This window comes from Notamacropus eugenii, chromosome 4 (assembly GCF_028372415.1).
Source record: "Notamacropus eugenii isolate mMacEug1 chromosome 4, mMacEug1.pri_v2, whole genome shotgun sequence".
In the NCBI taxonomy this organism is placed as follows: domain Eukaryota; kingdom Metazoa; phylum Chordata; class Mammalia; order Diprotodontia; family Macropodidae; genus Notamacropus; species Notamacropus eugenii.
In genome coordinates, this window is record NC_092875.1 from 269952391 (window position 1) to 270096569 (window position 144179).

Sequence of the window (144179 nt, forward strand, 5' to 3'; positions counted from 1 at the left end):
TCCTAGTAAATCCTTAGCTATAATCAAAGCTAGACTTGGAAATATAGATTGTTCATTACAGGCACACAGTATTCAATGTGATTAAAATGTGGTTACATGATGGAGTATTAGAGAATATGTGTCAAAATCTCATGAACTCATTATCAAATCATAAAACAAGTGATTGCAGTAAAGGGAGGACTTAATGCATATTAAAAGTCTTTTAAGGAGGTAAAATGTTGTAAGATTTCTTGTTTAACAATAAGTTTAATTTTACTTTGTCACAGTTATTTGCAATCCACTATAGCTGAATTGTTATTATCCCCATTTTGTAGATGAGGAAACAGAGGCTCGGAAAAGCTAAACAATTTGTTCAAGGTAATATATCTAGCAAATGGTAGCATGTCCTCTACGCCATACTTTCATGGTCTTAAGCACCATGCGATGTACTTCAAAGAGGGAAAGAATAATAATTGCGATGGTTAATATGTAACACTTTAAGGTTTATAAAACACTTTCCATGTATTTTCTCAAATATAGCTTTAGGGTGTTAAAATTATTAGTGCTGCACACCTTGCTACTATCATTGTATAACTCTAATTTTAATACCAGTATATTTTTCCAAGTAGCATATTCTGATATAAAAAAAATAAAAGGAGGTAGAGAAGAGTTCTCTTTAGATTTAATAAAACTTCAAGCAATTCTATTCTATACAAAGGCAGGACTAAATTCCTAAATAATTTTTTAACCTTAGACAAATCACTTAAGGTCTTTGAGTCATGCTTTTTCCATATATAAAATGAGAAGATTGGATTAGATGATCTCTAAGGTCCCTTCTAGCTCTATGATTCAATGATTTTATGATATACATGAAAAATGGACTATACCGTACCAGATAGCAGGACTGCCTCACCCAGCTGCTGATTTCATGAACCACTCCTTTTTAGGTTAATTTTTCTGTGTATGTGTGCAGCGTGTGTGTGTGTGTGTGTGTGTGTGTGTGTGTGTGTGTATGTGTGTATGTGTGTGTGTGTGTGTGTCCCTTGTCATTTTCTATTACTAGAGCCCTAGATTCCACTGAAATTCTTTTCCTTTTATTATTTTCTTAGGAAGTTCATCCTCAAAAATAAAACAATTTGTCTTAAATTGTCTTAAAAATAAACCAATTTTTAGATAATAAAAACTATTGTGAATGTCATTAGGAAATATGAGAGAATGAGAAAAGTATTACATCTGAAATCAGAGGACCTGGGCTGGAGTTTTGGCTCTTCTACTGATTACCTGCATGATCTTGGGCAGGTCAAGGAACGTATCTGTGCCTCATGTTCCTCATCTATACCATGGGAAAGTTGGACTGGATGAACTCTAATATTCTTTGCAGTGCTAAGTCTCTGAGCCTAGTCACAGTTAACTCAAACTTCCATGTCTCTCTAGTTCTGTTATACATTAATTAAAGAACACAGTTGGAAGTCAGGAGATCTAAGCCCTTCTCTGCTAGTAACTAATTGTGTGACATTGAGCAAGTCACTTGATTTCCTTGGATTTCAGTTTCCTCATCTTAAAAGTGAGTTTGGGGGCTAATGATCTGTGAGATCCTTTCCATTCCTAACATTCAATGAGTCTATGATTTCAACTTTATTATAATATCTTGCTTTTGATATTTTTCCAGTGACAGTCAACTGCTGGTTATCCACATAAAATAGGGGGACGATTAGCACAAACAATATCAAATCTATTTCTGCTGCCTCTCAGCCAGGCCCTCTCTGCCTTCCCAGCGTTCTCTAAGCTGTATTCCCAATCACCATGCAGCTGAGATCCTTCCTCTGAAGGATCTCTCTGAGCAAGCTGTGTGCCTTCATCACCCAGAACTAGGCTTGCCCATTACCATAGAGTAGCTATATAGGAACACCCATATAGGAGCACTCAGAAAGTACGCTGGACAAGAGAAGACTTACAAAACGTACCTGAGTGATTGCAGAAAAAAAAGTGTGTCTGTAGCTTAGGATCCCATTATTTACATGAGGAGAAGTAGAAGTTGACTCTATAATGTTCATTTTGGGAAAAACCAATGTTCCATAAAATTTCTTCATAAATTTCCTTTCCAACATATGGAGATATCAGTGTCAAATTACTTTGGCAACTTGTGGGGAGTCTTCCATAACTTGTAGATTATATTTAAGTCAGAAGGCAGACTTTAATGTCAAGGCAATCACCTGAGGGTCTTTCTAACTCTGTGATTCTTTGAAAATATAAATCACAAGTTTTCAACCCTCTACCCCCAAATCCTGGTACTTCCCTCCAAAACCCAAAACAAAATATTTTTGTCAAAAATATTTCCATTTTACTGGTGTCTTCAGATCAGCAGAAATTTTGTGAGATGTTTGGAATATTCCTTGCCCAGTTCTGGAACTTAAATAAAGGACACAAGCATCATTCTGTATAGTTCCATTTCAACTGTGATGGCAGTAGAATCTGCCATTTAACAGTAGGGAAGAGGACAGAGGTGGTGGGAAAGAGTTGGAAGAGAAAGATATTGCTACACAGAGAGAAACATGATGCTAAAAGCAAGACGTTTCTGGCAATGATAGGAGCCATAGAACAGGAAGGTTTTATTGGTGTGACCTTTTGTATAGGACTCAAAATTGTTTACCATTGGGTAAAACCAAACATATGATTTATTCTATGAAACATGTGTAGCAGTAAAGTTCACATGTGTTTTGTTCTATGTTGAAATGCCTGTAATGTAATGATATGTCTAGCAAGATTATGCCATTGGCACACTAAAGATCAATAAATTAAGACAAAGTCAATGAGTCCTTCATTGTTCTAGTAACTGGCTTAGAACAAACAACTAAGTCAGTAGGTATGGACCATGGACAATTTACAGGGGGCATCTGAGAGGATGCTTCAAGGGCCAGAAGCCACAGGGAACACATGATCCCACAAACAATGGAAAGGAAGAAGCATAGCTCTCCCACCTAGAACATTATAAGTGTCAGATTTTGGGAAATTTGAGGGGTGAGATTTAATGCTTTAGCTATTGTCTGCCAACGAGAATGAATATGCTACTCAATTTCTCACAGGGGTAGGTAAGCAACTGCTGGGGAGCCAGCAGCAGCCAATCAACAGAATTCTAAGAGTTCCATAAACCTAAGCCAACCCCAATTAGAACTCCTCTACCAAAACTATAGTCACAATATTGAAGTACAAATATTACTTCTACCATGTATGTATCTTCAGGTAGAAGAATTCAATTCTCCATTTGAGTTTGGTGGTCTACTTACCCGGAACAAGGAAATACCGCCATTCCCTCTACTGTGTTACTCAGTACCAGAGCACTCATTCGCCATTATATGGGTGTATTTTTTTAAAATTGTCTTTTTTTAGAATCCATTCCATCCATCCATCCATCCCTTATTATTATTTTTTAACATTTTCTCTTAAGAATAGGAAATAAATATGCTGTGACCATCTCTGGGCCTAAGCATTCTTTCTATACACCAAGTGAGTATTTCACACAGGTGAGGATGAAATCATAAGATATGGTGCTTTCTACTGGGTTGCCAAGCTTCTTGGCATGATTTGCCATGGCATGATTTACCAGCCGCATTCTTAACTGAATTCACTCAGAGCCATCCCAGCTCACCAATAGGGAGATTGAGTGGAGCACATCTGCTCTCAGCTCTATCTGTGTGATGAGATGGAGTGAAAAATCTTTGCCATGCTATGGCATTAAATACAACAAAGGTGCAATTTTCCTGTGATCTACTGTAGTCACTCAGTTGTCAGTAATTTCCTTCCAATCTTCAATTTCTCAACAACTCATCAAGTTGTCTTAGAGGACACTGCTGCTTCACATTCTCTAGGCAGCTTCTTTCCCCATATTGTTTTAGACACACCGCCATTATAATCACTTGCAATTGACCAGTAATTGTTGGGGAAGCAGGGTACATTGCTGCCAGTGCCACCCCATTGCTGGAGTCCACCCAGCTGGGTGCAACAAGTTCCAGAATCCAATCAAAGCAAAATCCAATCAGTTTCCAAGCTTCTCATCATGAAGTAGAGCCAAAACTTGCATCAATACACTACCTACCTCTTACACAGCATGTATGAAAGGAGCTCCATTTTATCTGTGATTGTGGTTCCTGAACTATCTCTATAAGAGATTAGGCTATCAGATGCCAGGCCCTACACAATCAGTGAAGTCTGCTAGAGAGAGAATAAAACTTAAGAGGAGAGCTCGTTTCCATCATTAGCTCCACCACTGATTTGATGGATAAGTTGGGACAAATCACTTGACTGCTCTCTGTGCCTGCTTTCCATCTGTGAAACAGCAATCATATCTTCCCCCAACCTGTAGCAAAGACAATCTGTGTCTCTGTCAGATAATATGGTTAAAACTTTTCTGGGAAAGAGGTTTAGCCTGGGAGACAGGAGTCCTGAGCATTTCCAGTTGTGCTAGTAGCTCGCTAGCTACATGACCTTGGGCAAATCACTTCATCTTTATGGAACTCTGTTTCTCCACCTGAAAAATGAAGGTATTAAACTTGATGCACTTTAATTTCCATTCCAGCTCTAAAATTTCCATGATACCTATGGCAGATAGATAAGCTTGCCATCTGCAAGGTCTATTTCCACCTCTACAACTGGCTTTAAACTTAGAAGTATTACTTAACTGCTCTTAGACTCAGTTGAATAATTCCATTAGAATCATGAAAAATGATAATAACTTGTTAAAGTTTTGCATCTGGAGAGATTGTTTACTACCCTAGATACAAATTCCTCCCCAAATTTGATTACACTTATGAAATTCCAGATTGATGAAATACTGGAGCTCAGAAGGATCTTAATTTCCTAGTTCAACTCATTTGGCAAACGAGGAAATGGATACAGAAGTGAAGTGAAGTGAAGTGACTTGCCCAAGGTCACATAACTAATTCATTTTAGAAAAGTGACTAGAATACAAGCTTTCTGCTTTTTCAACTGTGCTCTACTTGTAATGAAAGTATAAAATCTATAGCTCAAACCCATAACTGAACATTGATATCATCCTGATTTTGTGGACACTTTGTTTGAAAGTGGATGAAACAAATTCTTTGGGCTTTCATCATCATCCCAACTCCCCCCCTTCTTCCCCCCCCCAACCCACCTTTTGGAAGAAAGATTAGGCTAATTCTTCTTAATCTCAAAGGGTTTATCTTGGAACACTGGGAGGAAAAAGTAAAGCAGATTCTCAACCCTTTCAATTGTTCCAACTGCCCTCTAAAGTGGTAGGTCTCCCATCACTATAGCTCTTAGAGTAGAGGCTGGATGATTGCTTAATTGGAACGTGGATACTATTGATTTTCTAATGAGAAAGGGAAGGAGGAACAAGATTTCATATGGTTGCCATAGGTGTCATCTCTCCCTAATTTTCAGGAACTAGAAAGGTTTTCTTCATCAAAACTCAGGATATGCCTGTTTATCAATGACCTATCAAATTCATTATCAGCTCAAGCAGCCCCTTTCTACCTACATTTGGACACCATTATAATGCTAAAGTGGCTGTGCATTCCCAATCTAGCTACAGACAAAAGTACCTGGCTCTGCCTATCCCACAGATTCTAATAAGGAAAGTCTACCATTACAGAAATTCAAACCTTTAACTAAGAGATAATTGCAGATTTTCTCCAATAAAATTATTTCAGGCATGTTTTACTAAGTGGACTTAGTGTGCATGTAAGTGTGCCAGACCAACTGCTGATAAACAGGAGAAGTTTCAGTCTGTTGGGTGAAGGATGTGTCATATCGATCTGGTTTTATTGGCTTTTTCCCAACAACAAACACTCTAGTTATTCACAGAGAAACTTGGTAAGCTGAATGTTTCACAAAATAGAACTTTTCATTTCCCTTATCCACTTCTGATTGCATGGTATGGTGGAAAGAGCTTTGCAGTTAGAGTCCTAAGAACTGGGTTCGAGTATTGACCCTACTCAATTCATTTTATCTCTCAAAATCTTACTTCTTCATCTGGAAAAGGAAAATGAAAGGACCTGTCTTGCCTTGTTGTGAGGTCCTAATGCCATAATATATTGTATGTATAAGTGATTTATAAACTAAAGCATTATGGAAATGTTAAAGCTGGTTATTACTGTTGCTGTTTCCTCTCAGTGTGACTCATTGATAAGAAAACTGATCTCAAAGCCAAGAAGAGGTGCAAGTCTTACCTTTACTTATGAACTGGGTGACTTGGGTAAATCACTTCCTCCCTTAGGGCTCTGGGCAACTCTAAAAAGTTGCAGAGAAGTTACTGACATACATTGGTAAAGGGAGGTTCCTAAGTATTAGGCACTTGAGGAGAAAAAGATACATATCCTCAATCTATCAATCAGTCAACAACTCTCATTATGTGCCAGATACTATATTTAGTACTAGAGATACAAAGAAAAAACAAAATCAGTCTTTGTCCTCAAGGAGTGCACATTCTAAATGAGGAAGCAATACATATAAATCAAGATTTGTAGGATACATCCAAGGTAGATTGAAGATAACCTTGCAGAGGAAGGTACAAGCAACTGGTGGGATTGGAACAAGTCTTCTGCACAAGGTGGCATTTGAACTGAGAGTTATAGAAAGCCAGAAATTCTATGAAGCAGAAGTAAGGAGATCAGGCATTCCATGCATGGGGGACAGCCACTGTAAAAGCACAGAGATGGTGGATTGAGCGTCATGTGACAGGAACAACAAGTGTATCAGTCTGGTTGGACTGTGGAATGTGTGGAGGACAATCATATGCAAGAGCCTGGAAAGGTAGGAAGAGACCAGGTAATGAAGAGTTTTAAATGAAAAACAAAAGAGTTTATACTAGATCTTAGAGGAAATAAGGAGGCATTGGAATTTATTGAGTAGGAAAAGTGATACTTCGGTAACACCACAAGTGATGGATTGGAATGGAGGGAGATAACAAGGGAGACTACGAAATTTACAATGCCATAGGTAGAGACAAGACATGTACATAGCTGATTGATACAAATTTGAATTTGTTTATACAGAGAATATAAAAATTTTATTAGATTAGATGAGCAAGAACTAATTTGTATGTGGTTTCTATGCTGATCTATTGTATATCCAAATTGTAGAATACTGAAATGGCTGGTATTCTACTATCCTTAATAAAGAATTCCATGAACACTGTAAATGCAACCAAGAAACTGAATCCTAACCTGGGTCCCGATAATGTTTTCAAAAAATCTACAAATGCCCAAAGACAAATGCTGCCTCCCTTTCTCCATTTTATAGTAGGAAAACCACAAAGCATTACCAGCTAACAGTGATACTATTAATTCAATATTTGTATAGTACTTCCAAGTGTAATGATATGATGTAAATACTCTTTATTTTCCATATTTATAAATTTAATATCCAAATCAGTAAAATAGCTACCAATTATAAGTATACTATTGAATAAAGAACAGAAAATGCTCAAAACAAAAATATGTTAAATAAATATGTCCTACAAACCAATAGTTGAGGCACTTCTTTCTTTTATATTTGTTGATTATAGTTTAATATTCCTTCAATGTTAATAAACAAGTTTATTATTCTTGTTATCTTCATTTAATGTCCTAAGGAACCAGGTGAGAATATTTTGCTAGTCTAATGATCATTGGCATAAAGTACACATGAGGGTCACATAGGACATGGTATCCTTTTCAAGGCATTTTGCCAAAAGAGCCTGGAGTTAATTAATTAATACTGGGAAATCCCCTGCCAATCCATGCTTTGCAAGAAAAAAATAATAAGTCTTTTGGGCTGCAGGCCAACACACCTCTTCTGTAAAAATTAAAAGCCCAATCAAACTTCTGATAATGAAGGTCCCTTTGTAAGCACTAGCTAGTGTAATGCCTATTTTAAATGATAAAGGACAAAAAAAAATAATGGCCAGTCTTGAAACTTTGTAATATACTTCACCACAGCCCCAAAATGAAAAGAATAAAATAAAATTGCCCTGTTATCTGTTGCACAATTTATTTCAATAGAATTTCATAGGTTATATCAGTTAGGGTGTCATGTTAACCACAGAAAGATGGCCAGCTGTGGGCATGCACTGTGTTCATCTAATGAGTCTAGACTGCGACAATATTTTGAACAACCTGACATGCTACTGAAATGAGCCCCTACTTTATAGAAGGGCAAGTAGCAGAGAACATGAATTTTTGGGTACCATTTGAGCTATTAAGGGTTTGTCTCAGCTACTGATTAGACCCTTGCAAAAGAACAATGAGAATTTTTCGATATTGCATGCAGCGTTTTCTAAATGATAATTCCTACCACCCTGGTTTTTGTGTCAACCTTCCACTAAAATCCCACTCCAGTGTTTCATGAGGACAAGGAGATGCCCCTGAGTTCTCAAAGACTATGTATGCCATGTAGCACAAGCTTTGACAGTGACAGAAGCATTTCCACAAAGCTGGAAAGACTACACATTTGAAGCTCACCCAAGAACCAGCTCAAATGAAGAGAGAACACTGGACACCAGGTGATGTTCTGTCCCACATTGAAGAGGTTATCTACAACCATGCAATCATAAATGGAAGTATGGAAGTAAGTATTCGTGAATACCTCCTGGTTGGCACCCTATTTGATTGGCTATTACATGAGAACAGTTTCCCTGGCTGCAGTTGCTATGCAACGGCATTCTACAGTTTATTGACTTTTCTTCTTCCATGTCCTTCCATCATTCCCTTGACTGCCAAACATTCAGAGAACTACCCCACTCCCCAAATATTACACGGATAGGTAATAATAATAAGACATTGTCACACTGACATCATCACACTGATGATGATCCTTTATGTTCCAACTAAAATCCCACCATCTGAAGGAAGTCTTCTCCAACTCCTCTTAATTCCAGTGCCTTCCCTCTAGTAAGTATTTCTTGTTTATCCTGTATATATTTATTTTATGTTGACTTCCTCATTAGATTGTAAGTTCCTTCAGGACAGGAGCTGGGTTTTTTGCTTTTTTATTTATAAACCCAGAGCTAAGCACAGTGCTTGGCACAGAGTAGGCATTTCATATGTATTTATTGATTGATTAATATGACAAATTGCTGTAATTACTTCATTTGATCTTCAAAAAACCCCTGTGAAGTAGGTAAGAAAAGTTAGGGAAACTAAGCTCAACCATCATTTTATGTTTTGTAGATGAGGGAACTGACAAGGAGGAGGAGAAATGATTTCCTCAAGGTTATAAACTAGGAAGAGGCATAGCTAGGGCTGGGTCCCAAACTATATGATTTTTAATTAAATCCCCTTTCTACTGAATCAGTTGCTTCTATCACTAATCAACATAGATCTGGGGGAGGGGAGGTACTGAAGATAATTTTTAAATTCTTCACAAACGCTGGTAAACAAATCAGAGATCCCCCATTTCTTCCAGGGGTTAGAGTCAGTTCATGGTGGGTAGGAAAAGGAGAGCTTGGAGACAAAAGAAGAGGAAGCTGACTGAAGTAGGAATAGTCAATGAGGCCACTATTTTAATTCAATTCAGTAAAAATTTATTATGAACCACTATATGGGACAATGTGCTAACTTCTCAAGATTCAAAAAGAGGCAAAACACAGTCCTTGCTCTCCAGGAGTTCACAATTGATTTGAAGAGACAACATGCACACAAATGTATACAAAGCAAGCTATATACGTGATAAATAGGAAATAATTAATAGAAAGAAGGCACTGGAAGTAAGATGGGTTGGGAAAGGCTTCCTGCAGGAAGTGAAATTTATTTGGGACTTAAAGGAAATCAGAGAGGTCAGTAGTCATACTGGAGGAGAGAGAGCATTCCAAAAATGAGGGAATAACCAGAGAGAATTTCTGGAGCTAAGACTTGGAGTGTCTTAGCAGTCAGGAGACCAATGTCGCAGGATTGAAGAGTATACGCTGGGCAGGAAGGTATAAGAAGACTGAAAAGGTAGGGGGGGCTAGGTTATGGAGGAATGTGAATGCCATAGAGAGCATATTATATTTGCTCCTCGAAGCAATAGGTTGGAGCATGGTTGGCTCAAGGGATCAAAAAAGAGGATCTTCAGGAATTCTGGGGGCTCAATATTGTTTCTTCCACTTGATAGATCTTCAAATATTTTTTTCAAAAGCTATAATATTCTCCCTCAGACTTTCTTCTCAGATTAAAAACACGGCTAGCTTTACTGATCCTGATATGGCATCATATTTAACCTTTTCATCTTCTTGGTCACCATCCTCTGGATGTCCCCTAATATGTTATTATTCTAACTAAAATATGGCAACCCAAATTAAACTATTTCACTAATCTCCATTTTCTCTATCAGTTGTTATAACAAAATTAGTGCTTAAACATAATAAACATTGAACAGTGACATCTTTTATGTGACATGATTGATATTAGGTACAGTATGGTGCAATGGAAAGAGAGCTGGACTAGGAGCAAGGAAGATTTTTGATGAAGTCTCACCTCTGACATGTTCTGGGTGAGCTTGGGCAAATGGATGAACTTCTCAAATTCAAGTAGAAATGAGGGCTATTGATAAGTACTTCTGAATCCCTGCAGGCTTCACATAGACTTAATTTTAAAATATAATATCATCTATGTTTTATTATATTTCATTTTGATAAATATTTCCCAATTACCTTTTAATCTGGTTTGGGTTCTACTCTGGGGTATTGCCAGCTGCTTTAGGCAATTCTAGAGCTATAGGTTACAGAGGAGATGATGATTTGAATTGGTAGAGGGAGTTTCTCCATGTGGGAGTTCCCTATATTAATGAAATCGTAGATCCAATACCTACACATAATAAATGATTGTTGACTGAATTCATGGAACATCTTAAAGTTAATGGAAATCTTTATAGCCCTGTGTTGTTGGTAGATGAGCAGTGTGAGCCTTATTCTCCCCATTTGAAGGATAGAGAAACAGAGATTCAGAGAAATTAAAGTGACATATCCATGTTCATACTGATATTAAGTGTCAGAATCTGGTTTCAAAGCTAGGTGGTCTTAATCCAAGTCCAAATCTCTTTTCAATACATTACACGGCTTCAACAAATGTTAGTAAATTTTTGTTGAGTAAATGTCTCATATGCCCTGATCAATATATTGAGTTTAATGAAGAGATAGATAACTTTATAGTCTAAGCCATATAGAGACATGATCTTGTATTAGAATGTTTGCAGTATAAATATGGTAACTAAGATCAGAAGTAAATATCTGAGTACTTTAAATACTGAAGAGTAAAGAGTAGTCTTGTTGAGACCATTAAGAACAGGGGACTAGGAGAATTTGGGAAAGCCCTGATTAAGGAAAGAAGGTTTATACTAGGTTGATGCTTTTAAAACAGTGTGCTGTGACAGCTTCTGGGAATGAATTGGAAAAGAGAAAATGAAGGGAAAGAAATAATTGCAAATATACGGTACCTTTCCTTGGTTCTTTCTCCCAAATTTCAACCACACACACACATACACACACACACACACACACACACACACATACACACACACATGATGGCTATCACTTGTTACAGATCTAAGATTGTATGAGATATCATTTATCTAACATAAATTCTGAAGATAGATTAATTATAAATTTAGATTTTTAAAACAATAGACAAAAAATATATTTTGAGAGAAAAAATACACCATTATTATAATTATAGAATTTGAGAGTTGAAAGTTTCTTCAGTGTCCATTTCCTTGAATCCATACACAAAAGGAATCCTCACTCTAACATACAGGACAAGTAGTCATCTAGTGTGCCTTGAAGATCTCGAAAGAGGGGAAACCTACCACAAATAGATATCAGCTAATTTTTTTTGACAAGTCTACATTTAACCCTTTAAAATTTCCATCCATTGTTTTAGAATCTGCCTTTTGGGGCCAGAAAAAGGAAGTCTAATCCCTTCTCTACATGGAAGCCCTTCATATACTTACCATGTTCCACCTAAATCTTCTCTCCTCCAGAGTAAACATGCCCTGTTTCCTCAACCCATCTATATCATGGACTCGAGGCCCTCCATAATCCTGATTGTCCTCCTTTGGTCACTCTACAGCTCATTAATGTTCTTCTTGAGTCATGGTGCCAACATCTAAACACAGTACTTCAGATGGGGTTTGACAAAAGCAAAGTACAGTGGAACTATTGCCTCCCTATTCTTGGAAGCTGTATCCCTAAATGCAGCCCCAAATCACATTGGTTACCTCATCGCCCTGCTGACTCATATTGAGCTTACAGACCTAAAATCTCTGGATATTTTTCTGAACAACTACTGTCTAACAATGCCTTTATCCCCTTATATTTGTAAAGATGGTTTTTTGAAACCATGTGCAAGACTACATTAATCTCTAAGAGTTTCATCTTATTCTATTAAGTCCAGAGTTCTAGCTTGTCAAAATCCTTTGGCATCCTGCTTCTGTCATTCAATGTGTTAGCCCTCCATATCTTGTGTCATTTGAAAATTGGATGAGTATGCTATCTATATCTCTAAGTCATGTTAAACAGTACAAGGATAAACACAGATCCCTAAGGAACTCCACTGGAGGCCTGCCACCACATTGCCACCGAATCATTGACAATTACTCTTTGAATCTGACTATTCAACCAGCTCTGAATCCATCTGATTGGATTATTTTCTGATCTATAACACTTCCATCTTCTCCACAAAAATAGCATGAGATACTTTGTCAAAAGTTTTGCTAAAATCTAGTTAAACTGTATCCTTTGCATACCATTAATTCACTAGTTTAGCAATCCTCTTAAAAAGCAAATGAGGTTGTCCTCTCATGATTTGTTCTTGGAAAAACCATGCCAGCTGTTCTAACCACTGCTTTCCCATCTAGACATTCACCAACCATAGAGCTCTTTACTGATTCATTCTAGAATTTTCCAAGGTACACATCAAGCCTGCTATTCTACAGTTTGCAGCCTCTGTTCTCTACGCTCTCCTTTTAAAAAACTGAGATAATATTTGCTTTTCTCTAATCTTGTGGTCCAATTTTCCATGATCTCTCAAAAATGATATCACTGACAATAAGTCAGCAATCATATCTGTCAGTTCTTTCAGGATATGAGGATATAGTTCATTTGGGCCAGGTGAAGTGATGGGCAGCTAGGTATTCTCTTACTATCTCCTTACTTATGTTGGGTATCAGATGTCTTAGTCATTTTTATTCTATCACTTCCAGTGTAAAGGACATTCTCCTTTGCAAAGAAAATGGAAACAAAATAGTCATTGAGAAGCTCTGCCTTTTCTCTCTTGTCAGTTTTCATTATTCCATCCAACCCAAGAAAGGTCCTATATCATCTTTAATACTCTTTTTCTTTCCCCAAATAAAATATCACCTTTTGTTACCCTTAGTTTTCCTTATCTGTCTCAGTTCATTCTGAGATTTGGCATTCCTAATATGAACTCGAAAGTATTATGTCATACTCATATTCTTGTTTTGCTTCAATATTTGGCTGTTTCTGTTTTATATCTGAGTCCCTTGGTGAGATCCCTGTGAATACACATCAGACAAATTCTATCTTGCTTTCTCATGGAATTAGATCCCTTTGTGTTTTCCCAACTTCATTTTTATTTCCCATCCTTCTTGGGTCGATGTCCCTAGAAAGCATTTTACTCTCTGGGATCCTTTTTATCTTTTCCTTTGAAATCTGCTTTTCTAAAATCAAAGGTGCATGTTGGGCTATGCTCAGATTTCATCTCCCTCTCTTACAAACTCTAGGATGGAGTGATCACTTCCTTCTGTAGTATGCATTGTTTCCCTCACACACAAACAATTCCTTCACGTTAGCATCGAATTCAGAGTAGAAATTCCCCCATTAGTTTCCCCATTTTTTAAAGAAGAAAATTATCAGAAATTTAAATACAAAATGTATTGAAGTTTTCACTATAAATGTACTAATGTATAGCACAGGCCAAGTACTAAATAATTTTTCTAAGGAATAATAAAATACTATTTATGATTTAGGACAGCTAACATCCTCCCCAACAAAAATATTTGTAGTGTTTCATTTTTAAAACATGGTCTTTTTCCCCCTTTCTAAATACAGTAATGACATAATTTACTGCATGGAGCAAATTCAAATTCACATTCTTTGTCCAAATTTTTCTTAGCTGCCACACAAAGAATGACAAAGGTAGATTGTACCACACACAAATAGAATGTTTCTCAGAGTCTCTGTATCCTTAGAATTTTCGACAGTATAGTAGAGATGCTAATTCTGTCAGTAGATTCTGGTAGAGAGTGATGAACTTAGAGACTTGAGTTTGGATCCTAGGGCTGATACTTACTAGTTGTGTGCCTGTGACCAAATCATTTATTTTCTCTCAGTCTTAGTTTCCTATATGGGAAATGGGAACAACAATACCTATAATAGTTTTCTAACAAAGTTCTTTTGAGGACCCAATGAGGCATTCTATGTAAAATGCTATATAAATGCCAGTTATTATTACTATCATCTTATGAGGTTTCAAGAAGTTTATCAGTAGCTTACCCTCGGGAGCTATTTCAAAGTATAGAAGCCATATAAAGAAAAATAGGTATTTAAAACTCTAGAAAAGGTAGATACTTTTTATTTTTCTAAAAATTCCCAGAGATAAGTATCTCAGTTCAAGGAGGCAGCACTGAGAATGGATTCTTGATAGAAGGCAGGCAGGCAGCTCAGCAAGAACTCCTATATTTAAACACTTAGTCAGACCCATTTCTTACCTATGAGACCCTGGGCTAAGTGAAAAGGTTGTAGTTTCCTTTGAAAAGAGACAAGAGAAGAGGACTTAAAAGAAAAGGAAAGGAAGATCTCGAAACAGCAGGACTCCAGAAATATGCAGGAGACATGAAGAGATAATTAATGTCAAAGTAAAGTTAGAAAAACAAAACGGGGAGAGGGAAATAAGGGAAACAAAGGAAGAAAGAAAAGGAAAAAATTTAAGTGGGGATGCTTAGCATACTTTCTATAAGATTTCCCTATCATCTGATTTTTTTAAAATTTAATTTTCAAACTTGAAATTCCTTTCACTTTTCCTGACTAATACTTTATATGTAAACCTCTTAGTACCAGGAAAGCTTTCCTTTCTTACCATGGAAACTTAACTGAAACATAGCAACACCTCAGGTGGAAAAATTTGAAACTTTACTAATAAATGTTTAGGTAAAAAAATATTACTTACACACACATGTATATTATGTAGATTATGTTACCAAAACAATCACACCATTACAAACTCTCCCTTCAAAAGTGCATATGAGAAGAATTAACTTTTATTCAAAATGACTGCTTTAGAAGAAGGTCACTTTTATATGCCCCATGTTGGAAAGACAATTATTAGAGTCTGGTAACAGAGATGAAAAATCATTACAGAATATAAATCCATTTCCCTCCAGAAACATAAAACAATAAAAATGGAATTCCAAGCCACTTCAGAGAGAAACCTAGACTACATTAAAAAGTCAGCTTGCTCTGTTTCCAGTTCTTTCTTACCCTCAAAAAAGGGTGCTATGAAATATTTTGTGGTATAGTGAATAAGAGCTTTGATTTGGACTCAATAAGAATCAATAAGACCTACTACCTATGTGACTCTGGGCAAGGCACTTAACCTCATTGAGCCTCAGCTTCCTTATCTACAAAATGGAGATATAATATTCACAAGGTTGTTATGAGGCAATATTTTATGGGGCTTTGCAAACCGAAAAATACAAAACGGAAGTTAGCTATTATTACAGTTATTATTCTTTCTGGCTTTAATTTCCTCAGGGCACATATCTGTCCAGTGGAATCTTTGGGCAAAAGGGTAAGAACATGTTACTCACTTTCTTTGCATAATCTGAAGTAGATGAGCATTGATAGAGGAATGACTAAACAAACTGTGGTACATTCATGAAATGGAATATTCCTTTTCTATGAGAAATAATGAACATGATCAATATAGAGAAGCCAGAATAGACATATATGAACTGATGCACAGTGAACTAGGAAGAGCCAGGAAATCTATACATAATTATCATAACAATGTAAATAGAAAGAATAGTATCAACAAAATAATAGAAAGTAAATGCTGTGAAATTATGACGATCAAAGACCAATGAGAGCGACCCCACTGCCTCTCAGTATTATCAGTTTAGGTGACAGAATTGTGTTCCTTCTCCTCTATCTAAATTAAGGATAGAAACTGAACCTATGATCTATCTCCAACAGATAGAAAAAACTCCTTTGGCCAATATAAAATAGCACAATTTTTCAAATACTCAAATTTCAAATTTAATTTTTCACAAGTTTCCTTCAGCACTTCTTAAACTGTGGTGGTGACCCCATATGGGGTCACAAAAATTTGGTAACAGTAAAAGGTTTCTGAACATGCAACAAACAAAAATTAATTAAAAATCAAATGTGTAATGAATCCAAGGTGTTTCTGGCCACACTTGTTCATGTTGTATCGTTCAACTTCATTACAGCCTTGATTTTGAACACAATGCATGCACACTTTGCACCACATGTGCCGTCATGCTACTCATCATCAACAAAAGCTGCCAAGATGTGAAAAGGTGTCACAAGTGGAAAAAGTTTAAGAAGCCCTGGCCTGGAGTGCCAAGAGGTTAAATGATTTATTCAGAACCACATACTCAGTATGTGTTAGAGCTGATCCCAAATCTTTTTGACTTCCAGGTTATTATACTATACTGACTCTCCATGACATAAGAAAGGAAAGAAAAGAAAGAAACAAGCATTTATTAAGCACCACTGTGCTAAGTGACTCAAAAATATTAGCTCATTTGATCCTCATAACAATCCTAAGAGGTAGGTGGTATTATTATTCCAATTTTAGATTTGAGGAAACAGAGGTTAAGTGACTTGTCCAAGGTCACACAGTTATTAAGTACCTGAGGCCAGATTTGAACTTGGATCTTGCTGATTCCAGGCCCAATGCTTTATCTACCATACTACCTACCTACTTCTTAATTAACAAAGTTTAAGGTATGGTCTTTAAAATATTGGGCTCACTGGCTAAAGTGAAATTTTAATTTCTCCTAACTTTATTCTTTCATGTGATTACTATGGTTTTATATTCTGATACTCTGATGGATCTAGTATCTCATTAATGTGGCTACTCTTTACTCTGCCAGTGCAGATCCCAACCTATCCATCCATTGATCTCATCCTGTGCAGGGTAGTCTTTGCCTTCCGGGCTTCTGTGTGTGTAACTGGGGAACACTTGAGCTGTCCATCTGTTATCTCTTACTTTCACTCCATGCTCAATCTACCTCCTCTCCTCGTCATATGTGTCCTTGATATATTTTATTATGGTTTGTTACATCAAGAAAATAAAACTATCTCATTTAAATTATCCCTTACCCAGTTTCTTCTAATAAGTCTTCTTGGCTCAAGCTATGATCATCTGTATGCACATCTAATTTTCCAGAAATTCCTTAAAAGATTCTCTGTCTTTCAGTGAGAAACCTGTGTGACAGTGCCATCCTGGAATTTCAGGTCTGTCTTCATATATTTTTTTGAAGATACAGATCAAAACTATCTGGAGACTTGGTCCTATGTCACCACCTCCTTGTTCCTTACCTCCCCAATCCATAGAACACTCTACTAGGAAAACAGATTATTCTGTTTCAAGTTTTTGATAAAACATGTCTTTGGGAATTATAACATGGTTAATGTCTTATAGAACTTCTCTTTGGGGATATCTATGTCTATTTGCTAAAAGAAATCCATTCTTAAAACTTACGAGGCTATCTGTGAAGAAAAATTAACTCCCAAACCATTTATTGCTATAAATGATTTTTTTCCCCACTCATTTGTTGCAGTTCCAAGCTTTGGATCAAGCTAGTATGTCTGTTCTATAGCCCTCATTTCCTTTAGCAATTGTCAGTAGCCCAAACCAACTTCCACCTCCTCCAAACACCCTTCTATCCCTACATCACAACCCACAGAGTCATTAAAAAATGTAACAAAAGACACACTGCCAGATATTTCTGAATTGCCTCCACTTTTATTATATCATTATCTTCTTTCTTTAAAAATAGTATAACTCATATACCATCCTATAAAGGGAGTATAAGGCAGAAAAAGGGTAAAGTTAGCAGCCATGTTATGCAAGGGATTTCAGAACCATGTTGTACCTAAGTGGAGGTGTTTAGCAAAGAGAAGAGATGAGTTTTAACTCTTTAAAGGGCTATCATATGAGAAAAAGATTAACTGTTGCTTAGTGCTGAAGACAGAACTAGAAACACGTAAAGTATGGAAAGATTAATGTTACCTTGTACAAGAACATAAAAACAAGGCAAAAACAAAACTTTCTAACCATTAGAGACATCGTTTCAAAATGGCTAACTTCAGATACCAGTGACATCCTTATCCCTTAAGGTCTTTGAGTAAAGAGTAGATGACTACCTGTAAGTCATGTAATAGAGTTTAAACTACATGTAAGGGACAAGGTCCCTTACATTTCCAAGAGTCAATGGTTAGACAAAAAGCCTTTTCCCTTTACAATGAGAATTTCTTAATCTTTTTATTTATTTATTTTACATTCTTTTTCCACGTGAGTTTCAAATTTTCTCCCTTCTTCTAGCTCCTTCTCCATCCATTGAGAAGGAAAGCAATATGATGCTCCTTATACATGTAAAACCATGCCCAACACATTTCTGTATTAGCTATATTGCAAAAAGCAAGGAAAATAAATTGAAAACAGTATGTTTCAATGAGAAATTATTTTTTACAATTATGATTTCAAATTAAATGCTTCTTTATTTAGAAAGATTCAGGGTGGCAATAAAAAAGGAGTGGCTCCTAAAAAAGGAGTTAAATTTATTTTCAAATTCTACCAATTAAATGTACATGTGGAGTGCTTTGCACATAGGAGTTGATTAACAACAGTTCATTGAACTGAATTGAGTATTCTTCAGGAGGACAGCAAAACACAATTTTGTTGAGATTTTTTTTGACAGAGAAAATACATGAGCTATTCTAAAATTCTGAGTAATGGAGAGCTTCTTTTTATGTTCTACTCTGTCATCATCATCAATCGTGTATAAAACAGTTGCTTACGTTTTGCTTTTCAAATGAGATTTAAAAAACAAACTACTCTATATATGAAAATAAACTGAGGCATCATAATGACTTTACTGAAACCTACTGGGACATTTTGTGTCTTATTTTATTCATTTTAATTCCACAGGTGTATCTTAAGCACCTACTATGTGCCAGGCATTGTGCTATGTATTAGGGACACAGAGGCAAAACAAAAGCCTCCCTGCCTTCAAAGAACTTTCCTCCTAGACATTAATTCAACGGTTCCATTGAATCATGGAGGCTGAGTAACGACATCATCTTTAGCAATTGCCCTAGTCAAGTCTCTCAAAATTCAGCAAAAACTGGTTTTTTAAAGATTGTTTATTGAATATCTTTTGCTATTACATGTTGAAAAGTCAACAACATGACGTTTTCCATAAGAACAACTGGAAGACAAAACCAAAAACACAGTAACAGGGGCCATCACCAGGGCACAGGTCAGAAAATCTGCAGTGATTGATTGGTATAGTTTGTTTTTTCCAGTTTGGCAATGATTTTGGCTTCACTTTCTATTCTTTGATCCATTTGTTATTATTATGCTTTCCTCCTCAAGGAAACTGTACATACTCTGTTTTCCCAACTCAAACAGGGCAAAGGAGAATTGAGGCAAATTTGAAGGAAATTTAGGTAGAAATTCTGACAATCTTGAATTTCCAAGATAGACTATGTAGCACCACTGCCAGGCTTACTCTCCCATTCACCAAATATTGGTTAAACCACCTACTCCACAAGAGTAGAAGGAAGCCTTTGATGAGCATAAGGCTAAAACCAGAACTAGGTTTTAATTCAATAATTATAATAATTTTTATAACATACAATAAAGTAACAATAATTAGCAATATACATAATTTTAAAATAATTGTTTTTAAGGAAGCAGTCAAAAACTATTACAGTAGCCAACAATCCATCAATTTGGGTTAAGAAACCTAGAAATTCACTTAATTTCTAATAGAGAAAACATTATAAGGAAGATGTCAACAGGTTTTTTAGAAATTATTTTTACCTAAGTTGTAACATTTTTGTGTGTCCCAAATCACCTAAATATTTGCAATAAGTTGGGGGAAAATAAAAATGGATTTAGAACTCAAAAACTAATACTTGATCAAAAAGTGACCTTGAGGAAACCTCTTGTGGACAATGACCATGTTATACTTATGTTCAGCGAGTTATAATGTGATAGCTTTCCTCCTTATTCTTTTTTTTAATAGGTGTTGATATCAACAACTTTTAAAATGTTTCCCCAGAGCACCTAGTGTAGGTAGATATTAAAAAGGAAAAAAAGTTGTCATTACACTTGAAGCATTTCACTGAGTATCATGTTCATAAGACCATAAACTTACAGTTGAAAGGACCTTTGAGGTCATCTAGGTCAGGTATTTAACTTCTTCCAGTTTTTGCATTTTGGCAGTCTTCCTTGGCATTGCATGACCTGAGGACATGCACAGTGCAAAGTGTGCATGTTTTGTGTTCAGAAACAAGGTTGTAGTGAAGTTGCTTGATGTAACTTGGGCAAGCACCGCCAGAAACACTTCAGATTCATTATGTGTTGGATTTTTAATTACTTTTTGGTTGTACATTCAGAAATCTTTTACTGTTGCCAAAGTTTTTGCAACTCCATATGGGGTCGCAACCCACAGTTTAAGAAGTGCTAAATTTCTAGGCTATCCACCCATACCCTCTTCTAACCCATTTTGTGGAGAAGGAACTGAGATCTAGAGGGGTCTACCCAAAAACTGAAGCTGGACATTGCCCATGACTCAGACTTTCTTGAAGCAGGGATCAGAAAAAGGCTTCTATCAAAACAATTCCAGGCAGGGTGTGGGGTACCAGGTTGGCTATATAGAGTTAGTGGTTGTTTACCAATGACACAAGGGGATAATCAAAGGCTCTAGAGGCAGGATTCAAGATCCAGCTTAGATGCATGAGTATGATGTGTTCTTTAGTACAGAGAATCATCAAAGAAAGAGACAGCAAAAGTTTAAATATTACCAGAGGATGATACAAGTTTAACACAGTTGGAGGCAAGATTCTACAGTTGATATCTTTGCTTCTCCATTATGACTTGAGCTCACCCATTTCTCCTCCCCTTTAGGTCAAATAATAGATCATCAACTTCTAAAGATGGCCACAAACCCAGTCTCAGAATTTCACAGAATCAAGGAATCTCAGACTTCATAGAAACCTCAGAGATTACTTAGGAATTCATTCTACAAAATCTTTTACAATTGCGTAATCATGTATCCTCTGTTTGAAGGTTTCTGGTGATGAGGAATCTACTATTCTCATAAACTTTCTTATTCTCTGACTTTTAGGTACTCTATCCTTATATCGTTACATACAGCTTAAATTGGACCTCAACAACTTCCAATGTAACCCTTCTTTTGCCCATACCTGGTCTCTGTCAAGCAGATAAAATCTCATAATCCTTCTTCCACATAACAGATCTTCAAAGACTTTAAGACAACTGACATGTCTTGAGAGTCTTCTTTCCTCTGAGCTAAAACCCATCAGTTCCTTTAACTAATGCTTTTATGTGTGCTCTCACCATCCTAAGGTATCAGTATACTTCTTAAAATACTAAACTGACCAATCTCTCTCCTGTCCCTTTCCATGACTGAAAAGAAAAATGTAGAGAAAATGAAAATGATCAAGAATTGAGGGTTAGTGAGGGTTGCTGATGGGTGACACCCAATTTATGGTTGGTAGCATTCAGAATCTGAGTGCTTAAATGTGAACTAACAATTCTTGAACCATGCATCTTTCTTTGTATTTACTGATTTAAGTGGCATCTGATTAAGATCCTCCATAGCTACATAAATATTTTTAAATATCTTCATTATAGTTTTATCACTTCCCCATGATTGCTATATTACAATGTCTTTTTCTGTTTATACTGACATATTTAAATGTTGAACCTCCCTGTAGAAGGTAAGGTCTTCAAGGACAATACCTGATTTTTGTTTTGTCTTTATAACACTAGTGCATGGCAGATAATTTTATACCTGTATGTATCTATATAACATACATGTGCAATATGTAAAAACACATAATAGACATGATATAAACAATATGTGTATATGTGCATATATGTTATGTGTGTGTATATATATAAAGTATATATACATATATACAAGGATGTATAAATGTGTGTTCATATTTATACAGATATTCAGACAGACAGACAGATGATAGATAGATAGATAGATAGATAGATAGATAGATAGATAGATAGATAGATTTGCCCTAGATGTCAGCCCAAACTCCACTCTCTCTTGCACAGTTAAGACCAGGACCTTCTTGGTGTCTACTGCTCTTATCTGTCAACTTTCTCCTCCTTTGTCACCTCCTTTCTAGCTCTATTTTAGTTTCTTGGATGTTACTCAGTTCTGTATATCTTTTGACACTTTTAATTGCTCTTCTCTTCTCATGCCTATTAAGTTTTCTCACCCTTTGCTATTGGCATCCTGAATGTTCAAAATTATTTGCCAAATAATGTTTTACCACTGCTGTTTCCTGTAACTTAAGAAACTTTGTCTTTAACCCTGTGTGGTATTCCATCACCCTAATTACTATCAGCTATAACATGTTGAATCAAATGGAGTTGTGGTATTTTACAATTTTAATCAATTCTAACCATGTCTTATGGCCACTCACTCAAAGTAAAGTTATTACATCTTGATTATTCACCAACTCAGATTTACCCCCCATACTACCTCTGTGAACTTTCAGATTTCCTACATGCTTACATTTCTTCTCAAACTAAACAAGAAGTCACAAAGCTCTATAAATCAAACTACCATTGTGAAACAATTTCCAACATCATTTCCTGATCTGTTTTTCATTTCCTTAGTCAAAATTCTTCAGTGACTCTCTTTTTTCCCAGTGTGATAAAATAAAAGTCCTTAGTCTTGTTTTAAAGGCCATCCACAATCTGGTTTACTTAACAGTCTTCAATCTTTCTCTATCATCTGGAATCAGAAGACTTCCATTTACTCAGGTCTCTGATCTGCCATTTTGATTCAAATTAATCCCATTCAACAAGTAGTTACTATGTGTAAGGCTTTGAGGATATGGTGGCAAAAATGAAAGTCTCAGCTTTCTAGGGGCTTTTCTTCTATTGGGGTGGGACCCAATAATTATGTAAAATAAACAAATACAAAAATGATGGTGAAGTGTGGGAGGGCACTGGCCCTAGCGGTCCACTCCTCAGAACATATTTAATAAACCCTGCCTGATCCTACACATATGGAAGCTTTGTCAGCCTTTGTCCTGGAATGCATAATGAAGAGACCCTTCCCCCTGCTTCCAAGCAAAGAGGTATTCTCTGTTTCCTATATGTGTGGTCTTTTAACTTGATGCTGAGCTGGAACTGAGTATATGTACAAAAATTTAATCGTCATCTTTTCCTTTCTTTCCTGATGGCTCATGAAGAGGAATGACTTTTGAACAAGTCTGCCTCAAATTCGATTCACATTCAAGTCAAGACACCACCCTCATGATGTCATGGGCCCACTTTAGGAAGATAGGCTGATGAATCAACTAGCCCACTGACCAACGAGGAGAAAGAACTGCCATAATCCCCTGGGTGAGGAGAGAGGCAGCCTTGGGTTGCTTTTTCTCTGCATATGGTAGCTATGTGTTTATGAATGCACAGAACCTCTCTGTTCCTGGTGTTTCTCACTTCCTTTTTCTAGGTGAATATATATGTTGACACCTGGCAACCAGTGAGATCGATCAAGGGGAATACCAAGGTGACCAATGAAACCAGGAAATCTATCAAAGCCATCCAAGGTGCTCCTGAGAATTGGAGACCTGGAACTTATGTCAACAAGAGCCATATCTAGGAAGCAATAACCAGCTCTAAGGTTCGTAAGGCATTCTCCATTTTCTAACCTTTCATCACTACCCAATCCAGGAGATGCAACAGATTCTGAAGTGACCCACAAACTTGTCAGTCAGTCAACAAGCATTTATTAGGCACTTATTATGCTCCAGTCACTGGGAATACAAAGAAAGTCAATAAATTGTCTCTGCTTTCAAGGAGTTCACAACATAGCAAAGCAGCTACAAACAAGATGAACAGGATATTCCAAAGTCTCTGGATTCCAGAGTGTCTAAGAGATGTGGGGGGGCAAAGCGTAAGGTGTAAAAAACTGGGAAGTTAGGAAGGGATCAGATTATGGAGGTCCTGAAAAGCCAAAAAGAGAATTTTACCTTTGATACTGTAGATAATAGGGAGCCACTGGAGTTGATCTAATGGGTAGAGGGGATGGTAGTGCCATAGTCAGATTTGTACTTTATCATTTTCACATCTCAGTAGAGGATGGCCTGCAATAGGGAGAAACTTGAGTCAAGGAAACCAACCAGAAGAATTTCCAATAGTCCAGAGATGAGGTGATGAGGGTTTGCACCAGGGTGGTTTTAATATTAGAGGAATGAAGGGGTGTGTGTGTGTGTGTGTGTGTGTGTGTGTGTGTGTGTTTGTGTGTGTGTGTGTGTGTGTGTGTGTGCATGCAATAGAGCTGTAGCAAGGCAGAATTGATAAGACCTGGCAATTGTTTGGATATAGGGAGCTAAGAAAGAGTGAAAAGTGTAAGATGACACCTAGGATGAGAGCCTGGCTATTTGTAATAGAAAAATAAGGAAGAAGGGAGAGTTTGGGGAGTGGGGGATATGATGAGTTCAGTTATGGACAAGTTGAGTGGTTTTATGGGACACTCAGTTTGAGATATTCAATAGGTAGTTAGAGACATGAGACTGAAGGTCAGGAGAAAGTTAGGATGGGGCAAATAAACTTGAGAATAATTTTCATAGAGATAACAATTAAATTCATGGGAACTGATGAGATCAGTAAAGTAGTGCGAAGGAGAGAAGACTCAGGACAGAACTTGAGGAGATACTCAAGGTTAGAGGTCATGACCTTGATAAAGACCCTGCAAAGGAAGCTAACGAGGAGCAGGCAGACAGATAGGAGGCCATCAGATATGAAAATTAAGAGATCATTATTAACCTTGGAAAGAGCCATTCAGTTGTGTGATGAAGGCAGAAGCCAGAATGAAAAGTGTTCAGAAGAGAGTGAGAGAAAAGGAATATCAAGTATAGGTTTGTCACTAACAGGAGTTATTGTTTTCTCGTGTTCATAGTGATTCAGATTTACAACATAACTTATTGTGATTGTTGGGGCTCCTGTGTCTCTTATGTCTGTTTTGCATGTTGTGTCCCGTTCCCTTATGGAAATCAATCATGAACTATTTTGTGGTGTTTGGGAGAAGGACAAGCAGGCCAGGGGTGAGATCTATATAATAAGATCACTACAACTGTTTACAAGGTATGAGTTTATGACTGAAATTAGCATCAGGATTAAAGTAAATTCAAGAGAATGACGATCTCTGAAGGAGAGACTAAAAAACAGAAATGCTTCCCTGGAAAGGAAACACAATTACCGTGCCCCTGAGTATATATTTACGTATACCTATGTATAAATAAATGTAGACAAAAGTAGATGAGCTTACTTACTCTGGCCCCTCATGACTAGAATTTTAACTATTGGCCAGGCAAAGAGGGGTAGTGTTGGCTTTTTGTATTAGGATCAAATATTTTGTATTAGTATTAAGGATATCTATGAGGTGGTATGGATACCTTGAATTACCTAAGAAAAGATGGCAGCAGAGAACAGTACAACACCATGAAACAGTAATGTACAGCAGACAAAACAACGAAATTAGAGAACTGCGTATCAGTGAAGACCCAAGGATGATCTTGTCTTTTCATGCCAGAAACATATATACATATATGTACATATACATATATGCATATATGTCAGAAAATTCTTATTGGGGGATTTTTTGGACTTTGAGTCATTGTAAGGAACTTGTTGCAGAATACGTGTTTGTTGCTTCCTCCTCCCTTAGATATTACATTAGGTAGATAAATCTGCCTTAGATATCTTGTGCCCAGTGTATCTATGAATAGGTAATAGATTTTAACCTTCTAGGTTCTTGAGTGTGTGTGGTGTTTTTTTGGGGGGAGGGAGGGGAGTTATGTGTGTGGTAGGGGAAGGTTTCCCAGGTTTCCAGATGGAGATTTAAACTCAATTTAAGTGTGGTAATAATAGTAACAATACTAAGAATGGGCATTTCTGTAGAATTTTAAGGTTTAAAAATTATTTTGCATATAAAATCTCCACTCACTACCCCCTCCTCCATACACACAGACACACTGTCTCCAGCAAGACCTAGGCCATTTATACCATCTGTGTATTACAAATCCCCTTGACATAGGGCTATATTAAATATTTGATTTATTTAGTCAAACCACTGGATTGTACGATCACTGCATGAAAATCAGAGTCATAGAATTTCCAAGTTGAAGGGATTTGGGTTGCTAAATAGTCTAAACAATACAGGAAAAGTCAACAAGCAGGGCTCCATTCCTGATTCCCTGGACTTTTCCCCACATGCCATAACAGCCTTCTCACCCTGGAAGTTCACTTTTCCCCTGACCTTTTTACACTGCAAATACATTCCACCCCTATGGCTCCTTTCTGTGATGAGTTGGCTCTACTATAGAGCTGAGGATGCAAAGAAACCCACAGGACAGTCCCTGATCTGAAGGAGCTCAGGGCTTAAGGGGGGAAGGGGAAGACAATATAAAAACAACTATATTCTAACAAATCAATAGAGAGGAGGCACTAGCATTTGGGGAGGAAGGTAGTCAGTAAAGGCTTCTTGGAGAAAGTGGGGTTTTAGCTGGGGCTTGTATTGTGTAGCAACAGAACTGTACTTAGGAGGTTTTGCACCTGGGGTAAGAGATGTTGGAGTGAAGGGACACGTCACCAGAAGTATGGCTACTTTGGAAGAAATATGCCCTAAGATACTTCAAAGTTACCATGTCACTCAAGGACTCTAGGAAAGCAAGAGGTGGGTTGATCAGGAACTAGGAGTCCAGCTACTGGTTGGAGGAAGCATCCCGTCGGAAAATGAAATTATCCCTTTGGGAGAAAGTTCCCAATACTACCCTAGTTACAATTTTGCTTGCCAGAGTGTTTTTGCACACAGTAGGCACTTAATAAGTATTTTTGATACCGAATTAAATTCTATATGCCAGTGAGACCCTGAAGAAAAGTGGAATCACTTTATAAATGTCCTAGTGTTTAAAGTGGCAAAATCAAGACAAGGATACAGATCCGACTTCTCGCTCCAGCCTCAGGAATTCTTTAGAGAAGATGTTAAACAATGTATTTTTTCACCCAGGGCAAATTCCAAGAACCCTCAGAATCCTCTGCCAATTTACAGAACCAGACCACAGGGAAACAGTCTTTCTGTAATCGTATTTGGAAAATCTCTTAAGCTTTGCAATGTACTTGCCAGCAGTACAATGTGCTAAATTTTGCTATAATCAGACTTATAAATGAGGTAACACATTTATTTTATGAAGCCTAAAATTCACACTTACAGAAGTGTAAGACTTTTGTGGCTGGTAGCCCCTCAAGTCCATTGCTACAACCTGCCAAACCTAATCAAACTCTCTTTGATCTCTACCATCTTGGTTCTGCTACTAGTCCCATTTCTTAAATATGGCTATGATTAAAAGGGTGTTTCTTCATAATTCCTTCTTGAGAGTATTGCAGAAAGAGTCCTAATGGGCTTATTTCCCAGTTTATCTTATATATAGCTTTTCGTATATATTTGTTTACTTGTTATCTTCCCCCCCTTTGGGAGCAGCTAGGTGGTGCAGTGGATAGAGCACCAGTGCAGGAGTCAGGAGGACCTGAGTTCAAATCTCACCTCAGACACTTGACACTCACTAGCTATGTGACCTTCGGCAAGTCACTTAACCCCAATTGTCTCATCCTGGGTCATCTCCAGTCATCCTGATGAATATCTGGTCACTGGATTCAGATGGCTCTGGAAGAGAAGTGGGACTGGTGGCCTGCACAGCCCTTCCTCATTCAAAACAAAGTCAAGTGCAAGTCACGTCATCATTTCTCTGATGACATGATCTTCTTCGGCAATGAAGACAAACACACACATCTCCCCACTTTGAGGGCAGAGTGTTTTTGTCTATTTTGGTATTCCTAGTGCTCTACACAGCGTGTGACAAATAGTGGGCACTTAACACAAGTTTGTGAACCCATTGATTATTGAGTACTGGAGGCACTAGGTAGATAGAAAAATAAAGATTTATATACAGAGAAACATATATCTGTATCTATATATCTATGCATATAATCAACGAAAGACTTATGAAGAACTATACTCGAGTCCTAGTTAATGTTTCCTTGAAGCAGAGCTGTATAATTCTTGTTTCCACATTTTTGAAAACAAATAAGTTTGTGCTAAAGGAAGTCAGAGAGTAAAAGAGTTGATCTTCAGTGCCTGGCCTCCTCTTTCTGGCTCTTTGATATCAGCAAGCACCCTGTATCCTGATATCTCTTCTCCTTCCTTCTCCCTTCTCAAAAATGATTCCCATAAAAGGTTTTCCTATCAGTCACTTACATTGCGGGATGAAAAAATGATCATCCACTTGTCAGCTCTTCAGCATGATATACTACTTCATTGTCAATGAAGTCAAAAGAAAGGAAAAATATTTTGGAGATTTAGAGATGAAGCAATATTCAGAATAAAACTGTATAAAAGACTTGGATAGGAAAAAATGATTTCCAGCAAGGTGAATGCCTTTGGCATACTTCAAACCCAGGCTGCCAAGATGATATGAAAAGAGAAACTTGGTTCCACCAGTTATCAGCTATGTGACTTTGGTCAATTCACTCAACCTCTGGTTCTCATTTGCCTCCTTTGTATAAAGGGGATAATACAATTCATACGTCCTTCCTCATGGGGTTGTTGTGGAGGAAGGATTTGGTAAACTATAAATTGCTGTATCAACGTGAACTATACATTTCCTTAATTCTTGTTTTTCCAGAGGAAAGCACATATATAATCATCTTTTCATTTGTGTCAAAGGGAAAAAGAGAGTCCTACACATAACAATGTCTCTTTATAAACCAGTTTTAGAATTTCATCTTGTCATTTAGTCAGGTGAATACCCAGAGCTCTGCATCCTCTCCCAGCCGATAATAAAAGTAGTAGGACTATTTACTCCAAACTCGCTGTGCTAATGTTTATTCTCCTGGGAACATTTCCTGGTGTTCTTGATATGAGATACTTTCCCTGTCAGTGATTTCTAACTACAAAGGTAAGTGAGACATAGTTAAGGGTGTGTTTGGTAAATATTTAATAACTCTCTATCTGGAAAAAGATGTATAAATGACACATTTTAAAGTTTAATCTACATGAATATTTTTACCATCACTATCACATCAACAAAGTATTGTCAAGTCCTGTTTATCAGATTTACTCTATTTCTGAGATATAAATGATCACACTGAAAATTTAACAACCAGCTCTTACTAACTGGTTCATTGGTCCCTAGAACACCCCTAAAGGTAGTGAAAAATACACCAGATTTTAATTCCAAAGATATATTTTTCATTCCAAGCTCTGACACTTATTTGTGTGATCTTAGGCATACCACTTCAACCTGTAGTGTCTCAGTTTCCTCATCTATAAAATGGGAATAATCCCTGAACTTATTTTCTTCTACATTTTTTGTGTAGATCAAATGAGATGGTTATGATAGATGGAGACAGAAGTGTGCTGGTAATAACAAACTGGCTTTTGGGGGGGAAAGTACGCATGGTATACTTTTAGTTCCATCTGAATTATTTACATTTTCTTTACCACTTAAGTCTATAAAATTAATAAAAGAATAAAAGAATCTCCAGATAGGAGCATTTACTCATTTCTGAGGTTCATGCAGAAAATGTAATAATAGGATTTTGAGAACATGTAGGGGCTTACTCCAGCTCATTCCCGGATAAAGAACATGGAACCAGAAAGACCTAGGTGTGAAATTCACCTTAGACTCTTACTAGTTGTATGACCCTGTTCAACTCACCCTTTGATCTTTCTTCACTGACAGGGTAGTTTTGAGGGTCAAAGAGGATAACTTTATCTGAGGTTAAAAAGATAAGTGGATTGGAAGTGTGGTACAAGGGAAAGGGATGAACTTGGAATCCCAGGATCTAAGTTCAATTCCCAGCTGTGTTTGACCTTGGGTAAGTTATTTAACCTCTGTAGACCTCAGTTTTCTCATCTGTAAAATAAACAAGTGGTACTAGAAGACTCCTAAGGCCTTTTCTAGCTGAATATCTCTGCTCCCATTATCATCTTGAGAATCTGAAAATATTGTACAGATGTCCTTGTAATCATTGCGTATCTCATGAAATGGTATATTTCATCCAGAGGAGTGGATAGAAAATGACCTCAATGTCAAAAAGGCTTGATCCCTCCTCTGATCCTACTGGCTATGTGACCTTGGACAAGTCACTTAACTTCTCAGTGCCCCAGACAACTCCTTAAGGCTATCAGTTAATTGCAAGTGCTATTCTGTATTGATTACTTGAATTCCCTCACTGGGAGTTGCCTATAAAAATGGTTTATTTAAGGGGGAAAAAAAGCATGTATTGATGCTCAAAAATGTCAAGGATCTATGATTTTGTTGGTATGAGAAGTCCCTCCACAATCTCTCTAATGTCTAGTCTTAGAGTTTGCTGAGGTCCAGAGGAGTAAGCTATTAAGTCCCAAAGGTGAGATCTGAACCCATCCATTCTCAGCTCCTATTCCTCTACTCAATGTATTACATCATCCTAACTCTGCACATTATGAAAAGTGCTTTGTAAATTAGAAAATGCTATGTAAATGTCAACTGTTAACTACATCACACCAGAAAGGAACATTTTCTGATGCTGACCTTTGGAAGTGTCAGATGAAAATCACTGTAGTAAAATTTGAGGTGGAAGTAAGTATTCCTTTTTGTATATGGAGCAGACATATAGGATAAAGTGAAACTGGATGCCCCATACCTATGTCATTCATAATGGAGTGACTCAGATTATTAAGGAAACTCCAGCCCCTCTCAAAGCTGCTGCCATTAAGTAAGGTAGTACTACATTTTGTCAGTAGAATATGAACTCATATACCTCTGACGTAAAAGTTATCATAAGAATCAAAAACGGTTTTCAGTGAATTAAACCTTTTCAGCTAGGTCAGACTTAGGAATCCATACTGGATGTGAATATATTACGTGAAGGAATAAACTGGACTGTTGCTAAACTGCCAAATAATAAAGCTTCAGGGGAGTCTGGTTTTTACTACCAGATTTTACAAAGCACTGTGCCTTAAACTAGTCCCAGATGCACAGTTCAGGATCATGCACCTCATCTCTCCTTCCTACTTTATACGAGGTGATAATATCTTTTATTCACAAAGCTGGGAAAGATGTCCTTGAATGTTCCAACCATCGACATTTATATCATTAAATCCTGATTATAAAACTCTCCCCTAAGATCAAATGATCAGGACCGCACTGGCTTTATAAAATTTCCATTAGTCCTAGGAGCAATGTCTCCTTCTCAACAGCCTAAATTCCTCATAGAGAACTGTACTGTCCACCAACCATAAAGGACATGACAGCTTTGACCCTTCCTGCAATGAGTCACTTTGCAATGAGTTAAAACTCTCCCCAATAAATTAAAATGATTACTGTGGATTAGCATGATGCTACAGCTAGAGTCCTGAATTTGGAGTCAGAAGACCTTTGTATCTAATCTCTGCTTTTACTCACCTTGGAGACTTCACTATTCTGGGCTTCAATTTTCTTCTGTATACAAGTAATGGGTCCAATTGGTGCTAGGAAGGACCTTAGAGGATCACCTAATCCATCCACCTCATGGCATGAGGAAACTGAGACTTAAAGAGGGTAAGTGACTTACTTACGCTCACACGGGTAGTAGCTCTGGGAACACACATTTGACCCAAGGTCCCCTGATTCCCAACTCCAAATCTAGGGCTCTTTCCAATGCCTCACTAGAAAATCTATAAGAGCTTTCATAGCTATGAATCCTATGGTTGTATCAACTGTTTCCATTTCGGTAGATATCATAAACCAAAAAAGGAATTTAGGCTGAATAACAGGATTATATTATTTTATTATTATTTTACAAAGACATTTCTTTTCAAATATCAATCCCTACTTTTCTAAAGGCTGTAAAAAATATAGCATTATGAGTAGTCCATGATTTTTCCCTTTGAAAGTGTTAATATTTGCTGTAGAAACAAACCATCTTCCTATTATCTTTTAGGGGATTTTATGATCTACAACCAATAAGGATATGCAGGATAGGTGTTCTCTGTCATGGCCAATATAAAGAGACAAGAATGTATATGCTAATGAAGTATTTGCAGGAGAGAAAAAATTACCGTTTTATGCAGATGATAATATAATGTTTCTCTTTAACCAGCGAAATCATTTCCTCATTTATTACAATAGCTGTAATTATAATAGCTGTATCATCATTAATGGCTGCATAATAGCTGTATAGTTATTAATACCAAGGTACAAAATTAATTTAAATTAACTCAGAACTTTTGTTATTATCAAAAAGTTATTAAGGGTCCTTTTCCTTATAATTTTAATGTGACCACGATGTAGTCTAAGAGTTTGGCCAGAGAAAAAAGAACTAGAGATAATAAAATCATAAAATAAACTTTAATAGATTTCCCCAAACTAAAAACTGTTCTTGCTTAATAGAAAAGCCTGGTGATGACTTTTTTCTTTCCTTTTTTTTTTTAACTGGAAGAAGAAAGGTAGCAATTCATGTCAAACAAGGACCCAAGAGATATTCTCAGCTCCCTGGTGGGACATATTAGCTTAGATTAAGTCCCGCCTGAATCAATTCAACTCTTAATTCTGAGTGAGCTGAGGCTAGTGCTCTAATATGAATTTCAAAATATAAATATGAAAAAGTGGTCAAATCACATATATACACACATATATATGAATTCATTTATTCACTCATTCACCTACACATATTTATTGTCTACCATGTTCAAAATACTGATGGAAATCAAAGATGGCCAAAATCTTGCTTACATGGAGCTTATAGAGTAGTATAAAAGATGAGACTGGATACAAATAAATCTTATACAAAATAGAACAAGATAAGAGTATAAAAGGGGCACAAAACAAAATTCTATCAGAGTTTGGAGGAATGACTTGATGATGGGGGGTGGGGTGTGCACTGAGAAGAAGAAAAGGAAGGCTTTATAGAAGATGCAGTACTTGAATGGGGCCTTGAAGGATGAGTAGGATTTCAAGGAGAAGGGAAAGAGAGGAGGGAATGGTTTTGCAAGCACAGGGAAAGCAGTGGCAAAGACACAGAGACTGACATGTTATTCTAAGGGTAATAAAGGCTCACATTCATTTTAAGGAGGAAGACTAAGCCAATCACACCTTCCTTCCTCTACAGGCTGTATTGTTGACTCATCTCTATCATTTAGATAGCATTTAGAAGGAATGATTACCTAATAGTGACCCAACCTTTTGAGAGGCTCCCAATGCTTTTGCTGCTCCACCCTCTCTGATCCTCAGAGGGTACCTTCTAGTCATTCAATCATTGTACATTGGGTGTAGGGTGTGTTCAGGGAGGATCAGTACCTTTGATGTGATGGCTGCCAAGCCCTTTTCAGGGCTCTTTCCACCTTTGGTGTCCATCTGGTCCACCTAACTCTCACCTGTGACTCCAAGAAGCTGCAGCATGAGCAGCGGCCACACCCTGGTAAACCATTTCCGCAGACGGGCCAAACCAGGTTGAAGATAACCAAGGGGTCTCAAACCCATTGGTGAGTTAGGGGAGGTGTCTACTCCAAGCATGTGAAGACTTCCTCTGGTAGATTGGGCAGACAAGAACAAGTTGTTCCAATGGCCATGAAGGCAGATGAAGCAGGCGAAGTGGAATGCTTAACGCTTGGTTAGACATTGAAGATGCCAAGGTCATCCACTGTATGCTGAGCCATTGCCAGCCATCTTGACTTTGGAGGAGAGAGTGAGGCTGACGACTTCATGCAACTCTGCCTCACTTAAATCCAATTTACGCACGAATCAAAAGACATCGCCCATACCATTTCATTGTTATGACTTAAAATCCTGTGGCGAAAGGCAACTGGTGAAGCAGCAGGTGCAGATACACTGGGAGCTGTAATCATAACCCTGCCTACAGGCAGCCCAGGCCATAGGGTCATTTCTCACTGGAAGCAGTGGTGGGACTCGGCAGCCCCCTGGATGTCTGAGCAACCTTTTAAGGATCGCACTGCTCACCTCCTGGTGTGAGGAAGGAGGCTAGAAAAGGTGCCCTAAACATTGTCTGCTTACCCAACCCTGGGCTGATTGCCATGGCAGGCAGTGAATCCCACTATGTGGTCGAAACACAAAAAAATGTACAAAATGTATGAAAACATCTGCAAAGATGATTCCACTCACAATCGGCACATGGAATGTGCACAAACTAATAGACAACACAAAATCCAGTAGACCTGGAAGAAGAGCTGCTCTTGTTGCAAGAGAACTGAATAGGTATCACACCCAAATAGCAGCCCTGAGTGAAACAAGGTTGACAAATGAAGGCCAGCTTACTGAAGTTGGAACTGGATACACCTTTTTCTAAAGTGGACTCAGTGAAGGAGAGCACCATGAAGTTGTCATGGGTTTTGCAATCAAAACTAATCAGCAAGCTGGTATGCCTGCCAAAAGGAGTGAATGACAGGCTCATGACAATGTGATTGCCACACACAGGAAAATGCCATGCCACCATCATCGGTGCCTATGCTCCCACCATGACAAACCCTGATGAGGTCAAAGAAAAATTTTATGAAGACCTACAAACCCTTATCATCAAAGGGCCAAAAGAGGACAAACTTATAATTCTGGGCAACTTCAATGCTAGAGTAGGCTCAGACTACCAGACTTGGCAGGGAGTCCTAGGAAGGAATGGAGTAGGAAACAGCAAGAGCAATGATCATTTACTGCTGAAGACTTGTGCATCACATGATCTTCTCATCACCAACACTGTCTTCTGTTTAGCTAAATGCAATAAAACTTCGTGGATGCACCCTCACAGCAAACATTGGAATCTAATAGACTATGTGATTGTAAGGAGAAGAGACAGACAAGATGTGAGAGTGACAAAGGCAACGTGTGGTGCAGAGTGCTGGGCTGATTATAGACTTATTCTTTCCAAGCTAAATATTCATATTCATCAAAAGTGCCACACCCAAGGCAAAATGACTACCTGAAGAACTAATGTCAACAAATTAGAGCTCTTCTCTGAACATGAGCACTTTGTTGCTAACTTGGAGTGAAAGTTGAGCCAACATACAGTTGGCAACAGTGCAGCAGAAAAGGAGTGGGCAGCTTTCAGAGATTTGGTATATAGCACTCCATTTGCTCATCAGGGTCAGAACACTCTCAGACACCAAGACTAGTTTGATGAAAATGATGGGGAAATTTAGAAGTTGCTAAATGAAAAATGAGAACTCCACAGGATTTGCCAGCAGGATAGTTCATCCACCTCTAAGAAGACAGCATTTAATTCCATCAAAAGCAAGTACAAGCAAAGCTTACTGGCTCAGTAAGAAGGCAGATGAAATTCAGTTTTATGCTGATAGTAACAATCCAAAGTGCTTTTATGATTCGCTGAAAGCTATTTATGGACCAAAAACCTATGGTGCATCACAACTACTCGGTCCTGATGGAGCCACATTGGTTAGTGATAAGGACATGATCCTAGAGAGATGGGATGAACACTTTCATAGTGTTCTCAACAGACCATCATCAATCAATGCTGAGGCCATTGACCATTTACTTCACGTTGAAGTCAGTTCCTCCTTAGCTGAACTTCCAACTGAAGAAGAGGTTTTGAGGGTCTTTAGGCTCCTTTCATGTGGCAAAGCACCTGGTGCTGATTCTATTCCAACTGAGATTTACAAAGTAGGGGGACCATTGCTCATACAAAAGCTGATTAAAATTTTCTAAGTTATATAGTAAGAGAAGGTTATCCCCCAAGAGTTCAAGGATGCCTCCATTGTCTCTCTCTATGAAGGTAAAGGGAATAGATCGTCTTTGTGACAATCACAGTAGGATCTCTCTCTTAGTCATTGCTGGCAAAATTCTTGCTAGAGTCCTCCTTAATAGGCTGATCCTTCACCTGGAAGATGGTCATATACCTGAGAGCTAGCATGGCTTCAGAAAGGGCCAAAGAACAGTCAATATGGTCTTTGCTGCCTGACAACTCCAGGAGAAATGCCAGGAGCAGAACAGAGGTCTATATACAACGTTTGTAGATCTGACCAAGGCCTTTGATGCTGTTAGTTGTGAGGGCTTATGAAAAATTATGTCAAAATTTGGTTGCCTGGAGAAGCTTATCAATATTGCACATCAATTTCATGATGGCAAGTTTGCTGGGATTCTGGATAATGGACAATGCTCTCGTGCCTTCCCAGTCACCAATGGAGTTAAACAGCCTGTGTGCTTGCTCCCATGCTTTTTAATATGATGTTTGCAGCCATGTTGACAAATGCTTTCAATGAGGATGAACACGGCATCAAGGTCAACTACCATACTGATGGTAAGTTTTTCAATTTGAAAAGGCTACAAGCCAAGACCAAAGTGGAGGGAGTGTTTATGCATGATTTTCTGTTTGCCGATGATTATGCACTCAATGCAGCCTCTGAAGCTGAGATGCAACAAAGTATGGATCAATTCTCTGCTGCCTATGCTAATTTTGACTTAATAATTAACACCAATAAAACACAGGTGTTCCATCAGGTACCACCACACCATCCATATGTGGAACCATCATTTACAACAAATGGAGACGTTTTGAATGCGTGAAGAAGTTCACTTATCTTGGCAGTGTACTTTCCAGGGATGTACACATTGACAATGAGGTTGATGCATGCATTGTCAGAGCTAGCTCAGTGATTGGGAGGCTCCAAAGAAAAGTTTGGGAGAGAAGAAGTATTAGACTGACTATTAAACCGAAGGTCTACAGAGCTGTTGTGCTGACCTTGTTGTATGCCTGTGAAATGTGGACATCTACCAACACCGTGCCAGGAAACTGAATCGCTTCCATTTGAACTGTCTTAGGAAGATTCTGAGGATCTCCCGGCAGGATAAAGTACCAGATACTGAAGTCCTTGCTCAAGCTGAACTGCCAAATATTCAAACTATGCTTCAGAGAGCACAACTCTGATGGGTTCGCCACATTGTTTGAATGCAACATGTATGCTTATTTTATGGAGAACTCACATGTGGCAGGCCATCACATAGTGGCCAGAAGAATTGATACAAGGACACTCTCAAAGTCTCTCTCAAGAACTTTGGAACATGTGCAACATGGGAGATACTGGCACAGGACCAGAATGGCATGCGCACATCTTTGAGCAAAGCAGAACTGAGACAGCACAAAGTAAACACAGGATGTGGAAATTTGGGATATCCACCCCAAATATTCACATGGGCTATCTGTGCCCAATCTGTGGTAGAGCATTCCGAGCTCATATTGGTCTTGTCAGCCACAGTTGGATACACTGAAATTTCACTTTACAATGGTGATGTCATTGTGGTCCTCTTTGAAGACAAAGGACAACCACCACCACCACCACCACCACCAACCTGCACTTTCTCCACCATACCATAGAAAACCCTTCACCCTGGAGGGTCACTCCATTCCTGGATTACTTACACTGGAGTCACTTCTTATCCTTGCAGCCTGTCCCTTTAATCATGAGAGTCCTCTCAGAATTTCTGCTTTAGGGAAGGTGCCCAGGCCAACCCTATAATCACTCATCCCCAGGCTGCAAGGCAGCCTGGACTTTGTCTAGTATTCCCCTACCCCCACCCCAAACCCCTGCAGGTACGTTCAAATTTTCCCTCTCTGCTTTTCCATTCCATTGTATGTGTTATTTTCCTCCATTGCTCTATAGAATTCATTCATTCCTACATTACTATATGTAATCTCCTTCAGGATTGGGACTGTCTTCTTCACGCTTGTATTTGTCCTAGCACAGAGTGAATGTAAATAGTAAATAGTAACCTTTTCTCTTTTGGCCAGGAACTCTGGGGGTCTTCTCCTCCCAGTTTGTTTGTTTTTTTTTTTAATTAAAGAGATCATCCCTTGATTCACTTCTATTTATTTTTTATTTTTTTTATATAATTTATTTATTTATTTATTTAACTTTTAACATTCATTTTCACAAAATTTTGGGTTCCAAATTTTCTCCCTTTATGTCCCCTCCCCCCACCCCTAAACACCAAGCCTTCTAATTGCCCCTGTGTGCCAATCTGCACTCTCTTCTATCATCCCTCTCTGCCCTTGTCTCCATCCTATACCCCTTTACCTGTATTTCTTATTTCTTAGTGCCAAGAACAGTACTAGACAGTTGTTCCTAAAACTTTGAGTTCCAACTTCTCTTCCTCCCTCCCTCCCCACCCCTTCCCTTTGGAAGGCAAGCAATTCAATATAGGCCAAATCTGTGTAGTTTTGCAAATGACTTCCATAATAGCAGTGTTGTGTAAGAACTAATTATATTTCCCTCTGTCCTATCCTGTCCCCCATTACTTCTGTTCTCTCTTTTGATCCTATCCCTTCCCATGAGTGTTGACTTCAAATTGCTCCCTCCTCCCCATGCCCTCCCTTCCATCATCCCCCCCACCCTGCTTTTCCTCTTATCCCCCACTTTCCTGTATTGTAAGATAGGTTTTCATACCAAAATGACTGTGCATTTTATTCCCTCCTTTAGTGGAATGTGATGAGAGTAAACTTCATGTTTTTCTCTCACCTCCCCTCTTTATCCCTCCACTAATAAGTCTTTTGCTTGCCTCTTTTATGAGAGATAATTTGCCCCATTCCATTTCTCCCTTTCTCCTCCTAATATATTTCTCTCTCACTGCTTGATTTCATTTTTTTTAAGATATGATCCCATCCTCTTCAATTCACTCTGTGCACTCTGTCTCTATGTGTGTGTGCGTATGCGTGTGCATGTGTGTGTGTGTGTGTAATCCCACCTAGTACCCAGATACTGAATAGTTTCAAGAGTTACAAATATTGTCTTTCCATGTAGGAATGTAAACAGTTCAACTTTAGTAAAGTCCCTTATGACTTCTCTTTGCTATTTACTTTTTCATGCTTCTCTTCATTCTTGTGTTTGAAAGTCAAATTTTCTTTTCAGCTCTGGTCTTTTCATTGAGAATGCTTGAAAGTCCTCTATTTCATTGAAAGACCAATTTTTCCCCTGAAGTATTATACTCAGTTTTGCTGGGTAGGTGATTCTTGGTTTTAGTCCTAGTTCCTTTGACTTCTGGAATATCCTATTCCATGCCCTTCGATCCCTTAATGTAGAGGCTGCTAGATCTTGTGTTATCCTGATTGTATTTCCACAATACTTGAATTGTTTCTTTCTAGCTGCTTGCAATATTTTCTCCTTGACCTGGGAACTCTGGAATTTGGCCACAATGTTTCTAGGAGTTTCTCTTTTTGGATCTCTTTCAGGTAGTGATCTGTGGATTCCTTGAATACTTATTTTGCCCTCTGGTTCTAGAATCTCAGGGCAGTTTTCCTTGATAATTTCATGAAAGATGATGTCTAGGCTCTTTTTTTGATTATGGCTTTCAGGTAGGCACATAATTTTTAAATTGTCTCTCCTGGATCTATTCTCCAGGTCAGTTGCTTTTCCAATGAGATATTTCGCATTATCTTCCATTTTTTCATTCTTTTGGTTTTGTTTTGTGATTTCTTGGTTTCTCATAAAGTTGTTAGCCTCCATCTGTTCCATTCTAATTTTGAAAGAACTATTTTCTTCAGTGACCTTTTGAATCTCCTTTTCCATTTGGCTAATTCTGCTTTTGAAAGCATTCTTCTCCTCATTGGCTTTTTGAACCTCTTTTGCCAATTGAGTTAGCCTATTTTTCAGGGTGTTATTTTCTTCAGCATTTTTTTGGGTCTCCTTTAGCAGGGTGTTTACTTGTTTTTCATGCTTTGCTTGCATGTTACTCATTTCTCTTCCCAGTTTTTCCTTCACCTCTCTAACTTGATTTTCAAAATCCTTTTTGAGCTCTTCCATGGCCTGAGCCCATTGAGTGGGCTGGGATACAGAAGCCTTGACTTCTGTGTCATTCCCTGATGGTAAGCATTGTTCTTCCTCATCAGAAAGGATGGGAGGAAATGCCTGTTCACCAATAAAGTTACCTTCTATAGTCTTATTTTTTTCCCCTTTTCTAGGCATTTTCCCAGCCAGTGACTTGACTTCTGAGTGTCCTCTCCACCCCCACCTCGCCTCCAGATCTGCCCAGCCAGCACTTGGGGTCTGAAATTCAAATGCTGCTTCCCAGCCTCAGGGCTTTGGGCGGGGGCAGGGCTGCTATTCAGTGTGAGATTAAGTTCAGGTGCTGAGGTCAGGGCAGGGCCACCTCTCAGGCTCAGTTCCCTCAGGGGGTTCATGCAGAGACCTTCAACAATGGATCCAGGGTCCTGCCTGCTTGGGGAGCCCTGGTCTGCTCCCGCCTCTGCTGCCGCCTCCCGAGGGGGCCTGAGCTATGGGGGCACCCCACTCCCCTCTCGACCCGCCAAAGAGACCCTCTCACCGACCCTTGTCACCTGTGGGTGGAGGGACCCACACGGCTGCTGGAGATTCTGTCCCTGAAGCCTGCTCGGATCCGCTCGTTTCCGCGCCTCGCCGCCGAGGCAGGGTTGGGCTCTGCTCCAGATCCGGGGTGCGAGGGACCTTTTGCAAGAGGTTTTCAGGCTCTCTGGAGCAGAAATCTCCAGAGATTGTTCTGTGGCTTTTGCTGCTCCAGAATTCGCTGGTGATTCTTTTTTTTTTTACAGATATTTTATGGGCAGTGGGTTTGGACGTAGTGTATGTGCGTCTTTCTACTCCACCATCTTGGCTCCGCCCCCCCCCCCCCCCCTTGATTCACTTCTTAAAGAGGCCTATTCACAATGGGTATCACCTCACTCAAAGTGAGAACCAGAAAAGAACCTTGGGCTAAAAGAGCTAGGGTCTCCCAATGTATCCTGGGTCATCTCTAGTCATCTTGATGAATATTTGGCCACTGGATCTAGATGGTTCTGGAGGAGAAAGTGAGGCTGGTGATCTGCACAGCCCTTCTTCACTCAAATCAGCCAACTGCAAGTAATGTCATCATTTCCCTGATGTCATGGTCCTCTTCTAGAACGGACAAACACAAGTATTCCTAGTACTCTTCAGAGTGCCTGGCTCAAAGTAAGTGTTTAATACATGGAACACATGCATGTTGACTTGACTTTTTTATAATACTTTATGATTATAAACCTCTTTGTACTTATAAGGGTAGGGAAAGGAGCATTGAGTAAATTGATCAAGTTACTCCACACAGCTTAAAACAAGTGACTAGATGCTATGTCCTGATATCTTTTATCAGTGGGAATAGGCCTGGATTCTTTTCTAGGTGTGAAAAAGCCCTGGATGTCCTCAGTAGTTCAACTAGCTGCAAGAGAAATCTGTTGAGTTGGTTAAAGCACTTGGTTTCACCACGTGGGGTCTGTATGACATCATCAGGCTAATTTGAAGTTGGGAAGTTGTAGTGGTAGAAGCCTTCAGCAAAGCTCCTGAGAAGGAATTGCTTGGAGAGGGTCCTTTCCTTCCACTTCCTCTTAGCTGAACCTTGTAAACTTAAGATACCCAGAGTATTTGAACTTTTTCATTGGCACCATAGCAGAATCCATGGGACCACAGTGGCTGATCTCAATGTCTGCTGCCGTAGGCAAAGACCGACTGGATGCAATGAAGAAAGACATATGCAAAACTTTATAAAGAGCCCAGAAAATCAGTACCAAAAATCTTTACCATCTGGGGAAATACTTGAGGATTCCAGCAAAAGGACTTGTAGTAGTTTGTTAGCCCTTTGCTTTCTAAGGCTGAGCTCACTTTTTCCAAGACTATGTATACATATATATCCTGGTAATAGAATCTTTCAGACTTTTAGGGGTATGTTTTATTCTAATTGTTCTTACTATGCAAAATTAGTAAAATACCATTTTCTAAGAGCCATTTGTTTGTCTAATTGATAGGAACTGATAAATCATGACAGCTGGGGAACATAATAATGGAGGCTTACGAGTATAGCATTAGTATAGTATATACCCCCAGTACCTCAGGGTTCATCAGAACACTGAGGGGCCAAGTAGCTAGCTAACTTCTGGGGATCCAGTCTGTCAGTGTGAGTGGAGGTTTGGAATAGTAGCTACAGAGTAAGTACTACACATTTTTTGCTTCTCATGATAATATTGTTAGGAAAGTAGCACAAACATAATGCACCTCCCTTTTGCTTGACCCTTTTCCTAACCTCAGCAGAAAGAAGAGGTTTTACAGAGAAAAAGGAGGAGGAAAGAGAAAGCCCAGAGAAGTTGAGGGAAGGAGCAACTGGTGTGGAGGGATCAGGGAAGATTTCATGCAGAAAGGGCACTTGTGCTGAGTCTTAAAAGAAACTAGAGATTCTGATAAGTAGAAATAAAGAGGCAATTCATGTTATGGATGGGGGACATCCAATGAAAATGTAGTTCCTTGCCCTTAAGGAGCTTATAGGAAAACATTCAATGAAAGTATGTTAAAAGCAGTTATCTCAGGTTATATGTATAATTACTGACAGAAAGTGATATTGTAGCCCTTGAAAACTATGAATCTCTTCATTTCAGAGGTGTAGATCACATGGTTTCTGAATCAACTTGTACTCATCTTGTGATTTTAGCTCAAATATTACACAAATATTACAAAGATCAAAAGTATCTTTGTAGAACTGAGGGATTTCTTTTACACCAAAGCCCACCTTTCTGTGTGCTAACCAGTGTCAAACACAAATAGAAATGGAGGTTACTAAACTGTAAATAAGGATTCCTGTAGGTTGTATAACAACTTAGAAAACTATATTTTAGTGTCATCAGTATTCTATTGTATTTTTTAAAATTTTGCAAAATATTTCCCAATTACATTTTGATCTGGTTCAGGCAGCACTGGAGAATATTGTGGGCCACAATGCCTTTGAGGTCCCTTTGGGCTAGATTGGGGTGGGGAACCTGCAGCCTCAAGGTCCTTGATAGTGACTTTTTGATTGAGTCCAAGTTTTACAGAACAAATACTGAGGATTTGTGTTCAAGCAAAGGGCCACACTTGAGGGCCACATATGATCTTGAGGCCTCAGGTCCCCCCACCCCTGCCCCTGGGCTAGGTGATTGCTGGTAAAGGATAAGTTACAGAAAAAGGAAATACTTAGGATCTAATCTTTGATCAGATGTAAATAAGGCTCCTGTTTTTATTAATGAAGACAAAAGAATCTCTAGATACCTTTGGCCTCATTGTGCACTTAGCTTTCCTGGTAGATTCGATATTGGTATATTTTTCCACAAAACTGAACTGAGACTCAATGTGATAAGTTATTCACTTTAAGGATTCACTCCACCGAAGCCTTCCCCCAGTGACTCACAATGTGAAGGAGTTTACCCTGGCTTCCAAGAGGCTATGAAATGGTATGTACACTTGGATAGGTAGTACCAATGTGGAAAGGCTCAGTGCCTGGCACTGGAGAATCAGCCTAGCCAGGTTTGGAGGGACCAATAATCAGAAGGGTGGTCATAGAAAGAACAAGTTTTCAGTCATAGCTGCTCTTGAAAAATGGTCCTGATTTGTACTGGTAATGGGTAGAGGATGGGGGAAAGGGGTGTGTATTTGTCCACACTGAAGAAATCACAATATTCTTGGAGTCCAGAAAAACACCATTAAGTTCTGTGAAAAGTAACAGTCTCTTTTGACAACATGACAGATTTCCTTTCTTCTGAAATCCAATGAAAGAATGTCTCATTTCCAAAAGAATAGGCCTGTATCATGGAGCATTCTTATCTAAAACTGAGGAATCAATGCACTTGCCTATTTTAATTTTGGGTTTAAAGAAATAGGTTACTCTGGCAACTGCTTAGGTCACTGAACTTTAGAAATGGAATTACAGATCTGTGAGAATTACAAGAGACCTTACTCAGTGGTTCTTAACCTTTTTAATATTGTGAACCTTTCTGAGCCCCTTCTCCAAATTACATTTTTAAATGAATAAAGTAAAATACACAGGACTACAAAAGAGACCAATTCTTTTGAAATACAGTTATCATAATATTAAAGTTCACAGCACAAATGACAAGAACTCCTGACTTAGAACTCTATTATATAGTGTAATCAACTGCCCAATGATCTAGCCTCTATTAGGGTACTATTAATAAAAGGGAACTCACTATTTCACAAGGCCATCCATTCTACTTGCATGCTTATCACCCTATGAGGAAAAATTTCCTCATATTGATTAAATTTTTCCTTCAGGTAATCCCAACCCATAGGTCTTAATTCTCTCATCCAGAGCCATGAACAATGGATATAATCTCACTTTTATATGACAACTTTTGAAATCCATGAAAACAACTAATTTGCTAAACTCATTGATCATTAGATTCTTTTCCAGTCCTAAAATCCCTATGAGTCTATGACTTGTCAAAGGCCTCACAATCAGTCAATCCACCAGTATTTATGAAATGCCTGTTATGTGCCAAGCACTATGCTAGGCATTGAGTATTTATGGTTGTTCAGTCATTTCAATCTTGTCTAACTCTTCATGACCCCATTTGGGGCTTTCTTGGCAAAGATACTGGAGGGGTTAGTCATTTCCTTCTCCAGCTCATTTTATAGATGAAACTAAGGCAAACAGGGTTAAGTGACTTGCCCAGGGTCACACAGCTAGTGTCTGAAATTGGATTTGAACTCTGGTCTTCCTGATTCCAGGGCCAGCACTCTATCCAATGTGCCACCTAGCTGCCCAGGCATTGGGTATAGGACAAAAAAGAATCAGGGGTATACTGGAACCAGCTCATACCAGCTCTAAAGAGCTGATTATTAAATTATCACTGTGAGCATATACACTTTGGAAATTGTAAGTGCTACCAACTGGACCATGATTTTTCTTTGTTTTGTTTATTATCTAGACTTGAGAAAGTGGATGGTGAAAATGTTAATCATGAAGATTAAACTTTAAAATGAGTCATGTGTACGAACAATAAAACCTAGAAAGAAGGCTACAGTTGAAATTCAAATTCCATGTAGGAAAAGTAAGAGTAGTTTACTATTAAAACCAAAAAAACCCTGCAAACCTCCTGTAGTTGGAAGCTCAGGTAGAAGGAAGAGCCAGAAATGCAAAATGTGGTAGATTTGGCAGGTCCTAAAGCCAGGGGGTGCACCTGCTCCCCACTTCTTAGTACACCCATGTAATTTGGCATAATTTGCCATGTCTGCTTAAGAGTGGCTTAGGCCTGGAAGAGTCATGATGTTGCAGGTCAGGGATAAGACACACTGGCAAAAGTATGGAGTCAGAGTCTGCCTGCCCTTAAATGTGTCTGGCTTTCACAAGTGCTACCACATCCCTACTTTCACAGGCACAAAATTAATTTGCATGTGGTACAATGAAGTATTTCTTTTCTCTCCTAATGACAAAATATAAAAACATCGCAACATCTTGAAGTGAAATGTATACAAATATTTTGTATATGTACACACACGCATACATATATGTACATGTAATATTCATATATGTGCATATAATGCACATATGTGTATATGTACATAGGTGCATGCAGAGCAGCAGAATTTCAAGATTATAAAAATCCATGCTGACCCTAGGAGTAGATTCATTCATTCCATAGTGTTGTTCCAAAAGTCTCAGTGTAGCTTCAAATAGCTTAAGACTGTACTAAGATTTTTGGGACACCATGTATTTATACCATTAACGTCTAGGCAGCAAGAGCTGGATCTTTTAGCAAGGCAGTGCTAGTGTGATGGAAAACATGCTGAATCTGAAGTCAGAAAGCTTGGAATCTAGTCCTGGCTCCATTATTCCCAGCTTTGAGTCTTTGGACTCCACTTCTATGAACCTCAGGTCCCTCACATGTAAAATGAGAATGATTATAATACTGGAATTAACTATCTCACAGTGTTATTCTAAGGATCAGATAACATATTTCTTAAATAGGAAAGAATCTTTGAAGTGAGCACTACTTCTATTTAGATTAATGCAAAGACGTTTCCCCAAAAACAATATATTTACAAACAAAATGAGAGCTAAGCTTAAGAATTCATTCATTCATTCTCACAAGAGCAAGGCATCATTATGATACAGTGAAAAGAGCAATAGACTTGAGCTCAGAAAGAGCTGAATTCAAATGCTGCCTCTAACGCTCTGTGAGACAATGGCAAATCATTTAACCCATATAAACCCAAAACATTCTCATTTTTCAAATGAAACTCATAAGACCGATAGTGTGTACCTCCCAGTGATATTGTGAAGATCACATTAGTTAATGTATGTAAAATGCTTTGCAAACCCTAAAGGGCTGTAAATATCAACTACTGTTGATGTGGAAAGGATTGTAAGAGTTGTAGATGATATGCTATGGGAGTTTAGAGGAAGGAGGGCTTGCATGTGCTTTTAGTGTTATGGGAAAATTTAATTTCTTCCTAAATCCCTAGAAATGTCCAATATATATTGCATGAATATATCTCTTTTGAAAAATGATTATTGGTAAAAATAACATAAGGAGTCAATGACACATACAGAAATTCTATAATGCTATAAAAGAAACGTGAGATGTGTTACCTGTCCACAATAACTAGATTTCCTGAATAGAAGAGATTGGATATACATTTTAAAAATCAAGATCAAGTAAACTTAGACATAAAAGTACAAATGAATATGGAGCAACCTATGTACATAAGGGGTAATACATGGTAAACATAGAGATGAGGGCAATAAACTGTAGTTAGGGCATTCTTAAAGGATATCAGTTTTGATTAGGACTTCTAAGTGTCCTTTGGGAGTGATGTGTGGGAGACAGAATTTAATAGAAAGAAACCAATAATCAATCAAGTATTTATTAAGTACTTATTATGTGCTAGCTAGACACTGTGCTAACCACCAGGAATGCAAAGATGAAAGTGAGACAATCCCTGCCTTCAAGGACCTTACATTATAAAGGTGAAGGCAATCCTAACATACTTAAGGATGTACATAATGCATGTAAAATGAATAAAGGCATTTTTAAGAGAGTTTACTAGCAGTTAGGGTGATACAGAAAGGTTCCATATGGTTGTTGTGATTGTCCTTTGTACTTGAAAAAGACAAAAATGACCACTATGTTAGGGTCAGCGTACAATGTGTTGTATAGACCAAGAAGACCTCGGGAGACTCAGGTTGGGCAAAATAGTCCATATGAATATTTGGGATGGAGATGTCTCTAAAGTTTGGCATCTTGTGTTTCTTTTGAGCTACTGCAATTCTTCTTTGTTCATAGAGCACAGCATCTTCTTTAATGCAGGCATTCCATGTTGGACAGTCCTGTGATAGTGTCTTCCATGTCTCACAATCGATTCCAAAGTTCTTCAGAGACACCTTGACAGTATCCTTGTACTGCTTCTTCTGATCTCTGTGTGAACATTTGCCTTATACAAGTTCTCTATTTAGGCAAATGTATATTTGGCATCAAACAATATGATCAGCCCACTGGACTTGCACTCAAGTAAGTGAACTTATCCATAGCATTCAAAATTTCTCCATTTGTTGTAACTGATGATTTGCATATGGATGGTGTGGATCTGGCTGGTGGAAAACCCCTGTTTTCTTGTTGTTAATTGTCAAGCCAAAATTGTCACAACCAGTGAGAATTGATCCATTCTCTGTTGCTTCTCAGTCTCAGAGGCTGTACTCATCTGCAAACAAAAAGTTATGCACCAATTCTCCCTCCACATTAGTCTTGGCTAATATAGCCTTTTAAGTTAAATAATTTACCATCAGTGTGGTAGCAGACCTTGATGCTGCTTTCTTCTTTGTCAAAGACATCCAATGATATCACTGAAAACATCATGCTAAGAAAAAGCACAGGAGCAAGCATCCAGCCCTGCTTCATTCTGCTGGTGACTGAGAGAGCATGAGAGCATTGTCTGTTATCCAGAATTCATGAAAACATGCCATCGTGGAACTGGCATAGGACACTGATGATCTCTGGGCAATGGAATTTTGCTACAATCTTCCTCAACCCCTCATTACTGACAGTATCAAAGGCCTTGCTTGTGGGATTCCTCCTGGAGTTTTCAGGCAGCAGATACCATGTTGGTTGTTTCTCAGCCCTTTCAGAAGCCACATTAGCTCTCAAGTAGATGGCCATCTTCTAGGTAAAAGATCACCCTATTAAAGAGGACTCTAGCAAGAATCTTGCCAGCAATGACTAAGAGAGAGATCCCCCTGTAATTGTCACAGGAAAATCTATTTCCTTTACCTTTATAGAGATGGACAATAGAGGTATCCTTGATATCCTGGTGGATACCTCTTGCCATGTAATCTGGAAGATTTCAGTCAGTTTTTGAATGAATATTGGACCCCCCGCCCCCCAATTTATAAATCTTTGCTGGAATGGAATCAGCACCAAGTGCTTTGCCACATAAGAGGAGTTTAATATTATTAAAAATCTCTTCTTAAGTAGGAAGTTCAGCTAGAGAGGGAATGATTTCAACCAGAGGGATATGGTCAATGTCTTTTTGTAATAGTCTGTTTAACACATCATGGAAGTGTTAAGCCTATCTTTCCAGGAATATGTTCTGAGCATAATCAGTGTGGTACCATCAATACTAAGTAGTTGAGATACATCATAGGTCTTTGGTCCATAAGTAGCCTTCAGGGCATCATAGAAATGCTTTGGATTGTTACTGTCAGTGTAAAAGTGAACTTCATCTGCCTTCTAACTCAGCCAAGAATTCTGCATCTCCCTAAGTTTTGCTTACTTTTTTTTTTAAACATTGCCTTCTTGGAGATGGATAAACTATCCCGTGAAAAATAGTGCACAGTTTCCTCAAATGTAATCTCACTCTTTCTTCCTATTCATTTCTACTCAATTAACTTGCACCTTGAAATATTTATCTGAAATAAATGTGCTGACATATTAAATCACTAAGTTGACCATCCAACTGCATACTATACTTAGAAAATTAGGCATTTTGTTTCACCTAGTTCCTTTGTGGCACTTGAGCTAAGAAGTCAGCTACTTAAGTAAAGCACGTGAAGGAGGTCAAGGATGCTAAGGGACAGAGATATGGAGAAAGTATGTTCTAGGCACATGAAACAACCACCCAAAGGCATGATGATAGGAGGAAGAGTACCACATATAAGTGTAACTCCTGATGCAAAGCTCACTGGTATGATACTCTCTCCATATTGTTGGTGATGAAGGCCCTACTCTTCATAATGCAATGGAGTTGATGAGAGGAAAGAGTTTCAAATCTTAGCCAGTTCCTTTTGAGACTTAAGCAAATCTTCTTTGAGTCCCCTTTTGGGACTCTTCAAGACAAATTCTCTTTGAGACTGGTAAAACTTTGAGTCTTCTTTGAGCTTGGAGATACTCCTAGCAGTCCTGGTTTCCAGCTTCCAAAGAGAAAATGGAAGAAGTCAATTTGACTTTGAGTTGTTGAAGAAAAAGTAAGACACTTGAAGGAGACTGGAAGAAATAGATTCACATCTGCAAGAGGAGTGGGAAGTTTCCATCATGTCCCTATTCCTAGCTTGCTACTTTAGAGATTAGGCAAAGTTCCCCTTGCGTGAAATCTAGGAGCTATCTTTGGGTTGAGCTGGGTTGGCCATTACCAATGGGAGAGCTTCTTCATTCTATATAGTCTGCACAAAGGAGAAAAGTCTATTAAGTTCTTTCTCAAGATGGAGCAATGTATGCAGAGACTGATACAGATAGGTGATATGAATTCTGAGAATACAGGAAAAATTACATTTCAGAAACTGTTCCAGAGCTTGATATATAATCCTTATGTATCTGATGTCATCAGAGTTATGCAGACACAGAAACCACTGCCAATAATGGTTGAGAATACTGTATGCCAAAAGCTAGGACCCACTACCTGCACACTTTGACCACTAGTGCAGATCATGTAGAGGCTTACAAAAGGATAGAGGCAAGAGGTTCCAGTGGATATCACAGGAGCCCCAACTGTTCACCTTCTGTGATGTATCCTGATGTATCTGACTTTTAGGATCCTACCATGGTAGTGGAAAGATAGGATTAGACTAGAACTCAACATTGCATGAATGAGATGTGGGATGTCCTTAAAATGCAATCCAGAGTATCTAGTTCACTAATTTCCAACCATTCAGAGAAAGACTAGGAGAATTCTTTCCCATCTCAAAAAAATGATCGTTATTTAAAATTTTTGTGTGGATATTCATTGAGAGAATTGGCCTATAGTTTTTCATTCTTGCTCTTATTTTAAGTAACAAAACCATATTTGTGTCATAAAAGGAATTTGGTAGAAATCTTTCTTTACCTATTTTTTTCAAATAGTTTACATAGCACTGGAACTAAATGTTCCTTAAGTTCAATTCCTTAAGAATTCACTTGTAAATTCATCTGGATCTTTTTTTTTTAAATTCATTTGCTGTTTTTCAATGTCTTTTTCTAAGATTTTTGTTATTCTTGCTCAGTCATTCGGTCATGTCTGACTCTCTGACCACATGTACCATAGCACACCAGACCCATCTATCCTCCACTATCTCTTGAAGTCTGCCTAAGCTCATGTTCATTTCTTCTATGACACTATCTATCCATCTCATCCTCTACTGTCCCTTTCTCCTTTTGCTTTCAATTTTCCCCAACAGCAGGATCATTTCCAAAGGGTTTCATCATTACATGGCCAAAGTATTTAAGCTTCAGTTTAGTATTTGCCCTTGCAGTAAATAGCCTGAATTAATTTAAGTACAGATTAATTTGATCTCCTTGATGTCTAAGGTACTCTGAAAAGTATTTTCCAGCACTACAATTTGAAAGTATCAATTCTGTGGTACTCAACTTTCCTTATAATCCACCTCTTTCAGCCATATATTACTACTGGAAAAACCATACCTGTGACTATATGGAACTTTGTCAGCAATGTGATGTTTCTGTTTTATAGGATATTGTCCAAATTTGCCATGGCTTTCCTTCCAAGGAGCAAGCATCTTTTAATTTCATGGCTTCAGTCACCATCTGCAGTAATTTTTAAGCCCAAGAATGTCTTCTGCCTCTATTTGTCAGGAAATGATAAGAATGGCTGGTATGATCTTAGTTATTTTTTTAAAATTTAAGCTGCATATCTCAGACTGTTGACATTTCTCTGGACAAACTTAATTCTGGCTTTTGATTCATCCAACCTGAGAATGTTGCTTAATGCACTCTGCATACGAGTTAAATAAATAGATAAAACCTTGTTGCAGTCATTTTCCAGTGTTAAACCAATCAGTTCTATGTTCAGTTGTTACTGTTGCTTTTTGACCCTATACTGATTCCTCAGGAGATCGGTAAGATGATTTCAAAAAAACCTGGAACAACTTGCCTTAACTGATACAAAGTGAAGTGAGTAGAACCAGAAGAATATTGTACGCTGTAACAGCAATATTGTATCGATGAACTATTATGATGTCTAGGCTGTTTCTTTGATCATGGCTTTCAGGTAGTCAAATAATTCTTAAATTATCTCTATTTCATCTATTCCAGGTCAGTTGTTTTTCCAATGAGGTATTGTACAGTGTCTTCTATTCTTTTTTTCATCTTTGACTCTGTTTTATTGTTTTTTGATGTTATATGGAGTCATTAGCTTCCACTTGCCCAATTCTAATTTTTAAGGAATTATTCCCTTCAGTGAAATTTTGTGTCTCTATTTCCATTTGGCCAATTCTACTTTTAAAGGAGTTGTTTTCATCAGTGAAGTTTTCTATCTCTTTTACCATTTGATCAATTATCTTTTTAAAGGTATTATTTTCTTTAGTATTTGTTTATGCTTCTTTTACCAAGCTATTAATTACTTTTTAATACTTTTTCTCCCTCACTCTCATTTTCCCCAAACTTATCCCCTACCACTCATATTTGATTTTGAAAATCTTTTTAAAAAAAAAAAAACAAAAAAACCCAGGAATTTTTGTTGTGCTTGTGTCCAATTAATATTTTTTTCTTTGAGGCTTTGTTTGTAGCTGTTTTTGATTTTGTTGCTTTTTCATTTGTGTCTTGATCTTCCCTGTCACCATAGTAGATTTTTATGGTCAGGTTCTTTTTTTTTTTTTTTTGCTTGTTTGTTTGCTCATCTTTCCATACCATTTCTTGACTTTAAATTAATTTAAAGTTGGGCTTTGTTCCTGGCCTGAGGGGTTCAGGGAGAAATGCTGTCCCAAGGTTCAGACTTTTTAATCCTGCTGTTTTCAAATCTAGGTCTGGGGGGTTTGGAAGTTTTTCATGCTTTCAAGGTGGTATGATCCAAGAAGAGGCTGATCACTGCTTTTCTGGTCTTTATTCTGGCCCTTATTTAGGAAGGGCCTCTGATACCTTTGAACTGCAATCAGCCCTGCTCCACAGGACCTCTGCTCCCTTAGGATCAAAAGTGATAGTGTTCCTCGGAGTCCCTGCTCTCATACAATGCTCCTTTCTACCCTTGAATTGTGACTCAAAAGTGATTATAGGTAACGAAGCTGCAAACAGCACCCATTCCTGAGCCCAGTGCTAGCACACAGGTCCTCTGTAAACTGAACAATTTTCTAATCCCCTTACTCTCTCTGACTCAAGAGATCTCAAAGCTGTTGCTGCTGTTGTTGTCACCACCACGTCCCATTATTGGTTTTACATCCACATGGGTTCTGTGTCAGCCTCTACTGCCAAGGTCCAGATCTCTCTCTCTAAGTTGTCCTGGACTGGAAGAATGTCTTACCCTAACCTTTTGTTGGTTATGTCACTCCAGAATTCAGATTAAGGAGTTATTTTAAAGTTGTTTGGAGGGGAATATTGGGAGAGTTCAACTGTAGTACTTCTTCCCATAAAGGCAACTAAACAACTAAAAGTTTTCTTTATTACAATTAAAATAGAATGAGTATAGATGCATTTTAAATAGAGTAGTTAATATTCTTTTTGTAATATCTTATCTGGTTTTCAAGAGTGGCCTATTATTCTTTAAAAAATCTACAGGAGTACTTTTAAGCAAGTAACCAGTTCATTCATTTATTCATTCACCAAGCATTTTTATTTATTTTGTGTGCTTTAGTTTCAATAGGCACTTAATCCATTTTAAGTGCCTTCTGCATTCAGAGGACAATATCTAATGCTGAAGAAACTATAAATTTAGAAAACTCCCAGTTCTACCCTGGCAAGGCTTACATTCTACTGGGATAATAAGACACAAACACATATAAGCATAATACATGATATTATATGATTAAATTCACTTGACAAGTTCAAAATATTGTACTATGAGAAGTAAGGAGAGAATATCATTACCACCAACTCAAGGGTAGTGGTAGAATCAGAGAAGACTTCATGGAGGTGATAGCACTTGAGCTGAGCTTTAAAATATGGATAGGAAATCAACAGTCAAAGATGAGTAAAAAGGACATCCCAGGCACAGAATGAACAAAAGGAAAGAAGTAAGAAAACACAGGGCATGATTTTGAGAAGTAGAGAATTTTCTAGGATGACTGAAACATGAATAATATGTGACAAAATTGGAAAAGCAAGGTAGTGCTATACATGGAGAACCTTGAATACCAGGCAAATAATGCATTCGTAGAGATTTTCAAAAACTTCAGCATTTCAAGAAGCCATGATTCCATTCATGTGGGATACAAGTAACAGCCTTTCTATACTTTAGAAGGAAAGTTAAATGTGCAAATTATAATTTTAGAGCTGAATATATATGGACATATATTTGGCTCAGCCTCGTTCTGTATTTTGTACATTTATAATATACATTTACATATGTGTGTATGTGTGTATATGAAAAACATAATTTTAGAACTGGATAAACACATATTTGACTCAGCCTCTGTAGTGAAGATATAAATATAGTGTATGCTTTCACATTCTAGTTCTTGCATCTTAAAAAAAAGGTTATTTATTTTTAACAGTCATTTAATTTTTTTGAGTTCTGAATTCTCTCCCTCCCATCTTTCCCTCACTCATTCTGAAAGCAAGAAATATGATATCAAGCATACATATCTAGTCAGCCAAAACATAATTCGATATTAGCCATGTTACAAAAAAGTATGAAAAATAAAGTGAAAAAATATATTTCAGTCTGCATTCAGACTGCATCAATCTTTTCTCTGGAGGTGGATACCTTTTTTTCATTATTTGGAATTGTCTGGGTCCAAGACTCTTGGATCTTTGTATTGATCAGAAAATAATATCTAAACCATTTAAAATTCACAGTCATGCAATTTTGCTTTTACTGTATATAATGTTCTTCTGGTTTTGTTCACTGCACTTTTCATCAGTTCATATAAGTCTTCCCAAACTTTTTTCTGAAAGCATCCTATTAGTCATTTCTTACAGCACAATACAACTCGTCACAATCATACACAATTTGTTCAGCTATTCCCCAATTGATGGGCATCCCTTCAACTTCCAATTCTTTGCTACCCGAAAAAAAGCTGTCATAAATATTTTTGTACATATTGGTCCTTTTTTCTCTTTCATCTCTGTGGGATACAGGTCTAGTATTGCTTGGACAAAGGGTATTCACAATTTTACAGCCCTTTGGACTAGTCCCAAATTGCTCTCCAAAATGGTAGGATCAGTTCACAAGTTCACCAATAATGCATTAGGGTCCTAATTTCTCCACACCCCTCCAACATTCATAATTTTCCTTTTCTGTCATATTAACCAATCTGATGGAGGTGAGGTGGTACCCCAGAGTTGTTTTAATTTGAATTTCTCTAATCAATAGTGATTTAGAGCATTTTTATATGACTATAGATACCTTTGATTTCTTCATCAGAAAACTGCCTGTTCATATCCTTTGAGCATTTATCAATTGGGGAACGACTTGGCATTGTTATAAATTTGACTCAGTTATCTGTCTACTTGAGAAATGAGACCTTTATCAGAGAAATTTGGTGTAAATATTTCCCCAGTTTCCTGCTTTCCTTCTAATCTTGGCTTCATTTGCTTTTTAATTTAATTTAATCAAAATTATCCATTTCTACATCCTGTGATCCCTTCTATCTCGTTTGGCCAGTACTTGATATTTTGACACTACATTTTAATGTTTAAATTTCATATATTACAGAGGAATAAAATTATACCAAAACAAACATTTTTTTGCAGAACACAGGGAGTAATTCCATGAAAATGAGGGCTGAGAAGAACTTGTGGTATTTTGGGTAAATCACAGAAATCTAGGCAATTTTAAAACATTTTGTGCTCTGCAAAAACCCCAAATGAATATTGCTAAGCATTCTTCTATTTAACTTAAATCCATGTGTTATCTGTGAAAATGTCACCCATATGTGTTTAATTCATTTATACTTAAACTTAGAATAATGTAGTTGTGAAGGAGATCCTTAATGTCCAGTGTTATATCCTGGGCTTTACAAAGCCTTTCCCCATTCAACAAGTTGTGCTTTGCCAGCATATCACAGAACTTGAACATGGGACAGATTGAGTTTGGTTCTAAACTTAGATTACACAAGTTTGAGTGGCTGCCAGACTATTGAAATGTATTTTCTTCTGTCTTCTTAAATTACACAACTACTTCCAAGCAAAAAAATTAAATTAAAGTCTTGTCTTCTGTTGTTTCTTTAAGCAAAAAAAAAAAAAAACAAACAAACAAACTTCATTTATTAAAAGCCAAATACTGCTTTGTCCATATTCTAATAGTGATTTCAAATGATCACACTTTTAGAGCTGAAAGAGTCAGAAGTCATAAAGACCAACCAGATCATTTTACTGATGAAGATGAAGCACAGAGTGGGGACTTGCATAAGGTCACAGAGATATGTCTGGGACAAGATTTGAATTGAGACTTTCTTTTCCATTCCATTGCCCTATAAAGTCAAGCAAACTGCATTTCATAATTTGCTTTGGAAAAAGCCATAGTGGAAGGTTTGATAATGTATTCTTTATTCAGGATGGAATGGACATAATCTGACTAGTGGGATCATGATAGAAATCTAAATTTAATAAACTAATAAGACAGGTATACAAACAGGTGAATACACTTAGAGGAAAGACACATACAAACTGACCATGCATATTATTTCTGGTCATCTTAAACAATCTAAGATCAACCAGAGACTTGAAGGTGGGTAGTAAATTATCAGAAATGTCAACAGATTGTTTGAGACATATGTATGACATGGAAGGATAAGTGAGAGTGGGAGAAGGGAATGAAAAGGACTTTCAAAACAAGGGGCTATGCCACTCATTTCCTTAGCTACAAATAAATTGAAAAAAAATAGAACATGGGAAATTTACCATTTAAATGGTATGACTTCCTAGTTCTTCCTTTTATTCACATTTATGAGAATTCCACAGTTTAAATACAACTTAATCATTCATGTTTTTCTATTGTTTTAATACAAATTTTAAACATAATCTCAAATAGCACTTTGCTCATTACCTTTGTAATATGCTAAGGCTTCTCTAGGATAAGGAATGAGTTAATATCTCTAGAATAAAGTTTTAATCATGAAAAAAAGTTGGTGTTGGGGATCATGCTGGGAGATGGGGTGTATTTTTTCCTTCTTGTTAATTTATCAGGGATCATTTCCACTGCTTAGGGATCAGATCTCCATTTTCCTCTCTGCAATTCCAAGCATTTGTTGTTTTCGCACCTCGCTATTTTTTGTCTCTATTCAGGATGGAGCCCAATATGTTCAAAAGATTATTTTTCCATTGGATTTGTTTCAGTCTTATGTCAATGACTGATTTATCTATATTCCCACACACTTTGATCCTGATCTTTTAATCAGTGTGCTGGTTCAGAACTTGAAAGCTCCGACTCTGCTTGTTTTTAATCTGCCAAAGTAGAGAGATGACAAAGTGCTTGACAATGATTTTTCTAAATGCTCTATTTTATTGAATAGTGTGTTGTGATGGGAGCTTCAAATTAATTAGCATTTACATTCACTGTGAATTTTCAAGTCCTATACCTTCTTCTCTCAGGTAAATTTTTCATTCTCTCCAAAACTGGTGTGGGGGTAAATTACATAAAGCTAAGTAACAATGAGATACCTTCCATCTTTACAAGAATGGATAGAATCGTGCAAATGGATGGGATTTTATGAGACAAAATTGTCAGATATCAGATCAGTAACTACCTAAAATGTTCAAAATCACTTAGAGAAACGCACAAATAAACAACTCTGAGGCATTATCCCATCCTCATAAGGCTGATGTAGTAAAATAAAGGAAATAAATCTCATTGATGGAAGGACTTTGGGATGACAAGCATGTTAATTGAAATCTGGTAGCAATGGGAATTTGCCTCAATCTCCTGGGAAAAATTTTGGAATTATGAAAGAAAAGTTTCTAAAATTTTCATATCCTTTGACTTTGAAATCCATTACTATGACTACATATCAATGAGATTGTTGACAGTAAAAAGAAGACCCCAAAACATTCATAGTGACATTAGTTGTAATAACAAAAATCTGGAAGCAAAATATGTAGCAAATGATTGGAAATAGCTGAACAAATTATGATATGTGAATGTAATGAAATAATTCTAATATCATAAGGAATGCCACATATAAATTATCCAAAGAAAAAATAAGATTTGTAAGTGATACAGAGTGAAGAAAATACAATCATTACACAACTACAAACACATGAACATGGGAAGATTGGATTAGATGGTTTCTAAGATTCCTATAGCAGCTAGGTGGCCCAGTGAATAGAAGGTGGGACCTGGAGTCAGGGAGACTCATCTTCCTGAGCTCCAGTTTGGTCTTAGAAACTTACTAGTTGTGTGAATCTGGACAAGTCACTTCTCGGACAACTGACTGGACAAGTCAGTTTTTTTGTATAATGAGCTGGAGACACTTTAGTGTCTCTGCCTAGCTGCCTAGAACCAGGACTAGAAGTCAAGTATTTTGATTCCGAGTCTGTGCTTATTTTTCTATTATATCCTTCTCTAGCAACATTTTATTTTCATTTCTTTATGCAATGTTACACAAAATTTTATTATACTGAAGGGATAGTAGCAGCTATTAGGTTGAGACAGGGTAAATTATTGGACTAGTGTGTTGTTGTGGTTTTCTATTGTTATCTAGGCTCTTGTGCTTACTTTCTGATAGACTGGTGACAGGCGGGAAGCATTCTAGCTGGCAGCAAATTGGAAGAAGAAAACGATTTAAATATAGGGTTTTCACCTTAAGCCACTTTAAACATGGAACAATTAACCTCAAAGTCTTCAAGTTCCTACCTGTAGAACTTCTGCTCTGTAATGTACTCAGAATCCATAGAGCTTATATCATAGAAGAAAGAGTGTACTGCCTCTCAAGAGCTAATTGTTAAATTTTTAGTGTGAACATTTACACTTGGAAATTGACAAACTACAAACAAAGGCTTGATTTGTTATTTTGTTAACTATCTAGACTTAAGAAAATGATGGAGAAAATGCTATAACAACGTAGATTAAACAAACTTGCCACCGTATGGTTCTCTGCCATCTTCCTAGAAATCCAGTTATTAAATATTCACCACTGTACCCTTGCATAGAGGATATTTATTTTTAAGACATGGTGAGACCATGTGGCCTCTGAGGTTCCTTCTAACTGAGATTCTGTGATACTAAGATATAAGACTGGAATAAAAAGCTTTTCTCAAGTTGAGAGAAGAAAAGACATGATTATTTTACATGGGTAGTAATCACAAGATTTCCCAGAGATATCATAGTTTCCTTTTAAAAATATATTTTACTTATTTTGTTAAAAATTTCCCAATTACATCTTAAAATTTTTAAACATTCATTAAAAAAAATTAGTTCCAAATTCTCTCCTTCCTTTTCCTCTCTCACCCCTTGAAAAGCCTAGCAATATAATATCAATTATACATGTGAAATCAAGCAAAACATTTCCATATTAGCCATGTTACAAAAGACAACACAAAAATTTGAAAAAAGAATGAATTGAAAAAGTATGCTTTAATCTGCACTCAAGGTAATCAATTCTCTCTGGAGGTGGATTACATCTTTTCATCATGGCCCTTTGGAATTATTTTGAATCATTGTATTGGTTGGATAACTCCTTCATAGTTGATGATCTTTACAACATTGCTGTTACTGGATACAATTATTCAATCACAATCATATAGCACAATTTGTTCAGCCATCCCCCAATTGATGGGCATCCCAGCAATTTCCAATTCTTTGCCATCACAAAAAAAGTATTGCTAGACTTTTATACATATAAATCCCTTTCCCTTTTCTTTGATATTTTTGTACATATAGGTCTCTCTCCCTTTTCTTTGGTCTCTTTGGGATTTAGACCAAGTAAAGGACACCATAGTTGTGATCAATAAACTTTTATGAAGCATAGTGTCACATAATGTGTTAAGTGATAGTTTCAAAAGAACTAAAACTATGGGTCATTCAAAAGGGCAAAGAAGTAAGACATGGTGGGCATGAATAAGCCATAACATCTTATGAATGAAGAATAAAACAGGAGAAGCACATAAAGGGTATCATAAGTCAAATCAATGGATTCCACTGGTACCCAATAAATGTCAACAGATCTCCAGGAAGGATCCCAGCATATCAATGAAGGAGTCAGAGTAAAGAGCACACTAACTTTAAAATCAAAGAACCTGATTTGGAAACTCATTTCAGGCTTATTTCCTGTATAATATTGGATGTCATTTAACCTCTCTGGACCTCAGTTTCCTCCTGTGTAAAATGAGGGTTTTAGACTAGTTGGCTTCTAAGGTCCCTTTCACCCCATGTAATCCTTTTTTGGGTCACTTATGGAGAAAAGGAGAAAGTAACAAGAGAGGAAGATGACAAAAGACAAGGATGAGTTGTGATTTGCACTGCTGGAGAGAGTCACTGCATCAAAGAGCTTACACATCCAAAGTTTAACCTAGAAAACATTTTTTGTTGCCAACAGCAACAGCAGTGCCATTTTTATCACCATCCCTCACATTTACATCATGCTTTGAAGTCTGCCGAGTGTTTTATACATTATCCCATTTGAGCATTACAACAACCCTGTTATGTAGTTACTAGTTAATTTTTGTAATATACTCTCTGAAACTCCTTCTCATCATTTGTAATACCCATTTTGCATTTAGGGAAAGTGAAATGCACAGAGTTTGAGGACATGACCAAAGACACACAATAAGTATCAGGAGCACAATTTGATCCAAGACTTCCTGACTCCAAGTCTAACTGTCTATTCCAGCATCATAAAAAAAGGTCAATGGCTCTGTGTACTGGACCTCTAGTAGTATTTGAGTTTTGATGTTAAAATAAGGCCCCTCACAACCATTTTTTTATATCAATAACACAATAGAACATAGACTCCTTCCCAAATCTGAAGCAAGAGTATATGATTTGCCTTATAGTATAATCTCCACTGAATATCAATTTGTGGGAATTGTTCTAGCAAGTGTTAAATAAAATCCTGCCTGTCAGCACACACGTTGATTCTTTCATTAAGAATCTTCAACACCCAAAGACAGAAAAACATTATTTATCATCAGAAAAATCAGTGTGTCAGAAAAACTGCTGTTCACTTTCTAAAAGATGGAAAATAGTCTTAAATGTTTTGACAGAGAACAAAATTCACAAACAAATGGAGAATTTGTGAATAACAACAAAACTTGGAGAAATGTTGTAACCCAAAAATGCTCACCAGCTGCTTAAAAATCAAAATTCAAGTATTTCCTGTAGAAGTTCAAAATTCAAGTGTTTCAGTTCCATGGCAGAGCAACAATAAGAACTAATGCTGGAAAGTGACCCAAAGAATATAAGATACAGATAGTTTCCAGTATTGTGAATGGCAATTCTGTAGTAGAAATACCACTTGAATAGAAAATATTCCTATGGCAAGCAATATGGACTCATCCAGAGTCCTCCTTAGAAAATATAATGCAAGTAGGAAGGAATAATAATGAATGTCTTAGTAGATAAAAAAATAAATGCATTGACTTCTTTCATATAATATGAATGGAATTGACTGATAATGGTATTTTTCTTTAAATATATAGATGTGAAAGGAAGGAAAAGGATAAAGGCAACCACCTTTCCTTCCTGGGGACTCAGGCTCATCTGTCTAGGAATAAGGTAAAAAATATGTTCTTGTTTGACAATAAATTGCTTGAATATGTTTTCACCATATTTCCCTAGGCCTTGACCAAAATGAAGTGATAATTTCCAAAGGCAGAATATTTATTTGGGCATGTCGATCCAGTGTTTTGATACTCTCTAAACACACACACACACACACACACATACACCCTGAGGATCTGTAAGTTTAATGTTACATTAATATTCAATTTAAAATTGAATACAAGTAGACACCCATTTGTAATACGAATGCATCTTGAATTTTTGTGACAAGGTCGATATTTTGAGATGAAAAGGACCTTAGACGTCTGATGCATTTTTACAAATGAAGAAACAAATCCATTAGATGGGCTTCAGAGATGAAATAATTTACTCAAGGACATACTAATAACAAGTGGTAGAACTAGAATATGAACCCAAGTCCTCTGAAATAAGTTTGTATTCCCATTATGCAACAGCAGAAGCTGTCTTACTAAACTGGTGATTGACTTGGGAAGTTTCATTGCTCCTGTCTAAAGTAATAGAAACTTTCCTCAGTTTGGGGATGCGCTGAATAGTAAACAGTCAGTACATTAAGTAGTTGTTAAATACTGTTGAATATTCACTATAAATGACATTGCCCTCTATTTTCAGATACTCTTATCTCCCTCATAAGAATGCACCTAGCCCATAGGAAGCATTTTGTCTGACTGAATTAAGTCTTCAATGCTGCCTTTATTACACAGTTGGACCAAGCCCACACAGATACAGTTAATTCTGTCAATGTTTAGATGGGTCTGTTTTCTCCCTCAGTGCAGATCACAATAGCTCCATACTTTTACATTATACAGTTTCCCTCCACTGAGGACCCAACATGCTGGAGACTTGCATCTGTTTCTCTTATCCTTTCAAAGGTACCACTCAGATTGTTTACTCAAGTTCTTTCACTCTTAACTGATAACCAATCTACTTTCTTTTCTCATCATACATGTCCTTGATTAAGGACAAATAAGGATTACTAATTCCAAAATGCAAGTAAGCATATAAAAATTATAGAATAAAAGATTTGGTATGACATATGAACTACCTAAAATTGTTTTTATAAAGTTTAAGTATCTCAACAGGCTTTTTGAAAAAAATAATTATGCCCTACTAAAGGAATTGGTCTACGATCTCTGATTTTACAGTTATGAGATTCCTGGCATAGCAAACCTTACAACAGAGACAAGTTGAAAAGATGTAGGCCTGGGGCACTGAGAGGTTACATGATCTTGCTTGTGGTCTCACATTTATTTTTAGAGGCATGACTTGAATCCACATCTTCTTAAAGACCAGGTCTTTATCTACTATACAGTGCTCAGGTAGACAAGGTAAAAGAGATAATGGGGTGAAACAAATGAGATGAAAATCATTCCTGTCCTTCTGAGCCTAAATGAAAAGATCACTATAAAAAAGATCTTGGAGGAGGGGAAAATTTATGAGCAAACGTTGCTTCTAACAGTACTTACAATTATCTTCTCTCATATCATAGAAGAAATCTCAAAGAAAATTACTCTAAATGACTCTTGAATTGCCCCTCTTAACATATTGAAGAAATTAACTACTGCATTCTTTCAGAACAGGGTGATTCCCAATCCACGGATCCTGTCCCTGTCCTTACCCAGTATACTTTTACTGTCCATTCCTCCCTCCCTCCCAAACCATCCCTCAAGACCTCCAGAGCAGGCTGTTTGAGAAATCAAACAAATGTTCTTCACACCCACACAGGCATCTTTCTGCTTTTCTTCCCTGAAAGAACCCTAGTGATTGTCTTTGTTTCCTATAAATCCATCCAGAGGTACCTGCTTGGATGGCCCTCTTTCTATAGTTCTCTCACCATCTCCAAGTACTTGTTGCCATAGTCTATTGGTTAGTCTCCCTGCCTCAAGTCTCTCCCCGTTCTAGTCCTTTCATCACTCAGCCAACCAATATTATCTTCTTAAAGTGTAGCTCTAACCATGTTACTGCTCTGCTCAGTGGCTCCCTATTACCTCTAGAATGAAATATAAAATCTTTGGTTTGACTTTTAAAATAATTTACAACTTTTTCCTAAATTTCCTATCTCTTACTCTTTACTCTCCTCCACACATTCTATGATCCAGCTACACTTCCCCACTTGTGTTACTCTGTCTCCTGATGGTACCTTTTCACTGGTTGTCCTATATTACTAGATACTTGCTCTCCTCACTCACTCCTGCCTCCTGGCTTCTCTGGCCTTCTTCAAGACTGAGTTCCTGCCATTGGAGATTACCTTCCATTTATGCGGAATATATCTTTTTTATAATTAATTTATTTTCAGTTTTCAACAATCACTTCTATAAATTTTAAATTTTCTCCTCCCTCTCTTCGCCCTGCCCACGATGGCATGCAATCTTCTATGGGTTCTATACATACATTCTTATTAAACATATTTTCACATTAGTCATGTTGCATAGAAGAATTAAAATTAATGGTAGAAACCACGAGAAAAAACAAAACAAAACTTTACAAAAGAGAAAATGGTCTGCTTCATTCTGTGTTCTGATTCTATTTCTATGAACATGGTTGGTATTTTGCATCAAGGGTCCTGTGGAAATGTTTTAGGTCCTTGCATTGCTGTGAAGGACCAAGTTTATCAGATCCAGTCCTCATACATTGTGGCTCTTACTGTGTGTAATGTTCTCCTGGTTCTGCTCACTTCACTATCAGTTCATATAAATCTTTCCAGATTTTTCTAAAGTCCTCCTGTTCATCATTTCTTATGGCATAATAGTATTCCATTACATTCATATACCACAACTTGCTTAGCCATTCCCCAATGGGTGGGCATCCCCTTGATTTCCAGTTTTTGGCCACCACAAAGAGTGCTGCTATAAATATTTTTGTACATGTGAATCCTTTTCCTGTTTTTATGATCTCTTTGGGATACAGCCCTAGAAGCGGAATTGCTGCAAACTGCATATGTCTTGCATGTTACTTGCATGTTGTTTCTTCCATTACAATATGAGTTCTTAAAGGTCCAGAGCTGTGATTTTACCCCCAGGTAGTTAGCACAATGTCTGCTTAATAAATGCTTGCTTAATGACTGACTGGTCAGATGGAACAGAATAGGAGTGAAAAAAGTTCATATAGGAATCAACTTGGGTGGAGACTGAATATAGGTCAAAACTATAGACTCCCATAGACACTCCTCCCCCTGTCAGACCACTGACCAACCAGAAAGTATTCATTAAACCTCCGTTATGTGCTACATACTGTTCTATGGATACCAATATGATGAATGAAATACTCCCACCATGGGGGATCTTCAGAAGCCAACCAAATATTCTTGATAGGGATGCTGCTACTTGGCAGAGAACAGAAGAGACGGGGATGAAGGTAGGACTGGTGGAATGGTGAGAAAGCTAAGAGTTTGAGGAAAACCAGACAGTCTTTTCCTGTCATGTTTTTCAGACTTTTGATTTATGCTGTGGTTCCCATATTTCACGTGTATGCTTTTTATAAATTACAATTTTACTAACATATCTATAATCATCTTTTAAAAATAAAAACATATTTGTAAGAATCAAGTAAGTGATAGCCAATACTAGTGAATGACTGAATAGCTTTCTTCTCCTGTTATACATTCAGCTCAAAAGTAGTATGACTGGACTGGGACATTCTGATGCTATTTGTGGGCTTAGTTATCTTCTATACTACCTTTGCTTTAAGAACTGGCTGGAAATATATTTATACTTACTTTTGTATGAAGCCTACATATGAAGCCTTAATTTCTATCTTCTCCTCCAAATTTTTAGTCTACTAATTGTCTGTGCCATATAGTTCAGCATTTTATATCATGCTATTTACTCTTATCGCTTGTAGGTTATTCTTGTTACCCAGTGGAAGTACAAGTCCTATATTAGCAGAAAAGATGTCTGATATTTCTGGATTCTTTCCCACATCTTCACAAAAGAGCCTAAAGCATGAAAAGTATTCAAGAAATACTTAAAAATAAAATGACTGATAGCTAACGGAGGAACTATGTATTAACATGCAGATATATAATCTGGCCCAAGAACTAACCAAAGTGCCACTTTTTCTCTGAGATAACATTTTATTCTATTGCTCAAAAGGAAAGATTTTTGGATTTCTTTCCAATCCATGGCATGTTAACTCATTATATTAATAAAAATCAAACACTCTTGGGCAGATTGCACCAGCTCCTGGAACATAATCATAATTAATATTGAGCACTGCATGTTATTGGTATGTGTTCTTGATTAGCAGGACTCAATTCTCCCATCTGAGGCCAAACTGTGAATGTTTTCTTCTATCTTTCTCTACCTGCCTTCCAGACTGTAAATGCTAATCAAGATGCAGCTGTAGTTAGGATGTCTGAAGGATTAACATGAACTTAACTGTGCCAGGAAGGAAAAGTGTCCTTCCTTTCATGAGCTATTTCTGTGAAGTTCATTGATAGCATCATGAAACATGCCCAGTAATAAAGATTTGGGAAAATGCAAACTGAATTTTTAAAAGTCTGTGCAAAGCTATTTTTTTTTCAATTGGCATTTTAACATGAAGACTACTTTGGTGATGGTTAGTATGTTTTTTTTCCAGGAAATATGCTCTATCAAGGGTTAGGGTTTTTTTTAAATTGTTTTTATGCTATAATCTAGAAAAACCTACAAAACCTTTTGGCGCTTACAACTGGCAGTGCAGTCTACCCATCAGCTTACCAATGCCATGTGATACTGCATATGAAGCTGGACAACACTCCTGTCAGTTTGTATCCAGTACAAAGCTTCTCATAAATAAACAGGGCTAGAGGCAAGTTTTGATGGCAGAGGGCAGCATTCTGCTGTGTTCTCATGGGAAGATGGCCCTGGTTATGCAAAGATGTATTTGACTGGCAAAAACTCTCTTATCATCTGGTTAAGTGGTGCGATGTGTAGACATGAGGCTCTAGCAAACATTTTAGTTGAATCTCAAAGGGAAGTAATTTTCAAGTCTATATTTTAAAAACATATGTAGCCAAGCAGTTTATCTTCCAAGAATCACTGACTCACAATACCTTGTCCAAAAGAGTCATTAAAAGGAGGAATGACAGACTTTGAAGGAGGGGGCGAAGAACAATAGGCAGTTTGATAAGTGCAGTAAGTGACCCAAAATGAAATGGTGAGAAGCAGGGAGGAATAGGAGGAAAATCATATTAGAGAAAATTATTTATAATTTTCTTGCAGTTCTAGGGAAGAATATGTTACATGAAGGAGAAAATGAATATAAATTCTCAGACACTGAGATATAAAGTACAGAGAAGTCAGAGAAGGGGGATATCGGGTGACACAGTGCCCTAAAAGAATGTATATTCTGTGAATGGGAACAACTTGCTCCTGGAAGAAACACAGTGAGAGTATTTGTCACTAACCTGTCGTCTAACACTGGGAACACTCTTTCCAATAAAACCCTTCGTTGCAAAAACTGGATTATCTTTATTGACTGTTGAATTGGAATAAGGCACTTAGCATTCATTGTGTTTTGAAATTACTACAGAAGAGGAAGCTTTAAGGGAAAGGTTAATTCCAGAGATTTGCTCTTCAACTTAATATTACTATATTGGGAAGGTAAACAGGCAGGTACAGTACTAAATGTACCTGCTGGACTCCTAGTTATTTAAAGAAGAAACAACATGTTCTCCTATCCAGAACTGTTTTCCTTGATTTTTCTCTTAAGGACAACATTCAGAAGTAAACAATTTTCCAACTTGACTTTCTTGTGTACTCTGTTATACATTAAATCAACAAGTCCAAAAAAATTTAAAAAAACAACCACCACCCAACATATGTAATAGAGATCATTATGATTATTTTTTCTAGTTAACAAGATTTTTAACTGATCTATGACTTTTTTTGTCACACCTCAAATATGCCTCATATTTTTAACCTTCTCAAGATAATAGTTTATGAAATATATGATGACAATACAATTATTAAATCAATTAAACATGCTTACAAACTCTTTCAATTGCTAACATTAAACAAAAACTGTTCCTTATACTCTATATGAATCTTATTACTTCTCCAAAATTATATATAATGAGTAAATCAAATGTGTAGGTAATATACATATGGGTGTGATTATTATTTATTTACCAAAGCAACACCAATTTGATAATAGTTTAGTAATATCATTGGATGTTTATGGTACCAATCAATCCAAGATATGATCTAAATAGCACTCATGGCCACAGGTTCCCTACCCCTGATTAGCTTCTCACGAGTGCTTAACAGCATTAAAAGGTACAAAAGAATAAGAGTGTATTTATATGAACAAGTTAATTTCAGACTGGACTACTAAATGCTGACTTAGCCAATTCAATAAAAATAGTCAAAATTGTTGTTGTGTTCATCCTTTGTTGTCAAAGAAGACCATGCCATCAGAGAAATGATGACATGACTTGCATTTGATTTTGTTTTGAGTGAGGGAGGGCTTTGCAAGGTCACCAGCCTCACTTCTCCTCCAGAGCCATCTGAATCCAGTGACCAGATGTTCATCAGGATGACTGGAGATGGCCCAAGATGCAGTGGGAGACCTTGGCCTCTTTAGGCCAAGGCCTATTCAGGTACTTAAGTCAAAAATAGGTTTTTATGAAGTAAGAGAAAGGAAGAGCCCTATTAAGAAGAAGTTCACAATCAAATTATAGAGCTAGAATTTACACACAGGAAAAACACAAAAAATATACTTTCTATTCAGAATATAAAAGTACCATGTACAGAATGTTTAAATTCAGAATGATTGGAAGTTTAAATGTTATCTGTCTCAGTGAGATTAAGCTAGAAAATTAGAAGATCAAAATACACAAATTTAAAAAGTAAATAATTTCCTATACTAGTTCATTTACTCATTCAACAGGCATTTATTACACTTCAACTGTGCTAGATGATATACAAAGTAAAACATAACAGTCCCTAACCTTGAGGTTATATAAAAATGAGAAGTAAAAAAATATACACAGATAAGTCAAAATAGCATAAAAGCAGTAGAAATTAGGCCTATTTTCATTAACAGAAGAAATTTCCATGTCCAGGTGAAGAAACTCCCTCTACCAATGCAGGTGAACATCTGCTTTGCAACTTATAGCCTTAGAGAGTTTCCCAGGGCATTGAGAGGTTATGTGGCTTGTCCATGATCAGAGTGAGTATGTGTCAAGGTGTCACATGAACACAGTTCTTCCTGGTCTCCATGTCTCCAGTTGTGTAGCTATTACAGCACATTGCCTCTTAATACAGAATATATAAACGTTAGCTCTGAGTGAAGGCACTAACAATGGAAGAGATCAGAACAGACCTGAACTAGAAGGTGGTACCTGGGAGGCAGAGGTGAGGAGTTAGTTTATTCTAGCCACAGGGGAATAGAGTGTGTACAGGTACACAGGATGATTAGGAAGTACCATGTTCAAGAAATAGGAACTGAAACATAGAGTAGTATAGCTTTAAAAAAACTCACAAAGTTAAAGGTACCTAGAAGTCATAAAATTACTTTCAATTATTTTATCTCAACTTGGGTAGTTAGGTGGCAAATGAATAGAGGGCTGGGGCCTAGATCCAGGAAGACCTGAGTTAAGACCTGAGTCAGATACTTACTAACTGTTTGACCTTGGGCAAGTCACTTATCCCTGTTTGCCTCAGTTTCCTCATCTGTAAAATGAACTGGAGAAGGAAATGGCAAACCATTCTACTAATTTTGCAAATTTCAAATGGAATCACAAAGAGCTGAACACAACAGACCAACATGTCAATTAGTTTTTAAAAGGAAAAGAAATCACTTTAGAGTTAAAATAATAGAAAAGAGGTACAAAATTCCCTATAAAGTAAGCAAATTTTTTTCTATAAATAATAATGATAACAGTTATCATTTATATAACTCATCACATGCCAGTCACTGTCAAGCACTTTACAAATATTATCTCATTTGGTCCTTACGTTCCAGAGAGGTAGGTGCTTTTATTATTCCCATTTTACAGAAGAGGAAACTGAGATAAATGGAGGTTAAATGACTTGACCTATGTCACACAGCTAGGAAGTTTTTGAGGCTGGCTTTAAACTCAGATCTTTCTGACTCCAAACCTGGCACTCTAGCCATTGCATCAAAATGAGAATAATCCTTTAATATAGTCCTAAGGTGTAGTTGTATACCATGCTACAGTGGAAAAGAACATTAGATTTGGGACCAGAAGATATAGGTTCAAACCCTGCCTCTGCTACCTACAATCTGTAAAACCTTGGTCAAGTCACTTAACCTTTCTAACTAGCCTTTACTGTCCTCATCCTCATCCATTCCTCATCCACAATGAGGGCATAAATGATTCTCTAATTCAGATCATCTTTTAAAATCCTTTAAGTTCTAAAAACTATGATCCTACCTCAATTCACAGTTCCTAAAAGCTATCCTTCAGTGGAGAAAAAAGTGAAAAAAACCTCCAAAAGTAGACTTGCCAATGGGTTATGTTATTATCTGAAGATCAGGGAAGTTCATAATCAGAAATTTGACCAATGAGCAATGAATTTTTTGACCACTTCAACTCATGAAGATTATCTACTAAAGCTTGTAGGAGGTGCAATCTACATTGGTAGAGAGAATGCCCACATTGATGAAACCTAAAGAAATCTTTTGAAATATAAGAAAAACAATGCCCATATATATTCAATAATATTCCTTGATTTCATAGTGTTCTTTGAAATTTGTAGATTATCAGAGCTGGAAGTGGCCTCAAAGTTCATCTAATTCAACCAGCCTTTTTTTTTTTTTAATAAAGACATGCAAAATTCTCTGTTTCTTGGAAGTCAGGACTAAAACTCTTCCTAAAATATTGCATGGAATATACTTCCTTCTAAAAATTAAAACAAATTCAAAGAATTTGGATTTAAGAAGTTTTATGAGAATTCTGGGACCCTTCTTGAGACCCAGGTTTTGGAATTATGGTTCTAACTTAATTTTTGACATAGTCACTCTTACCACATGCACTGTTCTATAGGCTTAATAATGGTCACTGGATATGTGAGAACAACATAATTTGTGACTTAGGTTGAGAGGCTATCTATATTAAGTCTATTCTATTCTCAAGTTCGATGTGATGCTATGACATAGAAATATTTCTCCAGTAGATAAGACAGAAGTAATTTTCTCATGGTTTTTTTCCAGTGGAAGAAAACATGTGAACAAATATCATATTATAGAATTTCTTTAATTAAGATTTCTCAAAGTCATCATTCCTGGGCCATAATATTGACCTGATAAAGACCAGCTTTTTTTAACCTCTTACTTCTGAACTAATAAGATGAAGAAGTTCTGAAACCTACTTAGAGAGAAAGAAGAAGCACCTTTTCCATATTTCAGCTTAGCAATATCATTTTTTTTCCTTTTTACCAGCTTTAGAAAGATCTGTCAATATTCTACACAGTGGAATCCAGATTAAATGATGTCCGTAAGTAGCTTGTCCGTCCATAGCCTAGTCACACATTATCTGTACATCAATGAGCATTCCTCAAGATTTGGGATTAAGTAAAGCCAGAGAGCTTTACTTTTAACCCTAAGACAAGGTATCTGTGAAGTTCAACTTCACTGATTATTAGTGATTTTTTTTTACCATTTTTTTTGAGTTTTGTTTATCCCATGAGATTTTTTTAGTTTAAAGAGGCCATGCTTGTTTTATGCAAAAAGATTGCTATTCCTTTCCCAGACTGATGTACGTTGGCTTACAACTGAATTTAATTCCTTTCTCATTACCCTCGTTATAGCACCATCTCTTTATGACATCCAAAATGAGGACTTTGCTCATGATGCTTTTACAATAGGGGTGAAAATGTATGTACTAACACTTGCAGTACTGTGTAGTGTTTGGGCATAATACACCTGGCTCCTCTCTCCATCAACGTTTTGGTGAATAAATACTTTGAAAGTCCAAGATATATAGATAATATGGCTAAGGTGGAATTAATAAGAAAGAACACAAGTAGTTTCTGAACTACTTGTACCAATTAATGCTTAAAAGGATACTCTCGAGAGGGAGGCGGAGCCAAGAGGGAGGCGGAGCCAAGATGGCAGAGTAGAAAGACGCAAATACACATAGCTCCGAACCCACAACCCATACAACATTGGTATAAAGTAACTCACGGCGAATTCTGGAGCAGTGAGGCCACAGAACAGTGGAGCGAAGGAGATTTCTGTTCCAGAGGGACCTGCAAACCTCTCACAAAAGGTCCGTCACGCGCAGACGCGGAGCCCAGCCCAGCCCAGACCTGCTGCAGCCCCAGCACCAAGAGGAACAGACCCGAGCAGGCTTCAGGGACGGGATCTCCAGCGGCCGCACAAGTCCCTCCACCCACAGGTGATGGGGGTCGGTGAGAGAGTCTCTTTGGCGGGTTGAGAGGGGAGTGGGGTGCCCCCATGGCTCAGCCCCCTCGGGAGGCAGAAGCTGAGGGGTGGCAGCAGACTGGGGCTCCCCGGGCGGGCAGGAGCCTGGATCCATTGTGGAAGGTCTGTGCATAAACCCCCTGAGGGAACTGAGCCTGAGAGGCGGCCCTGCCCCTACCTGAGCACCTAAACTTAATCTCACACTGAATAGCAGCCCTGCCCCCGCCAAAAGCCCTGAGGCTGGAAGCAGCATTTGAATCTCAGACCCCAAACTTTGGCTGGGAGGATCAGGAGGCGAGGTGGGTGTGAGGAGAATATTCAGAGATCAAGTCACTGTCTGGGAAAATGCCCAGAAAAAGGAAAAGAAATAAGACTATAGAAGGTTACTTTCTAGGTGAACAGGCATTTCCTCCCTTCCTTTCTGATGAGGAAGAACAATGCTTACCATCAGGCAAAGACACAGAAGGCAAGGCTTCTGTGTCCCAGCCCACCCAATGGGCTCAGGCCATGGAAGACCTCAAAAAGAATTTTGAAAATCAAGTTAGAGAGGTGGAGGAAAAGCTGGGAAGAGAAATGAGAGACATGAAGTCAAAGCATGAACAGCAGATCAGCTCCCTGCTAAAGGAGACCCAAAAAAATGTGGAAGAAAATTACACCTTGAAAAATAGGCTAACTCAATTGGCAAAAGAGGTTCAAGAAGCCAATGAGGAGAAGAATGCTTTCAAAAGCAGAATTAGCCAGATGGAAAAGGAGATTCAAAAGCTCACTAAAGAAAATAGTTCTTTCAAAATTAGAATGGCACAGATGGAGGCTAATGACTTTATCAGAAAGCAAGATATCACAATACAAAACCAAAAGAATGGAAAAATGGAAGATAATGTGAAATATCTCATTGGAAAAACAACTGACCTGGAAAATAGATCCAGGAGAGACAATTTAAAAATTATGGGACTACCTGAAAGCCATGATCAAAAGAAGAGCCTAGACATCATCTTTCATGAAATTTTCAAGGAAAACTGCCCTGAGATTCTAGAACCAGAGGGCAAAATAAATATTCAAGGAATCCACAGAACACCGCTTGAAAGAGATCCAAAAAGAGAAACTCCTAGGACCATTGTGGCCAAATTCCAGAGTTCCCAGGTCAAGGAGAAAATATTGCAAGCAGCTAGAAAGAAACAATTCAAGTATTGTGGAAATACAATCAGGATAACACAAGATCTAGCAGCCTCTACATTAAGGGATCGAAGGGCATGGAATAGGATATTCCAGAAGTCAAAGGAACTAGGACTAAAACCAAGAATCACCTACCCAGCAAAACTGAGTATAATACTTCAGGGGAAAAATTGGTCTTTCAATGAAATAGAGGACTTTCAAGCATTCTTGATGAAAAGACCAGAGCTGAAAAGAAAATTTGACTTTCAAACACAAGAATGAAGAGAACCAGGAAAAGGTGAACAGCAAAGAGAAATCATAAGGGACTTACCAAAGTTGAACTGTTTACATTCCTACATGGAAAGACAATATTTGTAACTCTTGAAACTTTTCAGTATCTGGGTACTGGGTGGGATTACACACACACACGCACACACGCACACACACATAGAGACAGAGTGCACAGAGTGAATTGAAGAGGATGGGATCATATCTTAAAATAATGAAATCAAGCAGTGAGAGAGAAATATATTGGAAGGAGAAAGGGAGAAATTGAATGGGGCAAATTATCTCTCATAAAAGAGGCAAGAAAAAGACTCATTAGTGGAGGGAAAAAGAGGGGAGGTGAGAGAAAAACATGAAGTCTACTCTTATCACATTCCACTAAAGAAAAGAATAAAATGCACACTCATTTTGGTATGAAAACCTATCTTACAATACAGGAAAGTGGGGGATAAGGGGATAAGCAGGGTGGGGGGGATGATAGAAGGGAGGGCATGGGGAGGAAGGTGCAATTTGAGGTCAACACTCATGGGGAGGGATAGGGTCAAAAGAGAATAGAAGTAATGAGGGACAGGATAGGATGGAGGGAAATATAGTTAGTCTTATACAACACAACTATTATGGAAGTCATTTGCAAAACTACACAGATTTGGCCTGTATTGAATTGCTTGCCTTCCAAAGGAAAGGGGTGGAGACGGAGGGAGGTAAAGAAGTTGGAACTCAAAGTTTTAGGATCAACTGTCAAGTAATGTTCTTGCCACTAGGAAACAAGAAATATAGGTAAAGCGGTATAGAAAGCTATCTGGCCCTACAGGACAAAAGAGAAGACGGAGACAAGGGCAGAGAGGGATGATAGAAGAGAGAGCAGATTGGTCAGAGGGGCAATTAGAATGCTTGGTGTTTGGGGGGGGAGGGGATAAAAGGGGAGAAAATTTGTAACCCAAAATTTTGTGAAAATGAATGTTAAAAGTTAAATAAAAAAAAAAGAATAACAGAATTGTAACCTATTAACCATAATTCAACAGTTTAATTATTAGATATATACTGTTAATATTGCACTTTAACAATAAAAGTCTTTCGTAAGTCAAAAAAAAAAAAAGGATACTCTCAGTGCCTACATACACACACACACACACACACACACACACACACACACACACACACACACACACACACACACCCACAGGCTAAATAAACTAAAATTAATAAATAAACTTGATCACAACTGAAGTTAAATATAAGGAGTGGGCTACTCTATAAGCCCCCAGTGGGCTGCAGGAGATATTGAACTGAGGTTTTTGTTTTTGGATTGGGAGTATAGGGGTGAATTTGAAGGGGAGAAGGAAACCCCTGGGATGGGAGGTTCTTTATAATGATGTATATCAGAAAATCTAGGACATTGAGAAGTTAAATGGCTTCAGGATTTCACAGATATAAGAGTCAAGGGCAGTACTTGAACTCACAATTTTCTTAATCCAAAGTCAGTCCTCTATACCATGCTGCCTCTCTTAAGGAGGGGGTAGTAGAAGTTTATTATCACATTCTAACTTCTTATTCTCTTCCTTGTTGCTACCATCTTCTAAAGGGTCTGACTTGTAGCATATAATTAAGTGATAGATTACAGCAAGCATTTATTCAGCCCCTGTTATTTTCCAGGTGTTGTACTAAGAACCAGAAATAAATAGAAAGGTAAACAACAACAACATCCCTGTTCTCAAAGCCTTCACCTTCAAATATGAGACACAACATGTACATAATTATGGAAATGCGAAGTAGACATATACAAAGTATATCTAAGTGATTTCTGAAGGTTGGTCCTAGGGAAAACTGATAAACTTCCTCCTGTAGAAGCTTGACTTGAACCTTGAAGTACATAAAGAGCAAAGTATTCAAGACATAAGGGACAGTCAATGCAAAGTCATGGAATTGGGAGATGGAACACCAGAAATTTCAGTCTCAAAAATTCATCAACTCTTCTCAAGGGGCTCATATTGGAATCTGCTAAGCATATTGATATAGGTAATTTAGCATGACCTAAAACATAAATGCACCTACTTGACAACCCAAGAGGGAGATCTAAGGGGGACTGGAAATGGTAGGACGGTTAGTACTCTAGTGGTTATTTAATGGGAATTGAAAGGATTATACATATTTCTAAATTGTGCATGGAATCTTTACAAAAAGTCTCATGCATTAGTGAATAAATACTCATGAATAAATGCAGAAGAGCAGAAATATTAATCTCATTGTTTAATGACTACAATGCCATAAAATTGCAGTGAATAAAAAGCTGTTGAAGAACTGATTAAAAATTAAGTAACTGATCCTTAAGAACTGGTGGTTCAAAGAACAAATCATTGAAACAATTTATTAAAGATAATTAAAGATAATGAAAACAATAAGACTATCAAAATTTGGAGGATTTAGTCCTTTGGGGGAAAATTTATAACTTTAAAAACTTTTATCAACAAAAGAAAGATGGGTTCACAACTTTAAAAAAGACCTAAGAAACAAATTAAAGATACTCAAATATTAAAAATAAAAATTATGGAAGTTTTTAAAAGATTAATAAAGCTAAAAGTTAAAATTTTTGTTAATAAATTAAATAGAAGCTTTAAAAATCAGTGAAATAGATAAGCCATTAGGCAATTAGATTTTCTTAGAGGGAAAAACCAAGTTACCAATGTCAAAAAAATGAAAAATGAGAAATCAAAACAAATTAAGAAGAAATATGACATTTTCAGAGACCATTTTACCCAAATATAGGCCAATAATACTGACAAGTGAATTGCATGAGCATTTACAAAAATATAAAATACATATATTAATAGAAGACAATCTCAGAAAAAAGAAACCAAACAAGGCATAAATGAACTCTCAAATAAAAATCCATCAAGACTTGATAAATTTACGAACGAACTCTATCAAATGATCAAATAACAATTAATTACAATATTATACAAACTTTTATAAAAAATAGTAAAAGAAGGAATCCTACAAGTTCATTTTATGACACAAATATGGTCTTGATACTGTAACAATAGGATTATATCTTAAATAAACATTGATTCCATAATCCTATAAAATATAAGTGAAGAGGCTACAGTGGCATATCACAAAGATTATATACAGTTATTTAGGTTGGATGTATGCCAAAATACATGCAGTTTTCTAAAATTAGGAAAAATATAAACATAATTCACCATATTCGTAAGAAAATTAAAAATCATGTGATTACAACAATGAACAAAACTTAATGCCAATTTCCACTTTAAAAAAAGGAAACACAAGACACCAAAGGAATATTTATCATAGTAAATGGTATATATTTAAAATAGTGTATATTTAATACACACACTGTCTATCTTGTCTGTCAATCAAACTATAAAAGGATTGCTCCATGAAACTAAAAATCCTCATCTGAAGGAATAAAAGGTCAACAATGTCAAGGAAAATAGTGGAAAATGTGGGGGTAGGGGGACTCGCAATACTAATTCTTAAAGTATACTATGAAGAAGTCATCATCACAATGATTTGGTACTGGTTAAAAATAGGGATGTTAGTCAGTGGAGTGTGTTGGATACACAACATATAGAAACACCCACTTGCCTAGTAGCTTAGTGTTTAATAAACAACAATACCCAAAGTTCATGTAGTGCTTTGAAGTTTATAAAATGCTTTAAAAATAGTATCTCATTTTATCTTCATAATAAACCTGGGCGAGGGGGAAGATGCTCTAATTATCCCCATTTTACAGATAAGAAAACTGAAATAGAGAGTGGTTAAGTGACTTGCCCAGGGTTACACAATCCCTAAGTGTCTGAGGCTGGATTTGAACTTAAGTTTTTCTGACTCCAGGTCCAGCATTCTCTCCATTGCACCACCTAGTTCTCTAAAAACTCCAGTTTCTGGAGCAATGACAGACTTAAAAAATAATTATTGGGAAGACTGGGTCTGGCCTAATATCTCACACCACATACCAATAATCTCCAAATTCATAAATGACCTAACTATAAAAGATTATCTCATAAAAAATTATAGGAACAAGAAATGAATCATCTTTTGGATCTATGGAAAGGGGAAGAGTTCATGATCAAACAAGGCATAGAGAAGATGAGAAAATAAAGTGAAACATTTTGATTACATTAAATTCAAAAGATTTTTTTTCACAAAAAATGCAGCTAAGAGTAAATGGGAAATAATTAATGGGGGGACAATTAATCGTTGCAATAGCTTTCTCTTATAAAAGTCTCATTTCCAAGGAAGGAAAGTAAGGAAAAAAAATAAGTTTATAACAATAAGAGCCATTCACCAACTGATAAAAGCATAGGAACAGAAAATTCTTAGGGAAAGAAATCCAAGCTATCAATAGCCACATGAAATAATGAACCAACCCACTAATAATTAGAGAAATGCAAACTAAATCAACTTTGAGATTTTCCTTCATATCCAGCAGATTAACAAAGTTGTCAAAAGAGTAAAATGATAAATTTTGGAGGGATGTTGGAAAAACAAGTCCATTGGTGCACTCTTGGTTGAGCTATGACTTGGTAAAGCCATTCTGGAAACCAATTTGAAACTATCTTCCTGTGTAGGAGCAAGATCTCTTTTTTAAATGTTAAATTATCTTATTTGTTTTCAGTTTTCTACAATCATTTTCATATATCTTAGATTTTTCCCCTTCCTCCCCCTCCCTCCCCACTCCCACCCTGAGACAGGGTGAAATTTTCTATAGGTTCCTCACATACATTCTTATTAAATACATTTTCACCTGAGTCATGTCTCATAGAAGAATTAAAATGAATGGGAGAAATCATAAAACAAAACAAAACATAACATAAAAGAAAATCGTCTGCTTCATTCTGCCATCCAATTCCATAGTTCTTTCTCTGGATGTGGAAGGCATTTTGCCTCCAGGGAATTTTTTTAGGTCCTTGCATTGTTGTTGAAGGACTAAGTCTACGAGAAAAATTAGGAGCAAGATCTTAACCCCTCTCCCTCTAAGTCACTCCATTCAGGTCAGGGAGATATTTTTCAAGCTTTGGATGCCTCAGGGAACTAAGAGTTCAGACTGTGGTGTCACTTCTGCATCATCTGAGTAAAAAAGCAGCCAGTAATACCTGATGAGTGCAGAAGTGTAATGTATCATGATCTGTAATGTAGATAAAGGAACTACACCCAAGTCAATCAAGTCACAGGCTCCTCAATGCCTATGCTAGATGAATATTATTTTCCTGATTTTTCTAAGAGACTTTCTTTTGGTTAAATGCCATATGAGCTACCAGTGTCTTGTTTTGTTCCAACATTCAACTTTCAGTACCAGAGGACTGGCCTGAGTAAAGCCTAGCCTAGCATAGTCCCAAAAGTTACCAAACTGTTTACATTCCTTAACCTAGATATGGTACTATTAGGTCTGTACCTTAAAGAGATTTTGTAAACAAGGAAAAATGTCATATATTTACATAAATATTTATACCAGTTCTTTTTGTAGTGGCAAAGATCTGGAAATTAACAGTGCATCTATCAATTGGGGATGGGCTGGAAAAAATGGTTAATAAATTTAATAAGAATATTATTGTTTTACAAGAAATTATTATAATGGAAATTTAAACGGGAAGATCTTTCCCGCATTAATAGACTCATGTGACCTGCTTAAATCACATGAAAACCTAAGTCACATGTTGGGGGAAAAGCTTGCTGAACTGATGTAACAGGAAGGGTAGAGCAGTGTTGAGTAGAAATTGGTCAAAGCAGTCAGAACTGAGGGAGAAGGAGAAAAGAAGGCAGCTGGCTAGTGTGAGTGAGAGAGCTTGTTTGTGATTTGTTTAAGGGAGCTGGTTTGTGGGAAGCTTAACAAAGGGAAGGCTTGGGGACAATATTGCCCTCTACATTGTTATTGTACATAGATTTCTTTGTTATTATGATGGATTTGGCTTTCTGGTGTTGGGATCTGGCTTTCTGGTATCTGAATAAATGTTTTGGTTCTGTCTTCCACGTGGAGAGTCTGTTATATTTCGTGATTCAGAATTGCGTCAGCATATTCATGGCTGCAGTTGGTGCTGTGACTATCATGTTGGCACTGCAATGATGAACAGGATGGTTTCAGAGAAACTCTAAGAAAGATTTTTATGAACTATTTGAGTTGGACACCTTTGCCCTGAAATTGAGGTGACTATTGATTAGAGTTACGTTTTTTAAAGTTGTTGCCTTTTATAATGTTCTTGTTTTTGTATGAACTGTTCACCTGGTTCTGCTCATCTCACTGCACATAAAAGTCTTTCTTAGTATGTATGTGGGGGGTAGAGTAGGAGGAAGAAGAAACAAATACCTAATTGAAGCAAAATAAAACATTTTTAAAAAAAGATAAAAATTTCAGAATGTATAACAGTAATTGACAAAGAATGGTTTGATTAAATATAAGAAAATAATCAAAATAAAGTGACTAAGCTATTTTAATGTTACTTTCCTAAGTCTAAACTCCTGTGCTTATCTGTCTGTTTAAACATGTGGCCAACCTCACTGGATCAGTTCTTTGAAAATGGAAGTGATGACCACACAGATGAAGGACTCAAGTCAATTCCTAAACACACTCTCTTTTTACTTTGTTCAGAATCCAAGACAGTGGGCTACTAACAATATTTTCATGATTAGCCTATTAAACTTTAATTTAGAAATGAAAACACTATATTGTTGGTGGATGTCTCCTCAGAAAGGGTTTTGATGTAAAAAAATCTTCTTAATTCAGGTTCCATGCAGACAGCTATGTGATCATTTTCTTTCTCTGTTTTCTGTTTCTATTAAGTACAATTTTATCTTTGATTATCTGCATACAATGGAAGTGAATGGGGAGAATGAATTTTCTTAGTAAGTCCAACATACACTAAGTTTTATCTATTATCCTTTCTATAATTTTCTTGGAAGAAATCCAGGAGGATTCACATGAGTTAAGTGTAATTGTGCCTTATTTAAGAAAAAAATCCCATCATGAAATTTTATTTGGCAATTATATTCTTAAAATAAAATACACAGGGGAGAATCACATAGTATAGGCAAACATAAAGGAAGAAGTCCCCAAAAGGATAAAATTGCAGATCCATCTAAATAAAATATCTTGACACCTACATGGAGCTTAACAAGTTCTCAATTGATTACAAACAAGGAAAGTAGAAAGAGCATTGGCCTTGGAGTCACAAAACTTGAGTTTGAATCAAGGGTCCCACATTTACAACCATATACCATATAGTAAAATGGGAATGATAATATTCTACCTCACATTTTTTGTAAGGAAAATTGCATTGTAAATACTATAGGAGTGTGAGTAATTATCTTCACATCAACTTTATGTGATAAGAAATGTGGGTTATCATTCTCATTTTGTAGGTTACAGAGCACTAAAGCCCCTCAATTCAATCAGCATTTCCTAAGCACCTACCATGTGCTAAGCACTATACTATGTGCTAGGAATAGTCCTTGCCCTCAAGAATCTCCCATGACTTTTCTAAGGTCACACAATTATAAACTATGGAAGATCTACATGTTGCACCTGGTTCTGATTCTTAGTTTAGGGTTTTTTCACTATCATCCTGGCTCTGAACAAAAAGTTCCAAAGTTAGCAATTGATAAGGAGAAAGAGAACAGAAGTTATGAGAATTATTTTAGATAAATATCTCATTTACTTTAAAAAGACTGAGCTCAGAGATAGTGACCTGGCAAACAAGAGAGCTGATGGACAGTAGGTAGGCCCAAGCGGGGTCTATTAGGCTCAGAGGAAAGAAGCAGAACAATGGGAACAGATAGGAAATGCATACTAATAAATATGCCCACTGGGCCAGTGCCATAGCCTAGCATGGCATGTATCTATACAGAAGGAAAGCTGTCCATGAAATGGTTCAAACACACTGTAGTCCATCTGTCATAAACATTAGGTCCAAAGGCCACAGGTGCAGGCTGCACTAAAAAGTAAAAATTACACTCAGGCAGAGACCACTTCATAGAAGAGGAAGAAGCAAAATCTATGATTTGTTTCCAATAGATAAATGTGCTATGAAAGGCCCTATTCATCTTTGGCACCTGTTGTCTTTCTCTTCTCTGGTTTTCCATGAGCAAAATATTTTTTTTTATTTCTAAAAGTATGTGATATGTGTATACCAGACCAACTAAAGGGCAAATTATGTAATTGACAAAGTTGGTCTTAAGAGTTCCCAATTTCCCAGTTGTTTCCTTTTTACCCTTTTGTTATATACCAAGGTGCCCAGGGTCCTAAAACTCTCTATTCCCTTACTATATCAAAACTTACTCTCCTGTTCTTTTACACTAAGCTATAAATGGCTGATAATATTTTGAGTTTCCCCCCCTCACTCAGAAGTATTTGCACTTTAATGAGGTTCTAAGCCTCAAGTTAAAAAGACGCAGCTCTAGAACCAGGAGAATGTTGTACACAGTAAAAGAAAGAATGTGTGATGATCAACTCTGGTTGACTTAATTCTTTTCAGCAATACAGTGATACCAGACAATTCCTTAAGACTCATGATGGCAAACGCTAACCATGTCCAGAGAAAGAACCATAGAGTCTGAATATAAACTGAAGCATACTATTTCCCCCTCCCCCTTTGTTGGGTGGCCTTTCCCTTTTGTTCTGTTTCTTCTCTCACAACATGACTAATATGCAAGTATGTTTACATGATTGCGTATGTATTACTTTGATTGTTTGCCAACCTGGGGAGATGGGCTGGAAGGGAAAGAGGGAGAAAAATTTTTGAAACTCAAAATCTTAAAAAAACGAATGTTGAAAACTATCTTCACATGTAATTGGAAAAAATAAAATAGTATTTACCAAAAAAAAAAAAAAAAGATGCAGCTTTGATTTGATGTGAAAATTTTTATATCAGCTTCCCTATTATGGATGGGTTTGGGAACATAAAGGTCCTCACAGTGTTCCTAAAATCATACCTCATAGACGGATCTCTATTCCACCTATATGCATGGACCAATTCAATCTCAATGAAAGTGATAAATTAGTATTTTGCTTAGCAATTAGTTACTGAGGTAGGTAGTGACAAAATTAAGTTTATCTATCCTTTCAGAATAATTTTTAAAAATCATTAGTCAGGTTTGATATGCAAGATCTGAGACCCTGTGTTCCTGGAGGGTAACAACTATTTCCTTTTTGTTTTTTGTCTTTCCAGAAACTGACACAGCATTTGTTGAATTGAATTATTCAGAGGGGAAAGAGTGAGTGGTTAGGTAAATTAATACAAAATATCCAGATTTTTCACCAATATATATTTTCAGTTCGTGGAAATGTACACTCATGAACAAGTTGCTTGTAAAATATAATTCTCATTGGATCACAGTGGTAGGAGCTAGAAAGGATTATCCAATCCAACTTCCTTATTTGATATCAGGAAACTGAGATCCAAAAGGCATAGATCGGTGACTTGCCCAAGATCAAATGAAGAGTATGACCAAACTCCATTTTCCCATTCACTTATAGAATGAAGTTCGAAATGTGTCCTCAAAGAAAGCAAATTTAGACCCAAGATGATATTCTGACACATGGAGGAAAATTGTATATTTATGTAAAACAATCCCAAGGATAAAGTTCTATTCAGACCACTTGAAAGAAGTCATAAAATATGGGTACAACGTGTTTAGGCTTTTTAAAATATGCATATCAATTCTCGGGCCCTAAGAAAATTCATCACTAAGTATTCAAAGGAACAGAATACACTTGCCTAAATCATTTTACTTCTAGTCAACCTTTTTGTAAACGCTAGGATTGTGGACAGGACCAGATTAAAGTGTAATTAGGAAACATTTAAGAAAATAAATAAAATATTAAAAATCATTACACTTTAAAACTGTCAACATGTGACAATAATAATCTGACTTTCAGATTATTAGCAGTTTCTACTTGAATTCAACAACCATAATCTACTTTTTTTCAGTTGATTATATGAAGGTAAAGATGTGGTTTACTAAGAAATATAGCTAGTAAAAGCTTTTCCTACTAATACCACTATTAAGTGTACCTTTGATTCATGTGTATCTCCGCTTTGTAGAGACTGGAAGAATATATATAAATTGATAGCTGTTGATGTTCTCTCAGTTGCCTTTTTTCAGAATTATGGACTGAGATTCCCTCCCTCCCTGCCATCCCCATGATTTGATATCTTCTTTTCTTTCAAAATACCTTGCAATTCACAATCTATACAATGTTTTGCATCCAACACACTTTTTTTCTCTGATACTTGGTCTACAATACCTGCTTTTTCTGTCTTTATTTTTAGTGCTATTTCTAGCTCCTCTGTGGACATATCGGGGGTTGTGGTGTCAGAGTCCAAGTGTGGTGGCTGTAGTGATTTTGATGGTTAAAAGATTTTGTTACAATGGCCAATATATTTCTATGTGCCAGGCAAAGTATTAAGTACTTATCAACTGTTATCTTATTTGATTATTGAAATATTTGCAGATCTTTTCCTATTTTTAATTCTGTCTGTTGCTTTTCTCAAGTTTCATACTCAAATTCCTTCAGGATGATTATGTTTAAATGGATACTTCATCAACTTAAAAAAATTTTAAAATGTTTTTATCCTCCACTGTTATCCTCAACACTTCATAATCTTAAATCACTTTTCTTTTCAGATAATTTTATTTTCTAAGTTAACATTGCCTTTGGCTGCTACATCTCTCTGAGAGGAAAATAAGTGAAGTTGTTGCTAAGGTGATTCCTTTCTTTCTTTCAGCAGTTTTGGGTCTTTTTATATGATTATTTATTTATGTCAGATTTCTGCATGAAGTTTTTGAAGTGTGTTGCTTCCTTCCACCTCCATATTATTTTCATGTTAGTAACTTTAAATATATATCAGGATGGAGTTAGCTTAATTGTATGCCACACATCTTTTTTCTCATTTTAATTCTTTCTCATAGTTTTGTAATATTTTTAAACTTTTCCTTAATTGGTTTTCTAATTGTACAGAGTTGATTCAGGGATGATTCCTGCATGAGTAAAGAATCATCTCCTAACTTTAAAATACAAAATTTCTTTTTTTGTGATGCTATATAGTGCTCACCAGGTCTAACACCCATCAATCCTTTTTTTTTTTTTAGAAAACATTAATAATGTGTAGGCTGAGAATAAACCATGTAAGTACATATTAATATATATGTACACACATATATATGTACAAAACCATACTACACATATATATACATATAAACTTTCATATATATGTACATATAAACTTGCATAACCTACACATCTTCCTGTCTTATTTCTTCCTACTGACTCATGTTTTACCTATATATTTCTCACTTTTGAATAAAAATGATCAAATATCAAAATTTATGATGATTTAAGTTAGAGGATCTTATCAAATTCTTTTTTAGAATCTCTCTACTTCTTCATCTTCTGGAATAAATATTGATATGTTACAATTCTTTCCATGTTATCCTTTTTATAAATACTTATCATGAACACCACAATATTGAAATGACCAAATTACTCCTAGAATGTTTCTTCTTTCCCTTGGTAGTGCAAGAAAACCCTTTATGTGCCTCTCCAAAGAGAACCTATGAGCAATCCTTTTTTTTTTTTATTTTAGATTCCTTTTTATTTCATTCATAGTGGGAATGTCAAGATTCATATGACTCATTACTTCTGTAAATTTCCCTCTACATTGGTCATTGGTCAAGAATCTCTTATTTAAAGTATCAACTGCTATGTTAAAGTTTATAGCTGATAAAGTTTTAGTATCAATTGCCCCTTTAGTACTGCCATTACTGTAGAAGATACAGGATTGATAGACATTTATATTTTTGTTTCATAGCTTGTCATGACCAAATAATTAATTACCAAATGGACAGTGTACTGGTGAAGAGCCCTTCTGTACTTAGTGAGGCCAGTCTTTAGAAAGCAGATTTGGTTGGCTGCCCTTCCACAATGCCTTCGCAACATTACAGAGTAGGACAGGGTGTGAATTCCACTGAGACAGATTTCAATGACACAAGGTCAAACCTATGCCACCATAATACATTAAATTAGGACTTGGTAGATTTTCATTACGTTGAGAAAATTTTCTCTTCTGTAACTTCCAACTCTCATGCCTAGCTTCTACTTTTCAAGGCAATTAAAAAACAAATCTAATCTCTGTTCCACCTGACAGTCCTTCAAATAGTTTAATATAGTTAAACTGTCTTTCCTCTCATCATAGATATTCTGAGTTTCTTTAATCAATCCTTCTAAGGTGTTGTCTCCAGGTCCATCAACATCCTGGTCAACATCCTACCTCTAGATATCTTCCCTCTTGTCAGTGGCAACTGAAAATGTGATACTTGGCTTGGAACATAATATTGCTGGTGTTGTCTGACTAGGCCAGAATATAAGAGGATTCTTACCCCTCTAGTCCTACACACTCTGCTTCTCATAATGCAACCTAGGATTGCATTAGCTTATTTCGCTATCTTGTTTCACTGCTGATTCATATTGTAACCCATACATATTCATGAAGGAACCGTGACAAAACAAATAAACTACCTGCTAATGGTAATATCTGAGAAAGATGGTCAATAGATTATTTTTTCATTACTCATGTTACAACTTTTTAACATGTACTGAGCTATTATTTGATTCTTTCTACTATTTCCTCTTTCTTTTCTGCAAAGCTAATGTGGCTTAATTACACAGGTCTAATAAGGAGCTTTAACACGCAAAAGTCATCCGGCTCATATGTTTTCAAACTTAAACTTTTCTGTTACATATAAGGTATAAAAAAACATTTTACATGGACGTACAGGCACTCCATAACTTGCAACTATCTTGCTAAGGCACTTGTTACTGATTCCACTGGTAGATGTATAATTGCTCTGGAACCATAATTACATTTATGCCTCATGAACAAGCTGATGGAAAGAAACATTTGCTTAAGGCTCCCATCAATGAATGCAGAGCTTACACTAGTCTCTAGCTTATACAAATGTTATGCTTATTAATTTAGAATATTCATCCAGTTACTGAAATATGAGAGCAGAATCATACTGTATGAAGCCTCAAAGCCCCTGATTCCCTATTATACACATTATCTTAACAAAAAAAAAAATCTTTTGATTCAGGCATAACTCTACCAGTCTCAGGATTGGGATACTCTTGAAATTTCTATAAATTATACAACAGAAGTCAAAAGGTGGCTCAGTCACGGGAATGCAGGGAAATAGTCCACATTACCAGAATAAGTGAATCCTAAACTGGAACTTTTCAATTGAATTTCAGTTAAAGAAATGCTAAAGTGCCGAAACACAAACATATTTGCATTGGCTTTTATTTTATGTCTTTTAAGTGCAAAGCTTTCTCTAGGGTATCAAATATAATGCTCCTACAGTTCTTAATGAACTCTCTCCTTGTTGGGGTCAGAGATTTTTGTTTTGAATGAGACTGAAAGGCATAGGCTTTTGTTTAAAAATTAGTAAGCATTTTCATCATATTTTTATGATTAATAAAAACAAATATTTCAATTATCATATGCATTTTAATTACTCAAAAATGCAAATGAATTTATGATCTCATAAATTCAGGAGTTCTCTTGGATGAGGCTGATTTTAACCCATCCATCTAACTAATAGAGTAGTCTTTTTTTTAAGAATTAAAAATCCTAAAATATGTAATAATTACAAAGTGGGGAATGACATATCTATTATTTGTCAGTGGGCCTAGGGTAAAACTCCTACTTTTGTGCTAAAATTTTTCATTTGCAATTCAAACTCAAACTCAATCAGTAAACATTTTCTCATCTTTATAATTTTTTATATTATTCTGAGTTTGTTAGTCAAGAATTTACTGAATCCAATGTTTGTGTCAAATAGGTTTTGGGGATGTTTTATACAATAGTGTGATAAGTGAATTAGTGGTGTTTAAATTGTTCAAAATATTTGCCCTTGCTATTTCTGTTAAAAAAAAAAAGCATTTGATAAAATGACCCTTATTGGCAATGGGTGCTCATATTTGAACATATCTAGGTTGATCCCTTTTGTTGCAAATTCTTCCTCCTCTTTGCCAAGTCAATCACATCAGCTCATTTAGTGTATATTTTTCATCGCTTTTGCCACAGACATTATCCACATTGGTAAGTGAAGGGACCTTAAAGTTCAAGGGCACACTTGGCTGGTACCAGATGTTTTGTCCAAGTTGCCTGGGAAACCTTTGAAGTTGCTCGTCCCTAGAATGTCAAACATCTAAAGTCAGGGGGGACCAAAGTCATTTAGAAGGTAAAACCAAGGAAGCTAATGGCAGAAGAGGGATATTTGGTTTATAAAGGTAGTTCCAGTGCTCTGTGTAGGTAGAGGTTTGCATTAGGACGAAAGTCCTTCATATTCCTAATTAATCCAGAATTGCAACAGTTTTAGAGTACATCAGAGTACAAGATGTAAAGCACCCTAGAAAACAGAAACCTTCCATAGATCTAGAGCTGAATGGGATTTTAGCTATAAAGGGATCTTTCCAAAATCATGCAAGTCATCCAGATGCAGACACCCTCGATTCCAATAATGTTAACTCACTGCTCTCATTTAGAAATGCAGGAGACATCCCATAGTGGTATGAATCAATTTGAGAATACATCATGTTGAGAATTTTACTCAAGTAACTTGTTTGTTGTGATAGGAAATCCTCAACATATATACATTATAGACTGCAATAGAGTGAGAATAGGTGCAGAGTACTCAGACTTGGTGGTCCTTGCTTTTTTTCTCTGCAGCTAACTTAAATAAGCAAGAGACATTACACTACAAGTGATTTTCTTTTCAATCTTCCATGTCAGTTGGTTTGAATTAAGGGGGGAGAGAACCAAACTTGTAATGAGTCATTGCTAGGTTTGGAGATCCTAGAAAACTTTTCTTAAGCAAAGGATTCTAAAAAAAAATCTTTATTTTGGAGGCCTAATGTATGTTTATTTGTTCTTCTAGAACAATATAAATACTCTCTTTGGCAATGATCATAGGATTTAGAACTAGACGGGCCCTTATAGACCTTTTATTCCAACTTCTGTCTACTACAAATGAGGAAACCAAAGCCTGGAGATGCCAAATGACCTATGCCATGCTGTTACTATGACTCATGTATCTTTCTTTAATACATTTGTTATTTAAAAAAGGAAGAAAATTTAAATTCATGCTATCCTGAGGACAGCAAAGAAGCAGAGACACAATGAATATTTTGCTGTTTTTATAAACTATTTGTTCAGGATATAACTTATTCTTTTTTAAAAAACTTCTCTTTTTCAGTTTAAAGATAACTTTAAATGAATGACTACCAAATGAAACTAAATGAAGTGGGAAAGATGGACCAAAAAGAACCACTTATTAGAGTTATTGATATCTTTGATTATTTTGTAATGTCTCACTGTTTGCTCCTCTCACATTTCAACACTCTGCACTGACCTCTACTGGTGCATCATCTGTACATGGACTGAGGATAAATATTTACATTACCATGAATACCGTCAAAAGGCTTTTGATGAAGAAACACACAGCCCATGTTTCCATTTTAATTAGTACAATTACCACCAAACAAGCTAACTCATTTTACATATTAAAATAGACATGGTTGAGATTTTTGTCAAGAAAATATTTACAAAATATTTTTTTAACCTCTGAGAATTTGATTCTCTACTATAATATTCCTTTAGCACAGTAGGCATTAGTCTATATGAATACTTCTCTCAAAAGTTAAAGATAGGAAAGAGTCCAATATATTCTTCATAGGTTTTTTCTTATTTGGGGTTATTTCCCCAAGAGCATCATTATGTTTATTGTAAATACATGCACTGCTTATGGGGGGGCTCTTGTTTTGCGATTGCATATCATAGTTGGTCGATGGATACCTACTATATAACTATAACCCACCTGATTTTTACAGCATTATTACTTGCCCTTATCTGAAACACTCAATAGGATCAAAGCATCAAATTATATGCAATAAAAGTACCATGTCAATTGCTTTATTATATGAAAGTCAGAAATAATACTTTAATCCTGTCCTTTTTGATAATTTAAGGGTTGGTGGGATGGGAGAAAGGGGCTTAATATTAAAATGACTTGCTTATTTTATCTACAAATATGAGAAACTCAATTATAATTCGGTGTTTGGAACCATTATCACAACATTGGCAACCAAATTCAACATTCAAACTAAAAAGGTATTTATTGAGTTCCTTCTATAGGCAAGTTACTGCACTTTCCATAATGATCCCAGAAAGCTCATTCACCCTCCTTGGAAAGTCCTAGAGGGACCAAAGTCTTGTTTTCCAGCTGTAGGAGAGTACTCTATGGTGAAAAGTGAGAGAGTATATTCATGGAGAAAGAAAAGGTCAATTTTTTAGGAACTGGAAAAAAGAGCCCCAGGTGATGAAAATGGATGGGAGTAGGGAAATGAGGTCTTTGGCTACTGGTTCAAGTGAGAAACACTGAAAGAGTAGGGCGGAGAATTGGGACTTAGAAGAAGGTGAAAAGAGAAATAGAAAGAGAATTAGGAAGAACAAAAGGGAGAACAGAAAGAGAGAAAACTAAAATAAAGAGACAGAATGATGTAGTGGCAAGAGACCAGGACCTGGGTTCAAATCTGGACTCTACTACCTGTAGTACCAAGTCAGTCATTTGATTTAACCAGGCTTTGATTTTCTTATCTGTAAAAGGCAGATGTCAGAGCAAAAGGTCTGTAAGGCCTCTTCCAGTTCTAAATCCTATGATCATTGCCAAAGAGAGTACTTCTATAGCTCTATCAGTACACATAAACATACAGTAGGCTTCTAAAATAAAGATTTTTTTTTAGAATCGTGTGCTTAAGAAAAGTCATCCAGGATCTCCAGACCCAGCAGTGACTCATGACAACTTTGGTTCTTTCTCCTTCACTCAAGCTACCTGACATGGAAGACTGAAAAGAAAGTCACATGTAGAATAATTAGTAAATTAGCTGGGGAGAAAAAATAGCATTGCTCAGAGCAAGGACCACCAAGTCTGATTACTCTGTGCCTATATTCATTCTTTTGCAGTATATAATGTACATATGTTGAGGGTCTCCTATCACAGCAAACAAACTGCTTGAGCAAAATTCTCAGCATTATGCATTCAACATGCCTTCATGTTTGCTACTTATTATATGTAAGCAACAGATGTAGTTCTCATCTGATCCCCATAAAAGTGATTTTTAAAAAACCCAAAATAGAAAATGAATCAGCCCCCGTGTGAATATAAACCTAAAAGAAATCCCATACTGTACAAGTAACATTTTCAGCACAAAACACAGTGACTTTTTTTTTAATAGAGACATGACTCTGAATGTCATAGCTTTTCAGTTTGTTTTTCTACATCTTTGTCCTTAACTGGACTGTGTTTCAGAAATGAATGCCTTTTGGAACTGAGTGCAGGTAATGGGTTCTCAACACAGTAAACACAGGTGGGAAAAGAGGCTCTTTCAATGACACTAGAAAGGAAGGGAGGGTGAAAAGCCCTGAGGGAGGGTGAAAAGCCCTGGGGAAGGGTGGAGAGCTTGGCAGTTAAATCCTCACTGAACAATCCTAAAGAGGAAATGCATGTAAGGTCACTTCCCCAAACTCGACCCAAGAGATTATAGCAAAATAATAAGGCTGACTTTTCCCCCCAAGTAACACCTTTTTTCTTACCTTTCCCTGGTGATTCTCTACAGATGTGTACCCAGCAGTCTTTTCCTGGATATGTGGAATTACCCTCAATTTCTCTTATGCTATTTCTTTTTCGATTTCTCCACACAGTCCAATCCAAGATTCTTTTCTAAAGGGGGGGGGGGAAGTACACAGAAACCATATCATCAGACAGTTATTGATTTTTTTAATATCACAGCTAAACAAATACTAAATCCAATATGAACAATGACTTCTAGAGCAAGAAGAAACATTGGTTTTTACCAGGTGGTGTATGTATGTCAGCTAGAATCCTTTTCCCTTTTAAGATGAGCTCTCTTTGAGCAATATTATTCATAAAATCCAATATAAAATATTACACCGCTACCCCAATAACTTTTTTCTCCTTACCTCTAGTATGCTTGTGAGGTCACATTCTGTTAAAAACATCCTGCCCAGGCTCGATACAAAAGGGCTCCAAAGAATCAGAATGCAGAAACTATGTAACTTGCTGACTAACTTTGCTCTCCGTTATTTACCAACTACACAAAGGAAATGCTGTCTATTCAGAATACATTTCAAAACTCTTTTCACAGAAAGTGAGTGAACAAACGATCTCATGTCCTAAGCTGTAGTCACATCTCCCATGAGGCCCAGTGATGGCTTTAGGGTATGGAACAGAGTGGTACCACTACCAGTGCTCACTACAAGGGTCCTTTTGTAAACAACTCTGTGCACTTGAAGTCTGGGTGAGTGGGGAAAGAGAAGCTTGGGGTTTCTTTTCCTTCTAACCCCATTTTTGGATACATTTCTGCCCAAGAACATAATCATCTAATTTCATTGTATGGTGGAGGAAAACAGAAGCACTAAGATGAGCAGACTTGAGTTTATCCTAACTCTGCCACTAAACAGCAGAGTTGGACTAAATCAGGGATCCTTAACCCGGGGCTTGTGCACTTGGTTTCTTTCTTATTTTTTTTAATTCAATAACTATATTTCAACATACTTAGTTTCCTTTGTAAATCTTATGTATTTTATTTTATGCACTTTAAAACATTATTCTGAGAAGGGCATCACCAAATAGGCATCACCAAACTGCAAAAAGAGTATTCATGACACACACACAAAATGTTAAGGAATACTGGCCTCAATGGTTCAAAAAGGCTTCTTCTTTCGCTATGAATATTTTGATATTTTAGATGTGTTCACAAGATTCACTTTTGAAATCAGAAATGGATAGTAAATTTCTTTTCCTGGAGGGAGTTTATTTTTTTTTTGCCCTCTTGTTTATTAAATTATATTCTCTCTCTAGTAAATTGTCCTTTATTTTCTTTAAAATTTCCACTTCTTTGTTATTGCTGATACACCTATAACACTATGTCATACAATTAAAGGTTCATAGATACAAAGCTGGAAAGATCATCTGGTCTAAAGCCTTCATTTTACTGATATGGATACTGAAATCCTAATTGATCATCTCCTCTTCCTCTCCCTTGTTCTCTCAACTTCTTTTCAAAGATCCCTCTAATTTCTATACAGAACGTTAGAGAGTATGTAAAGAGGGCAAACTGAATTTAATGCCAGAAATTGTTATTGAAAAGGAAGACCAATCAATAGTCAGTGTGACAGAAAGGCATGTCAGAATCCAACAAGAATCACTTCCTTGCAGGTTTTTTCAAAGCTAGAAGAGCTTTGACTTAGGAGTCACAGGATGCAAGTTAAAATTCCACCTCTAATAATTACTACTTGTATAACTTCAGGCAATTCAATTAAGTTCCCTTGACTTCAAATTTATGAAATACCCACTATATGCCATGTACTGTTGATAAGCACTGTGGATACAAAGAAAGGGAAAAATAGTCCCAGTTCTTTGGGAGCTCACATTCTAAAGACAACATGTAAAGAATTAGGTTCATATAAGACACATACAAATTAGACAGAAGGCAATCTTAGAGGAGGTGAGATACAAACAACTTGGACCAGGAAAGGTATGCCACAGAAGATGAAACACTTCAGTCTTGAGGGAAGCCAGGGAAGCTAAGAGGTGAAGGTGATGAGGGAGAACATTCCAGGCATGGGGCACAGCAAGTGCAAAGACATGGAGTCAGGAGATAGAGTGTCATGGGTGAGGAAAGGCAAATGGGCCAGTACATATAGATTCCAGAGTAAGGAGTAAAGTTCAAGATTGTGAAGATGGGAAAGGGACAGGTTATAGAAAGTTTTTAATGCCAAACAGAAATTTATATTTGATATTGGAAGTCATAGCAAGCTGCTGGCATTATTGAGTGAGTAGGGAGATGTCATGGTATAAAAACTGCTTTGTCAGCTGAATGGAAAATGGGTAAGAGTAGGGAGAAACTTGAGGCAGGGAGACCAATTAGAATTTGAGGACCTGAAGTAGGTAACTATAGAGGGGTGTACATATGCAAAACATATTGTGAACGTACAAATGACAAATTTTGGCAAGAAACTGGATGTGTGGGGTGACTGAGAGTAGAGTTAAGGATGACAATGAAGAAGGTAGTGTGCTCAACAGTAATGAGGAACTTTGGTCAGTGCTAACTTTCCCATGATGCATCAATCCCTCATTCTTACGATGAAAATAGGGGAATGGGGATGTATCAAAAGAGAATCCTAACCACTAAACTAGAAAGAGTCACTGTATAGAATTTAAAAGAAGAACTCTCTAGGAAGTCCCATAAGGGAGGGAAGAGGGCTCCCCTATCCCATGGCAGCTGTTTGGTCATGACAAAGGACATGTGAGGTGCCTAGGTGACCTTATGCCTCTTAGACTCCTGGATGCTTTTTCTGCTTGGGTTTCTTTTCCTAAATTCAGTTGACTGAATATAAATCCTGAGATGGCATACATTTCTGTCCTTGGAGAGAATCTTGTGAATTTAAGGAGTTGGGACATTTTGGGAACTTCTGTTGAGCTGACTGGCCAGAGGAGGAGGAGGAGGAAGTTTCTGCAACTATACCCTTGGAGAAGATGAGCATGAAAGGCTAATGATTCCAAGCCCTGGCCAGGCTAGCCAGAAATCCTGAATCTTGAGGGATTTGTTCAGATAGAGTCAAGATCAACGTGACATGCCTGCCTATTGAACTGTCCCTAAGGGCTTCATATTTTAATATCTTGAGTATTAATCTTCCAGGAGAGTAAAATGCTTTACTATTGTATACTTTTAAGTCTTTTTGTGATTTTTTTAGTGGAGGAAATAAGTAGCTGCCCTATTACCTTATTTGTCTTGTACGTCGAGGTCCTTTCTACTCTCTTTGGAGGAGATCTTTGACATGAGTGAAACTTAAACTTATGGTTTGCCTCTAGGATTCATATATGTATAAATAGCCAGAAGAATCAAGGTAAGGACATGACATTTCTCTTTAAAAGAGAGTCTCTCCAGTACTGAACCCTAATCTGCATTCATGAAGTCAGAGCTAGGAGCCTTTTAGTGAGAGTGGGAGGGCACTCTATCCCCAACGGGACCCTGTGGAATCTGTTGTTAGAGTTATATCAGTAACATCGACATGAAAACTCTTCATAATCTTTCCCACCCTATGACATTTTATTTTCTCTATTCTGAACAAGCATTACAAATGCAAAGATGCCCCCAAATGCCAGTACTTTATATGACTGTCTCCTATTAGAAGAAAAAATACCAAAAACTACTGTTTACCATAGTTTGTTCGCTCTTCTAAGGTAGAGATGGTTTTGTATACAGGTGTACATGATGTACATATAGAGAAAAGAAAGCATTTGTGAGATTTCCCAAATTCTACAAATTTTGATTTTATATACATATGTATATATTAGACGATATATGTTATATATGTATATCCTGTATGTATACATGTGCATATCTAAGTATATATGTATATGTTATATATATACACACATATATGTACACACACATATATAGCTTTTTGAATTGAAAAGAAGATATTCTTGACTAGATGTTATAGCAAACTTTTTTTCTGCTGAAAAAAACAAGGAGAATATACTTTGCAAAATTTAGAAGAAAAACATTAAAAAAATTTATTGCCTCAAATTTTTAGGCATCAAAAGACAAAAGTATAATTTGACTGTCAAGAAAAGGTAACATCATTTCACTGTCTACAATATGCTGTTTTTTTTAAAAAAAAAACTCAATTCGATCAATTAATTAAGCACTTATTGCCTTATTACTATGCACCAGGAACTTTGCAAAGAAAAATAATCTCAGCTTGCAAGGAGTGTGCATTCTAATGGGGAACGCAACAAGTACATATATCAGTCAATCAATAAACATTTATTAAGTGCCTACTGTGTGCTAGGCACTGGGTTAAGTGCTGGGATATGGAAAGAAGCAAAAGACAGTCCCTCTACTCAAGAAACTCAAATCACAGTAAATGTGGATAAACACACTATATATAAACATAGACAACATAAGTATAGAGAGAATAAATGCAAATACACAGAAATTAGTAAAATAAAAACAAAAGTAATTGGAAAGGAGGAATCTAGCAGTTGGAGGTGTTGGGAAAGACTGAATGCAAAAGATGCTGTTTGAATTGCATTTTAAAGCAATACGGGACATAGGAAGTGCATTTTATAACTATAAAAAGTTCAGTGCAAAGGTACTGTGTGTGAGGAACAGAGAGATGACCAGTTCAGTTGGGTTGGAGAATTTTGACAAAACGGGGAGTAATATCTAATGAGGCTAGAAAAGTTGGAATCAGGTTGCATATGGTTACTTTTAAAGCATAAAAAAAGAGTTTATATTTAGAGAGCCACTAAAATTGAGTAAGAAGGGGAGTTATGCCATCAGATTTATGCTTAAGAAACATGACTTTGGCAGCAGAAGGCAGGATGGGCTGGAGTGCATTTGAAGCCAACAGGTCATTTAGGAAGCTGTTGCACCAGTGTTGATGAAAGGTGGAGGGCCTGAACTAGGGTGGTAACTACGAGGTAGAGAGAAGTGGGCAGATTATGAGATGTTGGGAAGGTATTTAAACAGAAAACTTTTACAACTGATTCAAAAGTGAGGTGAGAGAGAATGAAGTTTGAGGATAATAGTGAGGTAATAAAACAGAGACATGAAAGAGGATAGTGCCTTTGACAGAAATAGGGAAATTTGGAAGGGTAGAAGGTAAATAATCAATTGTAATCAAAATAATCATCTTGGTTTTAGACATGTTGAGTTGAAATATATCTAGGATGTCCAGTTTAAATGACCAACAGGCGACCGGTGATGTGGGACTGGAGCTAAGATAATACAAGTGTATACATGCACATGTGTATGTATAGATTTGTGAGATATACAGAGAAAAGGAGGGAGAGAGAGAGACAGAGAGGAAAGAGACAGAGAAAAGAGAGAAGAGAGAAAGGAGAGACAGAGACAGAAACAGAAAGAAAAGAGAGAAGGAAAAGAGAAAGGAAAGACAGAGACAGAGAAAAGAGAGAGAAGAAAGAGATGAGAGAGAAGAGAAAGGGAAGAGAAAGAGAGACAGAGAGACAGAGAGAGAGAGAAAGAGAGACAGAGAGAGACAGAGAGAGAGAGAGAGACAGAGAGACAGAGAGAGAGAGAGAGAGAGACAGAGACAGAGAGAGACAGAGAGAGAGACAGAGACAGAGAGAGAGAGAGAGAGAGAGAGAGACAGAGAGAGAGACAGAGAGAGAGAGAGAAAGAGAGAGACAGAGGGAGATGAAAGTTAAAACCATGGGAACTGCTAAGGTTACCAAGAGAGAATGTTGAGGGAGAAGAGCTGAAAGGGTTGGAGGAAATGTTGCAGATGAGGAGTCAGCCAGGCAGACTTGGATGCATACATAGACAGAGGCAGAAGCAAAGTCTTAAAGAACAGGAAAGACATTGATGTCTCCCTTTCTCATTGCCATTCAGAGACCTCTGACCTTACCCGGACCAAAATACCAGAACACTGTTTCATGAGACCATGTCTTTGAGTACAAGTTAATTAATGTTGTTTGCTTCTAACAAGTTAAAATTGTAAATGCCTAAATATAGAAATGGATTCCTTTGCTAGGTAAAAAAAAATCTATGACTTGGAGTTATATAAAAGACTTCTTGGATAATGGAATAGCCTAATAGTATTTCTACAAATTGCACTGTGGAAATTTGGTTCAAAGTATTGAATTCTTGGCTGTTTCAAAGTGCTTCCTTAAAAAAAAAAGTCACCATTCATATATAAAACAACAGAAAGGCAATTGTGACATACTGTATAAAGGGCTAGTCATGCAGCCAGAAAGGTCTGGATTCAAGTCTTGCTACTAAAATATACTGGATATATGACTATGGACAAGTCAGTTAACCTCTCTGTGCCCCAGACTCTCTAAGAGCACCAAAATGCATATCAACTGTTGATCTGTATTGATGGAAGGAGTTTACCTTTGGAGTTTCTCACAGCAATGAAACCACAGGTCTATTCCCCCCACTCCAAAATTAAGCATTACATGGAGTTGGAATAAAAATTACTGAGCAGCCTTTAAGCAGTTATGCATTTGTAGTCTTTTTCAGGGGAAAAAAAAAAGAATCTGTTCTTTAGAGTTCTCAGGGTATGGCACATTTGTACGATTCAAAGGTTGGCCTGACGTTGATCCTCAGAATGTGGCTCCTCGGGGAGTTAATATGCTAAGGTGATAACCTAATAATTATTGGCAAATACATCTTTTTTCTCCAGGCAGAGACACCCAAGGAAAATAGGTAATGATTACTCATGCTTAGATTCCGTAGCTTTAATTATCAGCTTTCTGAAGATGCCTTTTGGCGACCGCAGGCAGAATTGGCAAAGATGAAAGGAAAAAAGAAAACGTTTTCCTGGCACCTTTCAAAATATAACTCACACTTTCCCATCCTCAATACAGCAAGCTGTACAGTTTCCACTTAGGCAAGAGTTGGATACGCGCTTCAGGATTTGGTGTGAGGCATCAAGCAATGCTGGACAGTCATTAAGCTCTGTAAAACTAAATAAAGGAAGGGTAGGAAGAGTCCATATATGCACATCTCTCTGTCTCTGTCCCTCTCTGTGTCTTTTTCTCTCTGTCTCTGTCTGTCTCTGTCTCTCTGTCTCTGTCTCTCTGTCTCTGTCTCTGTCCCTCTCTGTGTCTTTTTCTCTCTGTCTCTGTCTGTCTCTGTGTCTCTGTCTATCTGTCTGTCTCTTTTAAATGTACCATGCGCCGCATGATTCAACTTTTGTTCATCTTGAGAAGCAGGTGGGTAGGTGCAGATGGGAAAGGGGAGTGAGTTGTAAAAGGGAAGAAAACTGAATTCAATAAAGATAAAAGTTGGGTAAGCCTCTTCAGTAGCAAGCATCCGGATTGAGCACTTCACCAGAAACAAATGCTGCTGCCGCCTTTGTTTTCTCCTTTCACTGGCGTCTAAACTGACTCTCGGCTGTGCCTCCTATCGGCTGCCATTGCCAGGCAACTGGGCCTGAACTAGTGGAACCAAATGCTCATCTGCATTTATTTATTTATTTGCAGGGTGAGTTTTTGTTGTTGTTGTTATTTTTTAAAGACCACAGCAACAATAAATACAATGGGGCATAGCTCAACCTCGAGCATGTGGGGTTTTTCAATACACACCAAAAAATAAATAGTTTTTTTTTAAAGCACAATGGATTGAAGGGGAGTAGAGTTGATTGTTCCAGGATATTATAAAAGGCTTGTTGCTTTGTCTTGTTTAGCAATGCAATTTCAAACCCATTTAAAGAACAGTCTCCTCCCTCTCCACTAGCTGCTTGCCAATGAGGTACTTAGGGAACAGGGCAGCTCTTTGAGAGTAAGGGAAAGAGATGCTCTTTAAGGGATTTCCACCATTATTCCTTCCATCCTACCCCCTTAGTGAAATATGATTAGAAAAAAATAATATAATAATAAGAATTCAGAGTTCATATATGAAGGGAACAGAATAAAATCACCATTCTCATGTTTAAAATGGTGGAGGTTTGAAGAGAGAGACAGAGAGAGAGAGACAGAGACGGAGAGAGAGAGGGAGAGAGAGAGAGAGAGCAACAACTCTAAAATAAATGTGGAAAGAACTAGGGCTTAAGGCAACTTGAAGAATTTTGCACTTTTTTTTTTAAACAATGGGGATGACTGCCAGCAAAGAGCCTGCCAACCCTGCAGAAATTTTGGCTGATGTCAGAGGGATCTGATCAAAATCTTTCATTTTAAGAATAGGTTATAGCAGCATTGTATATGGTATAAAAAGAATATGACATCAAAAGGCCTGAGTTCAAATCCCAGCAGCGATCCTCTATCTGTGTCATCTTGTACATATCATCCTACCTTTCCAAATTACAATATCCACATCTAGAAATGGTAACAATAAAACTCTTACAGGACTGTTTTGAGGAAAAATACAAAGATCTAGAGGCATATCAAATAGTATAATAGAGTTGGCATTCAGACGGGGACACCTCAGTCCCAAGCAATCTGAGATCCCTAGTATCCTATCTTGAGTTCTGAAGGTCCAACACTCTTATCTCTAGCCAAGATATATGCCTGATGCAGGAATAGTTCCCATATATCTCTTCCAACAAAACCGTAAAAATCACAACACTGAAAATGCTGAAAATGAGAAATGATAGTAAGTAACTGCCTCCACACTAGAACTGTACAGAGAGTGAGACAGAAGCCAACAAGAAATAGGAAAGAGGACCCTCAAAAAAGCCAGTGCTAGAGTAAAACAACAAAAAAACCAGTCTCCTTAGCATAACTAGACTCACTTAGAATGCAAATCTCTATATCTAGAGGAAGGGAAATTACAGTCCTTAAGAAAGTCCCAGAGTGATAGAAAACTCAGAGGACAGACCTGGGGAAATTGCTAGAAATGGTGGTGACTACACCAGACATGACAGTGCCATAAAGGGCCCTAAAGATTCAGAACTAAGAAGCTCAAAGATTCAGGGGCACCTAACCTTGGGAAAAGTGGAAGTCAGCAAAGGAGCCCAGGAGACCTAGGTTGAGACCAAGCAAAACCAATGACACCACTTAAAATCACAGCAGAAGGTAGAGTCTGACACTGAAAGACCCCTAAGAACTAAGACTGAAGAGATGAACAAATACCTGGAGATAGTAACCATTCTAATAGATTCAGAGATAGCAAAAAACCCAACCTAGAGGGAGTGACTCCCCAGCCATAACTTCAAGTAGAAACTGAAAGGAAAAAAAAAAGGATTTTCCACACAGACAACAGGAATACCTAGAAGAAATTAAACAGATAAACAATGGAATAAAAACCATAAGGAAAGAACCAGGAGATTAAAAAGCTTAGAATGGACTTTTGTAAACCTTGTCCAATTGATGAACTCTAAAATTATAATGGACCAAACATCAACCAATGAGCCTTTGGGGCAATAGAAAAATAGGAGAAAACCAAAAGACTGAAAAAAATGAAATATAAGTTATCTGCTATCAAAACCAACTAACCTTGAAAGCAGATCAAGAGATTTAAGTTCATCAAGCAAAATTCATTTGGATATCAAAGGAAAGGATTTTTTAAAAATAGGAATGAAGGGAGAATAGTATTTTTAGAGGTGAAATAATATAAACTAGCTATCATCATAACCATTTGTTCCTGGTTTAAAAATAAAAATGTAGATCAGTAGATCAGAGTAGACAGGGAAGAGTCAGAAATAATTCAATTGTATCATTTGATGTTCAATTTGTTCCTTAATCTAAATAACCTCGGGAAAGAACACCTTATTTGATAATGACTGCTGAGAATACTAGAAATCAATCTTGCAGAAATTAGGCTTAGACTAACATTTTACACTATATTCTACAACAAATTCAAAATAGATACATGACCTGAATATTCAAGACCATAGCATAAATTAATGAAGACAGAAAAGATCGTATGATTTTCAAAGTTATGGGTGGGTGGGTGATTTAAAAAAACTAAAGGAATAGGCAATTAAAGATATAAAACTGATCATTTTTGTTACATGAAATTGAAAAAGGTTTTGCATGAGCAAAACTAGTGTATTTAGCATAAGGAAAGCAGTTGACTATGAAAAAAAATCTTTATATCGAATTTCTTTGAGAAGGGTCTCAGATCCAATCTGTAGAGAGACAACTAACAGGAACTCATAGGATCACAAGTCATTCCCCAGTAGGTTAAGTTATCAAGAGATAGGAACAAATGGTTCTAAAAAGAATCACAAATTATTAACAAACACACGAAAGGATGTTATAAAAACACTGATAACAATAAGTGAAATGCAAACCCAAACAATCATAGCCAACTGGCAAAAATGACAAGATATGGGAATAGTCAAAATTGGAGGATTTGTGAAAAGGAGGACATATTAATGCATTGTTGGTAGAGCTATGAATTGATTCATTCATTTTGGAAAGTGATTTATAATTCTATAAAGTAGTTAAATTATCCTCATCCTTGAACTTAGAGATCCCAAGCCAGGTATAATAACTAAAACGTTGCAAATAAAAGAACAATATAATAATTGAAACTTAATGTTTTGCAATTGTAATGAAGGTAGACTCTAAAAAGAAATTATGAGAAGATGTCTCCTCCTCCTCTACAGAGGCAGGCATCCCCAGCTATGTACAGAACGTTGAATATATTGTCAGACAGCTTTCCAGTGTCCTTGTGAGCTTTACTAAACTTTTTTTCTTTTTTCCTCTTATTTCTTTTAAAAAATGATATATAGCTCTAAGAGGGGCACAGTGTACAGAGGGAAATGTCAGTGTCGCAGAAACAAAAGATATCAATAGTTATCTATTTCTTTAAAAAAAGAGCTAAATTTGCATATTACTTATAGGACATTGAAGAGATGCATAATGAGCATGAGTATGCTGTTACATATTATCAATAAATAATGGTACTGGAGGAATGTCATAAATTACATCAGAGCTAGAAAAGGAAACGGGCTGATCATATGGGGGAAATAAGCATTTATTAAGTGTCTGTACTATGTGCCAGGAACTGTGCTAATGTTTTTACAAATATGAATAACCTGAGGAAGTAGGCACCATTAATATCCTCTTTTATGGGTAAGGAAATTGAGGTAAACAGAGGTTAAATAACTTGCCTAGGATCACACAGCCAGTAATTGCCTGAGGCCGTATTTTGAACTAAGGTCTTCCAAACTCCAGTCCCAGTGCTGAATCTATTGTGCCATTTAACTTCCTCTTATACGCAGACCACATGTTCTAGTGGCATCCTCCTGATATCAAGAGTTTTACAGGAAGGCATCTCACCCAATGAGTGGAGTCCTTGGGAAGGATTCTCTGGAGGATAAAGGCTGACACAAGATGAGAAGGTATGGATAAGATGCAGTCTAGGCCATTATAGGAAGTACTCCCATTGGCAAGGCCATAGTTTTGCTCAAGTAAATGTAAAATTCTTGCACTCAAATGGGCTCAACATCGCAAATGGATGGATATAGTATGAAGAGACTAAGAATCTGAGTCTCGGAGCATGAAGAGATCTCAGAAATCATACAGCCCAACTTTTACCAAGATAAGAATTTCTTTTACAAAATGCATGACAAATGATCATCCAGGCTCTCCTGGGGCATCTCCAATGAAAGGAAAACCCCTTGGGAAACAGGGCAGAGTGTTCTGCTTTGAAATAATTCTAGTTGTTAATAGATATTACCTTAAATCAAAACAAAATGTGTCTCTCTGGAACTTCTGTTCTTCACTCTGTAGTTTTAGCCCTCTGGAACTAAGCAAGGCACGTAATAACCTTTGCCAAATGCCAACCTTTCAAGTACTTAAATATAGCTAACCACTAAGTCTTTTCCTTTCCAGACTAAAAATCTCTAGTTCCTTCAACTAATCCTTATATAACATGGGCCTGATGACTTGAACTCATCAAGTGCCACTATATAATATTTATTATTTCCCTTTTTTGGCTATCAACTTCCAGTTAGACATATTCTATCTTTCCTAGTTCAAAGCCATTTTACTTAGCAGAGAAAAAAAAAGGAGAGAATGCAAGAGTTCTACATTCTCTCCATTGCCAGTTATCATCACATCAACCCCAAGTAGTGTCTCTGTCTTTTCTTTGATATGTGTAAACATACATATAATTGGAAATATAGGAGAATATATATTTTCCTTTCACCAATTCTGCTTAGCAACTAGTCTACAACTTTATAGTCTTAGAGAGTTTGCCTGAAAGCAGTCTCTTAACCAAGAAACTTGCCCATGATCATGCAGGTAGTATGGTTTGGAGAGAGGACATGAATGCTAGTCTTTTGATCTCCAAGTCAACTCTATTTACTGTGCCATGCTTTCTCTCTTTCCTCAATTTCTTTCTTGGCAAAGTTAACTAGATTATTATTCAAGGAATGGAAATAAGTGACAGTGAAGATAAATTGTACCTTTAGCATTATAGAAGGAGAAGAAGGAGATAATGGTGATTGATAGTGGTGATGATAATAGAGGAACATAAGGGACACACAACCACTATAAGAGTAGTGTTAGCCTGACGCTAAGAAATTTTGTCTAACTACCCTTGTAGACATAATCCAACTTTGTTCATTCCTGATTGTAACCTTGGGAAGAGAGAAGCACCAGGAAGTTCGGACACATTAGCAATGACCCAAAGTGATTTAAAAAGTAAGGTCATAGTCTTTCCCCCACGACATATATAGGTTTGTTTCTTTTAAGATTCTGGAAAGCTATTATGAGAAATATTTAGGTGTATTCAGATAGACCTTGAACTCTCTGTTGACCACAAAGTCAATCTAGAACATGTATAAATTTTCCCAAGGCATTACCCAGACTAGATCTTATCCATAAACAAATTCTGTAGTGAACCTCATGGAACTACTCTAGACTAAGGCTTGGACTGAACTGGCCCAGATTATTTCCATTCTTTTGATTACGTATCAGTTTTTATCTATACGTCTGAAAGACGTATAAGAGAAAAGACCTCATTGAACATTTCCTGGGAAATTACCTTGGGGGAGGGGCAGAAAAGCTTTAAATTAATTATTTTTAGAAATACCAAAATATCTTAAGTTGTCTTTGTATAGAAGACTTTAGTATTAACAGAAAACCTGTACTAATTTGTGTATTGTGAAAGTATTTCAAAGGAAAATTAATTTCTGCATTTTATCTTCAGAATAGACAAAAATTAGTCTGTTACATGTTTATAAGGTAAGATAACATACAAGATGCTGATGTTTATTTTGTGACAAACCATTTTGCAGAGCTACCACTCTATCAAATGTTATTCCAGTCTGATTCAGCTATCTGAAATCTTCCACTAAGGTTTGGTTTTAAAAATGTCATTGGGAATGGGATTGAACCTGCTAAAAGTAATTGAAGAACATTGTACCTTGCTAGCAAATGTGACTGAGCTGGTCCCATTCACTTTTTGAAATGGAATTTTTTTCAAGAAAAATGACAATAATTCAACCCAATTCAGTAAGTATTTATTGAGTAGATACCACGTACTTATCATTGTAGAGATACTGTAAGAGAATACAATCTTCCTTCTATCAAAAGTCTCTGTTCCATTCTAGAGCTTACCTATGTAATCTGGAAAGATAATAATAGTTAAGGAGGGGAAATCCACATTCTCTCTCAAATTTTCAAATTCCTTAAAGGGAAACAATCAAACTACAAGAGAGATTAATTCAAAGCCTTCGATCTTTTGTCTCATAGCTCCCTGACATGTACCCATCACCACGTTTAACTTCAATGGAACTTCTGGGAAGAGTTTTCCTGACTGAGGGGCCAGGATTCTGCAAACATTCTCTCTGAAACTCCAGCTGAGCTCAGCTGTTAGGACATGTGGGTGAGGCAAGACCCAGCTAAACTGTGATTAGTCTGATCATATTCTATGTGCTTCCAGAGACTTGGGCCCAAAGAGATCTGGCACCCTGTCATCTGGGTATTTGAGTCACAGGACTACCTCCAGCTGAGAGAAATCATTTTTCAAAGAGCAGAAGGCAATCGCATCCCTCCCCGCCAATTTTTTTGGAGAAAAGACACTAGAAACTGGTATAATAATTTTTCTGCTTATTGGCCCCAAAGAGAATGATGTATTTTTAAAAGAACTGCTTTAATGATAAGCTGAACATTTTCATCTGGATCACAAACACATGTGCACCTGTGCTCTTCAATACATTCATAAAAACAAAAGCAAAATAAAGCTTTGAATAATAATGACAGTTGGCATATATATTTTAAAAAACATTCTTCCCCACCACAAATAGGATCAATTGATTATGAACAATAATGCATGTCATTCACTTTCCTATCAGCATATTACTACCAGGATTGACTAAAATACATTTATATAGCAAATACTGAAGAGGAAAAATAAAAGGGAAAAAATGTCATTCATCTACATAGGAGCTTAAAATTGAATCACTCACGGATCTTTGTTAGTCTAAAAGAAGCTTTTAAAATCTTTATTAAGAAAAAAAAGTCCCACTCTACATGACAAAATGGGTGCTTGAGGGAAACATCTTTAAGGGGCAAACAAAACATTCTCACTGCCTGGAAGTTACTGAAGATTTCTTTTTTAATAATTCTATGTGATCTTATTTTTGTCCTGAAACTGTCTCTAAACCATTATTGTTTTCCTTTCTTCAGCATGTTTAAAACAAATAGTTTAATTCATTTAATTTTAAGTGAATCCATTCATAGTATAAATGAAACTACAACAAGGTAAATGGAAAAACAAAAGGAAAAAAACCCTAAATGCCCTATAATTATAAGGATGAAGCCCACCCCCTACCCTACCCCACCAAGAGGAAAATGCACCTTCTATCCTTCATTGGCGAGGTAAATAAATGTGTGTGGAACATCGCATGTATTATTTTACTCAGCTAAAATGTTGGTTAATTTTGCTGAACTTCTTCTGTCTTTCTTTTTTCTTCCTTCCTTTCCTTCCTTCCTCCTTTCTTTCCTCCCTCCCTCCCTTTCTTTCTTTCTTTTTTCTTTTTTGCTTTCTTTCTCAATAAATAGCTCCAAGGCGGGGGTGGGCTGGGGAGAGGGATATATGCAGAAATGAAAGTGATATAAAAATTTAAGAAATAAGTAATATGTCAAAAACTTAGATACAAATGTCGCCTCCATTTTATTTCCTCCCCTGACCCCATTCTAAATGTAACTACTGCCCAAGAAAGCCCTAAATGGAACCCAAAAGGCTCTCCAAGAAGTCCCAACTATTGTAGTCCAAGCCTGCTGTAGGTTCTATCTACTTGTTTCTGCCAATCCTTCATGAAGGTTATCTAGTGTCATTAGAGATCTTCAAAGTTCTGAATATAATCAGTTTACCTACAAGAGCCAATTCAGTAAAGTCCTCAGAATTAGCAAGTGTTTAACACTTGCTAAATATCAGTTATCCAGCTTATTTATCAGTAATTATTTATGGAGGTTTGGTTTGGATAGAGAATGTGCACAAATTCAGAGGGAGTACACTAAAATGAGACTCTGGAGGGAGTGAAAGGTTTTTTTCTTATTTCTGATGAAATATAAGGTTTTTTTTTTTTTCAATGAAATAGTCTTGAAAACTGAATTTTTATATCCTTGTTCTCACCATACTGTTTGGTGGCCATTTCTCTTTGATGGACAACTACCTGTTTATATTTTTAAGCTACCTTATCTCTTCTTTTATTTTAAGAGCATAGAGGAAGCTTATCTAGTTTTTGTTAAATTTTGAAACACTCCAGTCACTCACCCGCTCCCTGTTTGCAATAGAAAATCTCCCAAACCTCCCGTAAACTTTTCTCCCCAAAGACAGTAAAGATACGTGTTTACTTTCTAAACTGCTTTATCTTTCTCTTGGAGATAACCTACTAAAATACACAGAAGGGACAAAAATTAGATTTTTACAAAAGGTTGTTTGAGATGAAATGTTTAAGCTTAAGAATTTGAAAATGAAGACAAGGTTAATAGTTATGACATGATGACACAGTTATGTATAAAACAGTCCCTTATTGGGCTTATTGCAAGGAGATTGGGGGAATGTCTAGCACTTAAAGCTAGAATGAATCTAGGAGATTAGTTGGTCCAAACCCCTCATTTTACAAATGAGCGAACTAAAAGCCAGAGAGAGTAAATGAAACACCCAAAGTCACAAAGGTAATAAGTAGCAGAGTCAGAATTCGAACCCAGGTCCTCTGATTTAAATTCAGTGTTCTTTCTACCATACCACTGTTCCTTTATTTGGGAATGGGAATGGGAAAAATTGAAGGTTCCAGTCCAGTGTCAAACTTCATCTAAAATGCAGTAATCAATATAGTCATTAAAAGAAAATGAAATCCACTACTTAAATAAACAGTACATAGAAAGTCCTGCTTTTAAAAAGTTGTTTTCAATATTGTTCTGATCATACAAGCTGAATGCTTGCCCAAGGTGAGACAAGTAAAAAGGAAACTCTTCTCCCAACTACATGCAACAAGGCCTTCAAAATCAACTTTAGATATCTGAATTTCTACTTCACTCTATTGTTATGTCTAGATTTTTTTCAGGAAGTCTTTTATTTTTTAAAAATTATGATTTGTGTCACTAGAGGGAGACACAGTTATGCCAATTCTGTCAAGCTACTCTCAGACAGAGATGCATCTTTTCGAGTTGCTCTAGACAGAAACAATCAGGAAAATAAGACAGCTTCACCGATAGATAGCTTTCTGTATTTCATAGACTGCTAACTAAAATTACGTGCTCCGTAAAGAGCTTTATAAATGTTTGCCACATTGAATTGAACTGAATCAAATTAGTTTGAATTGAATATCAAAATGACAGTAGAATATTTCATTATGATCAGCTCATATTTAGGGTGAAATTATCATCTTCACAGACATGATATATGATGCAATATCTATTATCTTTAAAAAAACTTTAAGAAATGTATGCCCCTTATTGAGAAATTTTAAATTAAGTTATAAGGGATGTATATGTGAGTGTCTGTGTGTGTGTGCATGTCTGTATGTCTGTGTGTCTGTGTCTGTGTCTGTGTCTGTGTATAATAAAAGCCCCTTGAGGATAGAGACTGGGATTTTTTTTTCATGTTTTATCCTTAGCATCTAGAACACCAAGCACCTTTAAAAAAGGTAGGCTCTTAATAATGCTAGGTAAATGAAGGAATATATTGAAAATGACTGTCAAAGCTTTCTATGCTTTATGTTGGATCATCTCTGCAGCGCTTGGTCCTATGCACTGTGTGGTTTGGCGACCTAGGGCCATTATTACTTTGCTTGTGTACCTTGAATCACTATGTGAGACCCAGGATTATTCCTGAGACTTGATTTGTATGTATAGGCTTAAGTTCCATAGAGGGGAAGCAGCCTGAGAAGAGAAGGAATTAGGAAAATAACTATTTAAAAGATCTGTTCTTCTAAAAAAATAACATAGCACTGTAATTGCTTCTTTGAGGAAGTTTCTGAGCTGTCTAGCAAGACAAAGATGGTTAAGAGAGAGAAAATGACTGACTATGTGTTGGAGGTCAGGAAAAAGCTGACACTTTATCACTCAGAGGTCTCCAGCCCTCCAAGAATATTTGGCACACTTGCAAAAGAGAATTCTGATTGAAGATGCCAAAACTCAGGATAGAAGTTTGAAAACTGTCATTGTAAGCTTGCTCTCAGATATCTGATAAAGAGTATGATGATAGTTTCTTTATATTTTATCTATTATTGGTGATTTTACACATCAACATTTAACTTGAGAATCAGTCTACTGTTTGCATAACACGTTGCTGAGAAGATTCCTATCTTGGACCTATTAAAACTGCTGATTTTCAGCCCCACCAAATGCATTGCCCCTTCTGACTCAATCACAGCTAGAAGTGGTCATACTTCATAAAAGGATCACAAGATTAGCACTTTGTCACATTATCCAGTGACTATATAAACTCAGCAAGGAAAATATTTGTAGTGGCACTTTTATAGTAGCAAAAAAAATTAAAGGAAAGTGAGTTTCCACCACCTGAGCAACATTGACCAAATTGTGGTATAAGAATACTATTACTACGGCATAAAAGAAATAGAATATTGCATAGTAAACAATGATGAAGATAAAAAAATTCAGAGAAACATGGGAAGGCTATCATGAGCTGATGCAGAGGAAAGAAAGTGGAATCAAGAGAAAATTTAAATTATGATCAATTACAATGTCAGGGACTGATGGCGTGTTCCTCTTAACCCCAGCAATAATAATTGTAAAAAATAAACTAGCAAATATGTAATATTTTAAGTTTTGTAAGGCACTTTTACCTACATTATCTCTGGATCCTCAGAACACTCCAACGAGGTATGTGGTATTATCATCCCCATTTTATAGATGAAGAAGAAGGAAAGTTAAAGGATTTGTAATGGCTCATACAACTACAAAGTATCTGAGGTAGGATTCTAACACTCTCTATCTATCTACTTAGCTCTTGTCTCTCTGTAAAGAAGCAGGGAACTCTAAGTGATGAATGGTATAAAGAATATAAAGACGGGACTCATTGGTGTTAAATGAAGTCTAGCTTTCAGACATGGCCGTTGCATTGATTTGTTTGGCTTGACTACTTCTTTTAAGAAAGATAATCTCTGCAAAGGGAGTCATTGGGAAGTAACATTGATGTAATTAAAAAAAAATGACTATGAATGAAAATATTTTCTAAGGAAAAAGAAACTGTCCATGAAAATCTCTTGTCATAAATTCTTTTCTCCATCAATGACAGAGGAGACAACACATTTGAATTCTCAAATCATATGCATGGGGAATTGGAATTGACACTAAAGGAAACTAAAGTGGTAAGAAATAGCTGAACTAGACCAGCTAGAGGAAGTCCAAGCAAAAAGTAATACAATTTTGAAAGCACTGAAGGATTGATTCTCAAGGTATCTAAAAGAAGTAAAGATGCCAAAAGCTTAGAAAAACCTCGAATCTTGTTATTACCAAAAAAATCTTATTCTTAAGGAAGTCAGTCAAGCACTTATTAAAGTTCAGGCACTGTGCTAAATGATGGGGTACAAAGAAAGGTTTTAAAAAATGAGCCCTGCTCACAAAAATTTCCCATTCTAGCAAGAGCTGTGAACTTACAAGCAAAGAACTATGTACAAATAAGAAATAGAAGACATTCCCAATTGATAAATGGTCAAAAGATTTGAATAGGCAGTTTTCAGAGGAAGAAATTAAAGCTACCTATAATCATATGAAAAAATACTTTAAATCACTACTGATTAGAGAGATGCAGATTGAAACAACTCTGAGGTACTACATCACAATTATCAGATTGACTAACATGACAAAACAGGAAGATGATAAATGTTTGAGAAAATGTGGCAGAGTTGGAACACTAATTCATTGTTGGTGGAGCTGTGAGCTGATCCCATTGTGGAGAGCAATCTGGAACTGTGCCCAAAGAGCTATAAAAATGTGCATACCCTTTGACCCAGCAATATTGCTTCTAGGGTTGTATCCCAAAGAGATCATAAAAATGGGAAAAGGACCCACATGTACACAGCTCTTTTTTGTGGTGGCCGAGAACTGGAAATCGAAGGAAAGCCCATCAATTGGGGAATGACTGAAAAAGTTGTGGAATATGAATTTAATGGAATACTATTGTGCTATAAGAAATGGTGAACAGATGGATTCCAGAAAAACCTGGAAAGACTTATATGAACTGATGCTGAGTGAAATGAGCAGAACCAGGAGAACATAATACACAGTAACAGCCACAGGGTGTGAGGTCTGTTTCTGATAGACTTAGCCCTTCACAGCAATGCAAGGACCTAAAACATTCCCAAAGTACTTGATGCAAAATCAAGAGAAAGAACTATGGAATTGGAACATAGGATGTTTTGGTTTTGGTTTGGTTTGGTTGTTCTCATGGTTTCTCTCATTAGTTTTAATTCTTCTATGCAACATGACTCATGTGAAAATGTGTATAATAAGAATATATGTGTAGAACCCATATAAGATTGCATATCATCTCATGGAGGGAGGGGGAGAAAATTTAAAACTTATGGAAGTGATTGTTGAAAGCTGAAAACAAATAAATTAATTTAAAAAAATAAATACAAAATAAATTGGAACTAACCAAAAAAGGGAAGCCACTAACCTGAAGGAGGATCGGGAAAAGCTTCTTGTGGAAGGTAGGATTTTATTTGGAATGTGGAGAAGAGAAGATGGAATTAAGGAGGGAGAACATTCAAGATCTGGGGGAGAGCCAGTAAAAACTGCTCAGATTCAAGAGATGGAATGTCTTATATGTGGAATAGTAAGGAGACAAATGTCATTGGATCACAGAGTATATGGCGTAGGAGTTGGGGGTAAGAGTGAGGGAAGCAGGCTGTAAGAAACCACATGGAAATGTAGATCTGTACATCATCCATCCTCCACCAGCCAAACAGCTTGATATCTGGGGTCTCAATCACTGTGAGTGCTTCAGACTACCATTGGTTTATTACTGGCTTTCACTCTGCAGATGTGGGAATGACATCTATTACATCACATCTAGAAATGAACTTGGTAGGGACTCCAAAAAGAGAAAAAGATTTCAAAGGCAAAGAATTACCCCCCAAACCCTGGTTTTGGGAGATACTTTATAGAGACTACTTTAAGTTCGGGGCAGCTAGGTGGTACAGTGGATGGACTGCCAGGCCTGGAGTCAGGAACACTCCTCTTTTCTGAGTTCAAATTTGGTCTCAGATATTTACTAGCTGTGTTGCCCTGGGCAAGTAATTTAACCCTATTCACCTCAGTTTCCCCATCTGTAAAGTGAGCTGGAGAAAGAAATGGCAAACCACTCAGGCATCTCTGACAAGAAATCCTTAAACGAGATCATGAAAAGTCAGACATGACTGAAAACAACCCAACAATAAGAGCATTTTAAAATTTGAATCCACATTCCTCAGGGAAAATAATGTACTTTCTTCGCTCCCCTAACCCCTCCCATCCCAGTCTAGTTTGGGGAGTTTTGTAGTTCAGTCATTGCTATCTTGTTTGTCTTTTGTTGACAAAGACGACCATTGGGAAGGGGTTGCTATACCTTCTCAGTAAATATCCCTTTGTAAAAGTTAATCAATATCAGTTGATATTGGAGAAATATCAACTGGTTAATTGGTATTAGAGAATGTACTTGATACAGAGTTCATAAACAATAGTGCTACAGAAAAAACCCTGTCCCTAATAATTACCACTAAAGGGGTAGACTTAGTAGCCATAGTCTGAAGACTCAACCTGCTAATCCAAGGGTGAATTGGGATAATGAGCACAGAACCCAAGCTATCTATGTAGTTAAAAAATTTAATTTTATCAGTGCAATAATGGAAGAGAGCAGTTTTCCTGAAATTGATCTAGGAATTTTAAGAACTTCAAGTGTAATTAAAGCAAAGAGTATGATATGGCAGCCAAAGAGGCTAATGTACTGTTGGGCTACTTTGAGAGGCATAGTTTCCAAGAATGAAGTGGTGATGCTCCCAATGTACTATGGGCCCTGATTAGATCTCACTTGGAAGATCATGTTTAGTTCTTTGCACCACATTTTGGGAAGGATACTGATAAGCTGAAGAATATGCAGAAAATAACCAATGAATGACTATAGGATTATAGATTAGAACTAGAAGGCACCATAGACACTATAAAGAAGGACCTCAAGTCCATGCTATTGTGGGGAGTTACTGGAGGAATTGGATATGTTTAGCCCAGAAAAGAAAAAACTCAGGAGAGGAATAACAGCTGACTTGAAGTATATGATTGTCTGTCATGTGAAAGAGGGGTTAAATTTGTTCCACCTGGTCCTAGGAGGAAGAACTAGGAACAGTGGAGTGAAGGGAAAGAACGAGAAGGTAAGGGAATAAGCATTTATATATATTGCCTACTACATGCCAGGCATGGTGCTAAACATTTTACAAATTTCTCATTTGATCCTCACAACAAACTTGTGAGGTAGGTGTTCTTATTATCCCCATTTTACAGTTGAGACAGCTGAAGCAAAGAGAGGTTAAGTAACTTGCCCAGGGTCACACAAGTAGTAAGTATCTGGAGCTGGATTGGAATTCAGATATTCTTGACTCCAGACCCAGTACTCTATATATACATGGCACCACCCATCTGCCTCAGAGGCAAATTTAGGCCTGATGGTAGGGAAAACTTCCTAACAGTTAGAGCTATCCACAAGTGGAAGACATCTGCTTTGGAAAGCAAATCTTGACAATTACTTGCTGGGCCTGTTAGAGATTCTTTTTCAAGGATAAGTTAGACCAGGGATGGGAAATCTTCAGCCTAGAGGCCATGTGTGATCTTCTAGGTCCTTGGGTGGAGCCTTTTGACTGAGTCCAAGTTTTACAGAACAAATTCTTTTATGAAAGTGATTTGTCTTGTGAAGTTTGGATTCAGTCAAGGGGCCACACTTGAGGACCTAGAGGGCCACATGTGACCTTGAGGCTGTAGGTTCCCCACCCCTTCAAGCAGTGAAATTCTATGATTCTGTGAAAAACCAAGGAGATGGAAAATGCTTATTATTAGACTATGAAATGCAGTTTCATGATCTATGCTTAGAGCTGGTTCACCAGTACAATTTTATTGGACAGAAACATAGAGAGATAGTGAGTTGAGCCCCAAATTAGCAGGAGGAAACCAAGAGCTGGATTTCCTCTGTGAAACTGTGAAGTACTTTTAATGACCTTGTGCTTCTCTCTAAAACAAAGGCCCATCTTTTGCACACCAACCTTTTTTTTCTGGTGATGTCACAGAAAACAAGTCATAGAATACCACAGTCTTCAAAAATTAAAGTTTTGAGCCACTTCAAATGAAATGAGAGGGATGGGGTGGGTATGAGCAGGCTTTAACCAATGAAGAGCTAAAAGAAAGAAATGGCATTAAAGATGTCATCGGAGAGATGTATGACCAGAAAAGAAGGTGCACTGGGAGGCATAAATGATTCATAGCTTGTATGATCTATTGTTATCCATACAATTTTAAGAGGAAGGTTTCAACACATTGGATTTCATTCCTGTGGAGAATTTTGGACAAGAGTAGCACAGAGTTAGAATCTGTGAAGAATTTGTCTTCTGCATCGATCTGTGAGTATCTCTGGTACTTAATATGTCCTACAACCTGGAAGGTAAACAAGCCTTATATAAAATGGCTGCTCTGTGACATATTGACTAGTTTTATACCAGTCAGACAGCATCCTGGTGTTCTGAAATAGAACAACAGTCTTTTTGCCTTGAAGTAGACAAAATAGAGAGCTTTGAACAGAAGCATGTTGTTGTCCTGACAGTCTGTGGGGCCTAAGCATATGCCATCAGATCCCTTTCCACACATGCTTCACCTAAGACTAAGACATTTAATGAACTTGAGTAGTTATTGAAAGCACACTTCTCACCAGCTCAATAAGTCATTGTTCAGTTTTTTAATTTCACACTCCAAATCAATAGCCTGGTGAGGGCAATTCAGCTTATATCATAGAACTGTGCCATCTGTCTCAACACTGCTGCTTAGAGAATATCTTCGATGACAAGATCACCTCCTGTGTGAAGTTCATAATACAGACTTCTTGACTGATCCACATTTGACAATTATAAAAGCCTAAGAAGAGGCCTTGACAGCAAGATAGTTACTTCAGTTCAATTTAATAATGTTTATTAAGTACCAAGTACCAAATATTAAGTACCAAGAGGGATGCTGGGTGACACCATGGACAGAGTACCAGGCCTGGAATCAGGAAGACCTGAGTTCAAATCTGGCCTCAGACACTTACTAGCTGTGTGATTTTGGGCAAGTTACTTAAATCTGTTTGACTTAGTTTTCTCATCTGTAAAATGAGCAGGAGAAGGAAATGACAAACCACTCCAGTATCTTTCTCAAGAAAACCTCAAATAGGGTCACAGAGTCAGACATCACTTAAATGACTCAACAACAAAGAGTATCTGGTATGTGTAGACCATTATTCTAGCTTCTGAAGGAAGGTAGGAAGTTTAGAGAAGATATAATCTTTACCCTTGTGGAGCTTACAGGACAATAAAAAGTATATGTATGATACAGACAAATAAATGTTACGAAAGTCTATAAGAGATGAAAGTAAAGTTTTACGTCAAATGTGAAGGGAAGAAAGTCAGTTTTAAGTAGGCTAAGACAAGGCATTGTTGAGTAGGTAACTGCCATTAGTATACCCATATACAGGAGGATTTGTACACAAAGGATCTGCAATTTAAAAATTTCAAGGTAAAATTTCTGTAGCACTTCCCTGAGCTCCGGAACAATTTGCCGTATGCAAGTAACTGAGAACTTGCAAGAGAAACAAGTGCTATTTGGATCTAGTTACTGCTCCAATTCATCTGAAGCAAGAAATGTAGTTTTCCTCTAATGGGGCAGAGAATGTGTGAAAATTGTGGCTTGAAGGCCTTTTGTAACTTTCAGTGTAATGTCTTGTGTACTCAAATGAACAAAAACAAACTGGGTTTTTATTTCTGTTACCAAACACATATAGTTTATAATCTGATAGGCACTCCTTGGAGCAACTTTAGGCTGTCTGCTCTCATATGCCAATGGACCTGTGATGTCTTCAATCTGGATATTCCCTTTTCGCAGTGTCTGGCACATAACAGATACTCAGTAAGTGCTTGCCAGCTGATTGGTTACTGAATGATTCAGATCACAACCAGGCCTGCCCAACGTGTGTAAACTCAACTCTCCCCAGAAATTGCCTACACTGGGCTTACTCATGATAGTCCTTAATAAATGCTGATTGATTGACTGACTGACTTACTGACTCAAGTTGTCTTGATGTTGTGAGGAAACCAATGAAATACATGAATGGACTAGTGAGTAGCCTTTGTTTTACCACATGACCAGCCCATCTTTTTTTCCATCACTCTTTTCTTTGATCACATTCTTTTACACTGTTTCTCCTTCATAATTCCATGCTAATACTGCAATTGTAAACTGATAAATATCACCATGCATCTCTCTATTACCTTTCAAGTAATCCTCAACTTTCTTTTGGAGACTCACAGAATTCTTTTTGCTCCAAAGGGAGGAAAATTAAAGAAAAGGTTGAGCATTTAATAAATTTTAACACATTCCCAGGAGTCTTTACTAAAGCCCAAAGGCAAGATCACACTGCAAGGTCACTGCAAGTACAGCATAGATAGGACATGAAGGCAGCACCCATATCCAGCATCTTCAGTCAGTCAACTCCTTGATTTTCTTACTGGGAGTAATGTTCTTGTGAACTATTACCTTATTCAAATTTATCAACAACTGATCATTGATATGCTACTGTAGATACCTCTGAACGATGATCACTCATCTGGGGACATTTTGGTTTAATCGCTTGCAGACAAGGAATATTTTTTCCTAATATAGCAATACCCCCCCAAACAAACAACCAAAATCAAAAATCTCCCCTTTCAGAATCATAAAGGAAAAGCATTTATTAAGTATTTGCTGTGGGTCAGGTTCTGTGCTAAGTGCTTTATGTTTCCCTATGTTTCTCTTGACAACCTGTGCTCATTCTGAGCTTTCATATTCCTGTTTACAGGCCCCTTCCATGCTTTATGTCTGTCCTTTGGTATCTAACCTTGATATCAACTTCTATATGTTTCTTCATGTATATATGAGTTCTCTGGTCTTTTCTGACCAAATACATTCTTTTCCTTACAAAAAAATTTTTGTTTCCCTTTGTGTTTTCAGAATTTAATTCTTGAACATCCCATCCCTTCTGGGTGGGTTTTTCTTGTAGTACTTTAGGACATGTGACATCTTCTGAACCCTGTAAAATCTGCTTTTTCAAAGTCAAAGTTGCCTTTTAGATGTTACCTGAATTTCTTCTTTTCTATTACAAGCTTTTAGAAGAAAGTAGTCATTTTCTCCCAATTTATTCATCACTTCTACCATAGCAACCAGAATCTTTCCTGATAGTGAAAATCAGATCCAGCAAAGCATTTTCCCCTATTGGTCTTTCTACCTTTTGAAGGATGAAATTATCACTAAGGCAAATCAAAAGTATTAGCTCTGCTTTTGCAGAGAACGTCCTATGATGTCTGTAGAACTGAAGTCTACTATCATGCCCCTGTGCCTAGCTTGTGATCAGTTTCTTGAATTCTTCATCTTTACTGTCTTTTTAGGTGGTCTGTAGTCAAGAGTGTGCTGGTGACTTTCACACCCTGCTCTCTGGAGGAAAAAAAAGATTAATTTGCATAACTGACATTTTCTATCCCTTTATTAAATCTACATAACAAAACATATATAGATAAAAGACAACAAATTAAGTTGCGATTTGCAGCATTTGTTGATTTCCAAGGTATAAATGCTCACACTGAAAATTAACAACCAGCTCTTAAAAGTCTATATGAGCTGATTCCAGCACAGTCTGTAATATACTTTGATGACTAACTCATCTCACTTCCCTACAAAACTAACCCTTTGCAATCTGTGCCTTGCAAGGTTCTTTTCTAATGATAATCATACTCCCTCAAATGCTTAACATATGCATAATTGGAGTCTTTCTCTTACTGCTGCTTGGAAGAGAAATATCAAATGGGGACATCTGAAACCCTCTGTTGCTACAGAATGCAGATTAGGTTGTGTTACCTGCCCTGACAAACAAAACAAAAGCTCCTCCTTGGCCTTCCTCTTGAGGCTGATCAGATGGCAAATGGGCTGTTCAGGAAGCTGCAGAACCAGAAGGAACTCAGAAATCACCTGGTCTAACTCATTCATGAAACATCTCCAACCTCTGCAGCCTCCCCTTCAAGACTCAGCTGTAGGAAACTCATTACTTCCAAAGGCTGGCTAGTCTACTTCTAGGTAGCTCTTCATGGAGAATGGTTTTCATTCTCTATAACATCTAATCAACCACTGGTCTCCTTCTGACTCTGGGGTCAAGTAAAACCATTGAATCCCTCTTTAACATGAATTTTAATATCTGAAAACATTAGGGATGATATTGTTCAATCTTTTTTCTGCCTAAGCTAAACATTACCCCCTCCCCCAGTTCTTTTAGATGGTTATAGGCCATAATTTTAAGCTCCATAGCACTCTTTAGTCTCATATGGCTTATCAATGGCTCCTAAAACATGATGTAGAGAACTGAAATGAACACAACACTCCAGACAGGGTAGAATATGATCAGGATAAAATCTCCCTTATCATGCACCCTATCCTAAAATCACATTTGTATTTTAACTGTCATAGTGAAAATACAGTTCTTTTGAAACATACAGGTCATATGAAAAAGACACAAGGTCTTTCCGTATGCACTATTGAGCAGCATATCACAACCAGCTATATACGTTTAGCTTAGTTTATTTTTTTAATAGCCCAAATGTGGACTTTTTGTCTATCTCTATTAAATTTCATTTCACTGGTACATTTTCCCTTTATGTCATATCTTTTTTTGTATTACAATTCTTTTACCCAGTCTATTTGTTCTCTTTCCCAGGTTCTTATCAACTACAGGTTTGTTGTTTTTTTTTTTTAAATTTAGAATATAAGCACACAAACACATATATACATGCAACCTGAGATTTCCACAGAGAAACCAGAACACCAAAGGAAGATTCTACATGAAACCTTAAATCTCTGTTTCAAACTACTTGATTTTTAAAAAATTCAATAAACTTGAAATACTACTTTTTATATTTCTTGCTGTCTATCTCATTGTGAAATTCTTTGTTATTTTCTATGCATTAAAAAGTCTTTAGATGACATTTATTTATATGTCTCTTTCAGTACCTTGTGTCCATCAACTCTGTCAAGAAGTAGGCAATATGTCACTTCAGTCTCTGGAGACATGGTTGGTCATTGCCTTGATAGGAGTTTCTAAGCCTTTCCAATTGTTTTTCTTTGTGATATTATTGTCCTCCTGATGCTGCTCACTTACCTCTGCATCACTTCTTACTTCCCAGGCTTCTCTAAAATCATCTCTTTTGTCATTTCTTACAGTGCAATAATATACCATTCTATTTATTGACCACAGTTTGTTCAGCCATCTCTCAATTGATGGGTATGCCCTCTTAGTTTCCAATTCTTTTCTTTTTTAAAAATTCCTTTAAAATTCTCACTTAGGATCAGGAAGTTTGTTTTGCTTGTGACTATTGCCTCCCTATCATTATCTTCCTTTTTGCCACCCCCAACCTATCCCCACTTGTTTCCCTGTTGATTGTGATATATTTTTATAGCAAACTTTTTGTATAAAATTTAAGTTGGTGTGTGGTCAATTCCTTTTTGTCTGGTTCATCTGCTTCCACTGCTCATTTTTTCCCATATTTGTATGTTTTTTTCTCATACAAATGCTTCTCATGCAAAAGTTCCAAACCTTTCTTTCTTTCTTTCTATACCAATGTATTCCTTTTGCCTTTCTCTCTGTTTCTCCACTGCAACCATACAAAACAGAACCAATCTCATCCTCCTATTAATTTCTCTTTTTTTACTTCTCATTTTACTCCTTTAGTACCTTTTGAAGACATCATTGTTTTAAAGGCACATTGTTTTCTTCTCCACTTGTTAGAACGTTAGCCCTACTACTTTTTTTTATTTTTTTATTTTTTAATGTTTAACAATCACTGCCATAAAATTGAGATTTTATCCCCCCCACGCCTACCCCCCACTACCCCCCTCCCTCCCCACAACTGCATACAATTCTGTATAGGTTCTACATATACTTTCCTATTGAGTATATTTTCACTATAGTCATGCTATGTAGTCAGACTAAAATAAATGGAAGAAATCATATAACAAATCAAAACGTGATACACAAAAACATACACATACACAAACATGATCTGCTACATTTTGCGAATGACTTCCATATTTCTTTCTCTGAGTGTGGAAGACATTTTGTCTTAGAGAACCACTATTGGGATTTTTTTTTAAAGAAGTTCTTGCGTTATTACAAAATTCCAAGTCTACCAGAAAAAACTCTCGCACACTGTGGTCGTTGCCCTACTACTTCTTATATCCTCTTCAAATTGCCCAAATAACTTTCCTTTCTAGGTTTCTCTTAACTTCTGTTTGTATTTCCAAGTTCCTGCTTAGCTCTAGTCTTTTCATTAAAAAAGACCTGAAAGTCCTTTATTCCATTACAGATTCATTTCCTCCCAGTAAGATTATACTTAATTTTGGAAGATAAGTTTTGCTTGATTATATTTTTTTCCCTTTTGAAATAATGTATTAAAAGATCTCTTATTTATAGTAGAATCTGCCAAGTCTCATGTAATTCTTATAGTTATTTCTTATTACTTGAACTCCTTTTTGGCTTGCCATAGCAGTTTTTTGTTGATGTGGAATCATTGGATTTGGGTTATTCCTTATTATTCATTATTATTATTCATTTGGGGTCATTCAGAAATTTGATAAGTATGCCTCATGTATGCCAGCTATTGCACATCACTGATAAAAATGTTGAGGAAGACACTGACTCCCATTAGAACTGGAATTGAAAGAAATGACCAACAGAAATTGTTTATATAATTCAAACTTTTAAAAAAAATCATAAGCCATAAGGTTAGGTTATCTGCTCAGAAATATGTCTTATATTAGAACATTTTTATTGTTATTCAAGAAAGTGTCCTCTTATCGTGAACACATTACATTACATATAGTACACCTATAAATTGCTGATGAGAAAGCATTATGTTATAGTTATGGCTCTTGGTCTTCAATTGGTTCTGATATATTTATTTGAAGACTTTGAGAAAATATAGTACACAAGAACATAATCCACCAAAAAGCCCTCCTTTTCCTATGGGAAGTGACCAAGAAGCTTTCATTATGAGTCTATATGGATTTCACAGGACCATTCTAAGGGAACAAATAGATACATTAAAATGTTTTAAAATTATCTTAAATATTGTCTGTTGCAAACAAAAATCATCACCTACAATTTGTAATGCATAGATTGTCAGAAAATATAGTTTTTGATAGTAGCTCTGCATTTACCTCAGCTGAGTTTAAGAATATGTGGGCAAGAACTTTGCCCAATCTGTCACCATCCCAATTCATCACTCTTAAGCAAAAGGCTGAACAGATGATGAAGGGTATTGACGAAGCCCTGAAACAGAATGCCCGAGGCAATTGGCCAAAACTATCCTGCTGAATTACTAATGGAATGAAATCTCAAGATGTGCTCCAAACATCTCCATCAAGATTTAGATGAAGAATTATAAGAAAAACAAAAACTATGTTCCACATGATATTCTGTCTGCACTTACTCCTTGATCATTCATCTTTATCACAAGAGTTAGTGTGTATTAGGAACCATGAACCTGGACCAATATCCTGCCCCTGTGATTGAAGTGGCCTGTGTCATATAAGGTGTTGAATGCAAACGGATGGTCATCTTCCATATTTTAACACATTGCAAGGGTATTCACTGTACAGTGACTTGACAGTGGCAGAATTGTCAAAGTACCTCTTCTAGAGACATCTGGCATTGGTTAAACCTGCCAAAGCTGCCCTAGTTTAGTTTAAGTGAAGGAAGTTTAAGTGAAGGAAGGAATAATTCTTCTCTGGTCACTACGACTGATGAAACCAAATCCCCTAGTATTTCTACATTCATTAATACAAGAGAGAATCACTACCACTAGTATTACAAAGATAGCCCCTTGGTCCTAAATAAAAAAAATTGCATTGGCTAAAGTAGCAAGGATATTACATACACACACTAAAGTGTGCTGTTATGTACCATGGTAATTTTATCCGTTTTTAGTGTCTTACTATTCTGTTATTTTTTAGTTCTCATAGTTTCATGATGTAGTAATTTCTATTGTATAGTCATGTTGAAACATTAGTTGTCTGTCTGTGTACTGATATCTGACTCAGCACCCTGAAGTTCTTCCTTGCCTGAGTTATTGGTGAGAATCTTGCTCTGAATGGTCTTTACATGTTTGTATGACTGACTATGCCATTTGTAATCCTTCCCAGTAGAAAGTACCAGACGTTTAGAAAATGTACCTAGCCTCGCTGAGGAAAGGAGTGGTATCATTTAGTAAAACTGAAATATAAAGACAGTCTCGGAGTACCCTTGGAGATACTTGCATAAAGGGTTCAAGACAAATGTGGCATTGCTCTGACAAGGAAAAAAAATCATCTCTGATCCTCCTGGTGAGAAGTGATGACATTTGCAAGTCAACAAGATGACCCACAAAATATTAATGATCATTCCTAGGCCTCTGATGAGGGACCCACTTTTACCAAAATATCATTTGCATAAACACAATGCTGTATTATCCTAACAAGAAAGTATATATTTAAATATTTATTAAATGTCTACTGTATGCTAGACATTGTGGTGGACACTACATATACAAAGGCACAGATGAAATAGTGCCTGCCTTCAAAGAGCTTACATTCTTCCAGAGTAATATAATAGGTATACAGGTAATCAATGGAAAGTATATTTCAAGTCATTTCAAGAGGGAGAGAGCAGTAACAGCTAGGCTTGTGTTTACTCTTCAGCTGTGTTTATAACTGAGTAGCAAAAGAAGGAAGGAGGAACATGCTCAGGCTAGACTATAGTTTGAACCATTGTTTTTGGTAAAAAAGTGAAATATTTTCCACTTGTAGAATAGGTACCTGCTAGGTTAATTGTTTGAAGGATTCTTCCTTGGCTTTTCATACACTTGAAGCTCACTGCTTCTATTTTTTTCCTATAAATCAAGCTCTGTCATCCAACACTCTAGACCTAGAAAAATAGTGAGTTTTCAATTTAAATGCATAGCAACCACCAGCAAAAACACTAAATTTCCATAGCAGAAATAAAAATCTGGTTAGCTTTTTGAGTAAAAGAACTGTGTACTTGAGGGAACAAACTTTGTAGTTTACTATATTTTTGTTTCTACAGATGGAGCCATCTGTATTAATTTTGATTCTGTGATGTATTTTAGGTATAGCTGGGGAAGACTAAAGCCAATTTTGGATGATTTCTTATCTTCCCTGGGAAAAACTCCAAACCAGGTATCAAAGGACAGCTGTTTTCCTCCAGATGTTTCTGGAGATAGTTATGTACATTCTAAATTGTCAAAACATGAACAGGGTTTTTAAGACATAAAATACCTCCTTTATGACTCAATTTTGAATTAATTTCTTTTAGCATTTAGAATAAAAGGAAGAACAGATGGTGAAGACTTAGTTTAAAGTGAGGGCCATTAAAATCATCTTTGCTGGCAAGAGACTGTTTTCTATAACAGGGGATTCATGAGCCATAAGAGCTTAAATAAGATTCAGGAAATGCTCCATATAGTAAGGAAATAGTGTTGTTACTGCTAAATTTAGCAGAGTAAAGATCCTCTAGGTATATACTAAATATGTTCATGATTTCTATGTTATTTTTGAATACTACAGAGAGATGAAGTAAGACTGCCTAGAAAAACAGAAAAGGCATATCCAGATTCATAATATTGCTTTCTTGAAAGTATACTTCACATATATGAAAATTTGCGATAGATTTTGCTCTCTGTCATTAAACTTATGTTTTTGTTACTGAGTCATTTCAGTCGTGTCTGACTCTTTGTGACCTTTTTTGGGCCTTTCTTGGCAAAGAGACTGGAATGGTTTGCCATTTCCTTCTCCAGCACATTTTATAGATGAGGAACTGAGGCAAACAGGATTAAGCGACTTGCCCATGGTCACACAGTTAGTAAGTGTCTGGGGCCAGATTTGAACTCAGGGCTTCCTGATTCCAGGTGCAGTGTTCTATTCAGTGCAACACTTTGATGCCCAGTAAGACACAGGATTAATCAAAGGTAAACTTAGATCTACAAGACAAACATGAGTCTAATACATGTATATAGATATATAAATATCTAAATCTATATCTATATATCTATATGTAGAGAGAGAGAGATACATACTGGGATCTTCTACTTATACCAAAATACTGTCATAACTAAAAAATGAGAATTATTATGTGGGAATAATATTGAAACACCTAGACTCATGAGATTAATTTCCTCCACCTCCCCCCAAAAAAAACCCCTGAAAATTTTGCAAAATGCAGTGTTATTGGGGGAAAATAACAAGTGACTTTTGTCTCAATTTGTAATATTTCATGATAATGAAATCAAGCTAAATATGAATATGAAAAATGAGTTAGCAAGCTTCATTTTCTATTAGTCAGCATATGTGTACACACAGGGTACAGAGCGTGTGGCCTGCAGTCAGGAAGATTCATCTTCCTGAGTTCAGATCTAGCTTCAGTCACTTACTAGTTGTGTGACCCTAGACAAGTCAGTCAACCCTATTTGCCTCATTTTCCTCATCTATAAAATGAACTGGAGAAGGCAATGTCAAATCACTCCAGTATCTTTGCCAAGAAAACCCAAATCGGATCACAAAGAGTTGAACATGACTGAAAAGAAATATGTATATATATAATAGAATATAAAATATTAGATATATGAAATATTTAAAATGTAATAGAATATTATAGAATGTAGTCTACCTTTTACTTTAACAGTATTTGTTTATTTTAAAGCCAATACATGTATGCATCCGTGCTTATACACACATATGCACACAATTGTTGCAAAATGTCACACAGCATGGCATAAAGACTGCAGCTGTTGAAACTGAAAATGCTGAGTCAGTAATTTTTGACTATCAGATTCTGACAATGACCATAACCTTATTGATAACTCCCAGTGAGAAAACGATTGTTAGTGATGATAATGGAGCCAGAGTTTGATGAAAAGGGTTGGGGTTGGTCTCAGTAATAATAGCTGAGGCATAAAGTTTGAACCTTTTTATTGCTTGGCTGACCCCAATTACATCTCAAGACAAATAACACCCTTTACTCAAACACCTGGTACCAAATGCTACCACTTCAAATTTCTCCCTCCTGGGAGCCTATAATCATTTCTGGACTCTTCAAACAATGGACATTAATTGTCAGCCTTTGATTTGATGTGCTAGACATCTCTGAAGTTGAGGGATTTAAAAAAAATGCTTGGTTTATTGAGAAGCATTAAAAAATGATACTTCTAACTAGCACTTTGTAGAAATGAAAACTTGCATTTCAAGCCAAACTGGAGATGATAGGATGAGGAGTGGGCAGTGGAAAGCCCTGATTGGTGGTGCCTGCTAAAAGCAGCATGTTCTATATAGACGCACGGATTTCTGAGACAGAATGGTAACAGTTTTCATTGCAAAAATGAAGAAAATATTTTGGGAATGAGAAGAATGGTTGTATGCGAATAATAAAGCATCTGGATATCCTAAGGTTGCTTTTTAACAAAACAAAAAACATCAAGAAAACAAAATATACAACATTCTGGACTCTTTCAGAATATGATCCAGTAGGGTCCCTGTCTCAATTTATAATATTTCATGTCAATAAAAACTATCTAATTATGGATAAGAACAAAATTTCTTGTTAAGGACATATATTTCCTCAACCAGTCAAAGCAAGTTAGTCTTTTGAATCTTGCACAAAATATTTATTTAAAGTTGTAAAAGATGTCAAATGTAGATGTTATACCCATATGTATATGTCTATACATGCATATATAGAGAGATGGTATCTTGGGTATATTAGTAATGTTACAAGTTGAATGTATCTTTTTTAGAGATAGAAATCCATATTCTTTTGTTCCTTTAGCAAAGAAGTGCTGGGAGATAATTTTTTCATACCTCATTAGATTTGTGGTCCATTATAGCTGCCAGGTCTTTATCTTACAAATGATGACAATATTTTCTTTCCTTATGTTCTATCTGTGCATTTTTCCTGTCTGAAACTGTCACAGCAACAGGAAGGACTTACATGTGCTTTGAAATTCCCTGCATTCACCTTTCATCTTTCCATTCCATCATCCACACAACTGCCAAATTGACACCCCTGAAACACAGATCTCACAATATCACTCCCTTGCTCAAGAATTATCAGTTGTTATCCATTGTAGAGAATAAAATACAAACTCCATGGTTTGGAATTTAAAACCCTTCACAATCTGCATCCAGCCTATCCTTTCAAACTATAATTAACCCTTTCACACCTCGGGCATTAGGAGCTTGGCACCCCTTGATCTGGGAAATCTGGGTAAAAGTTTTTGGCCCTCCCTTCATACTAGAGAAGAAGAGTGATTTTTTTTCTTTTTCTTTCATTTCTTTCATTTCATTTTAAAATTAAAGTATCTAATTTTAAAATTTGCGTTAAGTATTTGGCCACAGGTTCTGTGTCATCGGCTGGCTTTTGCTTGCTGTCTGAGGCTTCTGCAAAACTCCCCAAATTCCCATTTAATTTCTGATGGTGATATATCAAAACTGCAATGGGCAAAGTCAGAATGTGAGAGGGATAACTGTAAATGCATTTAATTCCTCCTCATACACTCAACATTTTATCCAAACAGGTTTTTTCTGTTCCCTGTATGTGATTTTCTATCTCCCACCCCCTATACTATGACCCTCATGCTTGGAAAGTTCTTTTTCAACTTCTCCTTCTAGGATACTCTATAGCCCTTAAATTTGCAAATCAAGTGTTACTTTCTTCAATAGCCCTTTCCTAATGACTTCATTTACACTCCCTGAAACCTGAATACTCACCATAACAGTCTATTTATTTTGTATCTACCCTATACGTACTTTTTCATGAATGTTATATCCTCCTGGTGGAATGTATGCACTTTGAGATTAGGGACTGCCTCACTTTTGGATTTGTATTCCTAGGACCTAGCAATTGCTGCCACTTGATAAAAGATTCATAAAATGCATGTTAACAAAGCCTGTAAAACATTAGGAGAAGAATTCAGGGAACATAAACCAAAATATCCATAGTAGTACTCTTTGTGATAGCAAAGAACTGGAAAGAGTGGGAGATGGGTGACAAAACATGGTACATGAATGTAATATTCCATTACTGCACAGTAAGAAATGTAGAATTCAGAGAGCTATGGGAGGATTTGTATGAATGGATAAAGAGTAAAATAAACAGAACCAAGACTACAATATGCTCAATGATTGCAACTATGTGAATGATCACTAAAAGGAAAGCGAACTGAAAAACCAGGAAACACAACATACCTCTCCCCCTTTTAACAAAGGAGCAAGGGGTACCTGGATAGAACATTAGGTATGTTGTCAGATACAATCACTTTATCAGATGATTTGCTCAATTGTTTGTCACAAGGGAAAGTTCCATCTGAAAGGGCATTGTAGAATGATTTAAAAGCAAAAATCAATAAAGCACATTAAATAAAGAAATGGACATGTTCTGTGTACATAGGGATGCAGCAATCAAAGGAAAATGGGATTGACTGCTTTTATTATGGGATCTTTGTGTGATCTTACCTGGAAGTAGTGGGGGAGATCAGATGAGAGAGCCTCTCAAAGTAGATCTTAGTCAAGTTATGATACAAATACAATTAAAGGGAAAGGAGGTAGGGGTGGGAGTCTGTCCAAGAAAAAGTAAAAAAAAAAATAGCACAGAGTAAAAAGTGTAGTGATTCAGAGCAAATGGATCTGCCAACCAGTCAGTCAGTCAATAAGCATTTATGAAGGCTTAATGTGCTGGGCATTATGCTAAGTGCTAAAGATAAAAGAAAAGATACAAAAGAGATAGATTTAGCAAGGTTTCCCTATCAGAGCTCTTTTAGCTAAAGACTCACCAGCTTTTCTCAGCCTGCTTATTTGTGTGTGATAATGGCACGTAAATAAAAATATGATTTTTAACATTCAAAAAAAGGATGTATCAATGTCTTGCATAATTTAGTAACGTAAGGATAAACCTTAAAGCTAAATTCAAGTGTAGGAAAAGACAGCATCGGGCGCAACCAGGTTTTTTAAAAATCACCGAATTCCTATCTCCTTAAGGAGGGAAATTGGATCTGTGATCCTATCTTGATTCTAACTGATAGACTAGACAAGGTCTCTTCACCAGAACTCCAGATTTCCACCAGCAATATCCTTAAGCTTGGTTTACCAATCCAGACTCTGCCTTCCTTTTCTTAACTTTGTTTCAGCAGACTGATGCCAATCTCCTGAGTTCCTTGCTTCCTCTTCTCTGTGCTTCTCATCTGGTTACTCAGTCCAAATTTCCTGGTTGTTGTGATCTTAAGCACATCATTGGATTCCCTTGAACATGTCATCAGATTTCCTGGATCACCAATTCCTTCATCCTTAAAATGAAGGACTTGGACTATCATTAGAGTAATATTCATTCTATGATTCTATAACTGCTCCTTTTGGTTGGTAACTTAGTTTAATATTCTTACTCCTAGAACTCTGGATGTGGAGTCCTCAACTTCAAAATAGCTTCTCAGCAGGAAAGGTCTAAGTTCCTTTTTCAGATCAAAAGTATATAAAAAGGATAAGTTTGGTGGTTGTTATTGTTTATATAGTTTTTTCTTAATGGTAGAATTATGAAAACACCAGGAGAGTAATCAATACAAACTTAGGGAAATAATATAGAGACCTTTCTTCTTTCTTCGTAAACCTGTCCATATTAGAAGCTAGAAGCAGGTGAAGCCTTATAGCTAGAATGAATAAGAATATATGATCATTGACTATAGTCACTCCAACCTCAGCCACCATTTTCTATTAGTACACCTGTTTCATGATGTTTCATAATCTTGGCTTGGTAGCTTGGTCGTCTATTTGAATGATCTCTCATTCTTAAATGATAATTTCATGTATTTATAATAAGAATATATATGTGTGTGTATACACACATATCTCTACATATATATGTATGTGTATATATGTACACATATATTATGTAAAGCACTTTGCAAAGGTTAAAGTAGCATGTAGATATTAGCCATTATTATTAAGGTCCAGTAGTATTATCGGGTTTAGAGTTGAAAGGATATAAAGAGATCATGTAACCTTTCAATTTTAGAAGTGGGGAAACTGGAGCCCAGTGAAAAATGACTTGCCCATGGTCTTTGTCAAAGATGAGAGAAATTGTCAAGTCAGCAAACATTTATAAAGTGTTTACTATGTGCCAGGCATTGTGTTAAGCCTAGAAAGAAAGGCAAAAATAGTCCCTCCCTTCAGGGAATCTACAGTATAATGGGAGAGACATGTGCAAAAAATTATACACAAACTATGTACATACATATATATGTGTGTGTATATATATGTATATATATATATATTTGATATATTGGAGACACTTTCAGAAAAAAAGCATTAGCATTAAGGAGGATGGAGAGAGCCTTCTTGAAAAACACAAGATTTTGCCTGAGACTTGTCTTCTAAGTCAGGGAGTGGAAGTGAGGAGAGAGAATTTCTAGCAAAGAGAAAATAGCCAGTGAAATTGCATAGGGTTGGAAGGTGATCAGTCTTGCCAATAAATCTGAGCTACCATTTACCCTTCCCTTTACTCCTTGTACCAGCCATTGTTCCAATTATGTAAAGATATGGTTGATAAATAGATATCTTAGAAGTCAGGAAGACTGAGTTTGAATTCTACCTCTGATTTTTACTAGCTAGGTGATCACTGGGATGTCACTTAACCTCCTTGAATTTCAGTTTTCTTTATTCATAAAATGGACCTAGTAGTAGTTTCTGCCTTACAAGACTGCTGTGATCTCAAATGAGAATATATGTATAAAATTCTTCACAAACTGAAGTACTGTAAAATGGCAGTTATTTGTATTATTATGTAAGCAGTTCAATTCATATAGAGTACTGAACTTGGACTCAGGAATCCCTGAGCTCGCACTCAGAATCCTGCCTCCGATACTTACTATCTGAATGACCATGACCAAATCACTTAACTTTCTCATCTGTAAAATAGGGATGATCGTAATAGCTTCTACCTCACAGGACTGTTGTTGTGGGGATAAAATGAGATAACATACACAAACCTTGTCGCTGTAGTTTATCCTTCAATCTCGAAGAGGACCATGACATCATGGAGGTGATGCCATGACATGCAAATGAATTGGATTTAAGTGAGGAAGGGCTGTGTAAATTCACCAACCTCACTTTCTCATCTGGAGGCATCTGGGTTCAGTGGCCAGATATAGATCAGGACAGCTGGAGATGGCTCAGAATGCAGTGGGATACACTTGACCTTTTCAAACTAAGGTTTTAAACCGGTCTCAGTGTACTTACAAACCTTAGAGCACTATATAAAGGCTAGCTATTGGTTAGGTATCAAAATCTTAGTGTCTTCCCCAATGTGGGCTTTAAGAACGGTCTAAATTACTTTAAAAAGATTGCTCTTACACATATTCCTGTGTACAAGAATCTACAGAACTCAAAGAGGTTGTTTTAATGAATCTGATCTTTAGAAGGCTGGAAAAAAGACTGATAAGCATTTTCTTTTGATAATATTTCCATCTGGTGTGTACTCAAGCAATAAGTCAAAACACTAAGAAAGCTAGGACTCCTAATGGAAAGGCAGACAGATTATGAAATTCCAATGTGTTAATGTGAACTTGTGATATGGAGAGAACTTGTCAAAAGAATAATCATCTTACTAAATCAGGGTTTTTACATCAGCACGGAATCATAAAACCTAAAATTGGTAGGGACTTAGAGCCTACCTCATTCAATTCCTATTCTATGCCACCTTCTACATCTTAGGCAAGTGAACATCCAGCCTTTGCTTAAAGACCTGGAGTGGGGACAGAACTGCTGCAGTACCTCCAGAAGGAGCTCATTAGATTTTTGTAGAACTATTACTGATAGAAACTTTTTTTAATGTGAAGGCTAAATCTACCTCTTTACATACTGCTCCTAGCTCTTTCCCTGTCAAGCAAGACAAGCTTAATTCATATTCTAAATAATAGCCCTTTAAATACTTGAACCTATAAGTAGGCTAAGAAGCAACCTTGTTAGAAGTTAGAACCAAACATGAATCAATTGATTGGTTTAAGATTGGAAAAGGAACATGACAAGGTTGTATGTTGTCGCCTTATTTAACTTATATGCAGAGTTCATCATGTGAAATTCCAGGCTGGATGAATCAAAAACCAGAATTAAGGTTGCTGAGAGAAATATCAACAATCTTGGATATACAGATGATACCACTCTGATGGTAGAAAGTGAAGAGAACTAAGGAAGCCTCTTGATAAGGGTAAAAGAGGAGGGTGTAAAAACTGGCTTGAAACTTAATGTCAAAAAAAAAACCCAAAGTAAGATATTGGCAATTGGTCCCATCACTTTCCAGCAAATAGAGGAGAAATAAATGGAAGCCGTGTCAGTTATCATATGCTTGGGCTCAAAGATCACTGCAGATGGTGACTGCAGCCTTGAAATTAAAAGATACTTGCTCCTTGGAAGGAAAGCTATTGAAAATCTGGGCAGTATACATAAAAGTAGAGACATCGCCTTGCTGACACACTGTGGTTTTTCTAGTAGCAATATATGGCAGTGAGAGACTATAAGAAAAGCCACAGAATCTATGCTTTCAAACTATGGTGCTGGAGAGACTCAAATTTTGAGAGTCTTTTGTACAGCAAGGAGATCAAATAAGTCAATACTTAAAGAAATTAATTCATATTATTTACTGCAAGGTCAAATACTGAGCCTGAAGCTTAAATACTTTGACCACATAAGAAGAAGACAGGATTCATTGGAAAAGTTCCTGATGTTGGAAAAGACTGAAGTCAAAAAGAAAAGGGGATGGCAGAGAATGATGGATAAATAGTATTATGGAAACAAAGAACATGAGCTTGAACAGACTTCAAGAGATGGTAGAGGATAGAAGGGTGTGGTGTGATATGGTCCAGGGGGTCACAAAGAATCAGAAATAACTGAATGACTGAACAACAACAAGTACTTGAAACAAGTTATATTTCAATTGAACCTTCCCTTTTCCAGGCAAATTTGCCAAGTTTCTCCTCAAATGGCGTGATCTAGAGGCCCATCACTATCAAGGCTTCCCCCAATCAAGCCTCCCTCAATAGCCTCATCTGAGGCCTAACAATGGGCAGGGAAGATTTTGAACTCCCATTATAATAACCTGGTTAGTTCATATAGATTCAGTTACTGTCTTGATGGAGATGACTTCTAAATCTATACTGCTAAGCCTAGTCTCTCTGAGCTCCAGAAGCACATTGTAAACTAACAACCTATTGGATATTTCAGACCATATGTCCTCAATCATCTTAAACTCAACATACCCAAAACAGAAATCATTATCCTTTCAAAAAAAAATCTTTCTTCCACACGTGCTGAGGACACCACCATGCTACCAGTCACCCGGGTTTGCACCCTCAGCGTCATCCTTGTCTCGCCCTCATTATCTCACTTTACTAAACGAGTTTTTAAGCTAGACTTCAGTGAAACTTTAAACCAGTTTTTAAGCCAGACTGAAATTCTGTCTCTTTCATTAACTCTTTAACAAACCTCCTGGCCCATAGTGACCACATTCTTCTGTTCTCTTCATCTCTCAAGGCCTTTTCCTCCCATTCGGCACTTACCTAGCATTTTCATAGCACTTTAAGGTCCATAAAGCACTTTACATATGTTTTGATAAGTACTGAGGATTAAAAGAAAAGCAAACATTGTCCTTTGCTTTCAAGGAGCTCACAGTCTAATGGAAGAAAACAACATGTAAACAACTGTGTAAAAACAAGATTATAATTGAGGAAGATCAGGAAAGGATTCTTGCATAAAATAGATCTTAGCTAACATTTGAAGGAAGTCAGGAAACCAGCACAGGGTAGAGATGAGTTGGGTGGGAGGGAGGAAGAGAGGAAGAGGGAGAGAGAGAGAGAGAGAAGGAGAGGGAGAGGGAGAGAAGGTGAGGGAGAGGGAGAGAAAGTGAGGGAGAGAGAGAGAAGGAGAAGGAGAGAGACAGAGACAGAGAGAGAGAGGGAGAGAGAGAAAGAGAAGGAGAGGGAGAGAGAGAAACAGAGAGAAAGAGGAGAGGGAGAGAGAGAAAGAGAGAGAGAGAGAAGGAGAGAGAGAGAGACAGAGAGACAGAGAGAGAGAGAGACAGAGAGAGAAAGTGTGTGTATCCGTGTTACAACCCTTGGGCGTCAGACTCCCCATTTGTAAAATAAGAGGGTTGGGCTAGAAGCTTCCAAGGTACCTTACAAATCAAAATCTATGATACCACGATAGCCACAATAGTTTACACAATAGGGCCTGAACTAGGGCAGTGACAGTGTGGGAGGAGAGAAGGGGATAGATGAAAGAGATAGAGCAGAACTAGAATTGATAAAATCTGGGAGAGAGGAAAGTAAAGAGTCAAAGATAGTGTGGCATTTAAAAAAGATTTGAGCAACATAATTTCTGGGTAATTTAATCATTTTATTAATAAGGCCAGCACATTTACTAATAAAAGGATGATCATTTGGCTATCTCTGTAGACCAAAGACCCCTAATGGCATTAGGCTCACAGTTTACATGCCCCCTGGAAGAGCAGGTGTTCCTGAAGATGGCAATCGACTCTGATTTGTTAATAATTAATGAGAAAATGAATATTAGAATGAGAGGTGGGACTGTATTACAACAAGGGTCTTGAGGTATATGACCTGGATCAAATCTTGATCAGAGAGACTAACCAATTTCCATATCACCTGTATGACAAAAGGGAGAATCAAGACTTTCCCAGATTTGTCTGAGTATACACAATGAGCAAGACACATTAGCCTAAACTTAGAATTTCTTTTACTGTCTGATTGGATTTTAACCTGGGAAATCATAAAGAGAGATTTCCCACACTGATTGACTTCCAGATGAGGAAGTAGAAAAAGGGAAAAACCTTGGCTCTGATTGAATAATTAGTTATTAATACAAGAGAAAAATAATCATTTCTCACAATAGGTCAGAGGTTTCAAGCCTGGGTGATTGGGAAGATACCAGTCTTATTTTTAAAAAACTAAAAATGTCATAAAAGAGATGTGTTATGAGAGGAGTTCAAAATTCAGAGGAATTCAGTTTGGGACATATTGAAATGCCAACATTTTATCCAGTTGATGCCATCTAGCAGGTCTAGAACTCTTGGAAAAAGATAGGGATGGAGATATAAATAAGAGTGGAGAGTTATCTGACTGAAAGTGATACACAAGGCTAAGAAAATGGATGAGAAAAAAATAAGGGGAACAAAGACAATTGTTTATGTATTTGAGTATGAAGTCAATAAGTAGGTATTAATGATCTGTTGAACTGAAAGTATTGCTCTAAGCATGGACCATTGGGGGAGAGAGGGAGTTATAAAGTTTAGCTAGAATGGCTTGTTTGTCCTCATTGAGTATAGAAGACACACACACGAAGGAAGAGTCTCTGAACATTTTTGAAGATGGCAAACAATTTCCAAGGCATAGTTCTGTGTTATGTTAACATAAAGTCAGATAAACAGAATGACCAGGATGAAGCTTGGTACCCATGGGAAATAAATGATGTTGGCACAGAGAGAAAAGCACTTAGAGAAGGAGGTAAAGGTCAAAAAGACCTCCCAGCTGGGAAGGTCTTTTGTCTGTCATGTAGAGTGCTCCTTGATCCACAGCTGCTCCTGGATGTTCTGTCAGGAGTTTTGCCCAAAAGCACAATTTTTACTTTGAGGGATTTTTATTTTTTTTCCCAAAAGTCTAGCATATGCACCCTTTTCATCTCTGCACTTGGCATGTCTGGATTTAATGATCCCAATGATTTCCACATATTTTCTACATATTGGTAATCTTACAGCCCACTTTATGCCCCATTTGTTGCAAAATATAACAATCCATTTCTCTTCAAAGTTAAAACTCACAATACCCATATTCTTTAGATGGAGCTTCACTCCAAAAACACCCACAACAGATGATAAGGGGGTGTCTTCTCCCCGGTGCATTAGAAATATGGTAAACATTTAAGAAAACATTCTCAGATTCTGTTTAGCATGAATCCATCCTGTCCTAAGAGAAGCATTCTTCTCCCTCAAAGTCTTCCCAGCCTTGTCCACTTGTCAATCAAAATATATTAAGGCACTGGAGCAGGTGGCCAGGACTTTTGGTTTCCAGAAATTCTACCAGGTATGCAACCACCTGTACTGCCAGCATATAGGATCAATATCAGTCTTTGTTTTGGTCCTGGTGCCTTGTGCCTCACTGCTGTGGATGTTCATCTTGCATCTACACATACGGATGGGATGAATTAATTTGTCTGGTGGTAGAGATTATTTTACTTTTCTTGTTCTTTCAGTGAAATTGATCAGTCAAATGATCAGTCAAGACAGTTGAATCTATTCATGACTTTTCTATATAGGCATGTTCCCAATAGCATCGTTGAATAAGTGAGTATTATAAATGAATACATTAGTACTTATTAAGCATTTATTATGTGTCAGGCACAGGATTAAATGTTGGGAAGACAAATGCAAAAGGGAGACAGTCCCTATCCTCAAGGAGCTTACAACAACTTTAGGGAAGCAGTAGCTATGGAACAGAGTTTTGGTATGGGAGTCATAGGGATGATCACTTGATTCATAGGGTAGCAGATTGACCCACAGTTTCCAGTAGCAATGGTAACATTTATTTGACTGCTGTAAACAGAGAAAGAAGTGGAGCAGGGGAACAGAGGGAGGGCTTTGAGGACAGGGCAGATGGCAAGATAGTCTGCAGTGATGGCAGGATAGGATGTGATGCTGGTCTGGGATGGGCTTTTTATTATAGGGCAAGTTAGTTTGTATTCACTAATTATAGTATTAATATTAAGTTTTACAGAATGCTTCACAAATTTCTCTTCATTTTATTCTCACAAAAACCCTGAGAAGTAGCAGCTATTATATTCCCATTTTGTAGATGAAGAAACTTACAGAAGTCACATGGTAATGTCTGAGGTAGGATTTGAACTCAGATCTTCCTGAATCCCGGTCTTTGACTATCTAGCTTCCTCAGTTGTCAATCAAGATAATTTACCCTCAGGAAAAATATTTTATTAACCAATATCCTTTCACAATAATTTGATTAATATATTGTAACCATACCATAAGATCAACAAAGCACATTTCTAATAATATCTCTCTGCCAAGACCAACCTAAATTAATTTAGCATTCCCTGCTCTGCTCAGGCCAACCTTTGTGTTAAAATTCCCCCTCTTATAACTTTTGATCTCTGAAAAATCATATTTTAAAATACTAAGTTTTTGGCCACCTGAGAACATTCCTCTGCATTGAACTAAGCATGTAAAATTGTTTTAGCTAACATCATGTTTTCATGGAATCTGTTCTAGTCAATAGGGGATCAGATCTTACCTCAAACACTAGCTGTGCTATCCTGTGCAATTCATTTAACCTTTCTGTGCCTCAGTTTCCTCATCTGTGAAATTAGGGGTCTTCTGAGGTCCCCTCCAACTCTAAATCTGTGTGAACCTATGATTTTATGAGCCTGTGAATGTATCTGCGTGCAGCCACAGTGCCAAGATTTAATTAATATCCTCTGTCATTTCAGAAGGATGGAGGATAGGTCGTTTCTATGAAGTCACCTCATTTGGGTGATTTGTGCTTCTTTCTGTAGTTAATCAAGTTTATTTATCTGTGTGTGGATGGCCTTTCTTGAGAGAATATGGGCTAAAGGTGTTAGCACATAAGAAGCACTAGAACATGGTTGTCATCATCATCGTTTTGTTGTCATTATTAACTTTAATTAAATTTCTTGTTCATTAATGTGGAGAAGCAGCCTGGGAAGACCTCCGAATTGAGAAAACATACTTAAAGTGCTAGAGACCTGAATTCTAGCCCCTGTTCAATGACCAGGCTCTACTGGGTCTAAGATTCTTGTCTGAGAGATAAATGATAGAGAATTATTTAGCAAGCATCTATTAAATTCCTGCTATGTGCCAGGTTCTACGTTAGGGGCTGATGGCATAAATACAAAAGTAAGACCTTTTCTGCAATTAAGGAGCTTATATTCTAACGAAAACTGGTGGCTACGGTAGGAGATTTGTTCTGGGGCAGTCCGAACAATGGCAGATAAGTGGAACCATGGGACAGTTGATTGCCATGCTCTTTATGTACTAACCTTTGGTTTATTTACTGTATTCAAACAAGGAAGTTGGATGATCTCTAAAGTCTCTGAAACTATGACTCGATCTCACTACTCACTAACCACATCTCATTACTATGCCTCCTAGCTACTGATGGTGACTTTTCAATATACTGATCACTAAATCACATGATAGTATTTGGCTTTCAAATAGCATTCCTTTACATTTTCCAGAGTATTGAGAGAGGTTGAACTTCATTGTTAGTAATGTGCTCAGTCTTAAGCCCATTCTTTAAATTAGTTTTCAGGTTGAAGAAGCACTTACTCTTAAGTCGAATTACCTAGATTCAAATTCTGCCTATAACACTACATGTGTGACTTTGGGCAAGTCACCATCTCTCTAGGCATCATAATGACAATAATTAGCATTTGTATAGTGCCTACTATGTGCCAGGCACTGTGCTAAATGATTTACAAATATTATTTCATTTGATTCTCACAATAACCCTAGGAGATAGGTGCTATTGCTACCTTCATTTTACAATTGAGGAAACTGAGTCAGACAAGGGTTAAGTGATTTGTCAAGAGTCTACACAGCGATGAAGTGTCTGAGGCTGGATTTGAGCTCAGCTCTCCCCAAGTCAAGGACAGCTAAGTGGTACAGTGGATAGAACATGGCCCTGAAGTCAGGAGGCCCTGATTTCAAACCCAAACTCAGATACTTATTAGCTGCGATACCCTGGGCAAGTTACTTAACCCTATTTGCTTCAGTTCCTCATCTGTAGAATGAGCTAGAGAAGGAAATGGCAAACCAGTCTGGCATCTCTGCCAAGAAAACCCGAAATGGTGTCATGGAGAGTCAGATACCACTAAAATGACTCAACGACAACTTCCTGACTCAAGGCACCAGTGTTCTCTTCACTTCACCACCTAGCTTCCTCTATTTCCCCATCTGCAAAATAGGGCTTGGATTAGGTGGCTTTTCAGAGTCCTTTTATCTCTAAATCTAGGATTCTATCGTAAAAAAAAAATCCAAAGCAAATAATTTATCAGATAATATTCTGACCCAAATAACACAAATACCATTTCAGTTCAATTCAACAAATATTTATCTATTTAAAACCGTGTTAAATACCGATGCCATAAATGCAAGAACAAAACGTTTCTTGCTATTACTGGATAACTAGATGGTGTGATGGATAGCTCACTAGACTTATAGTTAAGAAGATCTCCATTCAAATTCTGACAGATACTATGTGACCCTCGGTTACTCACTTAACCTCTGATTTACTTTCCTCATTTGTAAATGGAAATAATAATAGCACCTCCTTCACAAGATTGTTGTGAGGATCAAATGAAATAACCTACATAAAGGTCTTTTGACTCCTTAATGTGCTATGAGTCCTACAGTCTATCTCTTTATCACTTCAGGCCTGATATAAATCTCTTTCTCTTTCGAACTCCCAATAGACTCATTGATTTTGAGCTTAAAAATTCTAGACCAACTCTTTCACTTTGATGAGGATGAAGAGTATCCATGATGAAACTGCAAATCTTTAAAAGTCCCTAAATAGCCTTCACAGAGCTGAGTTCTAATTAATATACTCTAATTAAATATTTAGGAAGGGAGGAAAAGATGGGAGGAGAGAGGGAGATAGGGAAAAAAAGAGGGAAGGGAGAGAGAGGAAGAATGAAGAGAATGAGGGAAAAAGAAAAGAAGAAAGAATAAAAGAAGGAAGAGAAAGAGAAAGGAAAGAAGGAAGGAAGGAAAGGATGGAGGGAGGGAGAAAAGAAGGAAGAGAGAAAAAAGAAAATGGGGAGGGAGGAAGGAAGGAAAGAAGGGAAGAGAGAAGAAAGGAAGGGAGGGAGGGTAGAATGGAGGAAAGAAGGAAAAAGGAAGATACCTAAACCTTAAAACTTCATTTTTCTCTAGCTCATCCGACTAACATGAGGAATGGACTACCATCACAATACTATTTCTAGTCCAAGCATTGAATGACAGGCTTTGGAGATCATCTGTTCTTTATAAAAGGACAAAAGACTTTCAGTGAATTAACAAACTTAAAACAATATTAGTAATATTTTTTAAGCTGAAAGATCATTGGTATTGCCTTTCAGTGAAACCTAGATCACTCTACTTTATCATGTATTTTGCGATGCTGAAGGATTACACAGCATACTTCACTATGCATGTCAGAATCCATGAGTTTAATTAAAGTTATGATGTGAACAAAGAGTATCCATTAAACAAGAAAAATTTGGTCTTGGCAAGTGATATTTGCTTCAATTTGCTTAATTAGATCAGTACTTTTAAAACAATTTGTAAAGCATAGGATTAAAGGCCTGAATTTCAAAGGATTTAGCAGAAGCCACAATCATGGTTTCAAACAAATCATCTGCAAGAAATTGTAGGCTGAAAATAGCAATTAGCAGCCCACAGGAAAAAAAAATTAATGGAGACCAATTCTATCAATTGAATAACCATGTATAATATGGTTTGGCTTGAATCACTGATAACTTAACCTTACTTAGATTTTGCAGAATAGAGGCAAGCTGCTCCTATCACTTAGGGCAAAAAGAGACTTCAAATAAAAATTGATCCCAGGTGCATACACATTATGAGTCATTTTAGATTTCTTTGTTGGGGAAGGGGAAGAATAGGAAGTTTGACAAAGTACTGATTGAGCACCAATCCTAGTGATTTAACTTATTTTTCTCATAAATAAGAAAAATTAATTGAAATGTATTAGTCATATGACCCTGGGCAAGTCCCTTAAACTCTGTAAGCCTCAGTTTCCCCATCTGTAAAATAAGGATAATGACAGCATCTACTTTTTTAAAGTACTGATTTATTTATTTATTTTTAGTTTTCAACATTCATTTCCACAAGATTTTGAGTTTATAATTTTCTCCCCATCTCTCCCCTCCCCCCAGCCCGAGATAGCACCCGCTCTGATTATCCCTACCCCTACTCTGCCCTCCATTTTATCATCTCCCCCCACCTGTCCCCTTTACTTTCTTGACAGGCAAGATAGATTTCTATACCCCATTGCCTGTATGTCTTATTTCCAAGTTGCATGCAAAAACAATTTTTTAGCATTTATTTTTAACACTTTGAGTTCCAAATTTTCTCCCTTCTTTCCTCCCCACGCAGCCACATAGAGAAGGCAAGCATTTCAATATAGGTTATACATGTATAGTTATGCAAAACAACTTCCATAATATTCATGTTGTGAAAGACTGACTGTATTTCCCTTCATCCTATCTAGCCACCCACTTATTCTATTTTCTCCTTTGACCCTGTCCCTTTTCAAAAATGTTTGCTTCTGACTACCTTCTTCCCAATCTGCTCTCCCTTCTATCCTCCCTCCAATCCCTTTCCCCTCTACTTTGCTGTAGGGTAATTTACCCAATTGAGTAGGTGTGTTTTTCCCTCCTTAAGCTAAATCTGATCAAAGTAAGGTTCACTCATTTTTTCTCACTTCCCCCTTCTTCCTCTTCATTGTGAAACCTTTTTCTTACCTCTTTTATGTGAAATAATTTACCTCGTTCTATCTCTCCTTTTCTCCTCCCAATATATTCCTCTCTCACTCTCTAATTTTTTAGATTTCATCCCTTTATATTCAACTCAACCTGTGCCCTTTATCTACCTACCTATGTATCTACCTATATATGTATGTATGTATCTATCTATCTACCTACCTACCTATTTCCTCCAACTACCCTAATACTAAGAAAGGTCTCATGAGTTATAGATGTCATCTTTCCATGTAGGAATGTAAACAGTTCAACTTTAACAAGTCTCTTATGATCTCTTTCCTGTTTACCTTTTCATGCTTCTTTTGATTCTTGTATTTGAAAGTCAAATTTTCTATTCAGCTCTGGTCTCTTCAGCAAGAATGTTTGAAAGTCCTCTATTTCATTTTTCCCCCTGAAGGACTGTTCTCAGTTTTACTGGGTGGGTGATTTCTGATTTTAATCCTAGCTCCTTTGACCTCTGGAGTATCATATTCCAAGTCCTTCATTCACTTAATGTAGAAGCTGCTAGATCTTGTATTAACCTCTTTCTGGCTGCTTGCAATATTTTCTCTGTGACATGGGAACTCTGGAATTTAGTTACAGTATTCCTAGGAGTTTTCCTTTTGGGATCTCTTTCCAGAGGTGATTGGTGAATTCTTTGAGTTCCTATTTTACTCTCTGGTTCTAGAACATCAGAGCAATTTTCCTTGATAATTTCTTGAAAGATGATGTCTAGGCTCTTTTTTGATCATAGCTTTCATGTAGTCTAGTAATTTTTAAATTATCTTTTCTGGATCTATTTTCCAGCTCAGTGTTTTTTTTCCCAGGAAATATTTCACATGTTCTTCAATTTTATCATTCTTTTGGTTCTGTTTTATAATTTCTTGATTTCTCATAGAGTCATTAGCTTCCATTTGCTCTATTCTAATTTTTAAGGAATTATTTTCTTCAGTGAGCTTTTGGACTTCCTATTCCATCTGGCCAATTCTGCTTTTTAAGGCACTCTTCTTGTCATTGGCTTTTTGGACTTCTTTTTCCATTTGGGGTAGCCTATTTTTGAATGTGTTATATTCTTCAGCATTTTTTGGAGTCTCCTTTAACAAGTTATTGACTCATTTTTTAAAATTTTCTTGCATCACCCTCATTTCTCTTCCCAATTTTTGCTCTAGTTTTCTTACTTGGTTTTCAAAATCCTTTTTGAGCTTTTCCATGGACTGATATCAATTCATATTTTTCTTGGAGGCTTTTGATGTTGGAGCTTTGACTTTGTTGTCTTCTTCTGGTTGTATATTTGATTTTCTTTGTCACCAAAGTACAATTTTATAGTCTGACTTTTGTTTCCTATTTACTCATCTTCCCAGCCAAGTAGTTGACTTTTTAACTGTCAAAGTAGGACTCTGTTTTCAGTGGAGGTGAGAGTGGGGATGAGGGTGGGTGTACTGTACTAAGCTTCTGGGGTTTTGTATCAGTCATTTGATGCCCTTCATCTGTGGGCCCAGAGCTCAGGAAGCAGCCACTACTGCTGCTGCTGCCACCACCACCACTACTGCCCAGGGGCTGGGGCTGGATCCCTGCCAAACTTTGAGCTCCTATGCTCCTTTTTCACCTCTTTAGCATTTTTGGGTTGAGAAGTCTGCAAACTGTCACAGCCGCCAGTGATTCAGTCCCCACAGGCCTGCTTTGACCTTGTCTGGGCTGGTGCAACCCATGCCAGACTACATTCTGTTTCTTACCCAGGGATGTACCCTTCCTGTCAACTTTCCAGGTTGTCTTCGGCTAGACATTTGTTTCATTCTGTCATTGTGTAGGTTTTGTAGCTCTAGAATTTATTTAGAGTTATTTTTTACAGGTATTTGATGGGCTTTGGGGGAGAACTTAAGCAAGTACCTGCTTTTATTCCACCATCTTGGCTCCATCCCCAATAGCATCTACTTTAGAAGGTTGTTGTACCAAATAAGTTAACATATGGAAAGTACTCTGTAAAATTAATATAAATTCTTGGTGTTATTATTTAAAATTTTGTGGTAGACTTATCGCATCCTTAGACTTTATCCTTAGGGAGACTTCAACATCATTGAGCCCACTAACAGTAGATTTTACAAATTCACAAGTAATTGAGCAGATAACCCTAACTGCCAGCTCAGAAAACCACCTTGTTCCTCCTCACAAAATAAAAAACAAAATTAATTATAACATGGTAAGGGCAACATTCCTTTCATGGCCTAAGGTGTACATAGTCATATTTTATTATTGTATTTCATAAGTAAAGGGGACACATCATTTCTGCCAAACTACACATGTGAAGAATGACTTCCATCTTGCAACATGTTAAAGTCTGCTGTGTGGCATTCTATTCACTAAGACTTCCTCCAGAGTCCACACTTCTAAAATGTCCCAAATCAATGAAAATAGAGAGCTATCTTCTAGACCTTCAACACCTTCAACACCTTCTAAAACATCAAAGAAATTCAGAATTTTGTTCAGTGCATTTTTTTAGTTTTAACTGTTTTTCATTGTATTTTGAAAAAATTAACACAGTATGGCTGGTATTTTTTCAGTTAAGAGAAATCTTAATTAAAAGGTATCATAAACAAAAACCTCATAAGAATAAATGATAGCATTTAACAGAACTTCTTGAACCATCAAACTTGTGGTCATTTTATATTTTCCCCTTTATGACTGGCATTTCCAAAGGGGAAATAGGAAATCGTGTTTGCAATACTAAAATGTATTTTGTGAATTTTTGTTCCTTCCCCTACTCTGTGTGGGGTAGCCTATGTTTAGTTTTGGGTACAGGCCCATTGTATCAACTGATCAAGTCAGTGGCATATACACTATATCACTAGAATAAAGGACTCCATCCATCTACCAGTCTGACACTTTTTGATAACTTTTGCCATAGCGTCTTTTCTCCTAGCCTGGAAATGCAAAGGGTACTCACAGGTCTATCCCATGGTTGATAAGCATGGAAGCTTTAATATATTCTAGGCTTGTTAGCCTCTCATTGGATTCTTCTAGGTGCCTACACCGCAACATAAATCCTCCCTTGGGTTCACCTGATTGGTTCCAGATTTAGATTTAGTGTTAATACCTCATCAGTTTTAACTCTACTAGTGCTCAGAATTCATGAACCCAGGTGATTTACTAGCCTCAGCCTTCCCATCAAGAAAGATTACAGGAGTGCACATCATTCCTAGCCACAGTGTATTCTTGACACACTCTATACTGGCTTCTTTCTTCCTTAAAACCTTGGCTCTGGACACATTTCTTTCAACACTTTTATTTTTTTTCTTTTTTGATATATCTGGAGTCCTACCATCATAGACACAACTGCCAATGGGGATATATTGAGATATACCTATACCTTCTCATCCTGCAGTCACTTCCATGTGGCCTCCCATTAATCCTCCACAACTGTCCATTGGAATTTTGTAAGGCAATCGCAACAAAATGCAATTCAAAATTATAGAAATATAAATACTATACTCATGATTTCCAAAAATGAAATAAAGGGTGATAGTATTAAATAATTTTAGTTGTTTGCGTAGGATCAGAACTTTGGAGGTGGAAAAGAATTTAGAGCAAGAGTTGCTTCTTAACCTTCACTGTTTCATGGACCCTTTTTGCAGTCTGGTGAGACTCAGAATGTTATAAAATGTTTAAAGTAAAATGCATAGAATGACAAAGGAAATCAATTATATTGAAGTGCAGCTGTCCTTTTTTTAAGTTCATAGACCCCAGGATAAGAAACTTTGCTAGAAGTTATTACTTCACCCCTCACTTTATAGATGAAGGGGGCTGGAGCTAAGATGGTGTAGTAGCAGCATAGACCTGCAGGAGCTCTCCTCCTAAGGCCCTTAAAATACTTGTAGAAAATGACTTTAAACAAATTCTAGAGCAGCAGAAGTCACAAAGTGACAGAGTGAAACAGATTTCCAGTCCAAGACAACCTGGAAGGCTGACAGGAAGGGTCTATCACATGGGGCTCTTTGCAAAAGGCAGCCTAGCATGGGCCACGAGGCATAGACAGGACTGGACCAGGCTTCAGATACTGAAACATGGGCAGCTCCTGTGGGTTTCCAAATTTCTCAGCCCACAAATGCCAAAGATAGCTTCAAAGGTCAGTAAGAAAGCTCTTTCACCTGGGCAAGAGGGGAGCATGGTCCTGACCCCAGCTCCAGTCCCAGGGTAACTGCAGCCACTGACAGAGTGGCTGTTTCTGGAGCTCTCAGTCTACAGACCATGGGGGA

The 144179-nt window shown here is 37.0% G+C and overlaps 1 long non-coding RNA gene across 2 annotated transcripts; it reads left to right on the plus strand.

Moving 5' to 3' along the window:
* Nucleotides 1-8694: 8694 nt before the first annotated feature.
* On the plus strand, nucleotides 8695-104744 carry LOC140501227 (uncharacterized). 2 transcript variants are annotated; one of them, XR_011966103.1, is made up of 5 exons: nucleotides 8695-8885; nucleotides 23492-23645; nucleotides 23755-23925; nucleotides 61080-61155; nucleotides 104269-104744. It is a non-coding gene; the product is annotated as an uncharacterized lncRNA (long non-coding RNA). The 2 variants fall into 2 exon arrangements; XR_011966102.1 differs by having other exon boundaries at nucleotides 23492-23925.
* The last annotated feature ends 39435 nt before the right edge of the window (nucleotides 104745-144179 follow it).